A 144,179-nucleotide genomic window follows, 5' to 3' on the forward strand; every position below is an offset into this window, starting at 1 on the left:
AGAGAGACACCATTCTCTTGTAGTCATTTGTCCTTCCTCCTGGAACCTACAAAAAAAACTAATACTTCTTCTGCAATGGAATGTAAGATTATCAAATGAGAGAGATGGCCAATCTCTCTAGTTATGATATTTACACATAAAACTAAGAATTTGTATTAGTGAAACAAGTTCTCAAAGGAAAAACCAAAAGAATTTATCCCTGATTTGGAATTAGTGCCTCAAGTTGATGTTGCTTCTTTTCAGCGATTTATTTCATTATTTGCCATTTCAAACTCAAATGATGGATTTTTCATTGTGTAAATCTTGTTGAGATCTTTCCAATGGTACTTAAATCATCAAAATCTGATTTTGTATGAAAAAGTTAGGCTGATTTGAACAATGAGGTTTTTCTGGCTGTGGAATTGGAGAACAGCGGCGGAATTGGACTTTAGCTGCGGAATGTGCACAGTTTCTGTAGCTAAAAATCTTGAATAAAAAGTTAGCCATTCATCTTTCATCATCAATCCAAAATTAATCAATACCTTCAGAAAAGTGAGCAAATAACTTATTCATTTCATTGATTCAATTTTTTTTTTTTTTAACATGCAGCGACTTAGTGTGGCGACTCAGTGTGGCAACTTAGTGATAACACTCAACTTGACTTCCTTTTGACCGGGGTATTTTTCATCGAATTTGATCAAATGAATAGGACACCATCCATGTACTGACATTCCCCCAGCTACCCATGTGGCTTGTTTTGCTTGATGACACTTGCAACCTAGAGTTTAACAAAACAGCTGCGGAAAGTTAAGCCAGTTGCGAAAAGTGGCTTGTTTCCGCAGTTAATGAAAATAGAGTGTAGAAAATACTGTGAAATGGAGTGGCTGTGTGCGTGGAAAAGGAAAAAATGTGGAGAAAAGAGGATTCATGCATTCCAAAACTTGTGATGACTTTGTCTAAAATATCCAAGAAATGCCAACATATGAATCGATTGAGTGTATGGAAAGAACATTCGATTGACAGCAAAGCCGGTGCAATTTCCCACCACTATAGGGACTTTTTTTTATTATTATTCTTTCCAACATTTATAAGGTCAACAATAATCTGAGGTGAAGTTTTCTCTGTTCGAACAATTTCAAGGAGTGGCATCACATGCGCAGGACTGAAAGAATGTGCCCCTACTATACGGTCTTGAACATGTGTTTTTGCACTAATGAGATTGAGATCAATCGTAGACATATTAGAGGCCAAGGTGCAGTGTGCAGGACAAATCTTTTCCAGGTCACTAAATATTTCTTGCTTCAAGGAAATTTTCTCTATTACAATCTCTATCACCATATCAACATTCTGCATAATTTACAACTCTCGTGCATTCTCTTTGCTTCAAATATGTGATGAATTCTTGAAATCATTTACTATTGTCATCCCCCATTGATGGAACCAACCAACAAACTTCCCTCTTGCTTGACGGAGTACTATGGACACGTCTTTGCTGTGAAGAGCCGTATGTAATTGGTTCACGAAATGGAGTTAGACAGTGCCGTATTCAATTCAGATTGTTGTTAAACAGGTGTTAATGATTTGCAAACGGGTGGCATAAGGGCAGAATACGTGGTGGAAAATGGTGAAAGACGTGGGAGAGGTAGAGTAGGTGCCAGCACAGAACCAAATTAGAATTCTCCTTTCTCAGGCATGCCGAATTAAATCATTGTCTGCTCATTTAATTGAAAATTCCATTTTTTACACGTGGCAGGCAAAAATGGGCTCCAAAGAACCGAGGATTTCTCCCAGACCGCCACACATTTCTTCAAACGGTTTCTGGGTTATCTAATTAGCCTAGCTGGAGAAAAAACCCATGTTTTATTTTTTCTAAATTCACCTCCATTTTTCCAAATCGTGCTCTCAAAGTTTGACGTCGTTTTTTTTTTTTTTTTTTTTGAGTTGATATTTTTATTGTTCTGCATTTTATGAATTGCTGCATTCATTTTTTCTTTTTTTGATTTGTAATTTGAACACAGGGAAATAACAAATGAACAGTATAAAAATTTTCAAAGACATTGGCGTTGTTTCATTTGTTATGATCAGGTATTTGATGGACTGTAAGCGATGGTTTCACGGAGACGGAACGGTTGTATGAGCAAAAGATGGAGGAGGATTGCGGAGAAAACCAGTGGTTACAAAAAAAAAGAATACAGAGCATGCAATGAAAATGAGTTTACAGAACAGAGGATCCTGAACTGGCAATCGTAAACTCTAGCAGAGTTTTAAAATAAAAGGTTGTGGAGTGGACATTAGCAAATTCATAAAATGACTGCAGAGTAGTGTATTGGATTGAAGAAAACAAAAGTTTATTTATCCTTTTGTGAAGATCCGAAGTCCAGAGAACAGAAATTAAGAACAAAAAAATATTTGGTTCTCTCGGACTTGCCAATTGATAGATCACTCCACCATTTATCAGATTGCAAGACAGGAAGGAATTTGGATACCTTGATATTAATGCAAATGAATCGGTAGTTCTATTGATATTTCAACACAATGGGTTGTCAATGCCTTTTTTACAAGATATCCAGCTAATCCTTCATACCCTTTCTTTGAAAACTAGATCAGCAGAGTCAAACCAGATTCCAAAAATGCAGAGGTTTTTTTTTTTTTTTTTTTTTTTTTTTTATGTTGCAGGTTTGTTTCAGGCCAAGCTTGATTAGGGAGGCAGATTTTTTGTTGAAACCACAGTGAAAACTAGGATTCAAGATAGCCGAAGCCACAGTGAAAACTAGGATTCAAGATAGCCATAGATTTATTTTTTTTTTTTTTTTTTTTCCTCTGAAATTGTAAACTTTTATAAAAAGGATTCATGATTTTCAATTTCAGGCAGCAAATACTTCAAGAAAGACATGCTAAAAACAGGACTTTGACTGAGGTCCTAGGCTGGTTTTTAATCGATCTGAGCTGGGTGACTAGGATAGGATCCATGTCGGGACAATTCTGGAGATGCCCATGTGGTTGATTTCTTCATTGGACGCTTGTAACCTGCTAAACCTTGAAACAGTTGCGGAATTCTCAACTAGCTGCGAAATCAGGGCACTTTCCGCAGCTAAGTTGCAAAACCTTATTAAAACAGGATACAGTGTTTTGAGGACCACTACAAACCATAACCAGTCAATTTTGGACAATTTGAACCTATCAAAGCAGTTGAGTTTCATTTTTTTTTTTGAATCAATTGAAATGATGAAGTTTATTTTGTCTCCTCTTTATTTTTATTTATTTTTTTTATAACAATTCTTTTTCTGATCCTCCAAATCACAGAAAGTGCAGGAGGGGAGCATACTCAAGAATTATTAATTATTTTTTTTTACATAACAATCATTTTTCTGATCCTTCAGATCACACAAAGTGCAGGAAGAGAGCATACTCAAGAATTATTAAAAAAAAAATTCAGATGTAAGAAATAAGGTCTCCTAATTACACTTCCCCGGCAACGGCGCCAAAATATCTAGTCAATTTAATGTCTTAAATTTCTCTACATAAATTATCAATCCGGGTATCGTAAACTGATGAAGTGTGGTGCACCATATGTGCTTAGTTAACATTTTTCTTACTTTGTTGTTTTATAGTTTATGTTGTTTTGGGGGTTTTGTTCTTGTTGGTTTTCTAAAGTGTCTAATGCAAATGAAAATCCTATTCTAAGGTCCTAAGAATACTTTTAAAGGACAAGTATGGATAGAGATTTCAAGACAAGGCCTATGTCCCTAATGGTAACTTCCAAAACTTAGCACTTCAAAAGATCTCAAAACATGTTATTGATGGAATTAGTACTTAAACAAAAGTGTAAATATGCAGCTACTTTAATCAAAATAGAATGCAACAACCAATCAATGAGCTAGTGACTATGAAACCCAGTATCCTTGCCGCTGTATAAAAAGAAAATAAAAACTGAACTTAAAGCAACTCAAAGACTGAAAGCAAAGCAACTAAATCACACTACTTCAACCCCCGTTTTGATCCTTTACCTTTCAACTCAATCTGTCTATAGGAAGTAATCATAAACAAGCTGAGTAATATGATATCTAAATTGCAGGAAATTAAATTGCATAAAAGGAAACTAAGATTTAACTACTCATTCATATTTCAACTCCTCACCTTTCGACTCACTCTGTCTATAGGAGGTAACCGAAAATGACATGAGTAATCTAATCACTAACTTGCAGAAAAGTAAACTAAATCATATTACATCAACCCATATTCTGACCCCTCACCTTTCGACTCAATCTGTCTATAGGAGGGTAATCATAAACAAATGGAGTAATATGATATCTAAATTGCATGAAAGTAAATGAGCAAAATAAAACTGAAAGAAATAACAATGCTGGAATTAGAACTCAAAAAAAAAAAATCAGCAGAAGGACAAGATGATTCCATCATGTCATTAGTCATTAAAAAGCTACGTGCATTACTAATCTACACTCAACCGGTTGAACACACTTGCATGAATTAAAATTGCATGAATGAAAAATCTAATCTACCAACTTGAAAGCAATCAAATGACATAATGAAATCAAAGCAAAATTTACAAAATGAAATCTACTCTACCTTACATTCTAATATGCTCCATGACATCTACTTCACATCTCCTTCCATGTTGAGAACATCAAATCTTTATTCAAATTCTTCAAAATCACAAAGTACAACAAAGTTCTCCAAAGCTTTCAAAAGCCATCAAGGAAGAACTACAAACTCACAAGCTAAAAAGACTTAAGAACTCCAAACTCTAAGCTCTAAGCTAACAAATGAAGGAGAGAGATCTCCTATTTATACAAAAATATGAGAAGCCATCTCATTAATGAGAGTCAATGAATCTCTCCCTCTACCTCTAGAGTCCTAATCAAAATAGGAACTGATAAGACACATGTCTTCTTAGAGTTATAATACAATTAGGAGATGTGACACATATCCTCATGATCCCATGATTCTTTCCACTCAAATTCGAGTTTGGCCTTAGAGTGCCACATAAGGGTCTTCTAGAAGCCTCCTTTCAGCCTACACATGTCAACAATCTCAACCCATTTGTTAGGTATAAGCATATGCACATTATTTTCTAATTTTTAACCACAAATTCACTTAAAAGGCTTAGAATTAATAAAGATTGGAAAAACATAAATGTGGCCCAATGATAATGAAAGTGGGATGAATGTGGTGACATAGTAGTGAAATGGAGGTGATATAATGGAGATAATAGTGAAAGTGTAATGGAAATGAATGACATTTTCAAGGCTCAACAGTAATCTAGAAACCTCTACTGGAAAAGCCTTTGTGTATCGTTGCAAAACATGGTATTTCCGAAGCAATTCAAATTCCACATTTTTTTTTGCTTTATTGGCTCCCTTTTTCTTGGAAACTTGTATTGTGAACAACATGCATCCCTTCCTGCTACAACGTTTGGCTTGTGTAGCAGTGATTAATGTCACCGATGTGAGATTTTTCTTTCCTTGCAGCACTCTTTTCATTCCTTGCTCATCCAATAACTATATAACATTTTCATAGCAATATACCTTGGTATGGTGTATATACAACCAATCTATGCCCAACAAGATGCCATATCCACCTAGTGGTAGCACATTCGAGTGGACTATTGCGGGCATGCCACTAAGTTCAAATGCACATGACCTCGCTAAATAGTTGATTCTTCTCCTGGTCCCTATTGCCAATTGGACCAACCATGGTTCTCTATACAATTCCTTGTCCAATCCGCATTTTTCAACAAGATATGGGTTGACATAGTTATAATTAGAACCTGGGTCAATCAAAATAGAAACAACTTGATCTTGTATCTTACCTTCCACCTAAATGATGAATTCCTAGTGGTATGCCTGAATGTTGTCCAATGCTACATAAACCCTTGGCATACTCTAGGCTACTTCACCCACCATTATTGCCTCTTGAGCACTGTAGATCTTGGGTCTAGCCCCCTGGTGATGTGAATAGTCACTTCTTATATGGTTTCCACCACAAGTCCAACACAACCTTAACACAAACACTTTTTGATGTATATTCCTATTAATGAAAACATTGTCCTTATGCTAAGACTTTCTTTATGAGTTGGGTGGTTCCCCTCTTTTCTTTCTAGGTTCTTCGTGGGGTAGTTCCTATTTTGTTTAACGGTGCTTTTGGATTGATGGTTAGTTTTAATCTCAGGCCTATGCCTTGCTTTCTCATAGAAATGTTCCAATTTCTTGATCCCATCTTTTAGGGTTTGGGGCTAACAAGTCAATTTTATCTCTAGAGACCTGTTGGACATGGAATCAAAGCCCAAGTTTTGAGTTGATATTGTTGTAAAGCTCCGTGAATTACGGGCGTGAAATGTATGTTAGAGTCATAGGGCTGTCCGCCCTAATTTTGAATATAATGGCTCAGACTATGAGATTATATAAATAGAACGAGGCTCTAAGTTGTAAAGAGATCTAATTAGAATTGGAAAGATAGCAAAGTAGAAGCGCAGAGCAAGTGTAAAGTGTGTCTTGGGTCGTAGAGTAGGAGAAGGCTCTGCAGTTGAGTGCACAGAGGCCTAGTAGAGTCTGCAGCTAAGTGCGCGGACTCCTGCAGCTAAGTGCACAGGGCAGAGTCGAGCCTGTAACCGAAGGAAGATAATAATAAAGGGAAGTTTTATATTAATTCTGTGTATATGTTCTTGGGTTATTATCTGATGGATATAAATTGCATATACTGTTTATTGATTGCGCGCACTTGTATGAATGAATTATATTACTAAGTATACTTTACACATACAAATAAACTTAGTTACTCAATTAAACATGGAATATTAGTAAGACATTGGGTAATAACAGTGTTCAGCCCTCGAGTAGGGCTACGCGAAGGTAGCATCTCAGGCTGCAAGGTACGGGTAAGTGCGCATAGCGACATGCGCGCGGGGTCGAACCACAGACCACTTGAACTCATCAGACATCTCCAAGGTGTGGAAACCTGGTTCTAGCACCCTCCCATACTGCTTTGAGTGAGACCTCAGTCCACGCTCCTGAAACCCAATGCTCGCCATCCCTGTATTTTGATCGAGGGCTCGTGTTTCAGTCTGCACTCTGTAGGTAGGAGTCTGATCCATCATCAGTTCATAACTTCCATAGGTGCGCTTATCATGGCCTACTGATATGCAGAAATTACAGAACAATTGTTGGGACGTCTGCGTGTACTTCTATAATAGATGACAATTATCCGTAGCATGTTTTCCTCCTATTTGACAAATCGTGCACCATAATGCACACGCCGTGCTCAGTCCTACTTGTATCTCTGATCTCCATGACATCGGCGAGACAGTCCGTGATGTCACCAATGAAGCACTTCAAGATTTTATGCAGGAGCACCAGACTGTGTTGGGGGCTCTCAGGGCATAGTTACAAGAGTTACAGGTGCTTCCCCCTTCAGTGGGTACCCTTTCAACCCACCTCACAGCAGAATCCTCGGTAGCAGAGCAGATGCTACGCGCACCGATGGAAGACATTACAATGTTGCCGAAAGAGGCCATAGTTGCAGCGAATGTGACCGATAGATTTTTGGTTAACATGTTGAAAGCCCTTGGCATTAATTTGCCTGCCCTTCCGTGAGAGACGTTGTATCTGCTACAGGATGGGATAACGACAGAGCTGCGGGCCAAGGAGAGCCACACGATCCAAGTTCTTAGCGAACAAAAGATAAACATGGAACAACTCTCCTTGTAGCAAGATTAATTGGTGTCGCAAAATCAACACTTGGAGCAGATGGTAGATGATGCTTGCCGACGTGTCTTAGAGCTGGTCATCCCAACAGGGTAGAGGTGTGGATCCATAGATTGGCAACCGAAGTCCGCGAGGCCAGGGAAGAAATGACAAAGGTTCAACTGGAGTTGAATCTTCAGATCGCCAAGCTGCGGTTGAAGGCGCAACCTTCCACTCCCCCAGAAGTCAAAGAACAGTGTGCTAACACTATCGCAATAGGGTTGGAAGAAATTTGGGGTGCAGTGCGAGACTGTACTGGCATGTTGGAACAAGCACTTGAGGTCCTCATGACTTTATAGGAGGACCCCAACATCCAATGCCTAGAAACAGAGGCGCGAGAAATCTTGCAACAATACGACACTGTCCGAGGAACTGCGCAGATAGTCGTCCTTACTGAGCGACTTGCAAGGATGCAGCAACCTAAGGCAATAAAAGAGCAGGTGGATGCTACGCGACATAAAGAGGTCATTCTCAAAGTGCGTGTTCAGCCATGGATTAACGAGGCCTTCACAATCATGACGAATATCGAAGGAAAGCTTGCGCACATATAAGGGAAGCACGTGCAGATGCAGGGAAGCACGCCGGACACCGAGGTCTCAGAAGAACGAATGCAGCAGGTTCAACAAGCAGCAGCTCAGTGCGCTGCGGATATCAGTACCGTTCGAAAACAATTGGAGGGACTCCGCGCCAAGATCGCCGCATTGAGTCACTCTGTATATGGAATTTGTGCATATACAATGCAGATACATAAACGACGTGCATATATGGAAGATATGCACATACAGGAAAGTTAGGGATATACGGAAGATATGCGCAATTTCTGTATATGCGCATATCTTCCGTATATGCGCATATCTTCCGTATATGCACAATTTCCGTATATGTGCAATTTCTGTATATGGAATTTGTACATATCTTTGTTCATGTATCTGCATCGTATATGCGCAAATTCCATATACAGAAATTGTGCATATACGGAAATTGTGCATATACGGAAGATATGCGCATATACGGAAATTGCGCATATACAGAAGATATGCGCATATCTTCCGTATATGTGCAATTTCTGTATATGCGCATATCTTTCGTATATAAAATAAATTTGTGTTGCCCTCGAACTTCTTATGTCTTAGCTTTGGATGCCCCATCAAAGAAGAGACAATGCCTATTCAAATTTCCTGTCCATGTTATGAATTCTTCCTTATTTAATCTAATTTTCCAGTTTTGAGTAGGAGGTTTGTCATTGGGATTGATATTTCAGTTACTTCTGATAGTTGTCTTATTGTTGCAATTCATTTCCTCTTGCTGGAGGCTACTACTGTCTATTTCTTTTAATCCTTTCATGTTTAGAAATTCTAAAGTGAGTCCCCAAGTTTTTGACAGAACTGTTCCAATCTTTGGGATTTGGTCTTTGCAAATGCTGTTATTTCTTGAGAGCCAAATCTGCCAATAGAGAAATGACGGAAGAATTTCCCAAAACCTTTTAATGGTTTGCTTGTTCTTCATTGAGTAAGGGTAATTTTTTTCCAGTAAGTGAAGAAGTCATTAAAGGTTATGGAGAAGTTGAGATCCATTTCTAGAGGACTAGAAAGTTGCTTCCAGCACTCTCTAGTAAATGAACAATCAAAGAAAAGGTGTTGGATGGATTCTTCTTCATTTAAGCACATTGTGCACCTTGACGAGCTTGAAAATCCCTTTCTTTTAACGTTATCAACAGTAAGGATTCTTCCTCTTAGTAGATTTCAACTGAATATTTTAACTTTGGGTAGGATTTCTGTTTTCCGTATAGATTTCCATGGGGCCCAATCTTGTTCATCTTGCTGAGCTTGGAGAGAGTTATATCTAGACTTGACTGAGTAGGCACCCTCACTAGGATCCCAAATGATTGTGTCTTCATCCTCCATATTTTTTGGGGCTGATCCTTTGAGATGGAGAACTAAGAGATCCCATTGGATTTTTAAATTTGGAGGAAGATTTGGAATGTGCCAGTCTTGCCAATTTCTGTTTTTCCAACGAGAGATAAAATGCAGGGAAGATATCCCCTTGGCATGCATCCATTCTTTTATATCTTGGAAACCTGGGAGATATGATAAAAGTTCCTTCCCCATTATTCTGTCTCCCCATACCTTGATACTTTTACCATTTTCAGGCATCTTCGAAGTGTACTTGATGATAGTTGGTATCATTTTTTTAAGTAGCTTCCATACTTGCAAGCATGGCCTTATTGGGACATTTTCATCCAGCAAGTGATTTCTTTGATGATTCATATACTTTAAAGCCAAAGTTTGTTTCCACCAGCTGTCCTTTCCAGTTATCATTCTCCATATAATTTTGGCCCCTAGGGAAACATTCATCAGTCCAAACAGCCTTATAGATAAGCCTCCCTTCTCATAGGGAAAAATTACTTGTTCCCATTTTACCAAGCTGAATTTTTTGGTCTCCTTTTTCCCTACCTGCCATAGAAAACCTATGGTTATTAATTCCATTTGTTTGTGGATGTTGGCTAGGACCAGAATAGTGGCATATTGATAAATTGGCAATGCAGTGAGCATGGCTTTGATTAGAGTCACCCTGCCGGCAATGTTCAACCACAACATTCCCAACTTTGGATTTTTTCCTTCATCTTTTCAGTTTGTGTGCTCCATAACTCAACCTTTAGATTTTCTTTAGATATGGGAAGTCCAAGGTAAAAGAAGTGATTCCAATTTTCCTGTATGGGAATCTCAAGAATCAGAGATATTCTTTGCATGGTGCGAGAGGGAGCATTCCAACCATATATTCTACATTTTGCATTGTTTAAGAGACCACCAGAAACATCCATGAAGTTATCAATGATTTTTTTAAATATTTGGGCAATAATGCATGAATCTTCGGCCATCAACAGAGTGCCATCTGCGAACAAGGAATGATTTATGCTTCTTACACCATGAGAGATGTGCAAACGATTTAGTGTTCTTTCTCTCCTTCTCTTTTCCAAACCTCTACTTAACGAGTCTGCCATTATTATATATAAGAAAGGTGAAAGAGGGCAGCCCTTTCTCAACCCTCTAGAACTTTGAAAGAACTCACTTGGTATTCCGTTTATCAATGGGGCTATCCATGGTCCCATAGTGAAGGCACTAATTACCTCAATGATTTCGTTTGAGAAACCAAATTTCTTTAAGACAACAGTGAGGTAAGGAAGACTTACCCGATCAAAGGCATCGGCCAAATCCAATTTTATGATGATTCCCTGTTCTTTTTTCAGCATGCTTGAGTGTAGAGCTTCCTAGACCACCAGTATATTGTCTATAATATTTCTATTTGGAACAAAGCCTCCTTGGTTTTTTGAGATAATCTCAGGGATAACTTTCTTTATTCGGTTGTCTATGATCTTCGTTATTATTTTATAAGAAGAGTTGCATAATGAAATTGGTTGAAATCTGCTAAAAGTGGAAGTTCTAGCATACTTTGGAATTAATGCCAGATAGGAGGATTTGGTAAAACCTCCCAATTTTTTGAATAAACACATTCCTTACCATTCTTGCTAAAACCATTTTTATTATCTGCCAGTGCTTCTTGTAAAATGAAATTGTGAATCCATCTAGACCCGATGCCTTATCCGCATGAAGGCTCCAAACAACTACCTCTATTTCTTCTTCTGCGATTTCTTGCATAATTTCTGAATTTTGCTCATCACTTATCTTTTTTGGTACATGCTGCAAAAAGTTTTCGTAATCTGCTATTTCTCCATTTGTTGTTAAGAGGTTTTTGAAATGTTTATGAGCTTCTTTTTTTAATTCAACTACTCCTCTAATTTCCTATCCCTCTACTTGGATTTTGTCAATCTGATTTCTGGGTCTTCTAATTTTCATAGTATTATTGAAAAATGTTGTGTTTTTATCCCCTGCTTTTAACCAAAGGCTTCTTGACTTTAGTCTCACCACTTCCTCTACTTTCCAGTTTTCTCTATATATTTCGAGGCCCTTTTCCTAGAGATGGTCCTCTTTGTCCTCCTCCTAATTTTCTTTTGCCTCTTTAAGTTTCTCCATCTTTTTTAATAACTCAACCTTTCTTTTCTTTGTTTGCTTTTTGTTTTCTATGGCCCATGTTTTCAGTTCCTTTCTCAAGTTTTTTAGCTCGGTTTCCCACACATAATAGGGAGCCCCAAAGACCTTTTGAGACCACACTTCCGCAATTAGTTTTTTGAATTCTACATTGTTGTTCCATATTGGGCAATTTCTGAAAGGTATTGGACCTTGATTTTCCATCAGTCCCATAGTAATTACCACCATCTTGTGATATGATGTCGTTGTATGAATGATTCTTGATCTTGTTGAATTGTAGTTGGAGATGATGCTATCCTGAACCAAAATCTGATCTAATCTTTCCTTTATATTGTTGCTTGCTACCCTTTTATTGTTCCACTTATACTTACCATTGTTGGGAAGGATGTCTATTAGATTGTTTTTTCCCATAATGTTTTCAATGGCATCCCTTGAGGGGTCTGCATGGTAAATCCCTCCAAATTTCTCCACTACATTTAGGATGAGATTGAGGTCCCCTCCCAAGATTTTTTTATGTTATGAGTTTCATTTAAGGTCTCTTGAACTGAATTCCAACATTTTTCTTTTTCCCTGAGGTGGCTGGGGGCATATATGTTGACAATGCAAAATTGCTTATTGGTGGTTGTCTCTTTTAGATGTGTTCTAATGTAGTGTTGTTCCTTTTTTTGCTGTAGCAGCTCCCATTTTCCTTTCCTCCATAATGTGAAAATTCCTCCTGAGGACCCTATAGCTTGGTGAGTTGTTCCCTCATAATTTTTTATATTTTGATCATTTTTTCTGAACCCTGGAAACTAGTCTTGGTCTCCTGAAGCATAATAATATCTGGGTTTTCCTTTACTAAAATACCTTTTGCTACATTTACTTTAAAAGGTGTCCCCAAACTGCAGCAATTCCAGGAGACCACAATCATTATTTATTTAGTTGATGGGTTGAGGGTCCTTTCCCTCTTTGATGATTTTGGTTTTTCTCATTGTTCCCGGAGCTTTTCCCAAAAAAGGAGTCCATGGGCTGTTGCATTCCTAAATCCATCTCTTTTGTTGTTGCTTCATCTCTAAGCTCTTTGTTAGATTTTCTTCCTACTTTCTTTTGTTGATCCAAGATTTGGAGAGATTCCTTAGATTGGTTTCTTGTCAAAAAAATTTCAATTGAGGGGGGAGGAGGGTTGCGAGGGGTAATAGGAACTGAGGGGGTGAAGATATGGGAGGGGGAAGAGGTGAGGGGCAGAGGCGGGTGGGGGGGGGGGGGGGGGGAGGACATGAGTGAGGAATATGAGGATCATCAACAGGTCCAAAGGGATTGGGATTGATGAAATATGACGAGATTAGGGGGGGATTGGATGAGGGGAGAGTTGATGGAGAAGGGTTAGGGGGGGAGGGGGAGCCTGGGGATGGTTTGAGGAGGAAAGGGGTTGTTTTCTTGCTGATTTTTTCTTTTTAACTTGTTCCCATTTTGCTTCAGACTCTTTTAAAATTTTCACTTTCTTGCTTTTTTAGACATCTATTTGCAAAATGACCGTATTCATGACATACCTTGCATTTGAATGGTATTTTATCATAGTCCAGTTGTTGTATGTGCATCCATTGATCTAATTTGATATTTATTGCCTCTGGAAGGCCCTTCCCTAGGTCCACTTCGACACATATCCTTGCACATGCATGCATGTTCTCTTTTGGTTCGCATCTGTCAATATACTTCCCCACATCATTCCCGATGGCCTTGACAGATTCATCGCCCCAACAATGTAGAGGAAGGTGAGGAAGTCTTATCCATATCGACGCAATGCTAGGAGCATGCATTTCAGGATCAAAGTCAGGGGTCCATCTGTTTAGGTATAGCCCTGGCATGTCCATGAAGTATGGGTCATTTCTAAAGATTAAATCTCGATCTTCCTTTGTTTTGAAATGAAAGGTATAATACCCTCTTCTAAAAAACCTTATGGAGATTTTTCCACTTTTTGAAGAGGACCAGATCCTTTCAACCCATTTCTAGACTCGACGAGGTGATGGCCATAGTCCTGTAAACTGGCCAACAAATCCCCTTTCTGCTAGAGATAGTGCCGCCCGATAGGGGAGAGACGGAGGTAGAGAGATCTTTGGGATGTCTTCGAGTTTCTTCACAAACTTGGATATCGACGGTCTAGTTTTTGGAGGGCTAATGGCTGAGATCAGAGATGCAAAGGCATCTGCATTTACTTCTTGCTCATAGGATTCTTTTCCTGGAGGAGGATCTCCATCCTCCGGTGGATCCGATGGTTCCATGAACTCAACAGGAGGTTGCTGAGGTTTGTTCGAAACTCAAGGCTACAGAGGCCCTCGGGGCGCCCCAGGAGACTCACGGGAGCATGCAACTCTCAGGGAAAAAAAATTACATTTGTGTTATTGTTAATGTTACATTAATATTTATATTAATATTACATTAATGGTTGAAGAAGTTGATGAGGTTCACCATGATTAACCATAGTCAACTTTTAATGTAACAATGTATATATGTCACATCATTGAACAAGATTGACCATGGCTAAACTTGATGACCATATTTGACAATGGTGAAGCTTGCTTGCCCATGTTTGAACGTGGTTGACTATGGTTAAATATGGTCAAATTATGGTCGACAATAAACATGGTAGCCCATGTTGACCATGAATATCCATTATTTGACCTTGATTGACCATGTTTGACTTTTATTGATTATGGTTAGTTTTGCTTAATTAACGTAATGTATATAATTCCCAAAACATGATGCCCATGTTGATTATAGTTGATTTTTGTTAATTATAGTTAACTTTGGTTGACTTTTGTTGACTATGTTTGATTAATGTACATATAATTTCCAAAACCCGATGTTCATGTTGACTATAGTTTTATAATTTTCAAAACACGATGCTCATGTCGACTATTGTTGATTATGGTTGACTAATGTACATATAATTTCAAAAAGATGATGCCCATGTTAACTATAGTTGACTATGTTTCTATAATTTCTAAAACATGATGCCCATGTTAACCGTAGTTGAATACGGTTTTACAATCTCCAAAGCATGTTAACCATGTTGATTATGGTTTGATACTTTCCAAAGCATGATGCCCATGTTGGCTATGGTTGGCTTGTGTTGATTAACCATTGTCGACCATGTTGACCATGGTTGACCTTGTTGTCTACGATTGACTATGCTCAACCACATATGACCATGGTGAACCGTCTTTGACCTTGGTCAATTGAAGGAAGATCATGATTGACATAGTTAAACATGATTAGCCAAGGCTTTCAATGGTTTTGCTTGTCGCATTATGGCATCATTTTTTGTCCAATAGCAATGACATTCGATGTTCATCACATTGTGATGTCGTTTGTTGTGCATTGCATTGTGATAACATTTATTGTTCATCACATTATGATGTTGTTTATTATTCATCACACTCTAATTACACTTATTGTTCATCAACTTGTGACCTCATTTGTTGTTTGGTACATTGCGATGTTTTTGGTTAGAAATACTTAGTAGAGGGGTGAATCAATATTTCATTATTTTTTACAATGTTTCACTCAGTTAATCTTGAAAATAAATTCACATCACATAATCAATCATCCACAATGTATGAACATAGAGATTAAAGTGCAAATCAAAATTTGAAAAAGAAATACTTGAAAACAATTTTTAATTTATTACAATCTTTTTTGGGACACAAATTCTCTGTAAGCACCAAATTACAAAAATTGCACGCTCCAATTTGTTAAGAAGTTTAGGACACCAATCCTTGGTAAGTGCCAATTTATAGTAAATGTAGGCTCTAACTTGAACTCAACCTTCTATACACCAGAACTTGGAATTCAAATCAAGCCTTAACTTGATCTTCAAGAAACTGGGACTTGACCTTCAAGCTAGGCCTAAACTAAACTTTCAAATAAAAAAACTGAGCCTTCAAACTTGACCTTCAAACATCAAAACTCATCCCCTGAAACTTGGCCTTCAAACAGTAGTACTCAGCCTTCACAGGGACAGAACACAGCCTTAAGACAGGCTTGAAACTCAACCTCTATAGGGATATAATTTAACCCTTAAGATAGGCTTGAAGCTTGACCTTCTCCTCACCAGAACTCAGTCTACTTGGCCTCCAAAGACATTTGTACTCGACCCTCAAAAATAGACATCAAACAAACCAAAAACCCTTCCTAAAAATAATGTCAAAAGCCCTTCAAAAGATGTGCTATTAGAGCCAAGTTTTCCTGCCAACCTAAAGGGTTTATATGACAAATGTTTCTAAATCAACGAGAGAAACTGTTCATAGAATTATTTCAAACAATTGAAGATTATAACAGAAAAAAATCTAGAAAATTTGAAGCTTATAACAGAAACTTTGAAAAAGATTATAATAGAAAATTTGAATCTTTTAACAGAAATTTTGAAGATTATAAGAGAAATTACATGAGGTTTATTATTCGTCACAATCTAATTACACTTATTGTTCATCAACTTGTGACATCATTTGTTGTTTGGTACATTGCGATGTTTTTGTTGGAAATACTTAGCAGAGGGGTGAATCAATATTTCATTATTTTTTTACAATGTTTCACTCAGGTAATCCTGAAACTAAATTCACATCACATAATCAATCATCCACAAAGTATGAACATAGAGATTAAAATCCAAATCAAAATTTGAAAAAGAAATACTTGAAAACAATTTTTAATTTATTACAATCTTTTTTTAGGACACAAATTCTCCGTAAGCACCAACTTACAAAAATTGCAGGCTCCAATTTGTCAAGAAGCTAAGGACACCAATCCTTGGTAAGTACCAATTTATAGTAACTGTAGGCTCTAACTTGAACTCAACCTTATATACACCAGAACTTGGAATTCAAATCAAGCCTTAACTTGGTCTTCAAGACATCGAGACTTGGCCTTCAAACTAGGCCTAAACTAAACTTTCAAATAGAAAAACTTAGCCTTCAAACTTGACCTTCAAACATCATAACTCATCCCCTGAAACTTGGCCTTCAAACAATAGTACTCAACCTTCACAGGGACATAACACAGCCTTAAGACAGACCTGAAACTAAGCCTCTATAGGGATAGAATTCAACCCTTAAGATAGGCTTGAAGCTTGACCTTCTCCTCACAAGAACTCAACCTACTTGGCCTCCAAAGAAACTTGTACTTTACCCTCAAAAATAGACATCAAACAAACCAAAAACCCTTCCTAAAAATTGTTAAACTCACATGGACAGTAAGACAGATGTGAAAGATAAATCAGTGAGTTCATTTTTTTATTAACAGGAGATGTACATTTATAATACAATGTTGTGACTCTTGGGTTTCAGATCCCAAGGTCTCTTGGACTGCTTAGTCTTTTCGGCTTCCACACTAACCCTTTAGGATTAGGTGTCCAACATTCCCCCCCTTAATCCGAAGGGTTATGTATGAGTCCAAGAAGAGAGCTGTAATACAAAATGTGCAAAAATGCATGGCAGCACTAGGCTGAATGTGCTCTATGAAATGTTGGTAAAAAAGGGCGGTGGTTTAAGGATGACCACCAACACTGGAATGCTTAGTGCAGTTCCCGGAACTCTTCCAAAACTGGCAAGAAACTGAAGTTTTCTGCTAGAGGAAGTGTTCTCAATCTGTGATGGTTTAAGGATGACCAACAACTCTGGAATGCTTAATGCGATTCCTGGAACTCTTCCAAAACTGGCAAGAAGATGGTGTCTTCTACTAGAGGAAGTGTTCTCAATTTTGTTCCCGGAACTCTTCCAAAACTGGCAAGAAGCTGAAGTCTTCTGCTAGAGGAAGTGTCCCAGATTGCCAACTGAAGGCATGTTCACGGGCATCTTTGTCTCTGGCTACAACTCTGAAACTGGTGTGGCAGGTTATGGCTCAGGCTCGCTTGATGTGACTTTGAAGCTTGTAGATGACCATCATTTCCCCCCTATCAGGTACAAGGTGAGAAAATGGAGAAAAATCAACTGCAAGACTATTCAATATTCTGGAACAAGTTTTAACATGTGTTTGGAATATCTTCTTGGCTGTTGATGCCCATTGCCAAGAAGCGATCCATCCAAGATGAATCTTTGTTCTTGCAGGCTGTTTGTTTCTGAAGCATCTATTTGAAGAATGGCTAGTTTTATGACAGTGCTCACATGGATGAAGATCAAAACAGTGATCTTTCAGATGGCCAACTCGGTCACAGTGTTGGCATTTGACGATCTGTTGTTGTTGTTGCTGTGGAAGAGGCGCAGAATTTGGAACAAATGGAGGTGAACTGTCATGAATAAATCCAGCACTCTGAAACTGAATGGGCTTGGCATAGTCTGGAATATGAAAGGACAAGTCCTTGTCATATCCAAGACCAGTTCTGTGCTTGTTGTGGACAAGCTGTTCCCAAGGTCTGATGATGGGCTTGGGAAGTGCAGACTGAATTTCTGCATCTGCATGTACAACTGCTGCTTTATTGGGTACTGAATCTGAATGAACTTGAACAATATCGACTTGTTGTTTATGGGAGTCTGCTTCATTGTTCTGAACAGAAACAGGTTCAGAATGGTGTCTATTTTGATGTAGCTCTTCTTGCTGTAGCTGTGATTCAAGCTGCAAAAAATCGATCTTTTCTTGTGCATCATGCAGGCAGGTCTGAATGTCACAAAGAGTGTCTTTGCTAACATTTACCTTCCCACCATTAGCGGAGTGTATTAGTGTATTCAGTAACTCTAATACATCATGAAATCTAGCCATTGTCTTAACAAAGAAATGAACACTCAACTAATTCCAGCTAAGAATTTAGCCAATCACAAACAGATTTGTGTCCAGCAAGAATGAAAGGCTCAAAGTCCTTCCAACACAGATACAATAGATATGTTTCACCCTTAAAAATGCTCAGGTATACCAGTATGGATGCACAACTAAATGACTTCTTCCTTCTTTGAAATTTGTACTTCAACTACAGGAATGGATTACATATACCTCTGATATATCAACTCTAATAATAACAGAGATCTGAAGTAGAATATACCAGCAAATGTTAGGAAGAACAGTGGCTGTAGATAAGTGTTATAACATAAAAGAAGCTCCATCATTACAGAGAAAACACCACAGTGATAATATATGCAACGTATTCAGCTCCAAGATAGAGAAATAAATATGGAGTGTCTTCAATATATTCACAGCCACACATCCAATGAGATGAGGAAGTTTGATGTCCTCTTTGCTGTAACACCCAACTTAAAGCGCAACCGGAAGAAATCAAATTCCCTTCTTCGTATGCCTTCTAGAAGATTACCAGACACCAAAAAAAAACTTTAATTGGTTTCTCTCTGTGATCGCTTTGCCTTCCAAAGACTAAAGCTTGAAATCAAATACTGAAAAATAAAGTGGTCTTCAATTCAATGTTTCATACATAGTCAACGCTAAACACAGAGAGGGTACGTTGCAGGCTATTGTTTAGCAGGAGCATTTGAATTCACTTTGTTTAACAAACAAACAGAGAATGTGTTGGGAGGAGCTTTAGTATGCTCGGGACATTAATCATCAATCATTGCAGATCTGTGTCTATAACGAGCAGAGGGCCAACATCCATTGAAGTCAACACCAAATATCCTTTTCCCCAGCTACATCGAATCACCTAACGTGCTATTGATGCTCTTCAATTCACTGTAATTGAACCTTTAAAGGCTAACTCTCAAAAAATCACAGGGATTGGTTTTCTTTCTCTTCAGACGACTGTAATAGAAATAAACAACGACCTATTGAGTACAAATATGCCCACCCCAAATGCTCAGAGCCGAAGGTGCAAGGCGTGAGAACAAAAAAACTCTCTGACATGGTTTTCGTTCAATCTTTTCATTCCATAGACTATGGTCGTAGGTTGGTCGACTGTTAAATAGGTGCACTTGAAAACATTTAAAGCTCACTCCAAAGTTGTTGGAGGTCTTTCACCTCGAATCCCTCCGGCTCCGCGCCAGGACAACAATAGTTTCACTCCGGACAAAGTTTTTTTTTGGAGGTATCTCACCTCGAGCCCCTCCGGCTCCGCACCAAGACAACTTTAGTTACAATTTGTGCTGGATTAACGACCTGTACAATGTACACCCACCGGACTTTTCAAACCACCGTTCCAAAGCAGGCGGACAGAGGCATTCTCACATTAACGTTCTGGTGTCTCTTCAGATGCTCGAAGTATTCTCGAACAGCGGCAATGGAATGAGCAATACGGAGAAGTTAACGGCTTCTCATTTCTCCTTTTCATGCGGTCTATCGAACTCGTGACCTCCTTTTGATAAGTCACCACAAACGGCCATCAGAGTAGCGAGGACCACCCACGCTTCCGCTTCAGGCAACTCTGATGTATATCAGCAGCAAACTGTCATTGAAAGCACACGACGGACATCAAACTATTAATACAGAGATGAGCCAAGAGGTTAATGAAGACAGGTGCGCTCTCGCGCTATATCTGCATAAAATCGATTTAATGTATCTCATATGAAGCCGCGCATCAACGCTTTACATATGTGCCAATCACGCACTGAAACACCAACAACCAGGTTCGAAGCCGCGCATGAGTACTTACCAGATTACGTTCCAAATTCCATTATAAACAAACCTTATAGAGCTCAACTCATACAGGCGAACATTGTACGCTGTATTGCAGAGGAATTTGGCCGAATCAAGGCGAAATTCTGCCAATTTTATTTGTGCCTGCGTTTCCAGCGCTCAACCAATCGTTCTACAGCAACTTCCCACAGATTTTAGCATCTTTTTAATTGATACTGATGCAAGGACCATTATCACTTCATGCAGATTATAAAACATCAACTCCTAAATGTGAAAAGCATTTCATTATCACAACATGAACTTCAAACATAAACTGCCCGCAACTCTGATCGTTCTTAAACTATTCATCAATTCATAAGCCTCCAAAGGCATAAACCAGCTGAGTTAAAGATAAAGCGGACAGAAAATCTTAAAACGGCAGAGAAAAGGATGAAACGCAAATTTCCACAATGGCATCTTCTACTGCAGCATGATCGCAGACCACCAACTGCATCGGACTGCTATTCTTCTCAGAGGCACGAAGTGCTTCAGATATTAAAATTACGGAGTCAAAGAAAAGACGCACTCGATGAGTTATGAAAGTAGGTCAGTTACGGACTTAAAATGAAACGCACTAGCCCACAAAACAATTTCACTCAACCATAACGGTTTTGGAGTCGGCTTCAGGGAGCTGACACCATCAGCAGCGCAGCGTTTTATATGGAAAATTGAGCAGCGTCTGGCAATGAAAATTGAGCAGCGTGGAGCAGGTCTGAGACAATGAAAATTGAGCAGCGTGGAGCAGGGTAATTATCATGAAACGCTCATGGACAGTGCAGACAGCACGCAGGAAAGGAATATGCACAGCCCAGGGAGTGCAGAGGATATGAAACGGTTTTGGAGTCAGAGCGCATTCAAATGAATATGTCAGGGCAGCGCTCAGGTTATGACAGCGCTCAGGGGAACGTTTAGGAATAGGACAGCGCTCAAGCGTTTCAATGTCAGGATGACAGCACAACAGAAGCGCAGGGCGCAGTTCAACGACTTCCAACTAATTTGCAGAGATGGACCATAAAAAACTCATTAAAACATAGAAGCGTTGGTTTACATAGGCCACAAAAACAAGTGGCTCACACAATATTTGAGAAGGTTATGAACTTACCAGCTCTGATACCATGTTAAACTCACATGGACAGTAAGATAGATGTGAAAGATAAATCAGTGAGTTCATTTTTTTATTAACAGGAGATGTACATTTATAATACAATGTTGTGACTCTTGGGTTTCAGATCCCAAGGTCTCTTGGACTGCTTAGTCTTTTTGGCTTCCACACTAACCCTTTAGGATTAGGTGTCCAACAAAAACAATGTCAAAAACCCTTCAAAAGATGAACTATTAGAGCCAAGTTTTCCTCCCAACCTAAAGGGTTTATATGAAAAATGTTTCTAAATCAACGAGAGAAACTGTTCGCAGAATTATTTCAAACAAATAAAGATTATAACATAAAAAATTCTAGAAAATTTGAAGCTTATAACAGAAACATTGAAAAAATTAATAATAAAAAATATGAAGCTTTTAACAGAAATTTTGAAGATTATAAGAGAAATTTCATGAGGTTGATAGAGCAAGTTGGAGCATGGGTATCATCAAAGGCATCTTAAGGAAAAAAATTTCAGATCTAAAGACAATAAATAAAATATTGAAGTAAGCCCAAAAGTAAATAATGATTCAAATAAAAATATGGAAGAGGAATCTGTCGAGAATTATATGTCTTGTGATGGATTAGAGGTTTTTGGCTACACAGGGAAATGCCACAATGATGGAAACATTATTTCAAAACTTTTAGAAGTGTCATTAAAGGGGAATGATGTTGAAGTCGAGGCAGAGGTATCCAACTTTCCTATGAGGATTGTCCACCATGATCAAGATACAAGAGGTCTTATCGCAGTTTTTTAGAAGGTCTCTCAATTCTCTAATGAGGCACAGGGGAAGCACTTGAGACTTTGCACAATCACTGTTTTTGAATGGGGCAAGTGTAAAGATACATTTGGAAAGGAAGTTTATAGTCCTCATGTTGGAAAGTTCGCCCAACTCTTAAAAAAGGACATTCCATAGTGCCCCTCATGTACAAGGAAATTGTGTGGATGTATGACTGCACCGCCCACTGGATGGATGAGACTACATCAACGATGGTTCCAAAACTTGCAGAATTTGCATCAGCTGATGATTTCCATTTTACTCTATGGCTCAAGGATGTCATTTTGAAACTTTTTCCTGTCCTTGAAAATGTGAAAGATGCCCAATGCCCAATTTTTGCAAATGCAATCAAAAGCTGGTGCCATGCGACTTGGAAATACCGTGCAAACTTTCCATTAGCTCCACCATTTGACAGTGATGTGTTGGCCTTCCTACATTCCACATTTGATTTGTTGCTAAGGGTTTGGGCCACTTCTTTTAAACTAAAGGTGCAATTATCAGTGGTTGAGGCACTGGGACAGATGGTTGGTCTCATTAGTAGGTCACAGTTGAAGGGATCCCTGCCAAGACTATTACTGACAATAAAGCAAAGGAGAATGCATTTTTACTAGCATGCAGCCTAGAAAATCTACTTGATGAATATCTCAGGTCAGATTGTGGGTGCCACTCTAATTTTGAGGACCTTACTGGTGTAGTGAACACCCTTCTTCCAATGACCGCTACTCATGATAGACCTACAAATGGATCATAATTTTCACTAACATTGACGAATTACAAAGTGATGCTAAGCTTTATTGGGTTGACTTACCCTGATGATATTTTCACTTTCCTAATGAATAAATTTATCTCCAAGGAGGATTGTTTTAAGTTGTAAGATCCCAAATCGCTAAATAATCAACACATCTATAATATTTTAGTGTTCTAAATGAAACATTGACAAGCCAAGCATAGAACACAAGGGATCTAAAAGAAATGCAACCCTTTATTTATATTATTAGCTGAAAATAACACATGCCCATATAATAAGATTGGAACTCTAGCAAATGGCATGCACGACTGCTTAATAATGGAAAATCTAAACACTAAAGCACAATTGTGGACCCTGAATGGATCGACCATACAATTAAACCCACGAGGTTTTTGTCCCTAGGATCAAAACTAGAACTGGCCTCTGCCAAGTTCTCAAATAAAACAAAAATAGATAGATAGACTCTGAAGACCCCCAATGCTTAGCTCTTATCCCCTTTTAAAGGTTGGATGGACTCTCTAGAAGCCTTATTTTATTGTTTTCCTCAAAAAACAAAGGTAAATACCATGGGAAAACACTATGGTAAATACCCTGGGAAGATTCTGTCCACTTTGACCATATCAAGAAAAGAGAATATTACAAATCCTCCCGCCCAAAAATTGCTTGCCCTCAAGCAATCCAATTCTATCCACAACAAAAGCCTTTCTACATTAACACCAGGATCCCATACAACCCCATGTGCTATTCCCTACCTCCATGTTAAATGATCTTGAATGGATCCTTCGATACCTGTATCCTAAACAATCCTTCAACCAATCCCTCCTTTGATAGATTCACCTAGATACCAAGCAAAATTATACCCAATCCTACCCCTAATAGATTCTCTTGGATCCCAATGCCATTTAAGTCCTGGGAATTATGGGTTATGATACCATGTTAGCGCTCCATCATTCTCTTGTGTAAGGGCCCAAGCTGCAATATTACCTTGGCTAAGAGTATCCTCCTAGGAATCATCCCATCAATAGAGTTCAAACTCATAATCTCTCATCAATCTATGCCATGGGAAAGATGAATACCTGCATATGGAAAAATATATTATGCTAAAGTTGATTGATGCTCCACTCGTGTTGCTCCACCCAGTCACTTAACATGATCCATTTGGGGAGACTTTTCCTGCTTTCCCTAGCGTATAAAGGTGGGTTGGTAGTGTTGCAAGCCTTATCTATGTACCCATATAGAGGGTTGTTTTGGAACTCCCAACTATACTCCTCTTTCTTCCTTGTGAGGTACTTGAGTCGTTCCTCAACACTAGATAGCTTGGTCGCTGACTCGACACATACCTTTATGAACTCCTCAATTTTCCTATTCTTTTGTAAGACAATGTCTCAGACTGTCCATACTCTCTGCTTCAACATCATCAAATCTGACTTGAAATACATGATCTTTTCCCGAAATTCCTCTATTGGTGTCGTGTTGAATGTCTTTGTATCTGTCTGCACCGAATGCCCCATGACCACAAATTCAACTTGAACCTCTGACCAACTCTCTAGGAATGGCTCATCCTGCACATTATATATGTCATGCTCCTCCTCATGATTTTTCTCATCATGTCGATTCACTACTGTTGGCTCCTCACTCAAGTTTTCCTGGTCTTCCACATCTGTGAAGACAATATGTTGTTCATCTTCTCCCGTTGTCAAACATCGATACATCATTGGACTCTTATTTACACTTGTTTTCTCATATTTTTCATGGATGGACCCAGTTCTATGATAGTCTACCACATCATTAGGAAGAATTACCTCCTTCCTTTTGCCATTTATTTTGTTAAGCTGGCTGATTATAATCAGCTTGTCCTGCAAATCTCTCTAAATAACATTGTCTTGTTGCTCACCATCTCTACTTGACTGCTCGGATTCTTTAGATGCACCTTCATGATCTGAAGGAATCTCCTTTTGTTCTATCATTGTTGCCTTCTTCCTTTCACTTGGACATGAATGGTTAAGTGCCCAAGGTCCCTTGCAAATAAAGCATAGTCCTCTCCTTCTTAGTTCATTTTTGCTACAGGTTTTATTTTCTTTGTTCTTGCTTCCTCCATCAATTCTCTTCAGCTCCTTCCTAGTCAACACTCTTCTGAGCAATTTTATGTTTCGCTTGACCAACTTCTTGACTAGATCATAGGCAACTGGTGATCCCTGTGGCTCCTTCCTCAAATGGTCAACAATTTGGATCTTAGTATCTTGCAGATGTCAGCATCATCTTCTAAGAATATAGACACAATCTTTTGCATGATTGTTTTGACATCGTCTGAATGAGTTGAGGTAATACTAGTGTGAAAGTTTTGGAGCAATTGAAAGATTAACTCATCACAATCCATATTCAACATGAATGTGGCAAAACTGAATTCTTCCATGAATTTTAAAATTATTGACCGCTTCTTAAAGGTAGGAGGCATGATGTTATTCAATCCCTGAAGGGCTTCTACTATCATCTGCAACATATCTCTCATGAGATCATTGTTATAAGGAAGTAGTGGAGATGTTAGAGCTATGACCTTGCTGAGACAAGAAGCAACTGTGAGCCTGACCTCTTCACAAGGGTGTTCCCAAAGTTTGGGTTGTATCAATGCAAGCATGGATGGCTTGAGAGCCCAACTGAGTTTCTTCCATTCTGGTTGCCCCACCTTAGACAAACATATGTCTAATTCCTCCAACTTATGAAGATCTATGTCTGACTTTGTTTTTTGCAATTCAGATCCAAGTGTGAAGAGCTTAGCCCCTCTTCCCTGTCCTTCATTCACTTCCCATGGGTGCTTCTTCTGCAAAATAGAATAGATTGTTTTTTAAAATGGTCTGCTACTTTGACCATCATTTTGTTCTAAGGAGACATTGCTGCGTAAATGACCATATATTCTCACTAGTTCTTCAAGAAGTTTCTAGGTGTTTTCCAAGGTCTCTTCAAGATGACGCATCTTCTCATATACCACAGAGGAATATGAATTCTTCACACATCGAATTAAGAAATAAAAACCATTTCTTCTTCTCTTCTTTTTCTTTCTTCTTGATTTCAAATCCCTCTCCCGATCATTCAAGTCACATTTGACACATAATGTTTTTGACTTTTATAATTTCAAGATCATTTTTAACTTTACTCAAACTTTGATTCACACTTTAATCCTCAGTAGGTCGACTCATTCAATAAGGACAAAATTAGAAGCTTGTTAATGCAAGAAAATACAAGAACCAGCTAGGATTGCTTCTCTGCTGAATATGAAACAATGCCACTAGAGCCTTGCTTCTAGCTCGAATCCTCAAAATTTCTTGGCACAATAACTGGAAGAAGGCATTGTATATCCTGAGTTTGTTATAAGTTCCCAGTGAAGCCCTTTTGTCAAACAGTTTGATGACAATACTGTTGTGGGTGAATTTCTTTTATATATATATACACTGCCCAAAATTCAGTGAACTTAGTGAAGCCCCTTAGTCAAACAGTTTGTTGACGATACTGTTGTGGGTGAATTTCTTATATATATATATCTAGGTGGTTACAAGTGACCATAATCAGGTACAGGAGGTACATAAGCCACTCATCCTCAAGGGAATAATTAGCCATATGGATTGCATACACCCCTTATGAAGATGAGCGTGGCTTTCCAAACACTGCTTCTACGTGTTCCCTTAAAGATTTAATGTGTGGAGGCAATATATGTTGTCCCAGTGCACAGAAAACGTCCAACTTAGAGAGAAAACCCGCAACCAACAATCGAAATCATGTTCGACTGAGAACGAAGAAGAATTTGGTCCTAAATATACAGTGAATTCGACCAGTGTAAGGAACGAGGAGCGAAACATTGGGTAAAATTTGTTGGTATTGCGGTTAACTAAACAAGAAATGTATAAATGAAACTAAATGAAAACCGAACACAAAGACACAAGTAAAAACACAAGATTTTACGTGGTAAAACCTTGACAGGGTGTCAAGGAAACATCCACGGGGCAAGGGATTGGATTCTTTATTCAATCAACAATTATTTTCCACGATTACAATAGTTTGGGCATTCATCAGTTATATAAGAGCCTCCTCCATTACATAACTGCTGCTTCGGTATAAAACTAACTTGGCAGTAACTAATACAATTTACACATATTTACTTAATTAGTTGTCAAATTCCAACAAACTCCACCTTGACAACAATTTTCCTAATCCCTTGCCCATGCCCATTCATCATCTCTTCTCCAAGCCAAGAGAAGCTAAACACCATCGTGGCTTCACTATTGTAACTAGCTTCATGAATATGTCTACACAATTCTCCCGTGTATGGACCTTCTTGAGAGCTACTTTTCCACTATCGATCACATGTCTCAGAAAATGATACCTTACATCAATGTGCTTGGTCTTGTTGTGATAAGTTGGATTTGTATTCAACTGAATAGCACTCTAACTGTCATAGAGTACATTCACTCTCTCCTGCGTCCTTCCAATCTCATCAAGTAGACCCTTTAACTAGATTGCTTCTTTACTAGCATCTGAAGCAGCTATATATTATGCTTCGGTAGTGGACAACGCAACTATTTCTTGAAGCTTTGACATCCAACTAATTGCTCCACCTGCAAGAGTAAAGACATAACCTGTAGTAGATATCCTATTCTCTAAATCACCTACATAATCAACATCCACATATCCACAGACTGATCCTTCAATACCATTAAAGATGATGCAATGATCACTTGTGCCTCTTAAATGCCGAAGCACCCATTTCACTGCTCGCCAATGTTCTTCACCTAGATTTGCCATGAACGGCTGACAACTCCAACTGCATGTGAAATGTCAGGTCTGGTAGTTACCATTGCATACATTAAGTTGCCTACATCATTTGAATATGGTACATGAGGCATATACTGCTTTTCTTCATCAGTTCTAGGACTCAAAACCGAAGAAAGCTTAAAATGGGAAGCTAATGGGACATTAACAGGTTTTACACTATTCATACCGAACTTTTCAAGTACTCTTTATACATATTTCTGTTGTGATAACCAAAGCTTACCATTTTTCCTGTCTCTGTGTATCTCCATGCCTAAGATATGTTTTGCTTCTCCAAGATCCTTCATATCAAATGCCCTAGAGATCTGAGCCTTTAACTTGTTGATCTCTTCCACGCTTTTGCTTGCAATAAGCATATCGTCAACATACAAAACTAAGATAATGAATATGCCAGTGAAACTCTTGAAGTATACACAATGATCATACTCACTTAAGGAGTCAAAATTCTTGTACCATTGCCTTGGAGACTGCCTCAGACCATACAATGATTTCCTGAGCTTGCAAACTAATCTTTTGTTGTGACCTTGTACAAAACCTTCTGGTTGTTCCATACATATCTCTTCATCCAAATCACCATGTAAAAAAGTTGTTTTAACATCTAACTGTTTTAACTCAAGGTTAAGTAATGCAGCTAGTGCCAACAAAATACGAATAGAAACAAGTTTTACAACTGGTGAAAAAATATCATGAAAGTCAATACCTTCAACTCGAGAATACACTTTTTCTACAAGTCTTGCCTTATACCTTTCGATACTTCCATCAACTTTCCGTTTCAATTTGAAGACCCATTTGCATCCAACAACACTTCTCCCTTCAAGAAGTTCTATAAGATCCCAGATATTGCTTTTGGCTAAGGAATCCATTTCTTGTTCCATAGTCGTTTTCCATTTTTCGTTATCTGTATCATCTACTGCTTCCTGATAACAAGAAGGTTCCCCATCTTCAGTAATCAAAGAAAAAGATGAAGCAAAATCTTCATACCTTTTGGGAGTTTTTCTTTCCCTTTTAGACCTTCTTAGAGTGACTGGTTGTTGAAATGGTTCAAAAACTTCAACAGCTTCCTTTGTATCTTCATCACCTTTTTCTCTAGAAGTCTCTCCTTCTTTTTTACTTTCAAAAAAAGGTCTAGCTTCCAACTGAATTTGTTGATTTGGCGATACTGGTTCATGTTCAATTCTTTCAACATTTGATTTTAAAAGAGAAGATTCATCAAACGTTACATCTCTACTAATGACTATCTTCCACGACGTAGGATCCCACAACCTGTATCCTTTCATCGCAATATCATGCCCAACAAAGACATAACATTTTGATTTTGGATCTAATTTTGAACATTGATTTTTAGGAATAAGAGCATAAGCATCACAACCAAATATCCTTAAATGTGAATAATCACAAGACTAACCTGACCAGACTTCTTCAGGAATTTTACAATCAATTGCTACTGAAGGTGAATTAAATAAATAACAAGCAGTGGATACTGCTTCTACCCACAACTCCTTTTGCAGGTTAGCATTGCTGATCATGCTTTTGGCTCTTTCCATAAGAGTCTGATTCATACGTTCAGCAACACCATTTTGCTGAAGAGTATAAACAGCAGTTTTGTGTCTAACAATTCCTTCATCCTTATAGTATTGTTCAAATTCTAGAGAAGTAAATTCACCACCATTGTTAGTTCTTAAAAATTTAATTGATTTGCTTGTTCTTTTTTCTACCATTGTTTTAAATTGTTTAAAGACATTGAATACATTAGCTTTCTTTTTCAGCATAAAGACCCAAACTTTATAGGAGAAATCATGATCAATGTGGATATTGGTGGCCACCTGCCAAGTCCACTTGGACCCCCACCATTGTTTCTTTCAGCTTTTCAGTTTCCTTAATTGTAGCACAGTTTACTATTTTTAGCAGTTTTTCGGGTCCTAAACTTCTGGAGCCATTCTGAGGCCCTAAACGACGTTTTTTAGGAAAATTGGGAGCAACATGGGTCCATGGACCGATGGCCAAAGTTATGACCCCGAGAAGTTGATGTACCAATTTACCCAAACAGGGCCCACAGTTTGGCATTTCATCTTCTAGGGTTAGGTTTTTGGATGTTTAGGGTTTTCCATTGTTGCTCAACAATAAATAGGCCTTCGAGCCTCATTGTAACATAGTTCAGAGGCATGTAGCCGCCACATCTCTTCTTAGAGATAAGCTACCATCGCCCTAACTGGTTTATTTCCATTGTTGTTTGTAATCATATTTTAGTATTTTATATTAATGAAATGAAGTATTATTTTCATTGCATCTCTGTGTTTATGGTTATCTCTGTAATTTGTTGTGATCCTGTTTAAATCTGGATCAGTGGTATCAGAGTGGTCTGTTTTTTCTAATTTTTTTTTTTGCATGTCCCCAATGAGGTCGAGATATAAGGAGTTAGGGCTTGAACTAGTCGAACCTTTGTAAGACCAACCCCGCAAATCTCGACGACCTCCCATGGTGAATGAAAAGAAAGACGAGGGGGTAGGAGATCCTATCAAAATCTTGCTCGAAGAAGCCCTCGAGCAACAAAGGAACACTATGATGGACATCTTTGCCCAGATCCTTCAGCAGCTACCCAGGGGCGACGTATCGGCTTCCAACAGCTACTCTGGAAATGCCACATCGTTTAAGGAACAAGTTAATTTTGAAATCCCCATATTTGAGGGTCAGATAGATGCAGATGCCATTGGTAAATGGTTAAATCTGCTAGAGGGTTATTTTTCTGTTCATGATTTTTCCAGTGGGGAAAAGATTATTTTCGCTCTTCTCAAAGTAGCCCCCCACGTTAAGGACTAGTGGGAAACCTACTGTGAGCAGAAGGATGAAAGTACAGGCTCACTATTTTCAGCCGCACCCACTTGGGATTCATTCTGGGATGCCATCAAGGAGCAGTACTACCCTGTTAGAAGCTATGAGGATCAATACATAAAGTGGACCACGTTGCGGCAGGGAAGGGACCAAGACGTGCCGGAGTTTACCAATATTTTCCATACCCTTCGCACAAAGTTGGGTATCAAGGATTCGGAGCAGCATTTGGTACTCAAATACTGTAGCTGCCTACACAAGTACATCCAGAGAGAAATATAATTCCTGAACAGCCCCTCGCTCGGCACGACATACCAATATGCCGTCAAGGTCGAGCAATAGTTTAAACAAAAGAAGCTAGACTTTGGATCTACGAATCCGAAGCAAAGGAAAGGTGCCCCCAAACTGCAGAACAAAGGGCAAAGCTAAGGCAGGGAGGGCCCAAGACAACCCATTAAAGCTGCAAGCAAAGAATAGCGTCGTAAAGCCTAAAAGGGACATGGAAAAGTGGTGTGAGTTCCATAAGAGCTCCACTCACAACACAAGTGAGTGTCGAGCCAAGCAGTCACTGGTGGCCGAGCTAAAGGTTTTAGAATCAGATGCATGTTCTGAATCTGAGTCAAAACCCAACAAGGGGAATGACAAGGGGAAGCATATTATCAATGCGGAGCCCAACGCCACCTTTGCCACCATGAAGATCCAGAGGGAGGAACCCGAAGATCCAAAGGAGGAGGAGTGTCTCTTCCACTCCCAGATGTGGGTAAAGGGCTCCCCGCTACATTTCATTGTCAACAGTGGGAGCCAAAAGAACCTCATTTCGGTAGAGGTCGTGAAGCGACTGGGCTTACTAACCACAACACATCCACAACCGTACACCATCGAGTGGCTTTACCAAGGACAATATCTTTGCGTGAACCAGCAGTGTTGCCTTCCATACAAAATCAAGCCCTTCACATATGAGGTATTGTGTGACATTGTTCCCCTTGAAGTTTGTGATGTATTATTAGGAAAACCATACTTGTGGAAGCAACATGTTGTGTATGAATCAAGGCCCTGTGTTTTTATTGTTACTTTGGGAAATAAGTTGTACAGGATACCAGAGGTAGCACCGCCTACCTCCATCTCTTTGGTTACTACAAAACAATGCAGTAAGCTTGTTTCCAAAACCGGGAAATTTTTTTTCCTAACGATACCCTCAAGGAAAGAAGAAGACGGTGGCCATGACCTCTAGACAGGGCCCCTTTGCACGACAACTATAGATGGAAAAGGTCATGGAGGAGTACGAGGACATCTTCACCTCCCCCATAGGGATTCCTTTGCACTGTCAGGTCAAGCACTCCATCAATCTGACCCCAGGTGCGTCGCTGCCAAATGGACCAATGTATTGGCGCTCTGTTCTAGAGAATGATAAAATCAAGAGGCAGATTCAGGAGCTGCTGTAGAAAGGTCACATCCATCTGATTTCATCGCCTTGTGGGAGCTCGATCGTGTTGGTACAGAAGAAGGATGGGACTTGGAGACTCTGTATTGACTATCGGGCGCTGAACAAGATCACTGTCTGTAATAGGTACCCGATCCCACGGATTGATGACCTCTTGGACCAACTGAAGGGGGCAAAATATTTCAGTAAGATCAATTTGAAGTCAGGATATCACCAGGTACCAATCGAACCCTCCGATGTGTGGAAGACTGCATTCAAAGCCAAGGAGGGCCTTTTCGAATTGTTGGTTATGCCTTTCGGATTGACAAATGCTCCTGCAACCTTCATGAGGCTAATGGATGACATATTTTAGCCATTCACCAACTCATTTGTAGTGGTATACTTGGATGACATCCTGATCTTCAACCAGAGTTGGGAAGAGCACCTCCATCACATCCGACAGGTTCTCCAAACACTGCGGCAACACAAGTTATGTACCAATTTGTAGAAATGAACTTTTGGCATGACCCAGGTTCAGTATCTGGGATACATTATTAATGAACAGGGAGTGCATGTGGATCCAACCAAGATCCAAGTCATTCGGGATTGGCCATCTCCAACCACTCTGACAGAGCTCCGTAACTTTCTAGGGCTTGCCAACTTCTACCGTAGGTTCATGTTGGGATTTTCTCATATCACTTGGCCGTTGAGTCAAGTCACCAAGGGAGGAGCGAAAGCAAAATTATTTTGGTCTGAATCTCAACATAAATCATTCACAGATATGAAAGATTACCTCTGCACAGCACCAGTGCTCGCATTACCAAACTTGCAACAACCATTTGAGGTCAAGAAAGATGCCTCTAATTATGCTATTGGGGCTATCCTCACTCAACACGTGCATCCAGTGGCATATCACAGTGAGACACTTTCAGACACAATCTAGAAGTATCCTGCTTATGACAAAGAGATGTATTCCATTTTGCAGGCCTGCCGACAATGGAAGCATTGCATTTTGGGGAAGGAAACAGTCATCCACACAGACCACCAACCCCTGCAGTTCATACATACCCAAGAGAAATTGCAGAATGATTGCCATCAGAAGTGGTCCACATACCTACAACAGTTCCATTTGAATATCAAGTATAAGAAGGGTAGCACCAATAATGTTGCAGATTTCCTCAATCGACCACTGATCATGGCGTTAACCACTATGCTCAACTCTTCTGGGCACGAGACTTTTGATTGGCCACTTCTCTGAAAAAGCGACCCAGAATTCGACCACACATACCAGACACTCTTGGACTGTCAGCATGTTCCAGATTTTCACCTCCAGGATGCCATGTTATGCCACCTAGGTCACTTTTGTGTTCCTTCAAGTGAGCATGCCAAGATGATTTGGGAAGCACACTACAGTCGGGTTGCTGGGCATTTCAGGGTCGAGAAAACGGTGGCAGTACTGCAGAATTATTTCTATTGGCCGAATCTTCGACACGATGTCGGGAAGTACATCAAATCATGCACTGCTTGCGCCATTGCCAAACCGGCCATCAAGAAGCAAGGCCTCTATACCCCACTACCTACCCCTAGTCGACCTTGGGAATCCATCTCCATGGATTACATGTCAGGCCTTCCTTCTACTAAGCATGGAAATGACTGTGTTTTTGTGGTCGTCAACAGGTTCTCGAAGATGGCCATTATGGCAACCTACAAGAAGAATATCATAGTAGAAGCCACTGCTAAACTCTTCTTTGAATGAGTGTGGGTACACTTTGGGATTCGACAGTCTATCATCTCAGATCGGGACAGCAAGTTCCTCAGTACATTTTGGTCCAGTCTCTGGTTGATGCTGGACACCAAACTCACTAAGTCCACAGCCTTCCATCCTCAAACTAATGGCCAGACAAAGGTTGTCAACAGGATGATCGTACACATTCTGTGCATGTAAAACTCAAAGCATCCACACACATGGGACAAGAGCCTCCCCTATGTTCAGCACAGCTACAATTGGGCTCTCCACAGCTCGACTGGCCACATCCCTTTTCAAGTGGGCTTGGGATTCCAACCACTATGTCCCATTGATGTGGCCATGCCATTTGCAGCTACTCATGCAGATTCGGCTCATGTCCAGTCCGAAACAAATAAGGAAAACAACTTTATTGAGCACATCCAACATATTCGCCAGCAGGTCCATGACATTCTGGAGAAATCAAATGTCAAGTAAAAGCAACGAAATGATCAACATTAGGTGCCACACAAGTTTCAGGTGGGCAACAAATTCTGGTTGCATTTGCAAAAGGAATGCCTTACTAGAGCCTATTGGAAACTCAGACCACTCTGATATGGTCCTTACACCATTACCAAGGTTGTGGGAGACAATGCCTTTGAGCTCGGTGTTACCCCATTCCTTGGCCTGCACCTAGTGTTCAATGTGGACCGCCTTCGGTCATACTTTCCACCATTATTAGACACATTCGATATTGCAGAACATCTCACACCCACAAAGTTAAATCCAGATTGCATGGAACAAGCTACAACTAATTGGATCATGGAAACACAAATCAAGCACACTCGCTAGCGAAATATCTAACTGTATCGAGTTGTCAAAGCAGGCCAACTCCTTCACTAGTGCAAGTGGCTCACCACGGACCAAGTTCAGCAGAAGTTTCCTCATCTCATGGAGGAACTCAACGTAATGGGGACCATTGCTTCCTAAGGGGGGAGGAATGATCCAGATAGATATTGGTGGCCACTTTCCAAGTCCACTTGGACCCCCACCATTATTTCTTTCAGCTTTTCAATTTCCTTAATTGTAGCATAGTTTACTATTTTTAGCAGTTTTTTGGGTCCTTAACTTTCGGATCTGTTTTGAGGCCCTAAACGATGTTTTTTGGGAAAATTGGGAGTAACATGGGTCCATGGACCTATGTTTCTCCTCCCAAAGTTGTAGTTCTTGGATAGATCTTTCTGACGAGATATTATGTGCGTCAAACGGAGATCATATGCCAACGTTACGACCCCGGGAAGTTGATGTACCAATTTACCCAAACGGGCCCACAGTTTGGTGTTTCATCTTCTAGGGTTAGGTTTTTGGATGTTTAGGGTTTTCCATTGTTGCTCAACAATAAATAGGCTTTCCAGCCTCATTATAACATAGTTCATAGGCATGTAGCCGCCACATCTCTTCTTAGAGGTAAGCTACCATCGCCCTAGCTGGTTTATTTCCATTGTTGTTTGTAAGCATATTTCAGTATTTTACATTAATGAAAAAAATGAAGTATTATTTCCATTGCATCTCTGTGTTTATGGTTATCTCTATAATTTTTTGCATTCTTGTTTAAATCCGGATCAAATCACAATAAACGTTAAAAAATATAAAGCACCTCCATATGATATAACAGGAGATGGTCCCCACAGATCAGAATGAATATAGTCCAAAATTTCTTTACTATTATGACTTCCAATTTTAAACCTCTGTTTACACTGTTTTCCATACACACAATGTTTACAGAAATCCAACTTCAAGGATTTCAAATCAGGAAGTAATTTACGGTTCATCAATACCTGAAGACCTTTCTTGCTCATGTGACCCAATCGTTGATGCCATAGGCGAGTACCTTCTTCTTCTTTCTCTGACACAATCGCTGCTTCACTGATCTGAGTACTTCCTTTGAGTCTGTAAATATTTCCGACCTTTTATGCTTTCATAACAACTAGGGTGCCTTTTGAGACTTTCAGCACTCCATTCTGACCTATAAACTTATAACCATCTGAATCCAACACTCCCAAAGAAATCAAATTTTTCTTCAATTCAGGTACATGTCTAACACTAGTTAATGTTCTAACTGTGTTATCATACATTTTAATCCTAATATTTCCCATCCCAACAGTCTGACATGATACATTATTACCCATAAACACAGAACTACCATTTACAGCTTCATATGAAGTAAACCAATTTCTATGTGGACACATGTGATGAGAAGCACTAGAGTTTAACAACCAACTTTCAAAATCCCGAGAGACATTACATGTAGGTAAAGTTTCATCTATCATACATAAATCTTCAGCAGATAAAACTTCGTCTATCATACCTGAATCAACCTGATCTGCTTCCTTCTTTGGGCTAACATACTCTTTTCGTTTCCAACAGCCTTTCTTGAGGTGTCCAATTTTATTACAGTGCCAAAATTTTGCCTTACACTTCTTTCCCTTTGATTTTGATCTGGAAGATCCCCTTGTTTTTTCTCCTCTTTCCTTTAACCATCCTCTGGCTATCATGGCTTCTGGTGCAACTGTTTCAGTACTAGATTTCCTTCATACTTCTTCAGACAAGAGATCTCCCACAACTGATTCAAATTTTAAAGAATCAGCAGTGCTCAAACTAATTGAATTTATGAAGTGGCCCCACGACTCGGGAAGAGAACACAACAAGGTTATAGCTTTGTCTTCTTCCTAAATTTTAACTTCCATATCTGATAATTGGCATATAAGTGTATTAAAAATATTTAAATGTTTTGCAACTTTTGTACCCTCCTTCATCTGTAGACTGTACAATTGTCTTTTCAAATAAATTCTATTGGTTAACGATTTTGTCATATATAGTTTTTCCAGTTTTTCCCATAAACCTGCCATTGTACTCTCTTCAACAATGTTGAAGAGAACTTCATCCACCAGGCATAACCTGATGGTACTGAGAGCTCGGGCATCCAAGTCCTCCCAGTTCAAATTTGTCATGCTAGCAGGTTTCTTATTTGCCTCGTCTAATGCTTTGTGCAACCCTTGTTGCACCAGCAAATCCCTAACTTTCAGTTTCCATAGAGCAAAGTTGTTCTTGCCGGTGAATTTCTCCACCTCGAACTTTGCATTCGTCATCTTGGCCATTTCTTTCCTCCTAGGGTTTTAGTCTTTCAACTAAGAAAAGAAAATTGATTTATCTTCTTCCAACAAGGGTTTTCCAAGGGTTTTCAATTTTTCCTACTTCAAACAAAATTCAGAATTTTCTTTCCCAATTTTTTTTTCTTCAAGTTGACTTAAAAACCTACAACAGTTTTTCTAGAAGAATTCCCTTTCCTCCGTTCTTCAATGAAACCCTTTTCTGAAGAATTTCACAAATTCCCCTTCTTTTTTAATTTACTTCATATACTTCAAACCCTGAGATTGCCTCAAATACACAGAAATTCCTGTAATTAAAAAACTTCAGTCTGTATGCTCAACAGATCTTCAAAAAAAATCTGAAAAAATAAATTAAATAAATAACCGGACTTTTGATTGAAGGCTTTCTTTTGAGCCATCTGGCACAATATGACTTCCTCCTAAAACTCGAGCATTCAACTCTGCGACATCCTTCTTTCTCTCAGGCGGCAGTGTCTTGCTCGTCCAGCTGGGGTTTCTAGCAGCGCGGTTCCTTCAACAGGCGGCTTAGTTCAGGCTCAGTCGGTCAACATTCAAAAAAAATGTGGCTTTGTCTCTTGATAGCGGCTTTGGCTCTGTCGGTGAACTTATTCCTACAACCAGGGTCAACGGCTCCTCAAAAATGTGGCACCTTTGGACGGTTAAACGAATGCTCATCTGCTCCTCTGCACGGCTTTCTCAACAGTGGACATCGCTCTTCGTTGGTGGCTTCCTAAGGTCTGCATGACTTTGGAGGCTCTGTGACGTCGGTTCTCGTCCGGGTTGCTTTTCTCTCAAATGACTGCTTGTTCTTTAATTGCATTGTTCAGAACAATGGCCTCTCACAGCTCAAGCTCTTCTCGTTCCTAGCTCTGATACCACTTGTTAGTATTTCGATTGATTAAACAAGAAAGATATAAATGAAACTAAATGGAAACCGAACACAAAAACACAAATAAAAACACAAGATTTACGTGGTAAAACCTTGATGGGGTGTCAAGTAAACATCCATGAGGCAAGGGATTGGATTCTTTATTAAATCAATAATTATTCTCCACGATCACTGTTGCTTCGGTATAAAACTAACTTGGTAGTAACTAATACAATTTACACATATTTACATAATTAGTTGTCAAATTCCAACAAACTTATCTTACAACATATTCATCAACATTTGAACTCAGAGTGAAATTATCATCATCATTCAGCTAAGTATCTCAGAAATGAATAGGTAATAGATTGTCCCAAGTATTAACCACGCAAGTCACAACTTATATACTACTAGAAGTGAAACAAATGCAATTTTATGTGATTGTCATGAGTTTGTAACAACCGAACCATCATTCAACATTTACCTGAATTGCATCGATCCAATAGTGAAGAGCAAGTACAAATGCATCATCATCAACTATAGAGTATAGTAACAGATTTCAATCGTCTTACAGCAATGACATTCTAGGGACCAGTGAACATCAATGTTACTTGGCCCAAGGATTTGACTTTATATCTAGAACTGAAGGTGAATATATTAGTTGGTTTCCTTTCCTCAGCTCAAAATGGAAGAGAATTCAACCACTTTCTCTGAAATTTGCACCACGATCTCAATGCAAAACTGACTCCCTAAATCACTCGCGAATTGTTCTTCTAATAACTAACTGCTTCAGGGCTTTTTCTTAATAACTATTCGACCTGAATTGTGAAAGAGATGAGCTCGTATTCCTTGTCAAAATATTTCATCCTCTGCTGCTACAACACGTTATACCACAGAATTGATGGCACTTATAGTCCAAGTAGACTTAATAGGACTTGAAGAAGAAATTTCGACCTCCCTTGGGATTGAACTCGGCCCTTAATAATTGATCATAAAACCGTGCTCAAAGAAAACCCACAAATGTGCAATTCGTCCCTTCTTCAAGCTTCAGATCTAATGCTCCTCCCGCCCTCTGTTATCCAATAAATGGATTTGTGACGGTGATTTTCTCTCAGCAGGATTCCAGACCTTGTTGTATGGCTCCCTTGCGCTGCGAATACGTGGAGCGACCCAATGTGTTGCCGCCAACAGCCACCCGGTCTTGCAAGTTCTTGATCTGTTGACTTCACTTCACAACATGAGTTTTCAATATTGCAGTCTCCCTGATCAACTGTTTCTTTCAATCAGCATCTTATAATGATGTAGCGGCCTTCTAAGGAGCGCTTCCTCTCCTGATCTATCAGCGCCTCTTGGTATTGAGATCCGCTCCCTTGAATTTCGGCTCTGCACTATGCTGTAGTTAGGATCAACAATACCATAGATATATCTATTGTCCTCCTTCGGTGCTAGTGGATCCCTTGACTGCGATAAACTATGACAATCGTTCTATGAATCTAGGGGCTGCAGTTCAGTATTCAAGACCTTTAGCTGATATAATCTACTCCAATCAACCTGCAGAGAAGCTCCAAAAACCAATACCCTCAAACAGAAACAATAATAGATGAGTGAAACCCTTGACATATATCGATTTGAAGAGACCAACTAGGGTGATATCAAATATCACCGAAGATCGAAGATGGAAATGCCGGCTGGGGTGAGAATAAATCTCACCAAAGTTCCCAGTGTAAAACCCTCCGGCTGTCAAGATGCACAGTTCTAATACCACTGTAAGATCTCAAATCGCTAAATAATCAACACATCTAGAATATTTTAGTGTTCTAAATGAAACATTGACAAGCCAAGCATAGAACACAAGGGATCTAAAAGAAATGCAACCCTTTATTTATATTATTTGCTGAAAACAATACATGCACATACAATAAGATTGGAACTCCAATAAATGGCATGCACCATTGCTTAATAATGACAAATCTAAACACTGAAGCACAATGTGGACCTTGAATGGATCCACCAGACAATTAAACCCACGAGGTTTTCGTCCTTGGGATCAAAACTAGAACTGGCCTCTACAAACTTCTCAAATAAAACAAAAATAAATAGATAGACTCTGAATACCCCCAATGCTTAGCTCTTATCCCTTTTAAAGGCTAGATGGACTCTCTAGAAGCCTTATTTTATTATTTTCCTAAAAAAAAAAAAAGGTAAATACCATAGGCCAATACCATCGGCAAACACCACAGTACCCTAGGAAGATTTTGTCCACTTTGACCATATCAAGAAAAGAAAATATTACATAAGTTTGGAACACTTATTTTTTTGACGCATATTTTTCCCAAGTTCTCTAGAAGAAGGCCAATTCTCAGTGAAGTTATCATATTCCTGCTAAATGAGCAGGACCTAAGCACTCACAAGTCTCTATGGAGATAATTATGGTGATGGCCTCCCATTGATATTTGGATGGTGCTTGTGAAGAGTTGTTTGTGGAGTTCCTTGTGCGGCAGTGTGCCATTGCAGAAGAAGAGGTTTCCGAGTACCAAAACCAAGGAGAAGCTTTTGAGGTCGCAATGGGTATTCAAGCTATTTCATCTTCAAAGACAATTGAAAATGGGAGTTATCTCCCCATCTGAATTGAGGACCATTTGTGAGAAAGGATTTCTATTACTTGTGATCCATGAGATGGAGGTAATTCTTTGGCCATTATTGTTGATGTTGATTATTCCTTCTAGTTACACGAGAGCTATTGCTACGGTTTGCAGATGCATTTCAAAGTTATTGAGGCATTGAACTATAACATAAATAGAAATCACATGCCAAGGGCATTGTCACCTTTAAGAGTATAGCTTCCTATCACAATAGTCTTAATATAAGCCCATTGGTGAAAATTGAAGAGGCATAAGATGGACTTTACAAAGATTTATACTCTAGGAAGCCTTTACAAATTAATAAAAAAAGCTTTATTGACTACATCTTTACCCTCGGCTTAGAAGTGGCCACATATTTTGATTGTCCCATGCAAATAAATACAAGTTTTGGAGACAAGGACCTAGACATAAGGCTTGCAAACCCTCTTCATCTTCATCCAACCTTGGAAAGTGATTCATTCAAAAAGCATCGCATTGTGCTTCTTCACGCGTCCTATCTGTAGTAGCATTTTTGGGTTTTGGTAAGTTAGAATCAATTAGTAAAAAAAATGAAAATATTTTCAAAAAATGTTAAGCTAGGATATGGAAAAAAAGAATATTGAATAAAAAATGTTAGGAAATATCTTGATAACATGTCCATATCAAAGAAAATGTTAGAATAGATGCCCTTAAAAATGAAGGCAAAAATAAAATGTTAGGTTAGAGAGAAAAGCAAAAAGCAATAAACTCTGAAAGTGTGCAAGTCCAAGTGCCACTAATTTTACTTTATTATGAAAAATAATGGTTGTGTGCAACTTGTCATAAATGCCACAACCCATGACAATCAAATAGTTTAATCTTGACCAGTTCATGCTTTAAATTTCATGTTTATAGTTAGAGAATAAAGATCTAGCCAAACTGTTTAATATTGGCATATCAGTGATTAGGTAGAGGATAATAAGGAGCTCATCAATTTAATCTGAGCCCTTGGATGTTATAAGGTTAGAATTAGATAGTTTGTTTTTCAAAAGAAAAAGGAAATAAAGAGTCTGCTAGCTTAAATGCACCTAATTAAGTGAAGAAAAAATGTTAGGGTAAGTAAAGGGTAGGTAGAAGAAAGGTTGCAGAAGTACAAAGTTGATTGAGGCATAAGCACATTTATCATGCTTGATCATGTGTTACAGTGTGCAGGAGCAGTTATGAAGGTGAAAAGATGTTCACAAGTTGATTTGGTTAACCTCCCCTCATTTCATTTCACCCCCCACTACATACTTACTAATTTCCTCATCATCCCTTCATTTTCACCTTTGCCCCTTAGTTTCACACATTTTCCTAGCAATTTACTCTCAAAACTCATTCCCCTACCTAAAAGCCCCTTTTCCCTAGTGTGAAACCCATTCCCCTTTGAAGAAATCACTTTCCCCTTGTAATTTTTCTATTTTTCCTAGAAAACCCATAATATCCCTTATCCTAACTTTTTATTCCCCCCTCCACCTTATTTAACTTTAACTCTGCCATTTCACTTTTCCCGACAAAACGCCTAAATACCCATAAAACCCTTTTAAGCCTAAGTTTGGTTTACCCCCACTTTATAAAGTTAACTCCGCCAATATACCTGTTTAACTCATATCCGCTATGCTTTAACCCAGATCCCACTTTACTAAACCCATCACATTATACTTTTAACCTACACTTTATTCATTAAAATAATTACAAATCCTTTGTAATTAACCCCTGGGCCCCACTAATCTTCGTCGACTGTCCTCTGTGCAACTCCACCGTGTGATAGTCATTAGATCATCCACTTTCAGATCCAACGACCCACAACAATATTGCACGCTCCTGATCTCCTAGCTTTACCCGCCCGAGAGCACGCGAGATTCATGGTTTTGCTCAAGCCCCTTGTGGTTATGTGGCAGTCCCATGTTAACTCGTGTGCCCTCAGAAAAATACCACCCCATGGCCAAAAGCAGCATGATGAGCCTCCGAAACTGCTCCTCGCGTACGATAAAACCATCCACTTTTCACTTAACCCTTCCGCACCAAATTTTAAAAGTTTCCCATCTAAAACGCCAAAACCCTCACTTTCACTCTTTTCACCTGTTTACACAGTAAAACCTGTATAACCCTTCCTGCGCCACCCCAAGCCTCTGCAACCTATTTTGATCTCCGATTATTGTCCAAACACTGCCAGGACTCCGTCCATACACTATCCTATTCCCTGAATCCATTATGGCCCTCCCTGTCCTCCTGTGTTTTTCTTAACGATTATTGTGTTTTGTAGGCAATCATATAAAACTTGTTTGTTCCATATTCTCTCACGAAATGAATTCAAAAGCCTTTATACTATTAAAAGACAATTATCATTTACACAGAGTAGAAGTTGTAGAATTTTCTCTACAAATTAGCTAGCTCACTGATATCATGTAGAAATTTCACCTGCAGATCAAACTGATATATGCAATTTACTAAAGCATAATACTAGATTTACATCTACCATAAACTTTGCAGAAGCTTAATCAAACATGAGCAACATCAAGCATGAACAAATATAACTGAGAATGAGAAGTAATCAACCATAACACAGAAGATATAACCTGGGAAAAGCACCAGCTTAAAACCCCATCTTTGTATTATCAATTAAGTGGAAATCTTCAACAACATACAAAAACAATCAGCTCAAAAGCTATCCTGCTCTCTTTGTACTCTGATGAGGTAGCTCATGGACTATCTAGGCCTGTATATATAGGCTCAATAAGTCCTCCAAGCTCCTATTTCCTTGCGCAGTTTTGATTGGGGTCGAATGTCTTAACATGTGTGAATTGGCCACATCATACCTGCTATAACCTCAGGTCCAACTACGCAATCCATAAGGAATAATATTCCTTCTGCATGCAAGGAATATTCACCAAATAATATCCTAGCAACTGATAGTACATTGTACCTCCATCTGATCTCAATTGGGTCTCTGTCTGAATTGACATGCATGAGTTATCCATGAGTAAATACTCAATTATATGAAATACAGTAGTTACATGCATGCAAGCATTAACTAAATGAACTCTCATTAATTTAACAAATTGTTAAATTAATCTAACTGGACTTGACTAAGTTAAACTAAGTCAATTGATCACATTCAATATAGAACTCATCCTTATCTCCTTTAATCAAAGGATAAATTCCTCAATCAAAGGAGAAACCATTGCATGTCCTCACATAGACTTCAAGTTCATAATTCCTTAACTAATTAACTCAAACTAAATTAATTAATTAATTTACAAACTGGTTTTAATATCAAATTTGAATTTTACTTCCTATTTCTAGTCCAGGGATTGACTAAAATAGGAATCCACATTGAACTGTTAAAAATAGAACTTCTATTTTTAGCACTTCCATTTTTCATTCCCTATTGCCCAATCCAGCACTGATGCCCAAATTGCTATTTTTAGCACTTCTATTTTTAGCAATTTCTTGTTGCCATTTTTCAACACTCCCTCTCAACAAGAAAGGCTTCCTCTCGAACCTGATCCTGTACCTTCGAAATGTTCTACATTCAACACATCTACCAAGTGCGGTTGCTCCAGCAATTCACGGAACAAAAATAACTCCCAACTGACCTCTCTGTTGGGCTAGAAACATACGCTGATGCTGAAGCTCTACCTGCTGCTGACAAGTGCTCCCTCTCTGACCTCTACATTACTACAACATCTCCATGCATCTCGCACTGTTGCACACCTCTCTGTGCTACCCTGCACTTTGCAACACACTTGTGCCTCTCGCATTGCTGCAGCCTGCTAACTCTGCAATGTCCTGGGATTCCCTGCACTATAGCTCTCTCTGTCACTCCATCCGCATCTATTTCTACCCAATCAGTCAGTTCCTGCTACTTCTCATCAGAGCTCATGTAGCAAAGTCGAATCAAAGAGGTTGGGTACCTCAAGGATCTTGCCCCCATATTAGCCTCCGTGGGACGATCACTCCATATCACCCCACCTCCTACCTAGAGGTATGGCTACATGTGATCCCTCTGCCCACATGGCTCGAAGTTTCCCCCTACTAGAGGTCTCTGCATGAGTAGATGTCTCTACTTGATCTCCTCTCAGCTTCTCTAGTTGTGGCTGCTCCACAACCTCCTGAAGCTGCTGCACCGATCGTGGCTCCTCCACAATCGTCTAAGACTTCTTCTGGCGCTGCATGTTGAGAGGCAATATACTCTCCCTCTCAACCACCAAGTCTCCATCAGTTGCCTTGCTGCTCAAGGCTTTGCATGCATCTTGAACCTCAAGAGCATACAGGTTCTTGACCCGTGAACCAATTTGCTTCACCTGTCTAGTGATGATGTGTCTAAGGAAAAATTTTCCCTTACTGAAGACTACATCATAGCCTCTATCTTCCAGCAATGCGATCGACACCAAGTTTCTCTTCAGTCCTGGTACATACTTGACATAGGTCAAGGTAATTTGAACTCCATGCTCCCTCTGAAAAATAACCGTGCCTACACCTGAGACACTATATTTTTCATCATTACCCATCGCTATGAGTATCTAGAGATCTTTCTCCTCCAAAGTACTGAACAAACTCTTGTCACTGGTCATGTGGAAAGAAGCTCCACTGTCAAGAAACCAACCACTTCCCACCATGGATGAAACCATGCATGCGAAGAGTGTGAAATCCAACTCGAACTATGAAGCAAGTGCCTTACCTTCAGATCCTTCCCCGGATCCCTTCTTGGATTTCCTCAGTGGACAATTTGTAACAAAATGGCCCACAACATGACAACGAAAGCATCACACTTTCGATTTGTCAAACTTCTTCCCACCATGGGAAGAACTGGACTCGGAAAGAGAAATCTTCTCCTTCCCCTTCTTCGCCTTACTCGCTAAGGCACGGTTTTCTTCATCCTCCATGGATGAAGAACCATCTCTAGTGCTTCTCCTCCTGCATCAAATCTGACCAAATTCGTTCCCAATATGGCAGTGTCTCTCTTCTGTTAACCGAGTTCTGGTAGCTATGCCAGCTCTTAGGAAGACCGAGGAGTGCAAGACTCACCATGTCATCATCATAGGTCACGATCCCTACACTTCCAAGCTCATCCCTGCATGAGGTGAGCTTATTCAGATACATAGAGATCGTGTCATCCTTTTCACACTTGATCTTTCGAAGTTTGTCCTTCAGTGCCAGCTTCCTCTGATCACTGCTGTTATGATAAAGATCTTTCAATGTTTTCCACATCGAAAACAAAGTCTCCTTCCCATGGAGGCTCGAGACAATGTGATCTTGAACTCCCTCCAGGAGGATTCTCCTAGCTCTAGCCACACACTTCTTCCATTCCGCCAGCTGAGTAGCATCAGTTGGCTTCTGGACTTCTTGATCAATGAAGTCCTTTAGACCATTATCTTCTAACACTGCCTCCATGTGATCCTTCCAGGCTATATAATTCGAACTGCCATCAAGGGCATATTCGAGTCTCAAACCATAGAACTTTGCGGAAGCTTAATCAAACATGAGCAACATCAAGCATCAATAGATATAACTGAGAATGAGAAGTAATCAACCATAACACAGAAGATATAACCTGGGGAAAGCACCAACCTAAAACCCCATCTCTGTATTATCAATCAAGTGGAAATCCTCAACAACATACAAAAATAATCAGCTCAAAAGCTATCCTACTCTCTTTGTACTCTGATGATGTAGCTCATGGACTATCTAGGCCTGTATATATAGGCTCCACAAGTCCTCCAAGCTCCTATTTCCTCGTGCAGTTTTGATTGGGGTCCAATGTCATAACATGTGTGAATTGGACACATCATACCTGTTGTAACCTCGGGTCCAATTATGCAATCCATAAGGAATAATATTCCTTCTGCATGCAAGGAATATTCACCAAGGAATGTCCTAGCAACTGATAGTACATTGTCCCTCCATCTAATCTCAACTATGTCTCTGTTTGAACTGACATGCATGAGTTATCCATGAGTAAATACTCAGTTATCTGAAATACAGTAGTTACATGCATGCAAGCATTAACTAACTGAACTCTCATTAATTTAACAAATTGTTAAATTAATGTAACTGGACTTGACTAAGTTAAACTAAGTCAACTGATCACACTCAATATAGAACTCATCCTTATCTCCTTTAATCAAGGGATAAATTCCTCAATCAAAGGAGAAACTATTGCATGTCCTCACATAGACTTCAAGTTCATAATTCCTTAACTAATTAACTCAAACTGAATTAATTAATTAATTTACAAACTGTTGTTAATATCAAATTCGAATTTTACTTCCTATTTCTAGTCCAAGGACTGACTAAAATAGGAATCCACACTGAACTACTAAAAATAGAACTTTTATTTTTAGCACTTCCATTTTTCATTCTCTATTTCCCAATCCAACACTGATGCCCAAACTGCTATTTCTAGCAGTACTATTTTTAGCACTTCTATTTTTAGCAATTTCTTGTTGCCATTTTTCAACAAAAGTCATTTACACAATAATGGTTAAAACAAAGAAGAAATCCTTTACACATAGATAGTAAATGTTAAAACAGAGGATGTAGATAAAACATACAGTTAAAAGACAAACATATGAAATATACAAAAAGATGATCAATATCCAACTACCATATGTTGAGATATGTAAAAAAAACTAAATGATTTACTATTGAAATACACAGTAAAAACTTGAAATGTACAACAAAAGTAAAAAACCACAGTAAAGGTTATTGATAGGTTAACAAGGTCAAAGAGTATCAGATGAAAGGTCATAAGTAAAAAATGACATCCAATGTGAAGACCAAATAACCAAGCAGCTTAAAGGGCAAAAGATCAAAGACCAAAGCTAGCAGAACCTAAATAATAGGGACAGCAAGTAGCAATTCAATATTTGTCTCTATCTTCTTGCATGAAGATATTTCCTTTTCCTTAAATAAATCTATTTTTGTAAAAACAGTTTAGGATATTTTCTTAGTTCTATTGTTGTATAAATAACTCTCCTTATGAGTTATTATGGGTTCATCATTGAACCAAGTTCACCATTGAACTAGGTTGACCATTGAAGAAGGGTTACACCCTTGATGAAGCATTTCAAAACACTTCATGTACTTGACTTTTCTGGACCCTTAATACAAAGCAAAGGATTCTAAATTCAGTTTTACACAGTTTGTGTTTCCTGTAAGTTTTTCTAGTGTTACACATTATGTTTTTCTTCATATTCTTATGTCTTACAGAGATACCTAGGTAGGAATAATTGTGTCTCAATATATTCCTATAAGTTTCTGAAGTGATAATCTATAAAGAGAATGGATTAATGAACTGTTTGTTTAATTAATTCCCTCTGAATCAATAAATCATCATCATCTTGTTGTAAGCTTAAGCATATTCTCTTGAACCTTCTGAACATTGGTCATATGTTTTCATACTTGTGATCGTTTAATTTTTTGTCTGAAAATTGTGATAATCATATTTTTTTTGTTTCTGCTCACCACTATTCAAGCTTTATCAATGTGTGAAATTCTATAGCAGCCCTTTGTTTTGGTATTAATATTATTCAAAAGGTTAGACATTATAGTGTTACATATATTTCATTCATTGGTCCTCCAAATTAAAAACAAAACCCCAAAACAATTATCTTAGATGCTCTGGCTTGATAGCTGACCATTATCAACTCAGAGGTACAACATCAGTTTGGCGCCGTTGCCGAGGATTCGAATTCCGTTAAGTTTTCCTGGGACAACGATGTCCATTCTATTCCTTTAAGGTGATTAAAGGTCTAAAAGGTTAAAATTTTTCACCTGGTGACTACACTAGCCCAAACTGGCACCATTTATGCACACCAAATCTCATTCAGAATCTGACTTAGTTAATCCTCTGTCAGAGCCTGAAAAAACTTCTAAGAAAAGCCAGTTCTAAAAGGAAACATCAACCATCTTCTTCTTCCTCTTCTGCCTTGCAGTCTAAAGATTTAGTATCATTTGACCCTTTTAGTAATATTCCATCTGATCCTGATTTGACACAAATACCTCCTAGGGTTTTTGAACTATTAAATAGGGGAGTTAATTTAGATTCAGCTTTCCTCATTCATTCTTTTGAAAATCATCCAGAACCCCCATTACTCCTAGGATCACCTAAAACTGAGTCTGACTTGGGTTTTCATTTACCTGAATACAAACCCACGGATTTCATATCCCCTACCACTTATTCATTTCCTTCCACTTCTAAACGACTTAAAGATTCTACTTTTGAACAACCTGAAGAGACCATCTCTGTATATACAAATCCACTCTTTGAAACAAAAGAGGGTATTCCTTCACAGGTCCTGTTAGTGTCAGTCTTTGAAGCCTTCCACTAGTGATCAAATATGCCCTTACAAAGTGGTCTTAGGATGTCAAAGTCAAATTTTGTCATTTCAGTGAATCTTCAAATAAAATTTGGTCACTAGGTATTAGGTCTAGGGTTTGTTTTCACTCCTTACAAAGTTGTCCAAATGTCGATCCATGTCACTATTCAGCTGTGTGTACCATCATTCAAAGAGTTGTCATTATCATTTCAGGTTCCAATGGGTCATTTTACACCTTGTTCGTGCTTCAGTTGTACTTGGGTAAGGTTCATTTCCCTCTCTTAGGATTTTGAAGGTAATTTCTCTTGGATGGTCAAATCATCAACAAAACTTGTATCCTGATGCTCATACACCTTTATCTATCCTTAATGTACCTTATTAAACACTTCCCATCACTGATATCCCTCAAATTCCTCATTTTCCCACAAACCCTAGATTCTTGCTATAATTTGACTATTTTCTACGCTAAGCTTGTGTTATTCCCTTTTGGACCCCTTTCCCTCACTCAATCTTTGAAATTCCACTTTCCCCTATTTCCTAACATCCCTCCCTACTTCCCAAAATTTTCTTAAGAATTTAGAAGCCCCTTATCTCCTTCATTTCACTTCATTTCGACAAATCCCCTGTTCCACATATCGGGATAGGTTTTACTCAAATGATGTTTCTGAGCAAGAAAAAATGCATTTGGAAAACATGAGAGAGGTTTTTGTCCATAATAGGCCAAGGAAAAAAAACCTCCTTCACGTTTTACACATGTGTCATGGTTTTAGAGAAATGTCAAAAATATAGTTGTCTCAGGAGAGTTGTTGCACCTCTGGAGTGACCTTAGGAAAATCAAGGTTTCTCTTAGCTTGGTTGGCCAAATGACCTGCTTGATGAGTGAAATGATAACTAGACACACAGATTTTTCCAATGAACTATCATGAGCTCAATTTGGAGTTGAGTAAGACCTTCAAAAGTTGACTGCAACAACACTATGCATTTAGGCAACCTCATTTTGCACATTTTGACCAGTCTTGGGAGATTTGACTTTTGACAAGACAAATGAACTCCAAATTGAAAAATTAAAGTTGTTTTGGAAAGTATACTCAATAATCTTTCCAATGAGATATCGTGCACCCAATTTGGACACCGGGAAGGCCTCCAAAACTTGGTATGAAAATGGTGCTGTGCATAGAATCAGTGGCGCTATGCATAGAAATTTTCAACACAAGCTTTTTCAATAGGTGACACTGCGCTTTTGTTGGGGACACTTTCTTCCAAAAAAGTTTATATTTTTGGAATCAGCATGGAAAAATATGGAAGCTCAGAAATGGCTAAGAATTTTGGACAAGTTCTAGGTCTCCAAAAGGGCAAAAAACACCCAAAAAGTGCCCTCTCTGCCACTTTTTTGCCACACATGAAGCAGTCTTGGGAGAATCAATTTTTGGAGGGGCAAATTGACTCCAAATTCAGAAATTCAAGTTTTTCCAAAAATTAGACTCATCAAGCTTTCCAACAAGCTATTCTACACCTAGTTTGGACTCTGGGAAGCCTTCCAAAATGGGCCTAGAAACACACAGGATCAGTGGCGCTGCGCATAGGATGAATTTTGCCAGTTTTGCCTGATTTTCCAGATTTCGCCTAGTTTTCTCTACAGTTGACTTTTTTTTGCTCTCTTAGTGAAATTAGCATGGTAAATGATGTAACTTTATGTAATTATGGATGTAAAAGACTTGATAGGGTAGATACATCAAGTCAAAGGTGGTTTTGAACTGAATGAATTGGTTTCCTTGGTTTTAGAGGCAAGCTGTTCCACTGCCTATATTCTTGTTCTTAGTTTAGATATGGTTGAAACCACCCCTTTTCTCATGGATTCGACCCTGATAGCTAGCTTGAGTAGTTTCCTTGCCTATATCATGTACTTTTTGATTCATTTGTAAAGGTTGGACTTTGGCAGAAGTGTTAGACTCACTGAACATTTTGTACCAGCAGTTTGGCAAGGAATAAAACCAAGTTTCACAACTATTTTTGTGGGATTCTTGTGAAAATGAGTTTATGTATTGTTTCTTCTTTGTAATGAGTATTTTCTAATGTTTTATATGTATCCACATCTTTCTCTCTCTTCTAAACTAAATGAATCAAAGTGAATAGACAAAATACACTAAATTTACAGTGCTTTGTCTTGGGAATGCATTTGGTTTTCAATGTTTTCACTGTTTGAAGAGGATTCATAGTTTCTTATGCCCTCCTCAACTCCTCGGCTGTCTACTCTACCATCTCAAATCCATTGCTAATACATAAACTCTTGTCTACCTTGCCCCACAGGACATGATTGTATCCCTGAGTTGATTTCTCAGACCCAATCTGCCTTCTCCAATTGATCCAGCAACCAAAACCTAAAATCAAACTAGAAACCCTAATCTCCTATACCTAGCCTAAAATCAGCGTTCATTTTAGTCATGTCAAGCCCTAGTTGCCAATATCTTAATCGAGAATGATAAGGAGAGAGCCCTCTCCCGACCTGGTAGGGCTAGCTACCAGGTTAAGCGTGGTTTGATGTTACCTAGACCTGCCTTCCCTCAGCCTGAGGTAGATTTAGGCACTAACAGGTCCCAAAGTTAGTTCTTAAGACTCCTTTAAAGTTATTCAGGAGATCTCCTCCTTATTCACCTCCACATAGTCACACACACCCTCAATCACCTTCTTCTTCCTCTTCTTCATCTACCTTTACTTCATCTTCTTCTTTTTCATCTACTTCTTCTTCATACATACAAACACCTCGTACACCACCTTCTACTATGTCATTCCAACCTATTGTACAGGCTAGATATGCAGCTTTAGTCTTACCTACTAACCTCGATGTATTCCCAGCTAGATACTTGAAATACCTTCCCAGGTATAATGGAGAAACTGGTCCCACAACTGAGGACCATCTTCAAGATTTTCTAGACTTTGCAAACAACATGAATATCGAACAAGAAAATTTTTACATGAGATTGTTTGTACAATCACTTGAAGGAAATGTAAGAATCTGGTTTAGGAAGTTACCTATGAATTCCATTAGAAATTGGGAAGAGCTTACAAACATATTTAAGAATCAATGGGGTGTAAAGAAAGATCTTCTTTACTTTCTGATTGAGTTTGAAAAACTTAAAAGAAACTTTGGTGAACCTGTATCAGATTTTATCAAAAGGTTCAATAAACTTTATCATAAAATGCCCCCTAATTGTAAACCCCCTATAGCAGCAGCTAAGTCTAGGTTTTCTAAAGCCTTTGATGATGATTTTGTTTTAATGCTAAGAGAGAGAACTTCAAGAACTCTTGAAGATATGTAAACAAATTGTATAGAGGTGGAAACAAATAGGGCTACTTCGACTTCCTTGAAAGCTAAAGAGGAAAAGGCCCAAAAAAGCTCAAATCTATTCAAGAAGCCTCTAGTTCCTCTAGTTCTTCTAAGACTAAATCAGAAGATTCTAAAATAGATGAAATAACTTCTCTTCTTAGAAATTTGTCTAATAGATATTCCAAGATTGAGACTCAACCTAGGTCAGTTCAACAAACAGTTACTAGACCCCAAAATCAAAATCAAGGTCAGTATAGAAGGAATCCACAATTACAAATTCTTCAAAGACCTAGTAATGATCAGCAGGTTCCCACTCCTTTACTGATAGATGACCAGAAACCTGACGAGAATACTATGACTATTACTGAAGATATCAATAACATGGATACTTCTTCTAATCAAACAATTATGATTCCTCTCTCACAACAAATTCAGGTTCAAGAAGATCAAGAATCCTCACAGGTTTCTAAATACCATGCCTTCTCTGAATTTTTAATTGCAGAGTTGAAAAAGAGACATGATCTTAGGCCTAGACCTGGTACTGGAAGACCTCCTAAGGAGACTCCAATAATTGAATGTCGTACCAAAGTTGTTGAAACTCAAACAACTGTTATTTGGCCATTAAATCAGTTAATTGATATTATTCAAAATGATAAAAATGCTTTGACTACATTTGATGTTGAAAAAGAGTTAGAAAGAGTTAAAATCTCAATTCCACTTTCAGAACTTTCCAAAAAACCTGGGTATAAAAATCAAGTCTCTAAATGGATAAAAAATACCTCGGTTGATGTTGAAAGTGATATCATTAGTCTGCAATATGAAAAACCAACAGTTGTCTTTGGTCCTAGCTCAGATATGATAGAAGAAATAGTTCCTCCTTTCTATGTAACTCTTAAGACAAATGATTCCATGTTATATAATTGTATGCTCGATTCTGGAGCATCACATAACCTCATGCCAAAAACTGTCATGGACCATTTGAAACTTGACATAACTAGATCCTATCATGACTTGTACACCTTTGATTCTAAAAAGGTTCCCTGCTTAGGATTGATTAAGGATTTAATAGTCACCCTTGTCCAAATTCCAGTGAAAAGTGTAATGCTTAATATAGTTGTCACAAATATCCCTCCCAAATTTCGAATGATCCTTTGTGGGTCTTCTTGTGCCAAATTAGGGGGAAACCTTTAGATGGATATGTCTTATGCCACTATTCTAGCTTATGGGGGAGAACAACTAAGTTTATATATAGAGTTAAGATTTGTGCACCTTTTTGCAAAACTGACCAGCCAAGGAACCATCCCATTTATGCAATTGATTAGGATTTTGGTTGCTTTCAACTCTCTTCAAACCAAATAGATGAGACTCAAGTTAAAATAGAAGAAGTCCTCTAACAAATCAAACTGATGTATGGAAACTATTTTTTTTATGGTTCTTATACAAAAGATGGGGCAGGAGTTGGGGTAGTTTTAATTTCACCAAAAAAAAATATCACCCAATCATGTAAACTTGACTTCGAAGTTACAAATAATGTGGCTGAATATGAAGCTTTCATTTTAGGACTGCAATTAGCCAAAAGCTTAAAGGTTCAAAACTTAAGTGTTTTTACTGATTCAAAACTTATTGTCAAACAAGTGAGAAATATTTGCGAAACTAAGCATCCTAGACTTAGGTCTTATAGAAATGAAGTTTGGGATTCAGTTGAAAACTTCTTTGATGCTTTTAATTTGACCTATATTCCAAGAGATCAGAATATTCGTGCAGATGCCTTAACTATTTCTACTAGTTCATTTAAAATTCCTGATCAGACCAATGTACTCTATCAAATACAAGTCAAGTACAGGCCATCCATACCATACAATCTAAAACACTGGCAGATATTTGAAGATGAACATTTGAAATCTTTTCTGCAGGTTATAGATGATTTTTCAGTCCTACAAATTGATGAAGAAAGAAAAAAATAAATGAAAATGATACTTCAAATTTCAATTCAAAAATTGTTGATCATGACATTATTCAATTGTCTAACAATTTTATTCCCAAAGGCCTAATTCCTTTAGAAAAATTGTTTGATCAAAATGATGTCCTTCGGAACTCTCAATCCATTTCTTCACAAGATGACATAGAAGAAATTAATATTGGAACAGATGATGATATTAAAAACATTAAAATATGTGCATCTCTAACAATGTAAACTTTAAAATGGGAACTATAAACTCAAAACGGGAACTCTGGCAAAAAAACCCAAAAAAAACATCAAAAACAACGAAAAGTGTTGATGCTGGAATAACACCTTTTTTTCCTTGGGTAAATTTTCAACATGTTTTAAAAATGGCGGTGAAAACCAATTTTTTGCGCAAAAAATATCCACAAAACACCCTCAAAACGAATAGTGTTAAAGCTGGAAGAACACTTTTTTTTTTTTCAAAAGTAAAATTTCAACATTTCAAAATAATGGCGTAAAATATTTTATCATGACTCCGAAAAACATTAAATTCAAGAAAATAATGAAAACATAAAAAAATAAAAATAAAAATAAAAAATAAAATAAAATAAAACAATGAAAAAAAAAAAACAAATAACAAAACATAAATTAAAATATATAATAAAAACAAAACATAAAATATATATATATATATATATATATATATATATATATATATATATATCATAAAAATGTAAAAAAAAAAAACTAAAAAAAATTATAAATTATAAACAAATAAATAGTAAAAAAAATGAAATTATCTTGTAAACCATAAAAAAAAATTAAAATTAAAATAAACTAGGTAAATATATATATATATATATATATATATATATATATATATATATAACAAACCAACTAACTAAATTTTAAAAAAAATAGAAAATTAACAAAAAAAAATTAAAAAATACTAAAATTAAAATTAAATGTTGATTACTTGAAAAGACAAATATAAAAATATATATAAAAGACCAAAAAAAAAAAAGGTTTAAAAAAAAATTATTTCACAAATCAAAAAAGAATTTAGAAAAAAATTTAAATTTATATATATATATATATATATGTTAAAAAAAAAAAACCCGCGCGAAAAAAAAAAAAATAAAAAATAAATAAATAAATAAATTAAAAACAAACTAGTTAAAAAAATAATAATAATAAAAAATAAATAAATAAAATATCAAAATCTAATTATTTTTTATTAAACCTACAATTTTTATTTTAAAAAATAAAATAATTAATTAATTAAAAAAAAAAAATTAAACAATCTTTTTTTAAACATTTTTTTTAATTTAAAAATACAAAGAATTAAAAACATTTTAATTTTTTAATTTCAAATTTAAAAAACTATTACCAAAAAAAAATTAAAATTAAAATTTATTTTATTTTTTTATCTCAACGGATTTTTTTTATTAAAAAAAAAATAAAATAAAATTGCGGCCCTCCGCCCCCTGGCCCCCTGTGGTGGCGCGGCCATGGGCAAAGGTGCCTGCTGGCAGGCCCTCCGCCCACGACCGCGCCACCACGAGCAGCCGGGGGGCGGGAGGGCAATTCCCACCCCCCGGCCACCCATGGTGGCACGACCGCTAAAAAAAAAAAAAAAAAAAAATCCATTAAAAAAATAATAATAATAATAATTTTTTTTTGGTAATAATTTTTTAAATTTGAAATTAAAAAATTAATTTTTTTTTGAAAAAAAATTAAAATGCTTTTAATTATTTGTATTTAAAAAAAATATGTTTAAAAGAAAAAAGAATTATAATTTTTTAATAAAAAAAAAAAAAGAGTTTGTTTAGAAAAAAAAATTAATTTCAATTTTATTTTTTTTAAATAAAAATGTTAGGTTTAATAAAAATAATTATTAAGGAATTTAGACTTCTGTGATCCATAACATTGTTTAGATAATCTTCGGCAAAATCACATAATCAATCTTTTGTCGACGCATTTCGAACCAACCAGCGTGGTTCATCGTCAGGACAAGTTGAAGAACCAATCTGGCTAAGCTTGCTTAAATAGAGTGTGCAAAGATTCCAACGGCTATAATGCCAACGGCTAATTTTGACCAAAGGTCTTAGTCAAACCACTAATTATATTATTAATATTCTTAGAAACCGCTAAAATATATAATTTATTATTATTAGCTTATATCCTAAGAGAGTTCCTTTGTTAATTTTGAGTATGAATAATATAATATTTATATAATCCATTCTTAAATATAATGGTCATGTATAATCGTTCATATTTAATTAAATAATATCATTCCAATGTTATTTAGTATTAAATTATTATTATACTAAGAAATTTTGTTACATTAGGTAAATTGTGTATTAATTTAATAATAAAAAGGTAAACTCTAATATATTATTTTAATTAATTATATCAAAATGTTCCATTCGAAAATAAAAATAATAATTAAATCATCTATATAATTTATAATTCCAATATTATTAAATTAGTATTCTTGTTAAATCTTTATTATTTAGTTACATTAGGTAAATACATAATTAAAGTATATGTTTATTAATAATAGAATATAGGTAAATTGTGTATTAAATTAATATTAATTGTTTAAAGCTAATGGTCCAAAGGTAAACTCTAAAAAATATATTATTTTAATTAATCATATCAAAATGACCCATTCGAAAATAAAATAATAATTTATGTTTATTAAATAATCTATATAATTTATAATTCCAATATTTTTAAATTAGTATTCTTGTTAAATCTTTATTATTTAGTTACATTAGGTAAATACCATAATTAAAGTATATGTTTATTAATAATAGAATATCCAAAAAATATAACTAACTCAAACTCACTCACTATTATAGGTATATCATATAATTATATCAAATCATTATATATAATAATTTCTTATTTATTATTTGACATACAGGTCATTTTATAAACTATATCACTTCTTATAATTTATATTTAATAATCTATATTCATTAAATAAGTAATATTAATTCACTAAAAAGATATTAAGATTAACTATGACATTAGGTAAATAGATTATTACTAATAGGGTTTAAAAAAGGGTTTAATAGTCAAATATATAAGAAATTAGTTAAAGGGAAATTCTAAAGGAATGGAAGAAAAAAATAAAATTGCATAAAATAAAAAAATAAATAAATAAATAATAAATAAATAAATCTAATCTAAAGGAAATATACCCTTTAGAATCATAAACGGGATAAGGATAATACTTAGCCCGAAACGCGTCGACAAAAGATTGATTATGTGATTTTGCCAAAGATTATCTAAACAAAAATAATTATTATTAACTCTATTTTTTTTCTTTTTTTTATAATAAAAAATGTCTTTTTTTTAATTTGAATTTTTAAACAAAAAATAGGTTTTTTTTTTTTAAATTGTAAATGTTTTTTTATTTATTTATTTTCATTTGAAAAGACATATATTTTCCGTCATTTTCATATTTTTTTGGGGTTTTTTTTATAATCTGATTTTAATTTTGTGTTTTTTTTTATATTAATTTTACTAGTTTTTTAGTTTTTTTCGTTAATTTTCTTTTCTTTTTTTTAACTAGTTTTTTTTTAATTTTTTTTATTTTTTTTCCTAGTTTTTGTCAATGTTTTTTCTTAATTTCTCTATTTTTACTTATATATATATATATATTCCAAATTCTTTTATGGTTTATGAGATAATTTTTTTTAACATTTTTTATTTTTTATTTTTGTCTTTTTTATATATTTTTTTATATTTGTTTTTTAGAGAGAATTATTTCATTTGGATTGAAAATTTAATTAACAATGTATAAAACTATAGAATATCGAAAATGCAAAATATCGACCTTCTTCTTTAAATATGCAAAACAATAAAAACCTCACTACAAAAAAAAAATTAAAAATAAAAAATAAAAACAAGATAATATGAAGAAGAAGACCACTTCCAAAATTATTAAATTTAAAAAATAATTATTTACATTTCATACAGTAAAAAAATTTAATTTAAAAAAAGGGTCTGATGCAGAATAACCACTATTTTAAATCAGCATGAAAATCACTACCATTCTAAAATGCAATGTACATAAAAAAATTAAAGTGCCAAAAACTATGCTCTAAAAAAAACATGTGTGTTCTGCATCACCCCTTTTCGAAATCAGGTCACTTTTTTGCTATCTTTACAAAACGGGTAACAGTATCAGTTCCCGTTTCAAAGTTTACATTGTTCTCTAGATCCTGAGATCAAAGATCAATATCTTGAGTTACTTCAAACTTATAAGGATGTTTTTGCATGGACCTATCCAGATCTAAAATCTATGATACTTCATTAAATACAACATAAGATTCCTTTAAAGCCAGAAGTAGTTCTTTATCAACATAAACTTAGGAGGATCAATCCAACTGTTCTACCAATTGTAGAAAATGAAATTAAGAAAATGCTAGATGCCTAGATCATTCTCCCTCTTAGATATTCTAATTGGGTTGCAAATTTAGTTCCTGTTAGAAATCAGAATGGAGAAATTAGACTTTGTGTGGACTTTAGAAATTTAAACAAGGCATCATTAAAAGATAACTATCATTTGCCCAAAATAGATCAGTTACTTCAAATGGTTTCAAGAGCACAAATATTTTCAATGCTTGATGGTTTTTCAGGCTATAATCAGGTAAATGTTGATCCAACAGACAGAGAGAAGACAACCTTTACTACACCCTGGGGTACATTCATGTATGCTAGGATGCCATTTGGCTTAACCAATGCTGGAGCAACATTTCAGAGAGCTATGGATATAGCTTGTGTGGGTTAAGTAAATAAATTTGTGGTCATTTATCTTGATGACATAACTGTTTTTTTAAATCTGATTAGAAACATCTAAATCACTTGATGAAGGTTTTTGGCAGGTGTAGAAAATTTGGAATATCATTGAATCCTAAAAAGTCTTTGTTTGCTATCAAAGAAGGAAAACTATTGGGCCATATAATTTCAAAAGGAGTAGTGATTGATCCCAAGCGTGTGTCTGCCATTGAAACATTGACCTTACCTAAAAACAAGAAGGAGATTCAAGCTTTTCTATGCAATTAATTTTTTAAGGAGATTCATCCCAAATTATGTTGAGATTGTAAAAGATATAACTGACATACTCTAAAAAGATCATGAAATTAAATGGGCTGTCTCTTCTAGAAATGCATTTGATCAGATCAAAAAAACTATCTCTGAAGCTCTCACCTTGGCCGGCCCTGATTACACTAAACTATTCAGTATCTTTTCCTTTGCCTCAAAAACAACCCTTGCTGTTGTTCTACTACAAAAGAATGAAGATTCCCATGACCAATCCATAGCCTTTTTTAGTAAGGTTACGAGATATGTCGAGCTTAAGTATGACATAATTGAGAAGCAAACCTATGCCCTTATTCAAGCCATGAAATCATTCAGGATGTATGTCCTACATTCTCATATTACTGCTTATGTTCGTAACAATGCTATGAAAATTGTTTTAACCCAACCAGACACTGATGGAAAGAGAGGTAGATGGATCACTCAAACACTGGAGGTTTTAACTGTAAAGTGCTTGGAATCAATTCTGTTTTAGAGATACAAGGGAAGAATCCACAAGAACCTTCTCAAACTTCAGATGAGAAGAATCCACAAGAACCTTCTCAAACTTCAGATAAGAAGAATCCACAAGAACCTTCTGTCCTTGCAGAAGGGGAGAATCCACAAGAACCTTCCCTTCATCCTGAAGAGGAGGATCCAAAAGAACCTTTCCTTCATCTTGAAAAAAAGAATCCACGAGAACCTTTACCTTCAGATCAGATCAACGCTTTACACATTGATGACAAATTTTTGTTGTCAGATTGGTACCAAGACATTGTAAATTTCTTGATCAATTTTGAATGCCCAACGTCATTCTCCAAAAGCCAGTGTAAAAATCTCAAACTGAAAGCAGTCAAGTACTGTATCATAAATGCAAATTTGTACTGGAAAGACCCACTAAATATTTTGTTATTATGTTTAACATAATCAGAAACTGAAGGAATCATTGATCAATTTCATACAGGATTTTGTGGAGGACATTATGCTTAGAGAACAACAACATATAAGATATTAAGGGGAGGATTTTATTGGCCAACATTGTTCTTACAAGTAGGAGCAAAGGTCAGAGGTTGTGTTCCTTGTCAAATGTTTGCTGGTAAGCAAAAATTAGCAGCTCTTCCACTAGTTCCATCAATAGTCTCAGAACCTTTTAGCCAATGGGGATTAGATTTTATTGGAGAGATTCTTCCCACTTCAAGTAATCAGCATAGATGAATCCTCATTGCAACAGAGTACTTCACTAAATGGGTGAAAGTAATTCCAATGAGAAATGCTACTGATTCAATAGTAATCAAGTTTATTGAAGAGAACATCTTATCTAGATTTGGTTGCCCAACTCAGGTTGTCACTGATAATGCAGTAGCGTTTTCTAGTGTTAAAATGATTGAGTTTGTCAGAATATCAAATTTGGTTACATCATTCAACTCCATATTACCCACAAGGTATTGGCCTTGCAGAATCCTCCAATAAAAGTATGGTAAAGGTAATCAAAAAGACTCTAGCAGATCATAAAAAGAGATGGGACTCTCATTTAATTTATGCAGTATGGGTAAACAGAATTACTCCAAAGAGATCTACTGGAAAATCTCTTTTTCAGTTAGTTTGTGGGAAAGATGCAATCATCCTTACCAATTTGTTCTTTCCTGTTTTAAAATTCTTGCAGGATTCAACAAATGAACCTAGTGAATTTTCAAGGAGAATAAATCATATTATTGAACTAAATGAAAACAGAGATGAAGTTCAATACAAATTGAAAAAGTATCAGAATAAGATGAAAACCCTGTTTGACAGAAGAGCCAGGGAAAGGGACTTCAAGGAAGGTGATCTCGTTCTAAGATGGGATTCAAGGAGAGAAGAAAAGGGAAAACATGACAAGTTTGACAACCCATGGTTTGGACCTTTAGCAATCGCTGAAGTGAAAGGAAACAACACTTTTGTGCTACTTGAGGGGCTATATTCCACTTATCCTGTAAATGGAAGGTTTCTCAAACATTACATTCAGTACTGAGAAGTTGAAGTAGATTTCATTACTACCATTGTAAAAACTCCGGTTTCTTTTACTTTTCAAGTTGTCATTGTGATTTTTTACAGCAAAAGACTCCATAGCCCGAGGAGAAGGCACATGGATCTGCAGGTTCTCTGCATTCTACAGGAGAAAGCAGTCCCCAATTGGAGCCAATGTTGTAGCATTTTTTGGTTTTGGTAAGTTAGAATCAATTAGTCAAAAAAATGAAAATATTTTTCAAAAAATGTTAAGCTAGGATATGGAAAAAAAGAATATTGAATAAAAAATGTTAGGAAATATCTTGATAACTTGTCCATATCAAAGAAAATGTTAGAATAGATGCCTTAAAAAATGAAGGCAAACATAAATTGTTAAGTTAGAGAGAAAAGAAAAAAGCAATAAACTCTGAAAGTGTGCAAGTCCAAGTGCCACTACATTTACTTTATTATGTAAAATAATGGTTGTGTGCAATTTGTCATAAATGCCATAACTCGTAACAGTCAAATAGTTTAATCTTGACTAGTTCATGCTTTAAATTTCATGTTTATAGTTAGAGAATAAAGATCTAGCCAAACTGTTTAATCTTGGGAGATCAGTAGTTAGGTAGAGAATAATAATGAGCTCATCAGTTTAATCTGAGCCCTTGGATGTTATAAGGTTAGAATTAGATAGTTTGTTTTTCAAAAAAAAAAAGGAAATAAAATGTCTGCTAGCTTAAATGCACCCAATTAAGTGAAGAAAAAATGTTAAGGTAAGTAAAGGGTAGGTAGAAGAAAGGTTGCAGAAGTACAAAGTTGATCGAGGCATAAGCACATTTATCATGCTTGATCATGTGTTGCAGTGTGCAGTAGCAATTATGAAGGTGAAAAGTTGTTTACAAGTTGATTTGGTTAACCTCCCCTTATTTCATTTCACCCCCCACTACATACTTACTCATTTCCTCATCATCCCTTCATTTTCACCTTTGCCCCTTGGTTTCATACATTTTCCTAGAAATTTACCCTCCAAACTCATTCCCCTACCTAAAACCCCCTTTCCTAGTGTGAAACCCATTCCCCTTTGAAGAAATCACATTCCCCTTGTAATTTTCCTACTTTTCCTAGAAAACCCATAATACCCCTTATACTAACTTTTTATCCCCCTCTGCCTTATTTAACTTTAACTCCGTCATTTCACTTTTCCTGACAAAACGCCTAAATACCCATAAAACCCCTTTAAGCCTAAGTTTGGTTTACCCCCGCTTTATAAAGTTAACTCCACCAATATACCCGTTTAACTCATATCCGCTATGTTTTAACCTCGATCCCACTTTATTAAACCCATCGCATTATATTTTTAACCCGCACTTTATTCATTAAAATAATTACAAATCATTTGTAATCAACCCCTGGGCCCCGCTAATCTCCGCCGACTGTTCTCCGTGCAACTCCACCGTGCGATAGCCGTCAGATCATCCACTCCCAGATCCAACGATCCACAGCAATATCGCGTGCTCTCGATTTCCTAGCTTTACTCGTCCGAGGGCACGCGAGCTTCTTGGTTTTGCTCATGCCCCTTGTGGTTACGTGGCAGTCCCACGTTAACTCGCGTGCCCTCGAAAAAATACCACCCCATGGCCAAAAGCAGTGCAATGAGCCTCCGAAACTGGTCCCTGCATATGATAAAACTATCAACTGTTCACTTAACCATTCCGCGCCAAATTTTAAAAGTTTCCCGTTTAAAACGCCAAAACCCTCACTTTCGCTCTTTTCACCCGTTTATACAGTAAAACCTGTATAACCCTTCATGCGCCACCTCGAGCCTCTGCAACCTATTTTGACCTCTGATTATCGTCCAAACACTGCTAGGACTCCGTCCATACACTATCTTGTTCCCTGAAGCCATTACGGCCCTCCCAATCCGCCTGTGTTTTTCTTAACGATTGTTGTGTTTTGCAGGGGATCATATAAAACCTGTTTGTTCCAAATTCTTTGAAGAAATGAATTCAAAAGCCTTTATACAGTTAAAAGACAATTATAATTTACATAGAGCAGAAATCATTTACATAGTAATGGTTAAAACAAAGAAGAAATCCTTTACATAGAGACAGTAAATGTTAAAACAAAGGAGACAGATAAAACATACAGTTAAAAGACAAATAGATGAAATATACAAAAAGATGATCACTATCCAACTACCATATGATGAAACATGTAAAAAAAACTAAATGATTTACTGTTGAAATACACAGTAAAAACTTGAAATGTACAGCAAAAGTAAAAAACCACAGTAAAGGTTATTGACAAGTTAACAATGTCAAAAAGTATCAGATGAAAGTGTATGAGAGGAAAGGTCATAAGTAAAAAACGACATCCAACGTGAAGACCAAACAGCCAAGCAGCTTAAAAGGCAAAAGATCAAAGACCAAAGCTAGTAGAACCTAAATAACAGGGACAGAAAATAGCAATTCAATAGTTGTCTCTATCTTCTTGCATGAAGATATTTCATTTTCCTTAAATAAATCTATTTTTGTAAAAAAAGTTTAGGATATTTTCTTAGTTCTATTGTTGTATAAATAACTCTCCTTACGAGTTATTATGGATTCATCATTGAACCAAGCTCACCATTGAACCAGGTTGACCATTAAAGAAGGGTTGCACCCTTGATGAAGCATTTCAAAACACTTGATGTACTTGACTTTTCTGGACCCTTAATACAACGCAAAGGATTCTGAATTCAGTTTTACACAGTTTGTGTTTCCTGTACGTTTTTCTAGTGTTACACATTATGTTTTTCTTCATATTCTTATGTCTTACAGAGATACCTAGGTAAGAATAATTGTGTCTCAATCTATTCTTATAAGCTTCTGAAGTGATAATCTATAAAGGGAATGGATTAATGAATTGTTTGCTTAATTAATTCCCTTTGAATCAATAAATCATCAGCATTTTGTTGTAAGCTTAAACATATTCTCTTGAACATTCTAAACATTGGTTAGAGATTTTTATACTTATGATTGTTTAATTTTCTGTTTGAAAATTGTGATAATCATATTATTTTTTTTGCTCGCCACTATTATTTTTTTTTTGGTTGACTAGCAGAATCGGCATCAACGGTGGTATCGTACTCGCGTTACACAGGGTCGAATCCCACCGGCTGCCACTATAACCTCTAGGAGGAACCGCCCAGCCCGCAAGAACGGCCCTCGATTAAGACGAGACTTGAACTCGTAACCTGCACAGCGGCACGAACGACTTCGCAGACTGTCCGCTGGCCACGAGACCAAACCCCTGCGGACATTTTTACTCATCACTATTCAAGATTTATCACTATGTGAAATTCTATAGCAACCCTCTATTTTGGTATTAATATTATTCAAAAGGTTAGGCATTACAGTGTTACATTTGTTTCATTCGTTAGTCCAAATTAAAAACAAAACCCCAAAACAATTATCTTAAATACTCTGATTTGATAGCTGACCATTATCAACTCAGAGATACAACACTATCCCTACTCCAAGGAAGCATCTTATTTGGCTTCTGTTTATCCACAGATCCACTTGGACTTTTGCCTAACAATACCAAATCTGAGTGTTCATGGGATTCTCTCTACATTTAAGAATTTTGTAGAACTATGCCCGCTAAACAAGATGGCGTTTAGCATAGATAGATATGCATTTCCGGAAACATACTATTTAGGTGCAAAATGGGCACAAAAGGTAATGGTATACGTTGATGCTTGTGATGGTGGAGATCTCTCTAATCAAGAAAATATTGAAGCCGCAAAGAATGCAATCAGTTTCTATAAGCTGGATGAAAATAATATACAAAATGTGATATTTGAAGTGGATAGTGACTAATTCTCAGATTCTGGATATAAAAGGCAACGAAGAAAAACCTAAGTTTGTTCGTCTCCTTTTGGTCGATGCTTCAGGTCAAGCAAAGATGTCGAGTTGTTTTGTCTCTCTCTATATCTATATCATTCCCTGCCGAACAAAGCTACAAGAATTTTTTTCACGCTTGGGCATTCGCATTTATAACAGTTCTGAAAGCTTCTGGCTTCGTCAAATACCATATGTGGGAAAGCAATGGAAGCTTTCATCGTTAAACTGTCTTTATTGAATATCAAGGAAACTGAAGATGAGTATGATTTGAATGCAATAAATTCTGCTTATTTGTCAGCAGTTGTGTGCCCTTCACAACTTTTACCGGCAGGTCAGGCTCTGTCTCTTTTCTTCAAACTCATGGATACTGGAAAATGTATAAGACTCACTGCTTCAGACAATTATATGAACTAGCAATTTAGTAGTGATGTGAAGCTCAGTCCTCCCAGTAGAACCATTGATTGATGTCAATAGTGGACTTCTTTTGAAATTTGAAGTTTCATTTAGAAGAAAGAAATTTGAGTGATCAAAGGGATGGAGGACATAACTTTATTACATAACATTTGTGGAGTTCATTAGGTCAAGTAGTTGTTTATTTGGAGATTATGGGTGTGGGAGGCAAGTTGAGCTTATTTCAGGGTGGTACCGAACCTTGCATTGTAGACAATTACACTCGTATGGCCAAGCACCCATCTTCTCGAGTAACATCCCAGGAGGCTAAGGCCACGGTGAAGAGAGCTGGAGTATCAACAAGGTAATATAGAAGCAACACTACAGGTATTTAAGGGGATAGATATAAATACGAATAATGCGAAGATGAGGAAATAAATTTTTTAAAGGACACGGAGGTTGGGAAGTCGAAGAGAGCACTCCCACACTAGATCTGGGCCCTGGCAATGCAATGTCAATGCAGGCTGACAATTTACTTGAGGCCATTCTTCTAAAAAAAAGGTCACTGCAAAAGCTTGGACTGGTTAAAGAAGCTGCTCAACAGTACAAATTTGTGTTAGAGACAGTTGAGTTTGCACTACCTCATGGCATGTCTGATGCCTTTGGAGAAGAGTGAGCAAGGCAGTGGAATTACTTCCAGAACTTTGGAAATAGGCAGGATTGCAAGCTTGTTCCATGAAGCAATAGCTTCTTATAGACGAGCTTTAATTAATCCTTGGAGACTGTATTTTAAATGGTCAACCCGAATGCAAAAGGAGTTTGTTATATTCTTGCTTTATGGTGGTATTGAAAATAGGTCCTCCAAGTTTAGGATCTCAAATCAAGGGTGCATTTATTCCTATTGAAGAAGCAATACTCTTGTTATTGGTCCTCCTCAAAAAAAATTCGCTTAAGAAGGTCCGTGGGATCCTTCAATCATGGATCACCTTAATTTTGCCTTGTCAGCGTTAGGATAGTTTGAAACATTAGCTGAGAAAATCGAAGAAGTGATACCTGGTATCTACAACAAATCAGATCGATTGTATACCCTTCCTCTTTGTTATACTGTCGCAGGTCAGGATGATATTGCTTTGAATCTTCTGAGGAAGATTTTAGGCCCTTTTGAGAAGCCTGATCATAGCCTACCGGCTGCAAAATTATGTGGACAAAGTTCAAAATATGCTCATGAAGGTGTGCATTTTGCACATAAGAGTATCAGAAACCTATGAAGATAAATTTGATCACATGAAAAGTGTTGCCAACCATCTACTTGACGTTGCCCTAGGGAGGAAAGCTAGATCTGCTGAGTTTGACTTTGAAAGAACCAGGATGCAACATGAGGCTCTTATCTCTTTGGAAAAAGCTGTGGTATCAGAAAATGAAGATCCTGAGGTGATGCTGAGTCTTTGGTTGGAAAATATTGAGCAACGTAATCTAAATAGAGCACTGGACTGTGCAAATAAGTATTTGGCTATGATGACAGGGGCTTCATTAAAATGGTGGAAGCTTTTGACCCTTGTTTTGTCAGCACAATAGCATTTTCCTGATGTTGAAACTATCATTAATGTTGCCTTGGGTGACAGGAAAATAGCAAGAGGGAAAGTTATTGCGTTTAAAAGCAAAATTGCAGATTGCTTAGGGACAATCTAGGCATGCTTTTGAAACTTATATGCATCTTCTTGCTCCCGTTCAAGCTCAAAGGAAGCCCATGCGAACTGGCAACTCAAAGCTAAAGGATGGAGATGACAGAATTCTAAAACTTGAGGCATGGAAAGATATGGCATGATGGCGACTTTTGCCTTGAGAAAAATAAGGCTTTAAAACCACATCCTTCTATAAGCTGTCATGCTAAACGATTTTGTACGAAGGCCAACGCTTATACAAGGAAGCCTTGGTGGCCTTTCTAAATTCCCTAGAAATTGAACTTGATCATACACCGAGAATGATTTCTATAGCTTCAATCCTATGAAAACTTCGTATAATTTCATAATAGATTGCACGAACAATTCAACAGGATTCCAACAGGGCTTTCTTCATATTCATTTGGGATTCAGGGACTTTAATGAAAGGTTTACATTATAGTAGTTTATTTCGTGGGATGACAGTGTGACAATGATGCTGGGTTCAGTGATGTCAAGATGGTACAAAAACTATACATTGGAGAATTCTACAGGCACGTTTGGGATCCTGGTATTGATATGCAGGTTTTGGATTGCTCGAGGGAAAACAATTTTTGGAAGGGAGGACTGTAATGTCTATTTCCAATAAGAACAATTTAATTGCTCATTTTCACTTAGAAAAAGCAACATCAAAAAGTGGAATGAATCACTGATTTAAACTGGGGTATAAAGGGAAAATCAATAGTGTTTTAGTGATCCATAGTATTGACCACGGTATTTGGAGTTCCATATCACTCAGAAATTTGGTGTGCGTGATAGAATCACTGAAATTTGGTGTTTTGTGTCGGCCTGAAATTTGGCATTCAGGCTGAAATTTGGCATTTGGCATTCGGGTAGAAATCTGGTGTTTGGTTAAAATTTGAGGTTCATGGAGAACGTGGGGTTTTGGTGTTCCGAAGGAAACTGAATTTGAGGTTCAGATTAGAGTTCGGCCAAGGAATATCTCTATTGTATAAGTTGGCATGGGTTGCCTATATTGTATGTAGGTGGGTTGTTTGATATAATCTTTTTCAATATCTCTATTGTATGAGTTGGCATGGGTTGCCTATATTGTATGTAGGTGGGTGGTTTGATATAATCTTTTTCAATATTATATATGTTGGGTAGAATATCTCTATTGTATAGTTGGCATGGGTTGCCTATATTGTATGTAGGTGGGTTGTTTGATATAATCTTTTTCAATATCTCTATTGTATGAGTTGGCATGGGTTGCCTATATTGTATGTAGGTGGGTGGTTTGATATAATCTTTTTCAATATTATACATGTTGGGTATCAGGCGCATGTGTACTATTGTGATTGTACATGTGATGAGATCACATTGTGAGATACTGCAAATACTTAATTGAAAGGAGGAGTAGGCATAGTCCAAGTTTAAGTAATTACGTGTTCCACAAATCCGTAAAATGAAAAAACATCTATACCACAGGCCTTGAGAGTTCAGAGTGCACCTAGATTTGTGCAAGTCTCTCTGGGGTCATGAAAATAATGTTCCTTTATGGTGCGCTCTCTTCACATTTGATTTCTATAGATCTCATGGTGTGGGCTCACAAATCTCACTTTGACAACGACAGCTTCTCTCATCAAATCACGGATTATTGTTGGGAATATTGAGGGGGGAATCAATATTTCTCTTCAATTAGTTAATTTTAAATTTGAGAGCATTAATTATCATTATCATCAAATAAACATAAACAGTGATCAACAACATTCAACAATGCATAATATCAAAGACAGTCGACACGAGATTTTTAGGTGGAAACTCTTCCAGGAGAAAACCCATCAAACACTTTTTAATATTTGTCTTCAATAATTTACATCAAGATTTTTTCAGCCCCAACCCTCTAGTTTACCAGCACCAACTGGAGGGATGCTCCAACACCCTATATGTAAGCTCCAACCTACCCTAGCATCACCCTGCCACCCTACTCAACAAGCTACCACTTGGCCTAAAGGCTTCAACCTTCAGTGCACCACGGCAGACTACATTTCACAATTTTCAGACTATATCCACTTGTGCTTAATAACAAAACATTTTGCAATACAATCTTTGCTCAAACTGAATACCAAGATCCCAAAGCAACTGATCCCTGCACAACTGTCAATAAAAACTCTTTCTGCAACAGATTCTAGCTCATCAATACTATCAAAAGCCAACCATGCTGATCAGGATATCCTTGACAATCTTTGCAGCAAATGCTAAAACCAAAACAACTCAAAACCCTCTATGCAGCAAGAACATCAAACCCTCGCTGAGGCCAAACTGTCAAGCACTATTCTCTGCTCAAAGAACACCATCAACAACCTTTTCTGACTTAGCCAATGCCAAACCCTAGTGTTTTGTCCTCTCAGCAATGCCCTCACACATACCTTAATCTCTCTGCTTAAGTCACATCAGTCTCAACCATGTTTTGTCCACTGCAACATTGCCATAGCAATGATCAAACCAACAGTGGTAAAGATATAGCAGTGTATCAAGGCTTGGCAAGCTCTCTGACATAACACTTAGCCCTTCAAATGATTTTTCAAAGATAACAAAGTTTGATATACTGAGTGTAACCCTGAAATAGAGAACTCAACATAAACTCAGCACTTAATGATGCACTAGCAGTGCTTAGTACTATATCATAGCAATTTGTCTTTATAATGTCTGCAATAGCTCCACTCACTGACGACATACAACAATATCCTTACTGGCATACATCGACCCTACAGCCACACAATTTCTGGAAGAGTCTATCAATCCGAAAATCAGGTCAAATGCTTCAGACTTGCTTCAAGGGTTTGACTTCTGTCATAACGACCCTTGTCCCAACTACTTTCTTTTCAAATGAGTCAATTGTTGCTTGTGTGTATAGCAAGCCTTAGCAGCAAAGAACCACAAAATGTCTCTGAGATGTAATCATAGCATCTCTGCTCATGTCATAGTTCTGTCACAATGTAATAGAGTCAAACCCTGGCAGCTATATGTCATGTCATACTTTCTCCTCAGTCATATTCTCATTCAACCACACGCATCGCTGGAGTGTACATCAGCTCAATCGTCCACTACCATAAACACCTTTCAGATATCCTGTAATACTAACATATGCGCAACTTTAGGACATTTGTGCATAGAGTCTCTCTGTCCATGACACAGTAAGCGCACTGGCTCTCGAATTTGCTCTCACCAGCTCGTGTATCAAAAATGAATAGTGCTGAAAATTACAAGTCATCGCCTTCCCGATTCATCGACCTTCGCCTATTCTTGAAACATTTGTAGTCGAACCGGAAACCAAATACAGTGCGCATTCTTAATTACGTTAATATGTGATTTTGAATCTTTCTCAATATATTTTGTTTTACTTCGAGCACGTTATTTTTAGCACAAGCTTGCTGAAGATAGAAAACAAAGCTTGGATTTTCCCAAAATCACCATAGACCAATATAAAGAATAGGCTTTAAACATTTGTGCAGCAGGATGATCCAGTAGGTCGACTTCCACCAAGAATTATAGGACGAAATCATTTTAAGTGGATGAGATGTCGTCCTGCTACCACCTTTTGCTTACATAGAACTGACATTGTAAACCATTACTTACAGGAATCTTCCAGAGATGGAATTTCCATGGCTCCAACAGATTTTTAACCAGTCATGAGAACCCAGAAACAACCAGGGCAATCAAGGGTTACATCCAACTATCCAGAACATGCTCACCTACAAAAAGAATTTGAAAACCAACAAATCCCTTACCAAATCATAAGAAAGATAAACCGTAAGCACATAAGCCCTTTCAAAGTAGCCTCTTTGTAAGATGTTCAATGCTCAACAAAAGCCGCACTTTACTTCAGAGATGAGCGAAACCTTATTTTTGTTGGAGGGCAAATGCTCCTATATTTATAGAGCCGAAATGAGCTTTTGGTGGGGCAGGCCAACTTCATGGACCGAAAGAAACGGAATTTAAAATTTGAATCGTTGAAGCCAAAAACCCTTTGTTAAAAGTAGGACCACTTTGCTTAAAATTTGAATCCCTCCATAAGGTATTTTTGCCATTTAATAATGTTTGAATTAATTCCAAATAAAAATCCTTTCCTGACTTGAATAATGTTCTAGCCAATTTAAGATTGCCACCTCATCTCCTTTTTGGCATTTCAACCACAAAAATGGGGCTTCATGGGGCTTCATGTTTGATTAAGCATATTCCATATACCATTCAATGACTAGGACTATCCAATGAGGATGGTCTTGCAAGCAAATGTATTAATCCTCATTCTCAGAATCTTAAATGCGGGGCTTCTAGGGTTTTCTGATATTCTTTTAGGGTTTCTTGTTTATTGGAATTTCTAATCAATGGGCACGAACAAATATTAAAAGTTTTCAAGAATAGAATTTGGCATTAATGATAACACTATTCAAAAATACAACATAACTGTGATGTCTTTAATAACATGTAATAAACACATATAAACAAATACAAAAATATAAAACAAGAGACATAGGAATCTAGAAATTTCCTAATGAAAAATTTATTAAATTATACTATCCGTGTTACACATTTAAGTAAAAATAATCTCTTCTGAACATGGTAATTTATTTAATTTAATAAACTCTAATATCCTCTTAAATCTCCCATAAATCTTTCAGCCAAATCTTCATCTCTAACTTCCCCATTTCTCATATCACAAATAAGTTATTCTTCAATTTTTTATGCTTCAATCCCTGCAGTGGCTGAATTGAAGAGAGTTATTAGGAACTTTAATCTAAGCATTTTATATTCCAGTTCAACTTGAAACAATTTTCGTGTGGAGAAAGAGGTTCTCTAATTCACTGGAATGAATTTGCAACTGTACAAAACAATGTTAGGCCATATTTCAACCAAATCTTCATCTCTAACTTCCCCATTTCTCATATCACAAATAAGTTATTCGTCAATTTTTATGCTTCAATCCCTGCAGTGGCTGAATTGAAGAGAGTTATTACGAACTTTAATCTAAGCATTTTATATTCCAGTTCAACTTCAAACAGATTTCGTGTGGAGAAAGAGGTTCTCTGACTCACTGGAATGAATTTGCAACGGTACAAAACAATGTTAGGTGATGGCGAAAGGTGGTTTGTGTGAAGTCTGATTCACTGAATTATTGTTTTAATTTTTGTTGGAATATGTAATTTTTATTTGGCTTAGTTGTGATTTTTTCTATTTAGAGGAGTCTATTTTTAACTATTTTCCTAAATTTATGTGTGAGGGCCGGTGAGGGCTAGTCCTTGGCCCCTCTTGGGCTGAAGAAACTTTCCTGTGTGTGGGGGGGGGTTTTGTGTGTGATGGCCAATTGGGATCCAAAGTCCAGATCCGTAAAGCTGGTTGAGGAGTCATGGAGCTCTGCGTCGGTGGCGAGCTGTTCGACCGAATTGTAAAGAGGGACCACTTCAGCGAACGCAAGGTTGTCGATTCCTTTGGAGGTTCCATGGTGGAGCCATGGCTTGCAGCTCACGGCGATCCTTCCAGATGTGTACTTGTTGGTGTAAGCTCTGGTGCAAATATCGCAGACCATGTAGCTCGTAAGGCAGTTCAGGCTGGAAATCGCTTAGAACCAGTAAAAGTGGTTGCTCAAGTGCTTATGTACCCATTTTTCATCGGCATCAATTTTCTGCCTTATTAGGGAGAGCGTAGAGAAAATCCTTCTTAACGAGAATGCGAAGAGTCGAAATTGCAATTCGATACTACCAAAGTCCAATCGATGCGCTGGATAGAACGTGAAAAGAGGTAAATTCTGCTGCTCCTCAACAGATCGGGGCTGCCTCAATCGACCATCGAATTGGCAGCTCTCTCGGTGGCGCAGTGTGTGGAAATTATTTTTGCCCGACGAAGAATTTAGCCTGGACCATGTTGCAACCAACCCTCTTATCCCTGTAACAGGTCCTCCCTTGAAATTAATGCCTCCAATGCTGACAGTGGTGGCAGAACTTGACTGGATGAAGGACCGTGCAATTGCCTATTCAGAAGCATTGAGAAAGGTGAACATTGATGCTCCAGTGCTGGAGTACAAGGATGCAGTACACGAATTTGCAACACTTGATATTTTCATAAAATTCTTGCGTTTACAGCTGCAAAGGCGGATCTGTCTATCCATTTTCTAGAAGCAATTGGGTTGCACGAATCTTGTTGATCAGATTTGCTGGTGTGAAGATAATTACCAGTTTCGAATCGACAACCTGCTTTTTGATCTCTGTCTCTGTGCTAATCGGATTGGCGGTGGTGAGGACTGCTCCAATGGAGAGAATAGCAAGGTAAATGCAAGGAATGGCGATGGAATTGGGGGAAATCACGAGCAGGTCGCCTTTTCGAACCCCGAGGCCATGCAGTCCGGCAGCGAGGGCTCTCACATTGTGGCGGAAGGTTGGATAAGAGCGCGATATGCCACTAGAGGCATCGATGAAGGCGATCTGCTGCATATCGTGGTGATGATGGGAAAAAATATTAGTAACGTCCAAGTGTTGAGTGATTGGAGGAAGATCGATGGGATCTCTTTTGCTGTAATAGATTCCATTGTCTCTGCAATAACCGCTCTTTCGATTTATGGTGGCCGAGTGGTGAAGGCAGTGACGTTGGTGAAGGCTTCGTTGGACGAGTTTCATTGATGCTGTAGAGCAGATGGTGGAGAGTCTGTAACTGGTTTTGCCAGTTAAATTGGCAGAAGGTGAATTGCCTATTGTGGTGCTTTAAGGGTTGTTTGTGCTTATATTATTTGGTATTGTATTTTTTTTGTATGGGTAAATGTAAATTAGCGTTGGAAATTTGTATATATATTGAGATTCGGGATTTTAATATGAAATCATTTTGTTAGAGTCTCTGTGACTCTAATGGATAAAAGGTAAAACATGGAGACCAAGACTTGTATGTGAAAGTTAAAAAATGAAGATGTCAAAGACTAGAAGTACAAAGCCTATGCTATTCAAGTGGGAAAGCAGTGGTGTGTTCCAACATATAAATGGTGGTGGCAAAAGATCCAAATGAGCTTGAAAGTTTGTTATTATGTTATAATGTGAATCACATATGTATTAGTAAGCAAGTCTATGTAATATTTTATAGTGGTCTTTGTAAAGTATGTATCTGGTAAATCCAAAAGTTGGAGTTGCGGTGTAAACCTTGTAAGGCATGTGTATCCCCATACAGTTTGTGGTAATCTAAAAACCACTTTGTATTTGCAGTGTCGGTTTGTGGTAAGCCAGAAACCACATGTGAGAGTGAAGTGGACATGGATACCTATAGGTATGGTTTAGGGTTAGCCAAGAAAATCCTCGGCCTAGTTGAGTCGAGTCTTTGGTGAGCCTTAGTGGCTGGAGTGCCCTAGCAGCAGGTTTGTAGCCCAAAGTTGTTGGAGTGCCCTAGTGACAGGTTGTGGCCTAGAGTGGCTGGAGTGCCTTAGCCGCAAATTTGTGGCCCAGAGTTGCTGTGGTGCCTTAGTGGCAGATTTGTGGCCCAGAGCGACTGTGGTGAGCCTTCGTCGCTGTGTTGAGCCTTCATCGTTGAGTTGAGCCTTGGTCGCTGAGAGCCCATGGTGGCATGGTTGAGGGTAATCCGATAAAACCCATAATGATGATGGAGTGGGATTTATAGGTACAAGTACATGTACGCAGTTATAATGGTTGACAGAACCATGTATGCGAAGGACATCCTACAAGACTGGCGGTTGTAGCGGTTGGCACCCATGCATTCCAGTGGATGGGTATTCTTTTGTATGGACGTTAACATATTCTTCTGTTATGTTTGACCACAACTAGACTTTGCAGATTGATATCGAGACAAGTACTCATTAAGGGGGTGTTGGAATATGTAATCCTTACTTGTCTCAGTTGTGATTCTTTCTATCTAGAGGAGTCTGTTCCTAACTATGTTCCTAGATTTGTGTGTGGTTTGTCTCAACTACACACAAATCTAGGAACATAGTTAGGAACAGACTCCTCTATATAGAAAGAATCACAACTGAGACAAGTAAAGATTACATATTCCAACACCTCCTTAATGAGTACTTGTCTCGATATCAATCTGCAAAGTCTTGTTCGCCATAACAACTTGTTGAACCCCATTGGTTTTTTCGTCGACAAAAAACAGATGATAGTTTACAGCTACATCCCAAATGGAACTCTTCAAAGGCATCATCTTTGGTTTTACAGCTACATCCCAAATGGAACTATTGGGCATCATCTTTGGTAGGATCCCACCTTCAATTTCACTCTGTTACTTATAAATCTGCTAGTGTTTTCCCTCCAGTAGAACTTGAACAACAGGCAACATTGTTATTTAACTGACCTAGCGAAGCAGAGGTCAGATTGGACATCCAATTTTGGTCTATCATAAAGGAAAAGGAGAATATAATATTGAATTAATTCGTCTGAATTAATATTTATTTTTTAATTATATATATACACTTTGTCCCATCAAGATTATGGATGACCACCTCTCTCTAAAATGATTCATAAAATTTCAACATGTGAGTTATTATGGTTAATTTTAAACCATAAAATATGATTACACAACCAAATAATAAAATCTTTAAAATTAAAATTTATTCAGTAATTGTATCATTATACAATTGAAAATATATTTACAGTGATCTCATCCCAAACAGACTCTCATGATTTGGTTGCAAACTTGTGAAACCTGGGTTTCACTTGAATATGCCATTACCCATCCCTTATCAACTTCCCCTGCATCCAATTTTTTCCCATTCCAACTGCCATCGTAGCCATGGTTATTGTGATAAATAACGACCTCGTCGTAGCAATTTTCATCTTTAAATAACTTTGAGTCTTCTTTCCACATATATATATGTAACATTCTCCCACCTGATCCGTTCCCACGGACGGTTTCATACACCTCAGGTTGGCCACGACGTGTGTTCTGTCTAAAACTTACACTAAAGCTATCACTCCTCCCCATGTTCGTGGTGATAAAGCACATCAACACTGGTAAATGTCTATGGACCTCTTGAAACACAAAAGGAGATGTAATTGTGTTTGTAGCATCCAGCTCTCCAACAGTCCGCGCAGTCTCCTCAGAACGCAATGCCTTCTCAAAGATCTGAAAGAAAATCACAATGAATTGATTTAAGTTGAAAGGAATTATTTCTTCAAATCTAATATCATATTTTTCACTATATATGGTAGTTGATGTTTGGACGTCTGCACAAATAACCCCAATTCAACTTCAACAATCCACAGCACAAATAAAACGTATTGTTTTCAAATTGAAACTATGATAGGCATAGCTTATTATCCATTATTCCCTAGGCATACACAGCTATGCTTTTTAATGAATAATTGTTCGATGTTAGAGATCCTTTAGACGCTCACCGAAGAATGGGAAATAGTTCCAATCTGAGTTGAAATTTGGAGACAATTGACCCTTTTCAGTTGACTCAATGCCTTTATGTTCTGCAGCTTCCAACACTCCTCTGCTCTAAGCTCTTCCAATGACCTCAAACCTTCAACATTCAGGGTTTCCAGTTCAATACACCCATTTACAGTCAGGAATTTCAGGTGTACAAGATTTGAAAGATTTGTCAAAGTCTTCAATTTTGAGCAACATTCCAGGTTCAGTCTTATAAGTGTTGATGGAAAGCCTTGAACCTGCATCAGGTTCCTGTTACATGCAAGATCAACAATTTCAAGCCCGGGGCAAGCACTATTAGGAATGTCAATCTTGGATAGGGATGTGTCATTCAAAGTGAAATCTCTCAAGGTATCCATGGAACTGTTATTAGCAGTAAAGTCAAACTTGGCTATTGGACAACTGTATATAGTCAAAACTTTGAGATGTTTCAACGATGCAATTCGTGCTGGTAAGATGGGCACTTTCGACTGATACAATTCTAACCTTTCCAAATAAGTCAGGTTTTCAATAGGTGCGCTGATGCACATTAAATTGAGACATTCCATGAGAATCAACTCTTTTAAGTGCACCAAAGAGCCCACAGAACGTGGTAACTCTGTCAAATTTGTACTTCCTATGCTTAGTTGTTCTAACTTGTCCAGTAGTTCTAAGTTCTCGGGCAATTGGAGTAGAGGAGTATCGACTAAGTTGAGGTATCTTAAGGACGTTTGATGGGCCATTCCGAGGGGCAATTGCACCAAATGAGCACAGCCCTGGAAGTCAACATATTCAAGCGTGGATATTTCTCCCATAATATCCTCTGGTATAGAAAGATTCTTGCAGTTTCGCAGTGCCAGATATTGAAGTTGCAGTAACTGAGGAAAGGAATTGGGTAGTCTAGCGAGATGAATGCAGCCTGACAGATCTAAATGCCTTAAGATTTTAAGTTCCGAAAAGTCAATTGGGAGTGTTCGTAGAAAACTGAGATTTGTCAGCTGTATCTTTGTCACGTTTGTGAGGAAGGATCCTATCCACCCGAGAAAACGGAAAATAGATGGCATGTTGCCCTGCTGATTGCTGCTGGAGGTAACAGATGGCATGACCCCTTCCTGGGCGCCTGAGATGAAAACTGGCATGACGCGTTGCTGGGTTCTAGAGATATTTTCTTGTTGAGCTCTGGAGATGTTTTTCTCAGATGACTTAGAAATCTTTCTATGAGAAAACCTCTCTGAATGATGAAAATCAACCGGCTGGATGCTGCTGCTCGAAGCACTTGTAGATGTGATGAACGCGCTATCAATACTCAATTCAGCCAATTCCCAAGGAATCTGCAATCAACATGATATATGTGAAAACAGATAGATGTGAAAATATGAACAGTGAAAAAAATTATGGTTATGGTTAATCGAAAATGGTGTTGTCTCAGTATGTGAAGCTTTTGTTGGAATTTGACTGTAGTTAATGTTTTTTTAATATAAATATATTTTAAATACAGAAAAATCCCCAAAACACACCCAAATCAAAAACAATCACTTACCTCATCAATTTCATTGAAAAACCGTTCCATATTACCCGGAGGACCTTTAAGTTCCAAAACCCTTAACTTTCGCAAAGAAATGGTACGAGGGATGGAGATGAAGCGACAATTGTGCAGGCGAAGCCATACCAACTCTCCAGAGATAGCCGAACAAAAGATTTTCGACAAATCTACGGGATGTTCTACTACTAGAAGACGCAACCCATTAATGATCACACTCTTATTGAATTCAGGCGGATCCTGACCTTTAGGGATTCGAATGCCTCGAACACGACAGGGTTCGGAACCGTCCTGACAAACACATTTACATACAAAATAAGTCTCTAAATGACTGCATTCTTTCTGAAGAAGTAAATGATTATCAATGCGCAAAAATGAATACCCATTGTCAATGTAAAAGATTAATTTCAGGGAAATAATGAATTTACCTTCAAAACAAAACCCTTTCCCAAATTTGTTGAAAATTTTATAATGAAACTGAAAATCGCTTTTAAACACTAACACAGCATTAGATAAACATACCTGTAACTCTAACATTTTTGCGATATCAGTTGAGCAATTAAGACGCAGTGGCTTTTGCATTGGGTAAGACTCTTCTCTGACAATGTGTCTTACCAAATCCCGAACTTGGTTTTCCATAATAATTTTTGTTTTTCCATGAAATTCTGTCGCACGGTGGAACCGTAGGCGGAAGAGAGTACTATCATACATGTTCCTGTAATTGAAGCCTCCCTATTTAAACAAGGGAAATAAACAGTTAGTCCAGGAATAGGGCTGCATTGAAAGTTAAAAGATATCTCCAAATGCATTCTTGAGGAGCAGTAAATCATTTTTTCAATCAGTGGTATTTTTTAAAAAAATAAAATCAACTTGTTTTGAATTTTGAATTGACAAATTTGTTTTAGGGTTAACTTTAATTTTCTTTATAAAAGCTAGTTGTTTTTTTGTTCTGAATAAAAAAGATAAAATGAAAAGCCACTTACAACATTGCCATCAATAGACCTGAGGATTTCATCATTATCAACATCCACAAGACATTTCTGACAGAGACTTTTAAGGCCATCGTCAACATCGTTAAAAAACCCTAATCCTTCTAAGACTCGAACAGCTAGTTCACTGTCCTCTCCCACCAAGAAACAGCCGATGTCCAAAAACATCATCTTCTCCTCCATCTTCATAGCATTGTAACTCCATTTTAGTGTTTTTAATACATCGTCTGCTTCTGGCAGTGGACGTCCTTGGGAGTACTTTCCCAACTGGCGTTTCCAGTAAGCCTTGTCGAGCTTGCCAGCAAACTGTTCGCCCAGAACTTTTAAGCATAAAGGCAATCCCCCACAAATTTCCAACAGCTGCTCCACCAAATCTTCATATCCTTCAAATGCTTTTGATTGATGGAATGCATGACGGCAGAATAGCTCTCGGGCAAACTTTCTCTTCATTGGCTTTACTTCATACAACAAAGGCTTTGCAGTAGAGCCGTTGAGTATATCCTTGTCTCGAGATGTAATCAAGATCAAACTACCATGTCCAACGCCATCCAAATGTAGCAGACTTTTTATTTTCCTGCCATCATCCACATCATCCAGAACAATCAGGACTTTTAACCCTCCCAGACTATTTCGTGCAATACTCCTACCGAAGTTGGTGTCGACGATTTGCATATCAACACCCAGCAGATCACGAAAGAGCTGCCGCTGCAGAGATGGTAGATCGTTTTTTTCTCTGACGTTGGACAGGTAAGAAGATCTGTGAAAATCAGAGCGTCTCAAGTTGAAAATGTGTTTAGCCAAAGTTGACTTTCCTATTCCTCCTATTCCCACAATGGCTACAACCTTTGTGGCACTTTGGTTCACATCAATTTCATTCTGGAAATCCTCCAAGGCTTGGTCGAGTCCAACTGGGTTTGCAGCCACATCTAAGGGATCCCATTTTACTTCTCGTAATACAATTTTGACAATTTGTTCCAGAAACACCCCATGCTCACTGACATAGATATTTGTTGTGGGAATTGTTAAATTAAAGAAAGCGATTGAATGATTCAAAGATATACCAAATAAATGTAGGGAAATCAAAAGGGGGAAAAGAAAAAGAAGAAGTGTACTCGCCTTTCATTAGTTTTGAAGACAAGACCAGAAATATCTGCGGTTTTTCGGAGTGCTTCCTTCCATTCGTTCATGACTGACACGGGGACTTTGCCTTTGCGTTGGTGTTCTTGAAAGGCGACGGCATAAGGTCCCCGATCAATGTTCTTTAGATCGTGAGGCTCAACCTCACAGAACACAGGTATTATGGCCCGCTCATGAGATGAGTTCAAAATCCAACAAAGCTCAGCCAAGCACGGACGTGATTCAGCGTAACGCTCAGAAAAAATGCAAATATGGACGGAGGAGCTGCGAATGGCTTTTCGGATTGCAGTGCACACAGTATCTCCTGTCCGAAGTTCGTCCTTGTCAAGAAAGACGCGCAACCCACAGCTTATGAGACGATGATAGATGAGGCTGGCAAGTTTCTTCTTCGTGTCTGGTCCCCTGTGGTTTAAGAATACCTGGTATGTTGCTGGCACTGCTACTTGCTCCATGCTTGCCTTCTCTGATGGCATGGGATCTGAAAGTAAGAAAACACCGGATAGGATGGGATCTGAAAGTAAGAAAACAGCCTCCTGTCCTGAGATATGTTTAGGCTGGAGCCTCAAGCAGAGCAGGAAGATGAAGATGAATATGAGAAAATCCGGTAAGATGCCGGCCTATGACGCTATGACACCGAAGGCATATCAAAATAATTGTGACAGGAACATGTTTGACCGTAGTGCTTGTGAATATGATGTGAATGGGTCGGATGAATCATGGTCGGTCCACCGTTTTTAATTTAAAATTCTTGTTTGCGGGGATATTTCCTACTATCGACAGTCGATGGACACGATTTTTCTTGGAAATGTGATGCAGAGCATCAATTAGGGAGGCCATAGCTGGAAAAGCTTTTAAAATTAAATTTATTTTTAGTTTAATTTTATTTTAAGTTTAAAAGAAGGTTGTCACAGTTTGTTTTTGTTTTTTTTTTTTTTAAGAGTAGTTAAATTAGAAATTAGTTTTAAATAAGTTAGGAAACAAATTATCAGAAACTGGAATGTAACTACATTGTAACTATAGGTAGTTCCTCAACAGAATGAGGCTACTAGCGATTTAAATAGATAATCTAAAGACAAAGGTGTGGTTGCTGCCATGCCATCCAGAAGAAAAGAGACGAGAAAGCATAGCTCTGAAATATATTTTTAAAAAGTAAATTGACGCTTACAAGTATCCATTATTGTTTTCCATAAATGACAAGAATTATGTACTGTGCATAGAAATTAATGACAGAATTGAATGATTGTTAATCAAATTGCGCATCAAACTGAAGGAGCCAAACACAACAAACGAAACCATCCAGGTCCGAGGCACAGAGCCTTCAAAAACCATCCATAACAGTCCTCATACAATCAACACAGGCCAAGGAGGGTCCACACAACCCAGAAAAAACCAAACTGAGCAGAGACCGAAGCGTTACCAATAGCCAGAGACGAGATATATAAACTTTTTCCCAAATTCGGGATACATAAACTTTTTTCCAAATTCATAAACAAAAGTTACAACAGAGGACACGGTGCACAAGAGGCCACCTATCGACAGACCAACTAAGACTGAGAACAGACAGAGGCATAGCCTAACTGCTACCAACAAAATATATATGACCGCATAGTGTAAACAGGAAGGACCCTACCCAGTTTGCGTAAAGCCGGACCAGAAGGACGAAGACCCTAGCATTTTCCCCAAAAACCAAACCCTTGCAACCACCATGACGAGGGTCGAGTACCTGCACAAACAAACAGAGAATTAGTGAGGCAGCATAACCATAAACCCATGATAAAGAACAGAGAGAGGGTAGGATGAATACCCACAATGGATACCTGAAGAGGAGGCCGGGCTCCATAGCCGAGCCACAAAACTGAGACCAACAGAGCATAGCCAACAGCACCAGAGCCAAGGAAAGCCAAGACACAACAAAGCGCAACCAACGGCCAGAGGGCCAGCAAATATCGAGAGCCAACAGAGCATAAACCATGGCCATAGAGCCACAAGACCACCGGTTGTTCACCAGGAGCAAAGCTGTCAGCTAAAGTAAAAGGAAACGGAGAATTGAAACCGGAGCGAACGCAGGCCAACCGCCACGTAGGCTTGCCACCTCGATGTCTCGGGGATTGTCACCAAATTTTGGTATTAGAGCAAATTCTTTCCTTAAGGAAGAAAAAATATGGAAGTAGGAAGAAGAGGTCGAGGTAGAGCTATTCGGAGAGTAGCCGACGAAGGATTGCGCGAAGAAATCAGGATCCTAAGTGCCAGATTGGCAGCAGTAGAAGCAAGGAGGCATAGGGATCTAGAAGGTGGTGACGACAGTGAAGAGGAAGTTGCAGCTATGACGGATGGATCCGATGACAAAGGGCCAGAGATAAAATTATTGAGGTCTGTTTTGTTAGCAAGCAACAAATCGAAGCCAGAGCTTTTGAACTATGATGGCAGTTTATCTACAGAAGTATTGTTGGACTGGATTAGCGAGTTGGATAAATACTTCGAATGTGAAGAAATCAGTGAGGATAAGAAGGTCAGGTTTGCAGCCACCAAACTGAAGGGACATGCAGCACTGTGGTGGGACAGTGTGCAGGTAGAAAGGAGAAGGTCAAATAAGCCACCAATTAAAAAATGGAACAGGATGATCGCCAAGATGAAAAGTAAGTTTTTACCCAAAGACTATCAGATTTCTCTATATAGACAGGTACAGAACCTGAAACAAAGGGCAATGACTGTGAAGGAATATACAGAAGAATTCTACAGAGTGAATCTGCGAGCGGGTTATGTCGAAGATACCCCAAAAAAGACAACGAGGTTTGTGAACGGATTACGAATGGAGATACTGGATGAGATTAGTATTCTCTCCCCCAAGTCCATAGAGGAAGCCTATCAAAGTGCTTTAAAAGCAGAAGAGAAGATCACCAGGAAGCAGAATGCCAGAAGAGGACATGGATCTGGTCGAGGAAGAGGACAGTCTTTTGGCAAAGGCAGAACTGCCAATAGCAATGAAGAAGGCAACGGTTCAAAAACTGCAGGACCAACTGATAAAGAAGGTAACACTAGAGGAGGAAGGCCTTACCAGTGAGGAAGAGGTAATGGCAGAGGTAGAGGAAATGCCTATCAGTGTTACAAGTGTCACAAGTGGGGACACCAGTCTTTTGAATGTCCTGAAAGTGATCAAGCAGGACAAAGAGGAGCATATGTTGCTCAACCGAAGGAAGCTGAGGCACCACCTCAAGAAGTGGAGAACATGCCTGAGACAGGAGAGGCCTTGGTGTTGAACAAGGTATTGTTGAAACCAGCTAAAGAATTAGCTGACCAGACACAGCGGAAAGCACTGTTCCGAACTGTGTGTAAATCACATGGGAAATGCTGTAAATTGATTATTGATAGCGGAAGCACTGACAACCTGGTAGCCACTGAAATGGTAGAGAAACTGGGTTTAAAAAGATTGAAGCACCCAACCCCATACTGGGTGTCTTGGTTACAAAAAGGACATCAACTGCTGGTTGATGAGCAGTGCGAAGTGGAGTTTCATATTGGTAGGTATAAGGATAAGGTAACTTGTGATATTATGCCGATGGATGTGTGCCATATACTGTTGGGTAGACCATGGTAGTATGACAGGAAAGTAGTCCATGATGGGAAGACAAACTGTTATAAGTTTGCGAAAGATGGGATCAAGCATACGCTGGTACCCATGAAAGAGGAGGATACAATAGAAAACAGTGGAACAAAAGCGTTATTGTTAGGAGGAAAAGAGTTCCTACAACAGATTGGAGATGATGAAATAAAGTTTGCAATTGTGCGAAGGCCAAGAGCAGTGTTAATCCACACTGAGATTATTGATTTGCTTGAGGAGATATAAGATATGCTACAAGAGTTTAGTGACATTGTAGTGGATGATTTACTGGATAAATTACCACCAAGAAGGAGTATCAGTCACCATATTGATTTCATTCCAGGAGCTAGTTTACCAAACAAAGTTGCTTACCGAATGAGTCCAAAGGACAATGAGGAGATCAGGAAGCAGGTACAGGAGTTGTTGGACAAAGGGTTGATTCGAGAGAGTTTAAGTCCTTGTGCGGTTCCAACAGTCTTAGCTCCCAAGAAAGGAGGAGAGTGGCGGATGTGTACTGATTCTCGAGCAATAAATAAGATTACCATCAGGTACAGGTTTCCCTTACCACGGATGGATGATATGATGGACTATTTGAGTGGAGCGGCATATTTTTCGAAGATTGATTTAAAAAGCGGATATCATCAGATTCGGATTCGAGAAGGAGATGAGTGGAAGACCACTTTCAAGACCAATGAAGGCCTGTATGAATGGCTGGTCATGCCATTTGGATTGAGCAACGCACCCAGCACATTCATGCGCTTGATGAACAAGATGCTGAAGGAATATATTGGAAAGTTCGTGATTGTGTATTTAGATGATATCCTTATTTTCAGTAAGACAAGGGAAGAACATTTCTGACACGTTAGGTGTGTCTTGGAAAAATTGCAGCAGAATAAGTTGTTGTTAAATTTGAAAAAGTGTACGTTTTTTAAGGAGGAGTTAATTTATTTGGAGTTCGTGATTTTAGAAAACGAATTAAAGATGGATCTGAAAAAGGTTGCAGCCATAATTAGCTGGCCATCCCCCAAGAGTTTGTTTGAAGTACGGAGTTTTCATGGGTTGGTGAGTTTTTATCGGAAATTTATAAAAGATTTCAGTGGGATTTGTGCACCCATGGTGGATACCGTTAAAAAAAGCAAATCAACCTTTTCATTGGACGAAGTCGACTGAAAAGAGTTTTCAACTGCTGAAAAAGAAGATCACCGAAAGACCCATTTTGAGGTTACCATATTTCAACGAACTTTTTCAAGTTCGTTGCGATGCTAGTGGCACAGCCATTGGAGCAGTATTCAGCCAAGAGGACAAACCAATGTCCTATTTCAGCGAGAAGTCGAATGAGAGTAGACAAAAATATACGTCCTACGACAAGGAGTTTTATGCAGTGGTACAAGCGCTGAAACATTGGAGACATTACTTAATGGGAAATGAATTTGTTCTATTTTCAGACAATTCCGCTTTACAACATGTCACACAACAGCATAAGTTGAACCATAAACATGTGAAGTGGGTGGAATACCTCTAGGTTTTATGTTTGTGCTGAAACACCTCAGTGGACAAGCCAACAAAGTGGCAAATGCGTTAAGTAGGAGGAGTTTGATTTTACAGGAAAGTAGAGTGCAGGTGTTAGGCTTTGAGCATCTCAAGGATCTGTATGAAACAGATGCAGACTTTAAGGAAGCATACGAAGCTTGCCAGAATCCACTGTTGAGGGACAATAGTTCATGGCTAGACTATAATATACAGGAAGGATTGTTGTTCAGGGGAGGACAGTTGTGTATCCCAGAATGTTCAATGAGGGAAAACTTAATTCAAGAGAAACATAGTGGGGGTCTAGCTGGACATTTTGGCATAGACAAGACTTTGGACCAAGTAAGTCACTTCTATTATTGGCCGAAGATGCGGCGAGACGTATAGAGATATGTGGCTAGATGTAAGATGTGTCAACTGGCAAAGGGACACAGTCAAAATACGGGATTGTATACGCCCCTACCTATTCCAGACAGACCATGGGACTCAGTCAATTTAGACTTTGTCTTAGGCTTGCCAAGGACAGAAGGGGTATGATTCAATCATGGTAGTAGTGGATCGCTTTACTAAGATGGCACATTTTATTCCCTGTAAAAAGACCAGCGATGCCACGCATGTAGCCCACTTGTTCTTCACAGAAATTGTCAGACTACATGGCTTGCCAAAGTCTATTATTTTAGATAGGGATGTGAAGTTCATGGGTCATTTTTGGCGGACTTTGTGGAAGAAGTTAGATACTAAATTAAATTTCAGCTCAGCTTATCATCCACAAACCGATGGGCAGACTGAGGTAGTGATTCGAAGTCTGAGGAATTTGTTACGTAGTCTGGTTGGTGAAAATTCACGACAGTGGGATCGCGTACTCGCACAAGCATAGTTCGCTTATAACGATTCACCCAACAAGAGTACGGGCAAAATTCCTTTCCAGATCCTATACGGAATGCACCCCCATGGTGTGCACGAGTTGCGGGATTTGGGTCAGTTGGAACGAAGGAGCGCTGATGGTAAAGATTTCGCAAAGGTGATCAACGAACTTCATGAATAGGTGAAAACCAAATTGTAGGACAACAACCAAAGATATAAACAGAAGGCAGACTTAAAACGACGGGAAGTGCAATTCAATGTAGGAGACCTAGTATTGGCACATCTACGGAAAGAGAGGTTTCCTAAAAGGGAATATACCAAGTTCAAACTGAAAAAAATAGGGCTTTGCTGGATACTGCGAAAGTTCTCTGCCAACGCAAATGAACTGCAACTACCCTTGGGTATTGAGATCTTGCCCATTTTCAATGTGGTAGACCTGTACCCTTACATTACTGCTAATGTGGAGGACAGTTCAACAGAATACACACGGAACACCCAGGGAGAAGGAGAGACAGAGACATGGGTTAGACAGATACCCCTAGCCAAGCCTCTAGAGATCGAACAAATATTGGATACTCGGGTAGCAAGGCGGACACGATGGAAGGAGTACTTACAGTATCTGGTTAAATGGAAGAACCATCCAATTGAGGACAGTTCTTAGTTGGATGTTGGACAGATTCAAAGTGCCGAGTATTCGATTGAAGAGCTCATGGACAAGAGCCATGAGATTCATTCACCCCGAGAGCCTGATCCAGGAGCATCCAATTAGGGATGCGACAGCTAGACAAGCTGTTAAAATTAAATTCACTTTTTAATTTTATTTTACGTTTAAAAGTAGGTTGTCACAGCGAATGTTTTCCTTTAATTTGAATAGTAGTTAGATTAGAAATTAGTTTTAAATAAGTTAGGAAACAAACTGCCAGAAACTAGGATGTAACTACATTGTAACTGTAGGTAGTTCCTCAACAGAATGAGCCTACCAACAACTTAAATAGGCAACCCAAAGACAAAGGTGTGGTTGCTGTCATCCAGAAGAAAAGAGGCCAGAGAGCATAGCTCTGAAATATATTTTTAAAAGTAAATTGAAGCTTAAAGGTATCCATTATTGTTTTCCATAAATGACAAGAATTATGCACTGTGCATAGAAATTAATGACACAATTGAATGACTATTAATCAAATTGCGCATCAAATTGAAGGAGCCAAACACAGCGAAAGCAACCCTCCAGGTTCGAGGCACAGAGCTTTCAAAAACCATCCATAACAGTCCTCATAGAATCGACACAATCCAAGGAGAGTTCCACACAGCCCAGAAAAAACCAAACTGAGCAGAGATTAAAGCGTTACCAACAACGAGAGACTAGATACATAAACTTTTTCCCAAATTCATAAACAAAAGTTACAGCAAAGGACTCGGTGCACAGGAGGCCACCTATTGACAGACCAACTAAGACCGAGAACAAACAGAGGCATAGCCTAATTGCTACAAACAAAATATATATGACCGCATAGCGTAAACAGGAAGGACCCTACCCGGTTTGCGTAAAGTCGGACTAGAAAGACAAAGACCCCAACATTTTCCCCAAAGACCAAACCCTTGCAACCACCGTGATGAGGGCCGAGTACCTGCACATACAAACAAAGAATTAATGAGGCAGCATAACCATAAAACCATGATAAAGAATAGAGAGAGGGTAAGACGAATACCCACAACTGATACTTGAAGAGGAAGCCAGGCTCCATAGCCGAGCCACAAAATTGAGACCAACAGAGCATAACCGACAACACCAGAGCCAAAGAAAGCCGAGACATAACAAAGCGCAACCAATGGCCAGAGGGCCAACAAACACTGAGACCCAATAGAGCATAAACCACGACCACAGAGTCACAAGACCACCGTCTTCTTACCAGAAGCAAAGCTGTCAACGAAAATAAAAGGAAACAGAAAATTGAAACCAAAGCAAACGCAGGCCAACCGCCACGTAGGCTTGCCACTCTGCATCTCGGGAATTGTCACCAAAATGGTTCTTATATCTGAGAGTGCGTTTCACCTAATTTTATAAAGTTTAATATTGTATAAAATGCTTACAAGATGAGCAACGTGCGTAATCTCTTTGTTGAAGTTTCAATTATGTTTACTGGAAAGTATTATTTTTTTATAATATAAAAGATGGAAAATTAGGTTTAGATTATATTAATGGATTTTTTTTTAAGATTATATTAATGGATTTTTTTTATCAGATAGACTTTCAGCGTTGAAATATCTCTTTATTTTTGAAGATGATTTTAGTAAATTTTTATTTAAAAATAAATTCAAAAAATTGAATATAGATTTTTCTTATTCAAACAAATGCATTTACTTTTCTATGTGCAACTCTAGTGGAGAAAATGGTATAATGGTAAGTATATCATTGTTGGGAAGGTTTATGATAATTTCTTTAGTGTTATGGTTTCATGTTATAGTTTTATGTTTTTTTTTTTTTTTTAATCAAATTTATTTAAATTTGGTAGAGATTTGTTAGGAAATTTTTGTGACTATTGTAAGGTTGTTTTTTTAAAATGTTAAATTTTTATATATAATCAAAAGCATATTTTTAATAGTAAAAAATCATTATTCTCAGATACCATATACCTTTCAACTTTGGTAGATGTTAAATTTTTATATATAATCAAAAGCATATTTTTAATAGTAAAAAATCATTATTCTCAGATACCATATACCTTTCAACTTTGGTAGTAAATGTGGATCGCAAGAATTTAAACCAATATTTTCAGATACCATATATATTTCAATTTTGGTAGTAAATGTGGATCACAAGAATTTCATTTTTTTTATTTATCGAGGGCCAAAATCTATTGTTGATCGAAAATGCTTCGTCTAATAGCTTGATCCACTACATAGTACTATTATGAGAGGGAGTGCAGAGAGGCGTGGCAACCTGGCGGTGGAGGTTGAAAGGTTGGCCTGGGGAGGTGAAATGGCGTGTGTTTTACTTGGACACTATGAAATGTGTTACGTTTTCACTGTGATCCGCACACTAATCTATCATGATTTAACCACACATTAATCCATTTCGATTGTGGATAATAACTCATTTCTATTGTGGTTGCTGCCTTGTTTGGTTCTCGTTCAGCTCCATATTCCAGACTATTAGGATTGGTACTGCGCACATTTTAATGGAATGTATAAAAGGTCGAAATCCGGTGCTCAAACTTTCTAACTATTCCCTAATTTCGGTTAATTAAGAGTTCATACCTTGCTACCATGCGCATGTTTGCTAGAAAATTCATGCAATCCATCCCAGGTTAACGATGTATCGGTGCTATCATTGCAAAGGTAAAGATGAAATGGTTGAAATCATTCATATATTTCTCACACAAAAGGTAAAGATGAAATGGTTGAAATCATTCATATATTTCTCACACAAAGGTGTATGCGTTCAACACACGTCCACATTATATTTAGAGATTACTATAATATATAGAATTTCTCAAATCTAATTTATTCCTAGCTTAAAAGGAGAGGTTGAGAGAATTTTTCAACCATCTCAAACCAACATCTTAAATATAGGATGTAAGCATTAACTCCAACATCCCTTCTTAATGCTTACATTACATAAATTTATTGAAATCATCCACAAACAACAAAATACACAGTCATTCTTTAACTGGTTTACAACTTATCATTGTAGACTCCATCTAGTTATCTCATAACCCTCGTAAAAGTGTAGTCGGCAAGTTGGATTCTCGAGTTCGAATCCTGAACTCCCAAATCAAGGAGCTCCCGAAGTCAATTACTGAAAAACGTCCCAAGCCGTCACATAACCTCATTAGAAGACCACTCCCACATCTTCAACGAATGAGGATTCTTCCCAAGATCCGCAACTACTGTACTATCTAGACAACCATCCATGTTGAGCATTTTCACTGAGTTGTTCTAAAAGAGTTTAAGAGGTTCAAATTCTTCATTGAATTCATCATCAAAATTCAATGGATATTCATTTGTGGCTATATTTGTTGATTCTTTCCCTTTTAACAAATCACTGGCACGACTTCTGCAATTCCACGTTGTATGCCCAATTTTCCTGCAATAGTAGCATTCAATTTCACTTTTGTTTGCATTTTTCTTTTTCATCCTTGTCTTTGTAAACAATGTGTTTTCTATTGGAGAGTTCTCTTCTGTATCCTCCGGTTTTAGTCTCTTTTTTATGTGAGAAGCGCTGCAATTGTCTCATGCAATTTTTGTGAAGACATTTGACTCAAAGTGAAGACAACATTACTATAACTTGAAGGAAGACTATTTAGTAATATTGCTTTAGCATCTTCATCCTCCACCTTGGCACCTGCTTCAGCTAATTGTCTTATAAGAGACATTAAATTGTTTACATGAGTGGACATAGATGTCTCTTCATTCATTTTCAGTGTAAATAATTGCAATTTTATGGAAAATTTTGCATTTGTAGCTTTTACACCAAATCGTTGAGTCAAATGTTCCCATATTTCGTTAGATGGTTTAGTGAGATCTACAAGATGTAATTGTGAATCTGAAAGAGCAAGTCCAATAATGGACTTAGCTTTGTCATCTCTATTTTTCCATTCAATTAACTATTTAACATATGTGGTGCTACTTCTGAACCATTCACTATACCCCACAAATTTTTCTTCATTAATTACATTTGAAATTTTACTTTCCATGAAAGGAAATTTGCACTGCTGAATTTTTCTAAAACCATAAACTCCATGATCAAAGAAGACTATTAAAAAAATACATGTTTAAACTTCAACACCGAGGTACCTTTCTGCAATTAAAAAATGCTTCTGTTGCTTTGTGAAAGTGGCATGTCTCTGATAGACCTCGAATTCGAACAAAACAAAATAGTCTCACATTAGAATGCGCTGAAATGTGCAGTGAAGGAGCATTTTTTTCTTTTTATAATTTTTGAACAGTGATCTTTGAAAAAATAATCAACTCATCTACGCTCAACGGCTTATTCTCCTCCCATCTCACTGTTCTGCGCTGCGCGTCTTAGATAAAACTCACAACGATACTCCACGTTGCATTCTCTACGGCAGCCTCCACAATGCAGTCTCCAACGAAGCCTCCAATCTCCTACAGCTGACAGCAAGCTCCTCCGATCCCACTATTCCATGCTCCAAAACATAGTCTCCTCTCGCCGTCACGCACCATTGTAGAGAGCATGTCTGTGTGTCCAGCTCGCACCTGCACCTCACTAATTACCACAAAGATTGCACTCTACTGCTCACACAGGAGAGGACGTACTATACTTTGTCACGACTCTCCCACAATCTCAGCACGAGCCTGGCGCTCTGATACCATGTTAAAAAATCATTGAAATCACTCATGTATTTCACACAAAGGTGTATGCGCTCAACACACCTGCATTATATTCAGAAATTTCTCTAATATATAGAGTTTCAATTTAAAAAGAAATATTGAGAGAATTTCTCAACCATTTCAAACCGACATCTTAAATATAAGACGTAATCATTAACTCCAACATCAGTAGTATTTTTAGAAATTTTTATCTTAATTAAAAATCAAAAAAATATTTAAAAATCTAAAAAGTTAGCAAAAATTAGACAAAGGCCACGTTAATCTGAGAATCTCACCTCCTATTCATCACATTTCAGTTTCAGTGTATTCAAGAAATTTGCGAGGGTTATATGTAAAGCATATGGTACTTCAAGTAAATCATTCCCCAAAAGTGATTGGTGATTAATTGAATAACGGGAATTGAGACTTCAAAAGCTCACAAAATAGAATAACTTAAATTGAGACTTCAAGTTCCATAAATAACCGTAATTATTCTAATTAATTTGATTTTGGAATAATCCAAAATTTCAATTATTTTGAGATTGAGACAATTCTTTAACTACTTGTATTGACTCTACTTTTAAAAAACATTAACTATTTATATAATCAGGCTGATCTACTCTTCAAACTTTAACATCTTGCTAAAATATGAATCGAATGATTTTTAATTAATAAGGACATTTTATAAAAATTAAATAAAAAAAATATGGAGTATGCTAAGGGTACTCTATTCAACACATGCTTTGTATGGGATGGACTCTATTCATGCAACGTGCTTCAAGCTCTAAAACCATGGATAGTTTTTGAAATAAAATTAATTCGCACGTTGTTGGTATGGTATTATAATGCGGAAGTTGTTTCTATTTCATAAATATTTAATAATTTTAGATTTAAGAATTGTGTGATTCATATTGAAGATAAATGTTTTTCGGTATAATCACATTATTAGGATTTGGTTGACATTTTGAACTAACTAATATGGATCATTTTCACGACAAAGTGGTTCATCCATCATATAGGATAAACCACATTGGTTGGTTCAAAACATCGACCAAATCTTAATGATGTGATCATTTCGAAAAAGATTTATATTTAATAATTCATAAAGCAAAATTGCTTAGAATGGTGTCTTAATAAGTTGAAATTGTGTAGTGAGTTATAGTAATAAAAGATATGGAAAAGAATGGCCAAGTTCATTTTTTTAAATTGTAATTTGACGTTAAATAATTTTAAGAGTAAAGGTGGAAGAGTATGATGTATTAATAAATTATATGAATTAGAATTGTTGAGTGTGTTATATTAATAATGGATATTATATGGAAGGAAATTGTGAAGTGCATTACTCTTAACCCGTGATTTAGCCTTTATTATCCAAAATTGATAAGCGCTTCTCAAATTCTATTTAGAAATGCAGTATTAATTTAGGGTGATGTATTTACGATCTCTCTACGGTAATAATTTAGGGTGATGTATTTATGATCTCTCTTCGGTAATAATTTACGATCTCTGCGGTCGTAATTTACGATTTCTCTATGGTAATAATTCACGATATCTCTGTGGTAATAGAAAAACAATCTGGGGCACTTGCGTTTGTGGTTCGGCTTGCTGATATCAGGTACATACATTCCTTATATTTTTCTAATACATATTTGCTCATATATTTTCAAGTATAAATAATTCACCACAATTATCAAACATTACCAAGGTAGACCTAGCACAGTTACTCTACAGAGCCTCTATGAGTATATAGAGTCTTTAGAGAAACGTAGAGAAGAAAGAGAAGTCAAGCTACAAACAGAATTAGCAGCCATGCAGGAAAATAGATTCACATCTCTTGAAGACAAGATTAAAAAACAAATAGAAAATAAAATAGAACTATTGGAGAATAAGATGGAGGCAATGGAGACTAGGTTGCAGGTTATAGAAAAACAAAACCTAGATATGAACCAAACAACCTAGCAAGTAGATGTTGATACTTTAGAGAGTCTTAAAATGAAGGACATGATTAAAAAGCTAGAAGAAAAAGTTAATAGCCACCTCACCCTAAATAGTGTGGCAGGTAAATTAGATATCAAACCAATTAAAGATGAAATGAAAAAATTGATAGAATTAGACCATGAGCGTAACAAAAGGGCCTTGAACCTTATAATCTTCGGTTTGAAAGAGGAGGTAGACGAGGATACTTTATCCATAGCCTAGACAAAATTACATAACAGATTACAAATTGAAATAACATGTCTCACAGAAGCAACAAGGTTGGGGAAACTAACTGAGAATAAAGGAAGGCTGATCCGAATAAAGGTGAGCTCTACTGACCATAAGTATGACATACTTAATAAAACCTCAAGTCTAAAAGGAACGAGAATATTTATAAATGAAGATCTCATTCCAGAAGATCAAGAAGAATTGAGAAAGGAGGTTCAAAAGGTAAAGGAAGCTAGGAAGGAAGGAAAATGGGCAATAATCAGAAATAGAAAAGTCGTTATTCGAGATAGAAACCAAAAATATAATAATAAATAACAATTCAACATGCTCCAGATTCTTTCTTGAAACTGTCGGGGCTTTCCATGGAACAAAGGTCCCAAGCTAAGTTGGATCTCGAATGATGTTGATATTATTTTTCTTGTTGAAACTTGGGAGCACGAAGGATTTAAGGTCCCTAACATAGATGGCTTTACATTATGGTCTACCTGGAATAAGTTATCCTCCCGTAGAGGCATCAGGGGTATAGCTTGTTACATTAAGAAGAACATCTCTCCCCATGCTAGGATTTATAAAAACAACCCTTACAACCAATATAGTTGGATAGAAATTACTACATTTATGATAAAAAGACCTACATAGCAATCTGTTATTCCCCCTCCCATCAATTCTAACTTCTATAAGAAAAAGAATCTAGATAAAAATAGTCCTTACAATGGTTTAGAGAATGATATTTCTAGCCTAAGGAATGAAGACAATATCGTTTTAATGGGTGACTTTAATGCTCGAACTTCAAGCAACCAAGCTATTCTTCCAAGAAATCATTCCAACCCTAATCCTCTTTGGTTAGACAAAGACCTTCATTTAGCTAGCCGGTACAAAAGGAGCTCTGAAGACCTCGGGGAGAATTTGTTTGGGTCGGAGCTAGTCAAGCTCTGTAGTGCTCAGGATCTCATAATTTGCAACTGTCTAAAGAAGTGGCCTAATTCTATCCAGATGACCTGCATCCATGGGCTTGGTAGCAGCGTGGTAGACTATGTTATCTCTGATCTCCCTCTATACAACGAAATAACAAATTTTGACATCTTAAATGACCACGAGCCTGTCTCTGATCATAGGCCTTTACTTATAACTCTCAATTTTGTTATGCATAGAGATCCCATAGGAGATAATCCTTATAGCCAAAAGAAGTTAATCTTTGATAGAAATAAAAAAGATCTCTTTTTAAATGAATTAAAAACTAATTTGCTTCCTTTATCTAGTATAGACAACATAGAAAATCTCTATCACAATTTTACTACAACCCTCTCATATTCTATTAACAAGTTCTCAATTGAAGTTTCAAGTAATAAAAAAAATAGCAAAACCAACCCATGGTATGACAAAGATTGTAAAAGTGCGAGGAGAGCAACTAAGGAAGTTGTTGATGAATCTCTTAAAATTGGCAAGATAAAAATATACAAAGCCCTAACTAAAAGGAAAAAAAGGCAATATATTCGTAAAAGACAAGAGAATCTCTTACACCTCTCTAAGGTAGCTCCTAAGAAATTCTGGAGGCAGATTCTAACTAGGAAAAATAAAGATAATAATAAAATTGCTTTACACGACTGGAATTCCTATCTTAAAAAGCTTTATGAATCTCTAAATGTCATCAAAAACTTTGAAACCCTGCTCACAACGAAAGAAGTTTTCTCATTAGAAGACATTATTTTGGGGTTAATCGCTTGGCTAATGGGAAAGCTAAGGACATTTAATGTTACTAGGCGAAAATCTTAAAAATTGGAGGTCCTGTCCTCATCCCCACATTCACAAGCTTTTCAATCAAGCGGTCAACCAAGGGTTCCCTAAACCATGGACTCAAAGCCTCATTATCCCTATTTTTAAAAGTGGGGATACAAAAACCCCTCCAATTATCGGACAATTATGATCAACCCTCTCCTAGCCAAGTTATATGGTATTATTTTGGAAAGGAAGTTGAGCATATGGCTTGAAAGTGAAGGTAAGCGGGCTAAAAGCCAAGTGGGTTTTAGAAAGCAACACTCAACAATAGACCACCTCATTACTCTTAGGATCATTGTGGAGGAATGTCTCAATGATAAATCCAATCCATTTTGTTGCTTTGTGGACTTTAGAAAGGCTTTCGATACGGTTCCTAGAAACAACCTTTGGAACAAATTAGAAGAGCTAAAGGTTCCTTTTGAGTTGAGAGTTACCGCTATAAGGTTATACGAGAATGAAATTGCCAAGTTAAAGAGCAATGAGGGGTTGTCGAAAGATATTAAATGTAATATCAGAGTTAAACAAGGTTGCCCCCTCTCCCCTGCACTATTTGACATTTAGATCGACAAGCTAGAAGGTTGTTTAGAGGAAGCAGGATGTGCTGGCACGATCTTAGCTGGGATAGTCCTCATCCTTCTTCTCTACGCGTTCTTCTCGCAAGGTGACCATTTGATCTTGATAAGCAACTTATACTTCTTAAGGATTTCTGCTCTACCATGGGTATGATTGTTAATACTGACAAAAAAAGTTATGATTATCAAATCCAAGAAGGACACTTACGCTAATTTTATGTATGACAATAGTAACTTGGAGGAAGTGTCTTCCTACAAGTACCTAGGAATTGATATTCATCACAAGCTCAACTGGAACTATAGCATTGAGAAAAGGATTAATGGGTAATGGAAAACTTATTTTGGTCTTGAAAATAATTGTAAAACGACAAACCTCGTAATGTGGGATAGAAATAAGTTCCTCTTTGAAACTTTAGTCACTCTGGTTATCTTATATGGATGTGAGGTTTGGGGTTGTAGCATCTCTAGAGAATCCTGGAGAAAGATTGAGCAAATCCAGAAGCGTTTTATAACTTATAACCTCAAAATTAAAAGCAACACACCCTATCCTATTCTCCTTATAGAAGTGGGTCTTTCCCCTATCGAGAGCCTAGCTATGACTAGGCTTCTGTTGTACAAGCACAAACTCAATAACATAGGAGAACATAGACTTCCTAAGCTAGCTTTAAATTCTAGCCAAAACCACCTAAGGCTCAAACGAGGTTGGTATAAAGACACTAGGGCCTAGTTAAACCGTTGGGAGATCGATGAGAATGTTGCATTGCAAAATATTAATAACATTAAAAATATTGTTACTTCTAAGTTCAAAGAAAAAATGTGGTGTGAGAAAGATTTAGCAGCTAAAAGAAAATTAAGATATTATAAGGAGGTCATCAACCCCACCCTAGAAGATCAAAAGTATCTCTATGTTTTAACTAGCTCAAAGAAGAAAATTAATATAGCGAAAATTAGAATGAACTCCCATGAGATCCATAGTGAAACGGGTCGTTGGGAAATTCCTAAAACACCATGGATGGAAAGGTTCTGCCATCTTTGTGAGAATACGCACATCAAGGATGAAAATCACTTCCTTTTAGAGTGCCTTGCGTACAACCACATTAGATCTCAATTTCAAAATCTTTGTTGCAACACTGATCTTCCTAGCCTTTTACGTTGTCAAAATTACAGTGAGCTCGGGAGGCTTCTCTCCAACCTTTTTGAGCATAGGAATAAAGTCTTAAATCAAACTAAATAATTCGTTTCTTTAGGTCCGATAGACCAAAGTTTGGTCTCAGTGGACGTTAACCATCATCATCAGAAATGAGTGACGTAAAATATTATGTAATTTGGTGAGGTTTATAAGAGTTAGGATTAGTTTTTTTTAAATGAATATTTTTAACGTAAAATTGATAAATATAAATATAAATATAAATTTAATTATTGAGTCGAGAGGTTTATTCTATAATTCAATATGAGAGGAGGTATAAATTTGTTTATCTTTTCATTTTTTTTAAATAAAATAAAAAATAAAAAATTATGTTATAGATAGAAAAATAATATCCGATATAATAAAAAAATGAATATGTTGTAAAATAATTAGAAGTAAAAAAATGTGCAAGTAAGACGTTTAAATCTTATAATTTGGTTATTGATAAAATATTTTAATAAGAATTAATATTGATATATACTTAAAAATCTGCTAATAATAAAAAACCATTTTAATTTGTGTCATAAAATGTCACGATGTACATGCTATGTAAAATATTTTAATGTCAATTGCTTATACATTATATATCATTTAAAAAATATATGTATATATCATAAAAAATTAAGTTTATGGTTAAAACCTTTATTTAGTCCTATATATATTCTATTTAGCATTCAAAAATACAATTTAAATAATGAAAAATAACACATTGTAGTTTACACTCTAAAGAAGTTTGTACCTTAAGAAATTTGATCTCTCTCAGCTCATGGTAGATCCGTAATTAAAATGGATCTATGCTGGTCTATTTTAAAATGTTGTTTTGGTTAAATAGTTTTGATGGTTAGTTTGATTGGTCAAGGTCTTGTAGCTAAAAACACTTTGCTATTGGGAAGTAAGAGGGTCAATTTTCCTCAGACTCTCTCGATTAAGCTTTTCTTCAAGTGGATTTGTACAAATATTTTTTTATACCCAAAAAAAGGTTATATATATTTAATTTTAAGTAAGATTTTCATTAACGTTTTCTTTCTTATTTATTTTTTATTTATTTATTTTTAAAATAAAATTATATAATATAATGTTGAAGATAAACATAAAGTTAATAATCTATTTTAAAATGTGGTTTAAAATGAAGTTTTTATATCCATTACTTTAAAATAATGTTATGATTAATGTTTTTTAAGTTATTGCTTTTTAATATTTTTCTATATAATGGAAGTTATCATTTATGATTACCGTAATATTTTAGGATATGTATAAAATATCCTTAAATTCGTGGAATTTTATAAGCTAAAGGTAAACCTAATTTATCATGGTGTCTATCACATATTTGACTCCTTAAATATAATTAGGAACGTAGGACAATCACCTTTCCGATGGAGAATGGTTTTCGTGAATGCAAAAGAGGCATTTATCTCGTCTTCACAATACCCATGGATGAGTGGTCTCCATAATGACATACCCCTTGAGTGACATTGGTATTGCTTTGCTCGGGATATAATCTTTAAGATAGGTGTGTGACTTATTGCTAAGTAGCTTTATTGAGGATTTGCACGACACAATATCTTATTTTTAGGTTGTTTTAATCATTTTTTTCCAACTTTAGCGGAATTGTAGATGTGTAGATGTTGTTTCTACGATTTGGGGGAATATTTTCAAAAAATTGTTAGTAGTTTTTTTTCCAAATGATATTGGAGTTAATATTAAGTGAAGAAGAAGCTCCAAGGGTTAGCTTAGTTGGTTGAGTTCTTGTTGCCAAGTACTTCGCTAATTGGGAGGTCACGGGGTCAAATCTCCTCGATGCCCTTAGGATTAGGTCTTGCTTGTTTGACCGGTGGGTAGATCCCTTCGAGTTGATCTGCTTGGATTTTATTTTAATCCTTGGGGAAAAAATGAAGAAGTAAATTTTTTTCAAAGTGTAAAATGGGCTTTTCGTTAATGATGCTTCAAAATTCGCTCCTATTTATGGTATAAAACCTTGCTAAATACTTCAAAAAATATTTAACAATTGAATCCTAATGCAATGATGTTACATAACATTTCTTCTATTTCTATATTTTCTTCTATTTCTTGAGCTGGTTGCATAACATTTCGTATCAGAGCTATGGATTCTAGGGTTTCGCTGCTCCAAATAGGTCATCGTAGAATTTTCGTTATAACTTTGTTTATACGATGTTTTAGAAGCTATAAAAAAAACCCATTTGAGCCGAAATGTCACTGAACGTTGGGCCCGAATTTCAGATCTTGCATATCTATAGTTTTGAAGATATGATCCAAGGAAGTTAGGGTTTTTGCAGGATCCCGAATTACATCACAAACAAGTGACCTTGGGAAAATTTTCATAACTTTCTCTCTGAGTATCAGATTGAAATTTTGTAAGAAGGTACAAAAAGAGGACGGATTTTAGTTTGTTTTGTAGAGTTTTCAGGTTTGAAGGTTGAAACAATGATACGTGGCACTTATTACAAGTCCACTCTATTGAAGAAGTCTATAATCATGTCATCGAGGGAGATTTGGCCTAACTATTTCTTGAATACTCCAATCTTGATCAGACCTATGAGATTGGAAAGAGGACTTAGAGGGATACAACAGAACAAAATTTCAAACCTTGGAGATCTAAAATTACAGAGGTACAACAGATTCAATATCGAGATCCTACGAAGCAAAAAAAAAGTGTGTAGTCTTTTTAAAAATTTGCATAAGTTTGGTTTGAAAAATTAGTTTGAAGGGGTTCAAAGGGCATAATGAAGCATAATTATCATTAATTTATGCCTCAAAGAAAGAAAATGGAAACACTTTGTAAGAAACCTGCAAGCTCCACTATGACACATGAAGAAGAGGAAGAATTGCAACATGATATATCAAAATTGCAAGATCAAATGCAACAAATTTCGCTCTTGCAAAAAGTAACAAAAAATGAATTGGAAGCCATGATGAATGTTAAGATAGATGGTATAAAAAGGGACATGGTAGTTTTGAATGATGGTTTAAAATCAGACATGGAAGCAATGATGAATGTCAAGATAGAAGGATTGAAAGAAGGTTTGGCAAAGTTGCTAGAAGAAAGGCGTCCCATTGGTGATAAGGCAATCTATGATCATGATGAAGACAAAAGAAATATCAATCACAATTTTAGAGACTCCCATGAGGGGTTTAAGAACCAACACATTCCAAAGATAGAGATGAGGAAGTTTAACGACAAGGATCCATAACTTGGATACTACAGATGGAGCAATATTTTAATCTACGGGATGTGCAACCCTCACAAAAGGTACATATTGCATCTTTATATTTAGAATCCAATCAATTTGTATGGTATAGATGACTTTGTTCTCGTAAACCACTTGTCATCTAGTCAATTTTTATGGAGGAAATGATAGCACATTATGAAGATACAAAGAAAAACACCTTCTTTAGCCAATTGATAAATCTCAAACAAAAGAGTTCAATAGCGGAGCACATTGAAGACTTCCAAAAATTGAATATTAGGGTAATCAATATTCTAGAGAAGCATAGAAATGATGTCTTCATAGGGACTTTAAAAGATAACATCCAACATGAAGTTTGCCTTTGGGACCCTTATTCATTGGAGAAGGCATTCAGGGTGGCAAGAAAATATGAAAGCAAAATTATGGCAACAAGGAAGTCTACCAATCACAAATATAAAGATGGAAGTGTTATTGGTCCTAGTCTTCCACAACTTACAAGGTTGACACCACAACAATTGGAGGAAAAAAGAGCGAAAGGGCTTTGTTACAGTTGTGATAGCAAATACACTAAAGGTCATAAGTGTGCTGAGAAGAAATTATTTTACATAGATTGTGAAGAGGACGAAGAAAAGGAACAAGAAACATCAAAGGAGGAGGATATACACCAGGAATGAACCCTATAGAAAGAATAAATGAATCCGACCATATCTTGTAACACATTGGCAGGAATTACCACTCCTCAGACTCTCAATATAGAAGGACATATCAAGAAGAAAACGGTAATAATGTTGATTGATTCAGGTAGTACCCATAATTTTATTCATTGTAAGATAGCAAAGGAATTAAATTGCTTTCTATATCCAACACCAGAGTGTCAAGTGATGGTTGCAAATGGAGGAACCATAAATTGCTCTAGAAAGTGTCATAATATCAAGCTATCCATGGGAGAATATGTATTGAATAGTCCAATGCTTTCCATTTTAATGGGTGTTGTTGATGTTGTACTAGGAGTCTAATGGTTACAATCTTTGGGTACGATAGATTTTAATTTTCAAGAACTTTTCTTGAAATTTTTTTGGGAAGGAAAGGAAGTTGAATTAAGGGTTATCGCAGGGAAACCATGAAAGATAATTAGCTATAATAGCATGGCAAAGCTTCTAAAGAAAGAACAATGGGGCATAATTTCACAATTATGTTCATTAGAGGTTCAAACATCGAAATCATATATTTCTCCAGACCTCCAAAAAGTCTTGGACAATCATTTCAAAGTATTTGAGACTCCCAAAGGCCTCCCACCTATTCGTGATCATGATCATGCTATTCATTTGATTCCAGGAAGTATTCCTCCAAACATCAGGCCTTACAGATATCCCTATACCCAAAAGAGTGCAATTGAATGTATGGTTGCATAAATGCTAGAGGCTGGTATAATTCAACCTAGTTAAAGTTCTTTCTCTGCTCCAGTAGTATTGGTGCACAAGAAGGATGGATCATGGCGCATGTGTCCGGATTATAGGGAGCTCAACAAACTCACTATTAAAGATAAATTTCCCATTCCTGTCATTAATGAACTACATGGAGCAATTTGCTTCACCAAATTGGATTTTCATTCATGATATCATCAAATAAGAATGAAGACTGAAGACATTCCTAACACAACATTTAGAACTCATGAAGGTCATTATGAATTTTTGGTCATGCCTTTTGGCCTTACCAGTGCACCTTCTACATTTCAAGGTTTGATGAATTCCGTTTTAAAACCCTTCCTTAGAAAATTTGTGTTAGTATTTTTTGATGATATACTAATCTACAACAAGTCCTGGAAGGATCATATTGACCATGTTGATAGGGTGCTCAAGCTATTAGAGGAGAAACAATTATATGCAAAAACCTCCAAATGCTTCTTTGGAGTACAAAAGGTGGAATCTCTGGGTCATATTGTATCTCATGAGGGTGTTAAGGTAGACCCTAACAAAATTAAAGCCATTAAGGAATAGAAAATCCCCACATCCATAAAGCATTTGTGAGGATTTATTGGGTTGACAGGGTATTATCGCAAGTTTGTTAATAATTATGGGAGAATAGAAAACCTCTAACAACATTATTGAAGGAAGATGAATTTTCTTGGACTCGAGAAGCAACTAAGGCCTTTGAGCATCTTGAAGAGGCAATGTGCCAAGCACTGGTCTTAGCTACACTAGACTTCACAAAAACCTTTATTGTGGAATGTGATGCCTCAGGAAATGGAATTGGTGTTGTTTTAATGCAAGAAGGAAGACCCATTCCTTTTGAAAGTCATCCATTTAAAGGAAAGTATTTACACAAAGCTATTTATGAGAAGGAAATGTTGGCAATAGTACACACACTTAAAAAATGACAACCTTACCTAATGGGAAGACACTTCAAGGTAAAAATAGACCATGATAGTCTTAAATAATTTTTAGAACAAAGATTATCTTCAGAAGAGCAACAAAAATGGGTCACAAAAATGTTGGGGTATGACTTTGAAATCATCTACAAAAAAATGTTGTTACAGATGCACTCTCAAGAAAGGATGAGGATGTGGAAGCATTGCTTTGTGACATTTGTATTATCCAACCAGATTGCATAACCAAAGCGGGGGATGAATGGAAGAATGACAAAGAAGTGTGGGCACTCATTCAAAAGTTGTAGCAAGATCCTAGTACATCTGATACATTTAGCTGGAAAATTGATTCATTATGGTACAAAGACCGCTTATAACTTTGTAAGAATTCTCAACTGAAACAAAATATTCTTCTGGAATTGCACACCTCTCTCTTAGTAGGGCACTCAGGATTTTTAAAAACTTACCACAAGATTAATAAGGAATTTTTTTGCGATGGCCTTAAATATGATATTCAAAAGTTTGTGGCGGAATGTTTAGTTTTCCAACAAAATAAAGTTGAGACAATTAAGACCCAAGGCATGTTACAACCTTTATCCATTTCAATTCAACGTTGGAAGGAGGTTTCAATGGATTTTATCACAGGTTTACCTGTTATGCAACCAACATATAAAATAGAACAAAATATAGATCAACGGCTTCAAAACTAGCCTCTTCGAGGGGGAAACCTCCTTTACATTACACAAATGAACAATTCTTGGATGATACAAATGAAAAAACCTCCTTTCTATATATAGGAGCATAAGGGGTTACAATATAATCAAAGGCGACATAACAGTAATAATATAAGGGCACAACAATAAAAATAGTGGGCTTCTATGGGGCACACTAATAACCATATGGGGACAATAGGGGCACACTAATAACAATATGGTGACAATATGGGCACAACAATAATAATGACTACAATGACAATAGTAATGGAGGAATAACTAGTATTATAGGGACCTAACATGTCCCTTTCCTTCAAAAAATTGTTGTCCGCAACGTTGAGTAGTTATGGATTCTTCTGTATAAAATTGTCATTCTCCCATGTGGAATCTTCAGCGGGTAAGTTCTTCTACTTGATGAGATACTTTGAAATTGATGGATTTTGTAGTTGTCGAGTTCTTGTTTCTGTGACTGCTTCAGGTTCCAATATGATTTTTCCTTCCTCGTCAAGTTCTGAAAATATTGTTTGAACTAGGAGCTTGTCACATATAACCTTCTTTAAGCATGAAACATGGAAAACAGGGTGCCCTCGGGAAGCTGCAGGAAGCTCCATTTTGTATGCCATAGTACCACTCTTTTGCAACACCTTGTACGAACCATAATACTTTGGTGATAATTTATTATCCTTCTTATCTTGCTTGAAGTACATTTGTTTATATGGTTGTAGTCGTAGAAATATCCAGTCACCTACATCAAAACTTCTTTCGCTACGATGTTGATTTTCCTGTTGTTTCATTCTATTTTGTACCAAAGTGAGGTTACCTTTTAAGAGTTGGAGAACTTTTTGTTGATGCTCGATGTCATATTCCATTGCTTGAACCTTAGAATTTCCTCTTAAATATGATGTGATGGATGGTGGATGATGTCCATAAAGTGCCATAAATGGGGTCATTTTTTCTGCAGTATGGAAGGAAGTGTTATACCACCATTCAACCAGAGGCAACCATTTGACCCATTGTGTCTGTTTATTAGATAAAAAGCAACGAAGATATCCTTCCAAACATTTGTTTAATATCTCTGTTTTCCCATTAGATTGATGATGGTAAGATGAGCTATGAGCTAATTGAGTACCTAAACAAGAAAATAATTTTGTCCAAAAATTTCCAATGAAAATGGGATCTCTATCACTTACAATAATCTTTGGGTTTCCATGTAGCTTTTGAATTGTTTCCATAAATGCAGTAGCAACTTTACTAGATTTAAATGAATGAGATAATGCACAAACGTGTGCATACTTGGTAAGTCTGTCAATTACCACTATGATGACACTCTTTCCTTCGGACTTGGGTAAACCTGTGATAAAATCCATTGAAACCTCCTCTCACCGTTGACTTGGAATCGATAAAGGTTGTAATAGACTGTTGGCTAGTTGAATTGTTTATTGATTAAACAGTCAAGTGCCACATTTATTTGTCAACATGGGAAAGTCTTTTATTTCAAAGGCTACCGCGTACTATATGTACTTAATTCTAAAAGCATTAAAAAGTTGTAGTATACACGATTTTGTTTCTGTCAAAACTCCTTACTCTATGTTATAACAGTATATTGCAAAAATAAAAGCAGTTAACTAAGAATACAAATCTGAAAAGAGAAGTAATGGCTGCTCTGTTAGCAGAGGACCAGGACCCTATCCTCAGTATAAGGATGTTCAACACCTGCCCCTGTAACCACATTGCTAATACACACAGCAATTCTAATTCACCGGTGAAGTATTCTTTTACAACATCAAGCAATTAAAAAAACATAGTACCAGCAAAAAGGAAATTATCAGAGGTAATGCTACAAAATCCAAACAGAGTACCAGCAAAAAGGAAATTACCAAACACACTTACACACTTGATAGAAAATAAATGGGTGAATCTTGTGAGGAAGGTGGGCCCTGTCCCTCTCACAAGATTCCCCAGAACACAAATGCTGGATTAGGTACTCAGAACAATTTTCTATTCATCTTCCAAAAGGTCCAGTTACAATAAAAATTCAGACTTTGCTGTTTGTCTTTCAAAATTTCCCTTACAACTTGTTTTTCTCTTTTCTCTCTAATGTAGATGTCTCCTCTTTATAGAGGAGACATCTATTACAATAGACTGTCATAGTTCATTCAGTTAAACCTTTTTGTCAAAAATAAGAAATCCATCCTTGTTACAGGAGGCTGTTACAACAGTGTGACAGTGTATTCTTTCTTGGGTCTCTTACTGTTACATAGCTGGTAACCGAACTTCAACCGTCTTCTTGGAATCCTCGCACTATCCTTTGCCACTTCCCCATTGCTGCTGGTTTAGTAAACTCATGTTGTTCCTGATGTTTTTAGCAACTGCAACCGTGTTTTACCCTTTTTGGACAGTTGCTGATCGTGTTGTGTCAGCATGGAACTCTGGCGATCTTCTGATAGTTTCCGTTTGTTATTTCCGGAATTCCAGTTGTTGCAAAATAACGTTTCCCTGCTTTAGATAGTTGCTGTTGCTGGTGCTGTAGCAACTGCGTAGTTGCTGTTTCTGGTGTTGCAGCAACTGCGTAGTTGCTGTTTCTGGTGTTACAGCAACTATGAATTATAATTTCTGCAGACTTTAGACAGTTCAACGGTTACTTAGCAACTTGGTTAACTTTTCCAAAGATAAATATAAAGATAACATGAATATGTAATGAATAATTAAACACATAGTCATGCGGAGAGTTACTTCATACCTTGGGGTGATTAGGTCATTATGTAATCAAAGCTTTCAACTTATGAACTGAAAAAGGGTAATATTATAGCAAAAATACAAGGTCAAAAATGGTCAATTTGGAGTCCTAACATCCCCCCCAACTGAAGAGATTGCATGTCCTCATGCAATGCTTACTCTGAATCTGAGTCGGAGTACTGGGATGAACAGTGTAAATTACTGAGACAATAGCTATAGAAAGTGGTATCAAACTTGTCTCTGAACCCACAGACAGTCTGTAGTTGCCTCCATGCTGCCGCCTCTTCCTTTTTGGATAATCCAAACTGACCCTTGTATTGCTGACCAGATATACATAGAAGTGGAAATTTAAATCTGTAGCCAATCCAATTTTCAGCACATTGTTGCATGCATCTAACATAGTAAGGTACCCTTGAAATTGCTGCCTGTAAATTAGGTGGATTATAGGGGTGATACTCCTGCCTCTCCTTGGGACAGTTTTCCCAGAATAGGTTGTTGGCTTTAATAGCCAAAGGTGCCTTGGTTCTCACATAGTGTTGGCAATCTCGCAGGACCACTGCTTGTAATTGCCTAATGTGATCCTTCATTGCAGGTTCACTTAACATTCTTTGGTGCTGTGCAATGAAGGTGGCTGCATTTTGAGGTTCAGCCCTAATCCAAAGAAGGCAGTTCTGTTCATTATGTTGTGCTGAGATAAAAGCGTTTTGCCAAGTAAGTTGGTTGGCTAAAAAGGAAATGAAAGCTCTGAGCTGTATGTCGCCAACAAGAGGGAGTATGTTCATGTTTCTCTCTTCGGACATGGCTTCATTGTGGAGATAAAGCTCGCACAACAGATTCTGATCATTTTTGGGTGCCTCTGCAAAGGTTTCAATAAATTGTTCTGATGTAACCACCTGATGAGGTCTACCTTCTCTGACTGCCTTTATCTGTAAGAATGTTAGTCGTTCCCTCAAAAATGTTGCATAGTTGAAAGAGGGCTTCCTTGTGGCAAGTATTCTTTGAAACAACTCAAACATCTGGGACAGTCTAGCTTTTAGTTCCTTAATTTCTTTGTACTGAGCTTTGGACTACTCAAGTGCTTCCCAGTTCTTATATGCATAATTGAACCATATTCCCTTTTGCTGTTGGAATGATTTGCCTTGTGACAACTCATATTCTCTCCACCATTTTCCTTTTAATTCTTGAAAACTAGCGGTCTCTATGCATGCATCACTAACAGAGGGAGATTCTGTTTGTGTAAAGGCATCAACAAGAATTTTCTGCTCTGTGATAATTGGAGTAGGCCGGGGTGATTCGATGTCTTCCTTTCCATTTCCAGCTACTGTTTCTTCTTCTTGTTCTATATTCTGTACTGATTCCTGTGTAACTGCTTCTTCTTCTTGTTCCATGGCAATTTGGGTAGGCCGGGGTGAGTTTATGTCTTCTTCTCCATTTCCTCCTGATTCCTGTGTTACAACCAATACTTCTTTTTCTTTTTTCACAACAGTTTGGGTAGGCCGTGGTGACTTTATATCTTCCTCTTCATTCCTTGCTAATTCCTGTGTAACTGCTTCTTTTTCTTTCTTCACAACAGTTTGGGTAGGCCGTGGTGACTTTATATCTTCCTCTTCATTCCCTGCTGATTCCTGTGTTACAACAAATCCTTCTAGTTCTTTCTTCACACTTTTTGGAGATCCTGCTGGTTCTTGTGTTACAGCAGGTTGTTCTGTTTTCACCTGTATAGTTTTTGGAGAACTTGCTGGTTCTTGTGTTACAACAAGTTCTTCTGTTTGCTCCTGTACAGTTTCTGGAGAGCCTGCTGGTTCTTGTGTTACAGCAGGTTGCTTTGTCTGCTCCTGCACCTTTTCTGGAGAGCCTGCTGGTTCTTGTGTTACAGCAGGTTGCTCTGTCTGCTCCTGCACCTTTTCTGGAGAGCCTGTTGGTTCTTGTGTTACAACAGGTTGCTCTGTTTCAGCAGAGGGTTGTGGTGGTTCTGTTTTTGCTTCTGCAGCAGGTTCTTTTGTCTCAACTTCAGTCATTGGTTCTGCAACTACCTTGTATCCTGCTTGAGTATATATCTCACCACAATTGGCGCACATATATTCATTCTCCTTACTCTTCTCTGCTGCAGATGCTACTCGTGCTAAAATGTGCAGGCTAAATTCATTTTGGTAGGCTTCCTTGACCCTTATTATTTCCTCCTGGTAATCCTGAATTTGGGATTTTAGAAATTCAATTTCTTCCTGCAGGGCAGATATGGTAGGCTGAGCTTGTGGAGCGGCAGGTTCCAGTGGAGGCAGAGGTTGTGCTTCAACATTGATTTGATCACTTATACCCCCAACAGGTGGTTCTTGTGTGTCACCTGGGGTAGTGGTTGTTTCTTGTGTTGCAGCCGCTTGGCCAATATTACCTTGGGTGTCGGCAGCTGGTTCTTGTGTGACAGCTGCCTTAAAAGATGATGTCACGACACTGTGAACACTCTGCATCTCAGCCTCCGAGGGTGAGGGAGAGGAGTTTCCAGGGCTGGTGGGAATGCGGGTTTTTAACATGATGGGTGGTGAGCTGGGGAGGGTGTGGCTAGGAGATTCAGCTATTACAGACGATCGAGTCCTTTGCTTGGGTAGAGAAGCAGGGAATTTAGAAATTTTTCTTTTTAGGCTGGCTTTCTTTAAAATAGGGGCAGTGGCAGAAATAGCAGCTGCTTTAGCCGAAGCCCTAGTTCTTCTTCTTTTTGGTGGGGTTTCATTTTTCTGCTGCATTTTTCGTTTGAGAAGGGTAATAGGGATGTTATCATCAGAGTCATCAGTAGAAATACCAAGTATGGGAATGGATGGGTTGGTTCTATTGGGGGATGGAGTTGTTTCCGTGGGTATTTCTACTGCTGATTGTACATTTTCAGCAACTTGTGGGGGTGTTTGCTGGAGGACTTCCTCGGGCATTTGTTCTGGAATATCGTCTGTTTGCTGAGGGATTTCTTCGGGTATTTGCTCTGGAATGTCCTCTGTTTGCTGAGGGATTTCTTCGGGTATTTTCTCTGGAATGTCCTCTGTTTGCTGAGGGATTTCTTCGGGTATTTGCTCTGGAATGTCCTCTGTTTGCTGAGGGATTTCTTCATCCTGCTGAGGTATGTCCTCAGCTTGGTGAAGAATTTCCTCTTCCTGATGAGGAATTTCCTGTTCTGGCTGAGGGATTTCTGCCTCTTGATGGGGATTAATGGGGGGTGGGGGGTTATTTAAGGCGAGGCCTCTATTTATCAACAATTGAGTTAGACGGTGGTGTTTCAAGGAAAGAAGCGGATGCTTTACGTTGACAGTGTAACGTGACATATTTTTAAGACATCCCAATAGATAATATGGCATATTTATCAACTGACCATTCCTCAAGTGATTCAACAAGACGAAATCGTGCTGGTAAATTACCTGGTACCAGCCTTCGCACGTCAGGTATTGCTTCACAAATTCAGCAACTTTCGGCCACGGTTGAGGCAATGACTGAAGTGCTACGCCTCTGCCCTTGGGTTCCACCTGCTCGCCTGGTTGAAGAAAATCCTGCTGCGCATTAAGGATCAAGTGCTTCCTACTGAACCACCGTGTGCCATTAGCTGGTAGCCCGGTAACTTGGGCTATGACTTCCTCCGTAACTGGGATTTGAACTCCCTGAACGATAGGAAATCCCTCTGTTAAATTGCATGCAAACTCGAGGACTTGCTGTGCGTCAAAGTCTGGAAGTCTCCTAAAATAATCTAGCCATCCCGCTTGCAGAAAGATTTGATAAACCTCGGGATAGAGCTCAAGAAGTGCTGTTGTGCCAGGTTCACATGTGATGAGATTTTCTCCCATAGCTGTTGTTTCAGTGAAAATTCTCAGTTCAGAGCCGAGCTTCCGAGTTCAGTTCAGAGTAAATCATTGCAAATGGTAACATGCCGTGATGGGATGACTTTTACATATTACCGGGAGAGTTAAGGGCGGCGGCAGTTGGCGTACTATACAATTATGAGGGCGCTTTGGTAATCCCCCCCCCAAAAGCTACGCGTAAGTGATATGATTGGAGGTACAATTATTCGGTAGTCCTATCAAAGTCTCCACATTAACTATTATTTAATTTCCATACATAATCATGCGTACCTTTATGTTTTACCTTTTTGGTTGCTGCGTCGAAAAGTCTTGTCTTATCTTTTGCTGGATCCATAATGATTAAAGCGGGTATAAAAGTATGATAATACCGGCGATTTTTTTAATAATGACGGGAAGCAATAGTGGAGAATTGTAATCATCATAGTGTATGGCTGGAAATGGTATATTTTATATAAAAAAAAATTCGTTTCTTTGGGAGCTGAAGTGGAGAAACTGGTGCTTTTATAAATGAGAGAAATACTGAAAAAGGTATTACGGGATCGGGAAGTGGTGTTACAGCAACGGGGATTGGTGTTGCAGCCACTGGAAATGATGTTACATCAACGGGAAAAGGTGTTGCAGCAACAGGAAGTGGTGTTGCAGCAACGGGAAAGTGGTGTTGTAGCAACGGGAAAAGATGTTGCAGCAACAGGAATTGGTGTTGCAGCAACGGGAAATGGTGTTGCAGCAACAGGAAATGGTGTTGCAGCAACGGGAAATGGTGTTGCAGCAACGGGGCTCCCAAGTCCGCAAAGTGATTCCTTTGAAGCTTTTGTTCTCAGCTATTTTCCAAAGCTAAAATCTGCAAAATACTGAAATGTAATATGGCAACCCTTGGCAGGGATTATTAGTTGAAAAGAATATCTAATCTAAAAATGCATAAATAAATAGAAATTTAAGTGCCTTGAGGGACAGCAAGTTCCCCTAGGAAAGCATAGTGTTTAATTGCCATGCAAGTGGCTTTAAAATCTTCTTTAGAAACAGGCCGGTGATATAAACGAAGTCGATACCCATTCACTAGTAGTGGTGTTCTGCTATCATCAATTGTTAAAAGTCTGACTGTCCCATTTGGAAAAACAACATCCACTTCGTAAGGCCCTAACCACCTTGTTCTTAACTTACCTTGGAAATTCTCGAAATGGGAGTCATAGAGTAGAGCCCAGTTACCTTTCTGGAACTGCTTTTGCTTGATGGTTCTGTCATGCCACCTGCTCCTTTGTTGCTGTATCATGGTTGTTTGATGGATGGCATCCAGTCTCTTCTTTTCCAATTCTTGAAGCTGCTGCAACCTGGTTGTTTGTGCATCAGTCAAGTCAAGGTTAACAGCTAAAGCAGTTCTTAAAGTTTTGATTTCAAACTCTACAGGGAAAATAACATTCTTTCCAAAAACTAATTCATAAGGTGAAAAGCCCGTAGTATTCCTCCAAGTAGTTCTATAGGCCCATAATGCCTCGTGCAACCTTTGAAACCAGTCCCTTCTATTCTCCTTTATTGTTTTTGTTAGGATGGCTTCTATAACTTTATTGGTGCTTTCTACCTGCCCATTTGCTTGGGGGTGATAAGGTGTAGTCATTTTATGCTTAATATAATATTTCTGAAGCGTATTTTTGAAGCCATGAGAGTTGAAAGGAGGTCCTACATCCTTGACTAATTCTCCAGGAAATCCAAATCTAACAAAGATCTCTTCAAATAAAAATGTTAGTACTGCTTCTTCATTAGCTTTAAGGAGTGCCTTAGCTTCTACCCATTTAGTCATATAATCTGTGCATACTAATATGTACACTCTTTGATTGGATGGGGGCTTAATGGGACCTATAAAATCTAATTCCCATTTCTCAAAAGGTTCAAGAATTACCTGGGGATTGAGTGGCATTTCATCCCTGTGATTAGGCTGGCCCATTCTTTGACAACTATCACAGGCCTTCACATATTTCCTTGCATCTTTGAAGAGTGAGGGCCAATAATAACCCATTCTAAGTACCTTGTGTGCTGTTCTTTTATCTGCAAAATGCCCTCCATAAGGGCCATTGTGACAAGCTTTTAGTACATCATAAATTTCATCTTCACCAATGCACCTCCGGATTTCCTGATCAATTCCTGTATGGAAAAGGCACCCGCTTATCCAGCTGTACCTAGCACTTTGCTGGATGATCTTTCTTTTTTCCCTGTGCGATAGGTGCGACGGTAATTTTCCTGCAACTAAATAATTGGCAATGTCTGCATACCAAGGTGAGTGAGCAGATACTGCAAATAAATATTCATCAGGAAAAGAATCATCTACTGGAATATTTTCATCAGTTTTTAATCGAGAAAGGAAATCAACAACTACATTTTCTTTTCCTGGCCTATCTACAATTGTGATGTCAAATTCTTGTAATAATAATAACCATCTGGTGACTCGGGCATTTGTAACTGATTTATTCATCAAATATTTAATGGCCGAGTGATCAGTATGCACAAAAGTAGTGTAGCCAGTAATATAATGTCGAAATTTATTGATAGCATAAATGATTGCTAGGAATTCCTTCTCAGTGACTGTATAATTCAATTCAGCTGGTGTCATATTCTTACTGATAAAATAAATGGCATAGGGAAGACTATTTTCTTCCTGGCCCAAGACAGCTCCAATTGCAGTATCTGAGGCATCAGAGGATATATGAAAGGGTAATGCCCAATCAGGTCCTCTCAATGGGAGCTGTAGACAACTGATGTTTAAGTTCATTAAATGTTTTTTCACAATCATCAGTCCACCTAAATTCAACATTTTTTGTTAATAACACAAATAGAGGAGAAGCTATTTTGGAAAAATTCTTAATAAATCTTCTATAATATCCAGCATGTCCTAAAAAGCTTCTTACATCAGTTTGTGTTTTGGGGATAGGGAGGGTCTGAATTACCTGTATTTTGGCTGGATCGACTTGAATTCCTAGGAATGAGATGAAGTGACCCAATACAATACCTTGATTCATCATCATATGACATTTTTAAGTGCTTAAGGCAAGGTGTGCTTCTATACATCGCTTAAGTACTTTTTCAAGATTCTGTAGTGCATCATCAAAAGTCACTCCATAAGGAGTAAAGTCATCCATAAATATTTCTAAGGTATCATTTAGCATATCAGAAAAGATCCCTATCACTGCTCTTTGAAATGTTGCTATAGCATTACATAGCCCAAATGGAAGTACCTTGTAAGCAAAGGTCCCCCATGGGCTAGTAAACGTGGTCTTGTCCTGGTCTTGGGGTGCAATCTTAATCTGATTATATCCACTAAATCCGTCCAAAAATGAAAAGAATTTCTTACCTGCCAAATTATCTAATACCTGATCAATGAATGGTAAAGGGAAATGGTCTTTCTGGGTGGCTTTATTCAAAGCTCTATAATCCACACATACTCTCCATTTGCCATTTTTCTTGGGTACAATTACAAGTGGGGAAACCCACTCACTATCAGATATAGGGTATATAAATCCTGCATTCAACAGTTTTTGAAGTTCCTCCTTCACAATTTCCCTTAGGTTGGGATTCATCCGCCGCTGGGGTTGACAGACTGGCCGGGATCCCTCTTTAATATAAATACGATGGGTGCATAGCTCAGGAGAGATCCCCTTCATGTCTGTATAGTCCCATGCAAATGCTTCTTTATTTTCCCGGAGTAACTTTATTAACTGCTGTTTTTCATTATTAGTTAAGTTAGGATTTATATTTAATGTTTTTCCAGGCTCAATTTCTATTATTGTACTTTTGGAGGAGCTGCCTACTATTGTCTGAGATAAATTTTTAGCTTTCAGGTTCTGCTGAGATTCAAATTCCAAGATTGCAGTGAAGTGATTATACATTTCTGGGCTGACTGAAGAAGGTTCAGAAATAAAGCTGCTGATTAATTCATCTTCGGTAGAGTCTTTGAAAGTTAAAGCTTGTCCGATAGTCAAGATATGTTGGGTTTCTTCATCCTCATAATCAATCCATGCAGAATTGTCATTATTAATCATAGGTGTAGCATGAGGATAAAGGGTAAGCTGTTTGGTTTCCTGCCCATTAGAGATGGTCATTGATCATGATCTACAGCTGATGAAAGCATCCGCTGTAGCTAGCCAAGGTCTTCCTAGAATCAGTGGATGACCCCCCAACTTTGTTTTAGTTTGTAACACCACAAAATCAGCTGGGTAATTCCAGGATTCTACAGAAATTATTAGATCTTCAATGACTCCTTCAGGTTTAATTGTAGAGCGATCAGCCAACTCTAGGATGGTTGGAGTTTCCCTAATAAAGTTTTTTAACTGCAGTAGTTGTGCTGTTTCAAGTGTCATAATGTTTATTGCAGCACCTAAATCTACTAGAACTTTAGAGACAAAAGTTTTTCCAACCTGAACTGTTACTGTAGGGTGACCAGGGTCACCATATTTCACAGGAGGATTTTTTTCTGTCATTAAAGCAGTCAGCTCACCCATCACATGAACTGTGAGGGGGTCCTTAGTTTTTCTTCCAGGTTTCTTTATGCAAATATCTCTAACAGTCCTAGAATAAATGGGAACATCTCTTAACGCTTGCAATAATGGAATTTTAACGTATAAATTCTGTAGTTCGCCTAAGAGGTTAAAAGCAGGTTGCTCAAGTGTTTTGGTGAGAGCCAGACGTTCAGGGAATGGCGGATCTGCTGTTTGAGTATTATTGTTAGATGTTGATTCGACTGTTTCAACATTATTGTTAACTGGTTTTTCTTTTCCAACTTCCTCTTTATCAGAGTCAGTAATGTCATCAATGATTGGTTCAACAACTCTCCCTGAGCGAAGATGGATATCGTTACATTGCATGGGGGAGACAGACTAATTTTGAATATCAATTGCTTGCAGGGCTTTATTATTATTTGGGTTGGGGTTGGGTTGCACAGGCAGTTGTGGTCTAATTGTTTGGTTATTCGGAGGAGTATTGGATGGTAAAGAAAGAGACTGTTGATGCTGAGGAAATGGCATCTGCTGGGCTGCCCAGTTTGGATTCCATTGATTAAAATACGATTGCTGGGGAGCCCAAGGATTCCATATGGTAGGATCAGGAAAAGGAAGACTTGGTTGCTGCATGGGTAGAAAATTCATCGTATTAAAGGGTGGGTACTGCATTTGGTTCATGGGTGGGTAATTTGTTTGAAAAGGAGAATGATTATTCCAACGATTAAATGCTGTGTTAGAATTCATACCTTGTCTTTGTGGCCATTGCCTCCTTTGTGTCATCAGGTACACTGCTTCAGCCTCTTCTTCGGTTGACTGCAATGCTGCTTTGATTCCCGGTAGAGAGGGGCATTGCTGGGTCTCATGGTCCTTTTCACATATCGTGCAGATTGGTATCTTATCTAGTGGGCATTCCCTGAGTGGGTGCTTTTCTCTGCATTTAGAACAAAAAATAGCTAGGGCAGCTTCTGCTTCTGCCTGTTTCTTTTTTACCTGCAAAGCATCAATTTGTGAAGCAAAGGAGCTTAACATCTCAGTTTTAAATTCTTCCAACAAATTACCTATTTCAGCCCTTGTTGCTCCTCCACTTGCTGACCTGTGGACTCTTGAATATACATTGTCCCTGCTTTTTGATCTGCTTACTGCTCCTCTTGAACATCTCATGCAGAGGTTGATGATTTCATCAAATGGTTCTTTGGAAATGTCCCCTTTTCCTAGCATATTCAACATGTCCAAGCAGTCATCTCGTACCCCTTTCAGCAATATTGTTTTCAGAATATCTTTACTCATGGTAGGGTGGTCAGACCGCTGCAGATTATACTGCAGTCTTTCCACAAAGTCCTCCAAATTCTCGTCCTCCTTCTGAACCATTTTAAACAATTCTTCCTTCCTTTCTCTTGTTCGGCAGTAATCCTGATATTTGGCCAGAAAACTTTCTTTCATCTGATCCCAGGTAGTGATTGCCTGAGCTCCTAAGCTCATAAACCACCTTAACGCATTCCCTTTCAGTGTTGCTGGGAACAGTTTTAGTTTCTGATTAGGGCTCACATAATCATAACTCCTGCATAGTATATCGAATTCAAAGAGGAATTCATCCGGGTCTTCAGAGGATAACCCATGAAAGTTGGGTAATGCTGAAAGTGGAATGTTCTTCATAGGGGTTGCTCCTCTCGGGAGCTCCCCAATAGGGAACTCCAGAGTAGAGAGTGAGTTTTCCCCTCTTCCTTCTGCTCTGTTATCCTCCATTGGTATTTTTCCTGAATCACTTGCTTTATCTTCTGTACCTTCTGTTTCTTCAGGTTCTTCTACCGGTTCCTCAGTGTATTCTGGTACCTCCAGCTTCCTTTCAGGTCCTAGTACTTCCTCCGTCTGTCGATCTGTTTGTGAGGAATGCTGGATCTGAGGTCTCCGGGAACTCGTCCTCTGTGATGTCTCGGCCTTGGAGATAATTTCGTCAATGAATGTTTTTTTTCCTCCTCCGCCTTTGCTGCCTGTGAAATTAGGTTTCCCGCGTCTTCTCATGCACTTGTTATTCTTAAAGAGAAATCATTAATGCTTTTAAAAATCTCTAGTCGCCTTCCCTGACAACGGCGCCAAAATGTTGGCTAGTTGAATTGTTTATTGATTAAACAGTCAAGTACCACATTAATTTGTCAACCTGGGAAAGTCTTTTATTTCAAAGGCTACCGCGTACTGTATGTACTTAATTCTAAAAGCATTAAAAATCTGTAGTATACACGATTCTGTTTCTGTCAAAACTCCTTACTCTATGTTATAACAGTATATTGCAAAAATAAAAGCAGTTAACTAAGAATACAAATCTGAAAAGAGAAGTAATGGTTGCTTTGTTAGCAGAGGACCAGGACACTATCCTCAGTATAAGGATGTTCAGCACCTGCCCCTGTAACCAGATTGCTAATACACACAACAATTCTAATTCACCGGTGAAGTATTCTTTTACAACTTCAAGCAATTAACAAAACAGAGTACCAGCAAAAAGGAAATTATCAGAGGCAATGCTACAGAATCCAAACAGAGTACCAGCAAAAAGGAAATTACCAAACACACTTACACACTTGACAGAAAATAAATGGGTGAATCTTGTGAGGAAGGTGGGCCCTGTCCCTCTCATAAGATTCCCCAGAACACAAATGCTGGATTAGGTGCTCAGAACAATTTTCTATTCATCTGCCAAAAGGTCCAGTTACAATAAAAATTCAGACTTTGCTGTTTGTCTTTCAAAATTTCCCTTACAACTTGTTTTTCTCTTTTCTCTCTAATGTAGATGTCTCCTCTTTATAGAGGAGACATCTATTACAATAGACTGTCATAGTTCATTCAGTTAAACCTTTTTGTCAAAAATAAGAAATCCATCCTTGTTACAGGATGCTGTTACAACAGTGTGACAGTGTATTCTTTCTTGGGTCTCTTACTGTTACACAGCTGGTAACCGAACTTCAACCGTCTTCTTGGAATCCTCGCACTATCCTTTGCCACTTCCCCATTGTTGCTGGTTTAGTAAACTCATGCTGTTCCTGATGTTTTTAGCAACTGCAACCGTGTTTTACCCTTTTTGGACAGTTGTTGATCGTGCTGTGTCAGCATGGAACTCTGGCGATCTTCTGATAGTTGCCGTTTGTTATTTCCGGAATTCCCGTTGTTGCAAAATAACGTTTCCCTGCTTTAGATAGTTGCTGTTGCTGGTGCTGTAGCAACTGCGTAGTTGCTGTTTCTGGTGTTGCAGCAACTGCGTTGTTGCTGTTTCTAGTGTTACAACAACTATGAATTATAATTTCTGCAGACTTTAGACAGTTCAACGGTTACTTAGAAACTTGGTTAAATTTTCCAAAGATAAATATAAAGATAACATGAATATGTAATGAATAATTAAACACATAGTCATGCGGAGAGTTACTTCATACCTTGGGGTGATTAGGTCATTATGTAATCAAATCTTTCAACTTATGAACTGAAAAAGGGTAATATTATAGCAAAAATACAAGGTCAAAAATGGTCAATGTGGAGTCCTAACATAGACCTGGGGTATTAATTGTTTCAACTTTATCTTGTTGGCAAACCCAAAATTTCACCACAAATTTTTGAATATCATATATAAGTCTGTCCCAAAAAAATTCCTTCTTACCCTTGTGGTAAGTTTTTAAAAATCCCGAGTGCCCTCCTAAGGGAGAGGTGTGAAATTCCATAAGAATCTTTTGATTGAGTTGGGAATTCTTATAGAGGTATAAGCAATCTTTGTACCATAACAAATCATTTTTCCATCTAAATGTATAAGATGTACTGGGATCTTGTTGTAACTTTTGAATGAGTGCCCACACTTATTCTTCATTCTTCCATTCATCCCTTGCTTTCTTTATCCAATCTGGTTGGATAATAGAAAAGGCATAAAGCAATGCTTCCACATCCTCATCCTTTCTTGAGAGTACATCTACAACAATATTTTTCTTCCCTTTTTTGTAGATTGTTGGACACCTAATCCTCTAAGGGTTAGTTTGGAAGCCAAATAGACTGTTTGGTCAATTTAGTGTGTCCTAAATTGCTATTTAAAATGTCAATCCGGGATTCGTAAACTGATGAAGTGAAGTGTACTGTATGTACAAGATAACCGTTTTCTTAGTCTTTTGTCGTTTTTGAGTTTTTTAGTTGGTTTTTGGGTTTATCTTCTATGGATTCCCTAGTGTGTGATGGCGAAATTGAAAGTTAAGTATGGATGGCAATGGTGATTTCTACAGTGATCTTCAAAAAATTTTCAAAAAGAAAGTTTCAAACTGACCAAACTGACTGTAATGAAATCAATTCTTAAAAGGAAGTAAATGTATCAAACAGTGAACTAATGACAATGGCCCAATATCCTTACTGTTGTATGAAAAAGAAAGTAAAAACTGAACTTAAAGCAACTCAAAGACTGAAAGCAAAGCAACTAATTCACACTACTTCAACCTTTCTGATCCTTTACCCTTCAACTCAATCTGCCTTATGGGAAGCAATCATGAACAAGTTAAGCAATATGATATCTAAATTGCAGGAAATTAAATTGCATAAAGGAAACTAATCACACTACTTCAACCCTTCTGATCCTTTACCCTTCAACTCAATCTGCCTTATGGGAAGCAATCATGAACAAGTTAAGCAATATGATATCTAAATTGCAAGAAAGCAAACTAAATCATACTACAATAAGTAATATTCTGATTCCTTACTAATAGAGTCACTTGACTATAGAAAGGAAATCATAAACAGATGAGTAATATGATGTCTAAGTAACAGAAAAGTAAATGAGCAAAAACAAAACTTGAAAGAAATGACAGTGCTGGAATTAAACTCAGGAAATGAAAATCAGCAGAAAGGACAAGATGATCTCATGTCAGTAGTTATCAAAAAGATGAAAACTTGCCCGGGCTGCCTAAGAAAACCTGTAGAAAAGCACTGATCAGCTGACAGCTATAAGAAAAAATAAATGAAAATGTAAACAACAGTGAATTAAAAACATCAAAACAGCATGTTATATACAAGCTAATAATTATGAAAGCAGAAACATAATAAAATCAAATGAGAACTATACAGAGCTTTGGTGCGCAGGGGCCCTCTGCCACCTCAGCCAATCAACGAACAGTCACAAAAACGAGCTCAGGAAAGTAGTCTTCTCATGTATTAAAGCAACAACAAAACACGTAAAATAGAGTACAGTGGGGTGATAACAACAATCAAAATTACATCTCAAAAGCTTAACCACACAACGTTTCTCAATGTGTTATTTATAATGAAAAGTGCTGTAACTAACTCCTAAATCCTATGCTGTTAACTGCATTGCCAGAGACACGTAGATCTCCTCAGCCCGAGATCTAGCGTAATGGTCAGCATGTCCATTAAATCCTTGGAGTGGTAGCTGCTGGATTCAGGTTACAGGGTTGATCTCCAGGTGTTCCGATATCTCCGTGAGCTGAGGACTGTGCCACGTAAACCTTCACGTGCTCAAAACAGAGATGTGCCACCGCTAAATTCCTTGGTTCGCTTTGCCTTTGACCCTTGTTGACCGTGACCGTTTATGGATGATTTGGCTGATCTAAAGGGACACGTTCCATGTACACGTCACCTGTAGCTTGCCCATGTGGCTCGTTTCTTCATAGGACACCTGTAGCATAGCCTTTAACAAAATGGTTGCGGAAACCTGTGCTGGCTGCGGAAACTGACAAGTTTCCACAGCTGTACGAAAATCTAAACCAAACAACAGTCATAAGCATAGTTAGAAAACCATGTCAGAAGCTCTTTTTAGACTATAATGCAATTATTTAACAACTTGGTGGATGAAGTAAGTGGAAAAAGAAGGCTGAGAGGGTGTATAGGAAGGTGCAGGTTTGAGGCTCAACATACCCCCACTGTGAAGGTGTTGCATGTCCTCATGCAACCAAAATTTAGTTATTTCCCTCTAATCCATATGTTCTGAGGCTTCTGTTAGGACATCTAGCCCTCTTTTCTTCTTCTTTAGTGCTAACATCATCCTGGGTTTCCTGACTAGACATTTGAACTTGAGATTAATCAATGCTCTGCTTAACTTTTTGCACTTTTTTTTTTTTCAGTTTCTTGTTTTTCTTTTGCCACAGTCCTAAATGAAGCATAGTGTTATCATGGATAATTTTATCTACTTTACTCTGCTCTTTGAGTGCTTCATTTTCTTGCTTGATATGCCTATTGAGGACCTCTAATTCAAATACCTCCTGCTTTAAGGACTGAACTTGTGCATCTAGTGGCAGAGTGGTACTCGGACCTACAGCTGATTGTTCTAAGGATTCCAGGTAGTTATATACCTCTTGTTGATTGGGATCTACCTCAGGTGTCTTTCTCAGACTAAGCTCAAAATCTGGTGGAGGAGGAGGACTGGTCTCTATTTCTGGTCGAAAAGGGCTTTCATCATGTGGAGGACTTGATTCAATGCTTGGTTGAGCTGGAGATTTCTCAAGTGTCTTTTCACCTAAATTGATAAAGTGAGGCTATTTTTCTTGGGTTTTACTCCCCTTTCCTCTTAGCCTAGTGCTCCTCCTTAAGTATGGACTAGTACTCTTTTTTTGTGTACTCTGTTTTCCTTTTTGCTTTTTCTTTGCTATAACAGCTTGTTCTTGAAGATGTACTAATCTCTCTGACAGTGTTTGATGATCCTCCTCTATGGATTGCTCAGGAGAGGGGTAAACTTCTTGAATGGTCCTTTTTCCTTTCCCTTTTTCTGTTTCTTGTCTTTAATTCCGTTCTCTTTTCCTTCTTGAGTTTCTGTAGTAGGGGAGTCTTGGATTGTAGTATCCTTTTCTTTCCTCCTACTTTTTCTTGGAATCTTTGGTGGACTACTTCCAGAGGCCTCAGATGGCTCTTGGAAGTAGTTTCTTATCAAGAATTGCTCCCAAGTATCTTTAGTTTTCTTCAGCTGGTCCTCAATAAGAATTTTTATAAGTCCATGATGATACATATGAGGTTCAATGTTGCCTATGTGTTTTTGAACTGTAATACTCATCTTTTTCAAACTCAACAGCAGAAAATAAGGTAAATTAAGAGTGTGACCCTCTAATAAATTCATCATCAGTCTAGCATGATACATATACATAGAACCAAAACGCCCTTCACACGTGATAAATTTTTGGATAACTAACAGCAGACTAGACCATTCCTCTTTTAGTGCATGAACAGGGATGCCTCTTGTAAACACGGTGGTATCCATACCTTGGTTTTGTAGCATAATTCTCCATATTGATTGTCTGCACTTTTATTTTTGAACCACCTCTCACCTTCCTGAGGTAGGCCTGTGGCAGCTGCTACTATGGTTTCAATCACCGTGAGCTTCAAGTCTCCAATTTCCACTGTTTGACCATCAAAAGACCGTGCAAAAGCTTTGGTCACCTCCTTGTTATGGCCTTTAAAATTTTGGATAAATCGTAACCATTTGGCTTTCTTCAGCAATTCTTTAGTTTGAGGATAACCTTCCAAGTATTTCGGTTCTTCTGGCTCTGTCCTCAGTAATTTTCCCATCCTCTGTTTTGAATTTCAACTGAGAGCTCTTCTGCGTGTGAGGGTTCAGAGAAAAAGATGGCTCGGTTACAGGGTTTAGGATAGACTGTAGTGGCTGCAATTGGGGTTTAGGATAACTGTAGTGGCTGTAATCGAAAATGGAGAACAGGGAATGGAAATACCTGAATTACAGGAGGAACAAAGGGTGAGCAGCAGTAAACAAGTTCATAAAATAAAATGCGGATGCATGTGAGGAGTATGGTATTAATGGAGTGGTAAACGAATGGAGTAACGTCAGGATTCTTTTGAATCGGATGACTGTGTATGAAATGTTACACGTCTCAATGGACGGCTGCGGAAAATGCGGCTAAGAAGAACCGTAACGAAATAGGTCACGTCTCATGAGTACGGGTAATAAATGAAAGTGCAGTCAATCTTGAGTTTAAACTCGAAATAATCATGAGACCGTTGGAGAAATGAATGCAAGGTGTGTGGAGTGATATCATGGAATAGGAGTGGTTTAATGGAGCCATCGTATCAAATCATTGCACGTAGTAGAACTTTTTATGGTTTGATAACTATGCGTAATTATGACTTGAATTGTTATTTGATAAAAAAATTTGCTCATACCTTTGGAAACTTTGTCATTTCTTGCTCAAGGCTTCTAACCAATTGCTCTTTCTTGATGTCTTGGAGATGCCTCATGTCTTCAGCTCAATTACACCTACATTTCATGATTATTGCACTAACAGTTGACTGTAAATTTGAAAAACAGAGTGATGGTGGCTGCGGAAATTGTTTCTGGCTGCGGAAACTGCTTCTGGCTGCGGAAACGGCTTCCAGCTGCGGAAACTGAGACAACACCCACTTAGTTGAACAAAGATAGTTAGAGAAGAACTAACTGAATGAAAATAGTCATGAAAGGGACTTTTATTGATGAAATGAAATGGAATGAGTGGAATGGAGTGAAAATGAAGTGGAGTGAAGTGAAATGGAAATGAGAATGAGATGGAGATGGAGTAAAAATGGCAAATGAAGTGGAGTGAATATGGAAAAAGAAAGAGAGAAGATTTTTTTTGGAAAATATAGAGTGTCAGGTGTCCCTGATTTTCACTCTACATTTTCTGTATAAGACCGCCAATCTATGATTGGTTTTCAGGCTTATACGATTTTTATTTTTATTTTTTTCACTGAAAGAAACAAAGGCTAGGCTGATGGGGGAGAAGAATTCTTCTCCATCAGCCTTATTGCAGAATTCTCCTGAAACATATTGACAAATTCCTCTTTTGAGAGTGGCTTATGATAAATTTTCAATCGGTGGCCATTCACAATGAGAGGAGTTTGAAATTCATCAATGGTCTTGATTCTTACCGCTCCATTGCTAAAGACTTTGTCAATTTCATATGGCCCAAGCCAATGAGTCTGAAATTTACCTTTGAAGTCTTTAAACTTGGAATCAAACAGTAGCGCCCAATCTCCCTCTTGAAACTTTCTCTCTTTGATGTATCTGTCATGCCACTTTGCTCTTTGAGGTTGAATTAGATCAGTTCTTAAAATTGCTTATTGTCTGATCTCATCTAGCTCATTCAGCTGCTCCATTCTGTGTTTTTGGGCTTCTGATAGATTCATCCCCAACTGGACTGCCATCTTGAAAGTCTTGACTTGAAACTCAATGGGGAGCAGGACCTCTTTCCCATAAACAAGTTCATAGGGAGAATGTCCTGTTGCATTCCTCCATGTAGTTCTGTAGGCGCATAAGGCTTTAGGAAGCCTTTTTGCCCAATCTCTTCTGTGTAGATGAACAATTTTGGTGATGATGTTCTCAAGAACTTTGTTTGTAGACTCCACTTGGCCATTTGCTTGCGGATGGTAAGGAGTAGATTTTCTGTGCTTGATTTTGTATTCTTCCATCAGCTTCTCCATCAAGTTAGATGTAAATTGACTTCTCTGATCTGTCACAATTTCTCTTGGGACACCAAAACGAGTAAAAATATCCTCAAAAAGAAATTGAACAACTGAATTTTCAGTGGCAGAAGGCAATGCTTTGGCTTCTACCCATTTAGTGACATAATCAGTGCATACCAATATATACTTCTTTTGTCTAGATGGTGGATTAATGGGTCCAATGAAATCTAAAGCCCATTTTTCAAAGGGTTCGATGAGTACCTGTGGCTGTAATGGCATTTCATTTGAAAGAGTCGGTCTCCCAATTCTTTGGCAACTGTCACACCTTCTGACATATTGTTTTGCATCTTTGAAGAGGGAAGGCCAATAATATCCTAAAGAAAGGATTTTATAGGGCGTCCTTTTGTCAGCAAAGTTCCCACCGCATGGTTCATCATGACATGCCTTAAGGATGTCAGGCATTTCATCTTCCCGAACACATCTTCTGATCACACAATCTAGCCTTGTTTTAAACAATTCATTAGAAATCCATGAATAATTTGAACTCTCCTGAATAATTCTTCTCTTTTCATTAGGAAATAAATGTGGAGGTAGCTTCCCTGTAACCAAATAGTTAGCAATATCTGCATACCAAGGAGTCTTAGTAGTTACTACAAACAAATATTCATCTGGAAACTTATCCTCTACAGGAGAATCTTCGTTAGTATTTTGGATTCTAGACAAGAAATCAGCTACTGTATTTTGTTTCCCTGGTCTATCCAACACAGTAATATTGAATTCTTGTAAAAGTAAAAGCCATGTTGTAACTCTGACATTAGTAACATGTTTGTTCATTAGATATCTAATTGCAGAATGATCAGTATGGACAAAAGTTTCATAGCCTGTTATATAATGTCTAAACTTATTGATTGCATGAACAACAGCTAAGAACTCTTTTTCAGTCACAGTATAGTTTAACTCGGTGGGAGTCAAATTTTTACTGGTGTAGTAAATGGCATAAGGAACTAAATCCTTTTGACCCAACACAGCTCCTAGAGCTGTATCTGAAGCATCTGTAGAAATATGGAAATGAAGTTTCCAATTTGGCCCTCTCAAAATGGGTGCTTCAGATATTCTTGTTTTCAAAGTTTCAAATGCAGATTGACAATCAGGATCCCATTTAAATTCACAGTCTTTTGTGAGTAATTTGAAGAGTGGAGATGCTATCTTGGTAAAGTTTTCGATAAATCTTCTATAGTATCCAGTAAATCCAAGAAAACTTCTAATATCTTTTTGACAATTTGGAATAGGCAACTTGGAGATGACTTCAACTTTTGATCTATCTACTTTAATTCCATCCCCTGAAATATGATGTCCTAAAACAATCCCTTCAGTAAACATCATAAAACATTTTTCATGACTTAATGAAAGGTTTGTTTCTTTACATCTTATAAGGACTTTTTCCAAATTCTCTAATGTCTCTTCAAATGAATCACCATAAACTGTAAAGTCATCCATATAAACCTCTACACAATCATGGATTAGATCAGAAAATATTCCTAGTACCGCCCTTTGAAATGTTGCAGGTGCATTACATAATCCAAAAGGAAGTACTCGGTAAGCAAAAGTTCCCCATGGACAGGTAAATGTGGTCTTGTCCTGATCTTCAGGTGCTACCTGAATCTGATTATAGCCACTAAAACCATCCAAAAATGAAAAATACTTTTTTCCTGCTAAAATATCTAATACCTGATCGATAAAGGGTAAAGGGAAGTGATCAATTTTTACCTTCCCTGAAATTTTCTTATTTTTTTTTTCTAAAGAAATTGGCTACCTAATTTCACTTCCCCGGCAACGGTGCCAAAATGTTTGGTCAATTTAGTGTGTCCTAAATTGCTATTTAAAATGTCAATCCAGGATTCGTAAACTGATGAAGTGAAGTGTACTGTATGTACAAGATAACCGTTTTCTTAGTCTTTTGTCGTTTTTGAGTTTTTTAGTTGGTTTTTGGGTTTATCTTCTATGGATTCCCTAGTGTGTGATGGCGAAATTGAAAGTTAAGTATGGATGGCAATGGTGATTTCTACAGTGATCTTCAAAAAGTTTTCAAAAAGAAAGTTTCAAACTGACCAAACTGACTGTAATGAAATCAATTCTTAAAAGGAAGTAAATGTATCAAACAGTGAACTAATGACAATGGCCCAGTATCCTTACTGCTGTATGAAAAAGAAAGTAAAAACTAAACTTAAAGCAACTCAAAGACTGAAAGCAAAGCAACTAATTCACACTACTTCAACCTCTATGATCCTTTACCCTTCAACTCAATCTGCCTTATGGGAAGCAATCATAAACAAGTTAAGCAATATGATATCTAAATTGCAGGAAATTAAATTGCATAAAGGAAACTAATCACAGTACTTCAACCCTTCTGATCCTTTACCCTTCAACTCAATCTGCCTTATGGGAAGCAATCATGAACAAGTTTAAGCAATATGATATCTAAATTGCAAGAAAGAAAACTAAATCATACTACAATAAGTAATATTCTGATTCCTTACTAATAGAGTCACTTGACTATAGAAAGGAAATCATAATCAGATGAGTAATATGATGTCTAAGTAACAGAAAAGTAAATGAGCAAAAACAAAACTTGAAAGAAATGACAGTGCTGGAATTAAACTCAGGAAATGAAAATAAAAAGAAAGGACAAGATGATCTCATGTCAGTAGTTATCAAAAAGATGAAAACTTGCTCGGGCTGCCTAAGAAAACCTGTAGAAAAGCACTGATCAGCTGACAACTATAAGAAAACATAAATGAAAATGTAAACAACAGTGAATTAAAAACATCAAAACAACATGTTATATACAAGCTAATAATTATGAAAGCAGAAACATAATAAAATCAAATGAGAACTATACAGAGCTTTGGTGCGCAGGGGCCCTCTGCCACCTCAGCCAGTCAACGAATAGTCACAAAAACGAGCTCAGGAAAGTAGTCTTCTCATGTATTAAAGCAACAACAAAACATGTAAAACAGAGTACAGTGGGGTGATAACAACAGTCAAAATTACATCTCAAAAGCTTAACCACACAACGTTTATCAACGTGTTATTTATAATGAAAAGTGCTGTAACTAACTCCTAAATCCTATGCTGTTAACTGCGTTGCCAGAGACACGTATATCTCCTCAGCCCGAGATCTAGCGTAATGGTCATCATGTCCATTAATCCTCGGAGTGGTAGCTGCTGGATTCAGGTTACGGGGTTGATCTCCAGGTGTTCTGATATCTCCGTGAGTTGGGGACTGTGCCATGTAAACCTTCACGTGCTCAAAACAAAGACGTGCCACCGCTAAATTCCTTGGTTCGCTTTGCCTTTGACCCTTGTTGACCATGACCGTTTATGGATGATTTGGCTGATTTGAAGGGACACGTTCCATGTACACGTCACCTGTAGCTTGCCCATGTGGCTCGTTTCTTCATAGGACACCTGTAACATAGCCTTTAACAAAATGGTTGCGGAAACCTGTGCTGGCTGTGGAAACTGACAAGTTTCAGTAGCTGCCTGAACAAAAATCTAAACCAAACAACAGTCATAAGCATAGTTAGAAAACCATGTCAGAAGCTCTTTTTAGACTATAATGCAATGATTTAATAGCTTGGTGGATGAAGTAAGTGGAAAAAGAAGGCTGAGAGGGTGTATAAGAAGGTGCAGGTTTGAGGCTCAACATAGACTAAGGAAGTCCAATAGACGTTGGGATGTGGAACCCAACGGTCACACCATGTACTATAAATATATATCATTTGTTAATAATGAATGTACTCTCATGTTTTATCTTTCATACTCTTTTTGCCATGTGTGTGTTTAACATGGTATCAGAGCGGGCGATATCCTGCCCTGCTCATATTTGAGCCACTTGTTTTATGGCCTTTCTGTGCAGGTCATTTCTGCCATCAGTTCTGCATTTCATGAATATTTTCTCAGCTAAATTCTAGCTGCAATCTCTGCCCACAAATCGTTGAACATGTTTCTCTTAATTTTTCTGAGCAAATCAAGTCTGTCTCTCTACGCATTTTAGAACTATACCTATCATATTTCTGCCTAGGCATTACTCTGCCACACTACATCTAACCATTAATATTCTCTAACGCTGACATAAAATATCATTGCTTCTCACCAAGTATTTGAAGAGTCGATTCATATTCCCTTGAATAGTGTTGGCCTGTGCTGCATACAGTTTTGAAAACCAATTCAAAATCGCTCTCTGCCATTTTTGTCCTACCATTCTGAGTCTACTCAACGGTTTCTCTATAGTAATCTGCTAAAAAAAAAAGAAACGCCATTCTGGTCAGCTTGTCAGCGCTCATTGGGTCTAGGCACTACTCCTGTTCCTTTAACGCTCTCTTCTCTGAGTAGAGCTCGAGGTCGTTAAACGCTGGTGCACATCCGAGGACATTTTCTCTTCCTTATCATTAGCCCGATTGTTTAGAAACTTGTCTAGTTAATCTGCCCTTGCATTGATAACGTCTCTGGCTAATGCACGCTAGAAAAACAAAGAGCAAAGAGCTGTGAAGAATTGTCGCCAAAGCTGAACTCTCTACAAACAAGTAGCTGCTCAGGAAGTGCACATTTTCGAGGGTTCCATTGCGATTGGAAGGACTCGTGGGTTTTCAAAGTGGAGGAGACATTGCTCTCAATCACAAGCCGACAGTATGGAGGGCAGGAGGTCTACGATTATGCTCTTATAGAGTGGTCGGATTTTGCAAAGGCCTTGCGAATTCCTGCGAGTCATAGTTTGTACAACCATCTGCTAGAATTAGAGGTCAAGATCTTTGTATTCACGGCCAGGTATTCCTATGTGAGGAATTTGTTTTCCCGTTGTCAAGAATGCAACATTTCTGTGGATTTGACTTGTGAGAGGCCGAGGCGTTTTGAGAGGAATAAGGCGAGGATTGCTTGGAGGCCATAGAAGGAAAACCTCTCGCAACATTCATTCCAGAATATGAATTTGATAGCTGGTGGGAAGGCCCCCAAAAGTTTCATTGCTGAGGAAGAAGAATGAGCAGTTGCTTCTGAGAACTCCAACAGATGTTGTTGAAGGGTAGTCTCTTGCGGGGATGTCGATGGATAATTGTCTGTGTTTGTTTACTGACCCCAAAGATATAGGAGTGAATTTTCGAAGTCTGTTGCACCTGTGGCAAGGCCTGTATTAATTTTATTTTGGTCCAGTTTTACATAGTGACCCACGACAGGAATCAAAACAATCATATTCATCAATACATAGTAAATGCATTTTATTGTTGTTTCATTCAATCAAATTGATATTTCATCAGTAAGTAATTACGCGCATGCCCGAGATATAGATCAGCCCATGGAAGGTTTCTTGCGGGATCAGAGCATGGAAGGCTTTTAAGGCCTTGTTGGTTGCTTGCAATCCGGTGCCTGATCTAGAACCTCTTCAACTCTCCAGCAGAAGGTAGTGAGTATTCTTAAAGGATCTCAAAGTTACATCGAATACGCAAGCATCTTTGTAAATGGAAGTACATCCCCACTAATCCCCATCTTTCACCATGTGTCTTGGTCTAAATTTTTGCATTGAAGATGAGCTGAATTATATGGGTAAACTTTAAGTTATATTGTTTGAGCGTTGGTTGGAGAGCATGAGTTATATGGTTTGTGCGCTGGTATACATTTGGTTTATATGCATAAAGTTCTGCCTTACCAAAGCTCCAGTGTTGATGCGTTGATTCATTATGTGTTGACTAATCTCTAGCAGCCTTTGCGCATTGAAACTCCTAGTCAACCTCGTTCACTGGACCCATGGAACGTGCAGTACTATAAACTTGTGGCGGTGCAATATATGGTGGCACACTGTCAGAGTACAACATACTAGTCTTGGGATCAACAGAAATAATTATCCCATCAGTAGCTCCAAAATATATGGTGTATCATCATACAAAGTTTTGTTGAGATCTGAATCTTCAACTAGTGAAAGAGATTGCCCTCCATTCATATATGTGATTGTTGAATTCAGTGAAGCCTGTCACTTAAAACTGTCAGGAACGCCACAGAAAAGTATAAAGAGCACAGAAATCACAAATGTCACTTTGCCCATTTCCATTGCATCGATGGAGATTTTGAATCCATAGTTCGAAGCATTGTTCCCTTTCTCTTTTTATCAGGCTTTATATATTAATATATTTGTCTCTTAAAATCCTATGATTGCTGCTCATTCTGCATCAACATAACTATGAAAATTTGGGCTAGACTGGAAAGGATCTTGTGTGGTGAAATTCTTATTTATGAACATCATGTTTAGTTTAGCGGAAGAGTTATAGCATGTGGGGTTTTGTATATTTGAACTAATTTGGAGATTGGAGACTTTTGAGAGCTTCTTTGTGTTGGCATTGTATTAGAGTTTGGAGTGCGTTGAGGTCCTCATTGTTTTACTATTTTTTTTGAGGTTAAAAATTGCTCCAATTGGTGCAATATTAGAGTCACTGGACAATCTAATACTCTCTACTATGGATAATACAATCAAAATCAGGGAGGATTTTCCAAGATGTACATGACAAGATTGAATTTTTAGAGCTTGAATCTCACCTTCAGCAAGAAGAATTAAAACAGAGGAGTCATCATTGTGAACCTGTTTCTATTAAGAACATTGAAACAAACTCCCATAAGAAGCAAGCTCATTTAGATCCAGTGCCCAATAAAGCAGCAAGGTTACATGCAGATGCAGAAGTTCAGCTTGCACTTCCCAAGCCCATCATCAGACCTTGGGAAGAGCTTGTCCACAACAAGCACATAACTGGTCTTAGATATGACAAGGACTTGTCCTTTCATATTCTAGACTAATCCAAACCAGTCCAATTTCAAAGTGCTGGATTCATTCATGATAGTTCACCTACTCCTCATGACAGTTCACCTCCAATTGTTCCGGATTCTGCCCCTCTTCCACAACAACAGCAATAGCAACAACAACCGATTGTGAAATTCCAACACTGTGACCGAGTTGGCCATATGAAAGATCACTGTTTTGATCTTCATCCATGTAAGCACTGTCATAAAACCAGTCATTCTTCAAACAGATGCTTCATAAACAAACCTCCTGCAAGAACAAAGATTCATCTTGGATGGATCGCTTCTTGGCAATGGGCATCAACAGCGAAGAAGATATTCCAGTCGCATGTCAGAACTTGTTCTAGAAAATTAACAATCTTGCAGTTGAGTTTTCTCCATCATCTCACCTTGTATCTGACAGGGGGGAAATGCTGGTCATCTATAAGCTTCAAAGCCACATCAAGCGAGCCTGAGCCACAACCTGTTACACCAGTTTTAGAGCTGTAGCCAGAGACAAAGATGTCCCTGAGCATGCCTTCAGTTGGTAATTTGGGACACTTCCTCTAGCAGAAGACTTCAACTTCTTACCAGTTTCGGAAGAGTTCCAGGAATAGAATTGGGGACACTTCCTCTAGCAGAAGACTTCAACTTCTTGCCAGATTTGGAAGAGTTCCAGGAATTGCATTAAGCATTCCAGAGTTGGTGGTAATCCTTAAACCATCTCAGGTTGAGACCTCCATTTTCAGGTTGAGATTTTCCCTTTTATGTGGGGTGAGACCTCCCTTTCATGGTTGAAGGTTTCCCTCTTCAAAACATTAGGAGCACTTCCTCTAGCAGAAGACCCGAGATTCATGCCAGAATTGGAAGAGTTCCAGGAACTACACTAAGAGTTCTAGTGTTGGTGGTCATCCTTAAACCACTGCCCTTTATACCAACATTTCAGAGATCACATTTAGCCTAGTGCTGCCATGCATTTTTGCACGTTTTGTATTACAACTCTCTTCTTGGACTTATACATAACCCTTCAGATTAAGGGGGGAATGTTGGACACATAATCCTCTAAGGGTTAGTGTGGAAGCCGAATAGATTAAGGAAGTCCAAGAGATGTTGGGATGTGGAACCCAACGGTCACACCATGTACTATAAATGTATATCATTTGTTAATAATAAATGTACTCTCATGTTTTATCTTTGATACTCTTTCTGCCATGTTTGTGTTTAGATGATTTCAAAGTCACAACCCAACATCTTTGTGACTCATTTTTGCTGTTCTTCTGAAGATAATATTTGTTTTAAAAAGTATTTAAGACTAATTCATGATCTGTTTTTACCTTGAAGTGTCTTCCCACTAGGTAGGATCACCATTTGTTAAGTGCATGTAGTATTGCCAACATTTCCTTCTCATAAATAGCTTTGTGTAAATACTTTCCTTTGATTGGATGACTTTCGAAAGCAATGGGTCTTTATTCTTGTATTAAAACAACACCAATTCCATTTCCTGAGGCATCACATTATACAATAAAGGTTTTTGTGAAGTCTAGCGTAGCTAAGACCGGTGCTTGGCACATTGCCTCTTTAAGATGTTAAAAGGCCTTCGTTGCTTTTGGAGTCCATGGAAATGCGTTTTTCTTCAATAATGTTGTTAGTGGTGCTACTATTCTCTCATAATTATTAACAAACTTGCGATAATACCCTATTAACCGAGAAATCCTCGCAAATTCTTTTTGGATGTGGGGATTTTGAATTCCTTAAGGGCTTAATTTTGCTAGGGTCTACCTTAACAGCTTCATGAGATACAATATGACCTAGATATTCCACCTCTTGTACTCCAAAGAAAAATTTGGAGATTTTTGCATATAATTGTTTCTCCTCCAATAGTTTGAGCACCCTTTCAACATGTTGAACATGATCCTTCCAAGCCTTGCAGTAGATTAGTATATCATCAAAAAATACTAACACAAATTTTCTAAGGAAGGGTTTGAAAATGGAATTCATCAAACCTTGAAATGTAGAAGGTGCATTGGTAAGGCCAAAAGGCATGACCAAAAATTCATAATGGCCCTCATGAATTATAAATGTTGTTTTCAGAATGTCTTTAGTATTCATTTTGATTTGATGATATCCTGAACGAAGATCCAACTTGGTGAAGTAAATTGATCCATGCAATTCATCCAATAATTCATCAATGACAGGAATGGGAAATTTATCTTTAATAGTGAGCTTGTTGAGCTCTCTATAATCCAGACACATGCACCATGATCCATCCTTCTTATGCGCTAATGCTACTGGAGCAGAGAAAGAACTTTGACTAGGTTAAATTACACCAACCTATAGCATTTTTGCAATCATATGTTCAATTTCACTCTTTTGAGAATAGGGATATTTGTAAGGCCTGATGTTTAGAGGAACACTTCCTGGAGTCAAATGAATAACATGATCATGATCACGAATAGGTGGGAGGCCTTTGGGAGTCTCAAATACCTTGGAATGATTATCCAAGAAGTTTTGGAGATTTGGAGAAATAGATGATTTCGATGTGGGGACCTCTAACGAACATAATTGTGCAATTACATCTCGTTTTTCTTTCTTTAGAAGCTTTGTCATGTCGTTAGAGTTGATTATCTTTCCTGGTTTCCCTGTGATACTCATTAATTCAACTTCCTTTCTTTCTAATTTTTTTTCATGAAAAGTTCTTGAAAATTAAAAGTTATTGCACCCAAAGATTATAGCCATTGGACTTCTAGTACAACATTAACACCACCCATTGGAATGGAAATCATTGGGCTATTCAATACATATTCTCCCATGGATAGTTTGATATTATGACACTTTCTAGAGAAATTTATGGTTCCTCCATTTGCAACCATCACTTGACACTCTGGTGCTAGATATAGGAAGCAATTCAATTCCTTGGCTATCTTATTATGTATAAAATTATTGGTACGGGCTGAATCAATCAAATCTATTACCTTTTTCTTTTTGATATGTCCTTATATCTTGAGAGTTTGAGGAGTGGTAATTCCGGCCAATGCATCACAAGATATGATCGGATTCATTTCTTCTTTCTCTAGGGTTTGGTCTTGTTGTATATCCTCTTCTTTTGACATTTCTTGTTCCTTTTCTTCCCCCTCTTCAAAATCTATGTAAAATAATTTCTTCTTAGCACACTTATGACCTTTAGTGTATTTTCTACTACAATTGTAACAAATACCTTTTTCCCTTTTTTCTTTCAATTGTTGTGGTGTGAACCTTGCACGGTGTGGAAGGCTCGGAGCAACAACACTTCCATCTTTATGGTTGTGAGTGGTAGGCTTCCTTGTTGCCATCATTTTGCTTTCAATTTTTCATGCCAACCTGAACGCATTCTCTAATGAATCAGGTTCCCAAAGGTGAACCTCATGTTTGATGTTATCATTTAAAGTCCCTATGAACACATCAATCCTATGCTCCTATGGATATCTTTTACCCTTATATTCAATTTTTGGAAGTCCTCAATGTGCTCCATCATTGAACCCTTTTGTTTGAGATTTATTAATTGGCTAAAAAAGGTGTTTCTTTTTGTATCCTCATAATGTGTTATCATTTCTTCCATAAATATTTCCCAAGTGACAATTTGTTTACGAGAGAAAATTCATCGATACCATACACTTGATTTGGTTCCAAATATAAAGTTGCAATGCATACCTTTTGTGTGTTTTGCACATTATGGAGATCGAAATATTGCTCCATTTGTAGTATCCATGTTACGAGATCTTCGCCATCAAAATTTTTCATATCAAGCTTTGGAACATGGTGGGTCTTCAATACAATGTTAGAGTCTATGAAATCATGATTAACATTTCTTTTTTTTTCTCATCATGAGTTTCCTTTACTACCCTTTCACCATTAGTAAGAATTTCTTGTAGCAACTTTGTCAAATCTATCTTTAAATCTTCCATGTTGCCTTTAAGATTTGTTTCTATACCATCCATATTAGCTTCCATGCCATCCATATTAGCTTCCATGCCATTCATCTTACCTTCCATGCCTTTCTTTAATCCATCCATCTTAGCTTTTGTTACTTTTTGTGAGAGTGAAAATTGTTGCACTTGGTCTCGTAATTTTGATATATCATGTTGCATTTATTCCTCTTCTTCATGGGTTATGGTAGAGATTTTAGGTTTCTTACTAGGTGTTTCCATTTACTTTCTTCGAGACATCAATTAATGATAATTATACCTCACTATGCCCTTTGAATCACTTCAAAATAATTTTTAAAACCAAAATTACACAAAATTTTAAAAACAACTACACACCTTTTTTTTCTTTGTAGGAGATCAATATTGAATCTATTGTATCTCTGAAATGTTGGATCTTCAAGGTCCGAAATTGCAACTTGTGGTATCCCTCTACGTTCTCTTTCCAACTCCACTAGTTTAATTGAAATTGGATTCTCTAAGAAAGAGTTATGCTCAATCTCCCAAGATGACCTGATTATATACTTTTTCAATAGAGTGAACTTGTATGAAGAGCCATGTGTCACTGTTTCAACCTTCGGACCTGAAAATGATACATAGAAAACTATAGTCCGTCCTATTTCTGTAACTTATGAAATTTCAATCCGATGCTCAGAGCGAAATTTATAAAGATTTTCCCAAGGTCACCTATTTGGGATGTAATTCAGGAGCCTGCAAAAACACTAACTTCCTTGGATCATATCTCTGAAAATGTCATGATAAAATATATGAAATTTGGACCTGAGGTCCATCAAGATTTTAGCTCAAATAGGTTTTAATTTCAACTTCTGAGACGTCATAAAAACATTATAGCGAAAATTCCACGATGACCTGTTTGGAGCAGCGAAACCCTAGAATCCAAAGCTTTGATACCAAATGTTATGCAGCCAACTCCTAAAATAGAAGAAAAGATAAATCAAAGATTTCAAAATTAGCCTCTTCGAGGGGAAAACCTCCTTTACATTACACAAATGAACAATTCTTGGATGATACAAATGACAAAACCTCCTTTCTATATATAGAAGTCTAAGGGGTCACAATATAATCAAAGCCGACATAACAATAATAATATAAGGGCACAACAATAACAATAGTGGGCTTCTATGGGGCACACTAATAACAATATGGGGACAATAGGGGCACAATAATAATAATAAGGGCTACAATGACATTAGTAATGGGGGAATCACTAGTATTATAGGGACCTATCATTACCCAAGTCCAAAGGAAAGAGTGTCATCATGATGGTAGTTGATAAACTTACCAAGTGTGCACACTTTTGTGCATTACCTCATCCATTTAAAGCTAGTACAATTGCTACTGCATTTATGGAAACAATTCAAAAGCTACATGGAAACCCAAACATTATTGTAAGTGACAAATATCCTATTTTCACTGGAATTTTTTGGATGGAAAATTTTTCTTGTTTGGGTACTCAATTAGATCATAGCTCATCTTATCATCCTCAATCAGATGGGTAAACTGAGACAATAAAAAAATGTTTGGAAGGATATCTTCGTTTCTTTGTATCTGATAAACAAACACAATGGGTCAAGTGGTTATCTACGGTTGAATGGTGGTATAACACTTCCTTCCATACCACAGTAAAAATGACCCCATTTATGGAACTTTCTTGATATCATCCACTGCCCATCACATCATCTTTAAGAGAAAATTCAAAGGTTCAAGCAGTGGAAGATCACATAGAGCATCAACAACAAGTTCTCCAACTCTTAAATGATAACCTCACTTTGGCACAGAATAGAATGAAACAACAGGCAGATCAACATCATAGTGAAAGAAGTTTTGATGTAGGTGACTGGGTATTTTTATGGCTACAACCATACAAACAAATGTCCCTCAAGCAAGCTAAAAAGGATAATAAATTATCACCAAAGTATTATGGTCCTTACAAGGTGTTGTAAAATATTGGTACTATGGCATACAAATTGGAGCTTCCTACATCTTCCCGAGTGCACCTAGTTTTCCATGTTTCATGCTTAAAGAAGGTTATAGGTGACAAGCTCCCAGTTCAAACAATATTTCCAGAACTTGATGAGGAAGGAAAAATCATATTGGAACTTGAAGCAGTCACGGAAACAAGAAATCGACAACTACGAAATCGATCAATTTTAGAGTATCTCATCAAGTGAAAGAACTTACTTACAGAAGATTCCACATTGGAGGATGAGAATTTTATACAAAAGCATCCAGAACTACTCAAGCGTTGAGGACAACGCTTTTTTTGAAGGAGAGGGGCATGTTAGGTCCCTATAATACTAGTGTATTCCCTCATTGTTATTAGTGTAGCCCCCTTATTGTTATTGTTGTGCCCCATAGAAGCCCACTATTGTTATTGTGGTGCCCTTACATTATTATTGTTATGTCAGCTTTGATTATATTGTGACCCCTTAGACTCCTATATATAGAAAGGAGGTTGTGGCATTTGAAACATCCAATAATTTTTCATTTGTGTAATGTTAAGGAGGTTTCCCCCTCGAAGAGGCTGATTTTGAAGTCATTTATATGTCTTTTGTTCTATTTCTTGAGGTGGTTACATAACAACAAGTGTAGCTACAATTAAAAATTGTAGTGAGACAATGGCATATCTGCAACAATGGACAAAAATAATCAGGTTGGAAGCCTTCTTGAGGCAAGCAACAGCAAAGAATATTACAACAGATAAAATGTTAATGAAATTGAAGCAACATATCTTCTTAAACTAAAATATGAATTTAATATCATTAGAAAACCATTTTTTTTTTATAGTGGTTTTCAACATAGCTATAAAATTTTGCAAAACCTATTGAAAAGGGAATGCCTTTTGTGTTTAACATAGTCATCATTGGCAAGAAATATGAGGAAACTAATATAAAGAAAGTTCTCCTTGATTCATTGTTCATGGACCTTATTACAAATTTAAAGTAGTTACACTTAAGTTTCCTAAAGCTAAAGCTCATTTCTAATGGCTAATAATGGAATGTCACTCAACCCCTTTTCAAATTGTTTGAGATTTTAATTGGCGAGTGTAAGGGTTGTGCATAATACTAGCTTCTTTTTTTTTTCACTGAAAAAAAGTGAACCATCTATTAATAAAAATAGAGAGTTACAGAGCAAATGTGGAGCATTTATGAAAGACTCATTATTCGCCATATAGTAGGGAGAATAAATAGGTCTCAATTGATTGACAAAGAACCAGCGCATCAAAATCAACTGGTTGACAAAGAACAAAACATTGTGAAGAAACTGCACACCAGTCTCACCTCAAATCAAAGAAGACAACCCATCCTGTACATGCACACCTCCCGGGATCCAAAAAAGGGATACCATGCAGAAGAGAGTTGTGAGGAGACAGAAACTGAGGGTCTACGGGAACAACGAGGCGAACAACGAACTCAGAGAATCCAGTGTAAGCACGAGGAGGATTCTTGAAACCAAGAAAAAAAACGAATGGAAAACACAGAGACCCGAGCCTCCTTTTACGAGGAAAACAACCCATGAGACCTGTAGAAGTTCAACAAGCAAGGAAGCGAAGAACAGAAGAAGCAAATCGAACTATGTACACAGCACAAAAACAGATTTCTGGAAAAAAAGAGCTTATACAAAAAGGGGCTATTTGAGAGGTCGAACCACCCCATTGTCTTCCTCCAAAACTGTCCACGACCCCATATCTTGATCGACACCTTCTTTAGAAAGATGATTAGCTTCAAAGTTCCTTCCCCTGTAAATATGACAAAGGGAAAACTCCGTGAAACGACATTTTAGTCGAGAGGCTTCTTTAAGCAGGGGAAGCAATGTGAAATTTATGCAGTGTTGAGTCCCATTAAACCATCTCATAGTGTTCATATAATCCCTGAAGATTTGGACTTCTCTCACGTTCCTCGGGATAAGCCAACAAAGAAGGAGGTGAAGGGCTTTCAACTCAGCAAAGTTATTGGAACCCTAGCCAATACCAACCGAAGCTTTAACAATCTTTTCCTTTGATAAATGAATAATCAAGCGAGCCCCACATCGTCCATTAATGTCAAAGGCCCCATCAAAATAAACCCACAGAATTGAAAATCTGATAGATTCTTGCCAAATAAACCTGGTAGTAGGAGGAGTTTGCGGAACAAGGATACTATCATAGATAGCAGCTCCTTCTGCAGCCAATCTTCCGATCGGGAAGACAGAGTCCTTAAAAATGCCTTGATTCCTAGCGAGCCATGTCCCCCAAGTTATAATAAGCGGAATGGATCTCTCTCTGTCATTTGTAGCTTCATTCCGCCACTTCTGCCAAGCTTCCAGTAACCCCTGCCCTTCCCATCTAAAAGGAATTTTGAGAAACCTTAACATTTCGGTCCACAGGCTAGTGTTAAAAGGGCAGAATAGGAACAGGTGATGGACTGATTCGATATTATCTTTACAGAGGGGGCACCAGCCAGGCCCAATTCTTCCTCTTCTTTGGAGAAAATCCCAAGTAGGAACTTTCTGAAGCAGGACACACTAGAAGAACAGTCTTGTTTTGGCTGGCCCTTTTAACTTCCAAAGCGGTTTAAACCACCAAGCCGGGTTCTCCCACCCTTTTTGGGACATCATCCATTTATACCCCATCTTTGGAGAGTAAAGCCCATTCTGGGCAAAGACCCATCTAAGTTCATTCGGAGAGTCTGAGAGCCTGACTGAAGAGTTGAGGAGGTCCTTCCTATACAAGTCCCATTCCTCCAGCCATTCTTCATCCAAATGTAAATCAATTCCTTGAATCCACCCTTGACTCCATATGGTGGAGGCCCGGGGATCAGCCACCTGATTTAACGTGTGGAGACCCCTCTCTTTTAAAGCCTCAACCAGCCCCTGAGATAGAGAAAAAATCTCTGTGCATCCTATCCAGGGGTCTCTACCCAGCCTGATCTGAGTTCCATCCCCCACACTCCAAGCCAAACCCTTCTCTATAACTTTGATAGAAGCGACCACAGCTTTCCAAACCACCGAGGAGTTTTTGGAAGTATTTTGTGGCAATCTAATCCAATCTAGCATTGAAAGAGGGTCAATATATTTTCTTTTAGAAATAGAGGACCACAGGTTCTCAGAGGAAATGAGCCTCCAGGCCAGCTTAGATGCTAAATATTGGGAGAAGCAAGCAATATTCTTTATCCCCCAGCCTCCCCACTCTTTAGGACGTTCCACTTTATCCCAAGCAATTCACGGGGTAACTTTCTTTGACTTGGACCCCGCCCACAAAAACCTGCTGCATAATTTGTCAATTGAGGATAAGATTCCTTTGGGAACCCATGTCAGACTAGCCCAATAGACTAGAACTGCCATCAAAACAGATTTTATTAGCACTAGCCTTCCTGCCTTGGAAAGCCACCTGAAACTCCAATGTTTCAGTTTGGATTCAATTTTTGCAAGGATCCAATTCCAATATTTAATCCTGTAATTATCAGGCTTGAGAAAAAAACCCAGGTATTTAAAAGTATTTTCCAGTGCTTTGACTTCAAAATTTAGGACCAACTCCACGCTGCGCACCAACTCTCTGGACAAACCTGTGCACGTGAGTGAGGATTTACTCTCATTTATACATAGACCAGTAGCCTTCAGGAAAAGGTCCATGATCTTTTTGAGCGTCTTACAGTCCTCGAGACTACCATTGCTGAACATAATAATGTCATCCATGAAGAGGAGGTGAGTAACCCAAAAATTATCAGCTACTTCAATACCTTTGAGAGACCCCTGTCTTTTTGCGTCATGAATCATAAGACTAATGCCATCTGCTGCCAGCAGAAACAAAAGGGGAGAGAGCGGACAACCTTGATGCAGGCCACCTTTAGGGCTAAAAAACCTGGAGGCCGCTCCATTGATCAGGACAACTATGGAAGATGAAGAAACACAACTCATAACCCATCTCACAAAATCATGCCTAAAACCCAGATGAGTTAGAAAAAGCCTAAGGTACAACCAGCTGATTCTGTCAAAAGCTTTTGACAAATCGATTTTCACAACGGCTCCTTTTTTTTCCCGATTTTTAGACTATGAAGAGTTTCTTGAGCAACTCCTACAGCTTCATGAATTTGTCTGCCATCTAGAAAGCCAAATTGCTCAGGGGAAATGTTTCTGGAGAGAAAAGGTTTTAATCTAGAGGCAATAACTTTTGCAATAATTTTGTAAACATAGGTGCATAGGGAAATAGGCCTGAATTATTTGAAAGAGCCTGGGAGATCAGATTTGGGAATGAGGGCTAGAAAGGTGGCATTGAAGGGCTAATAAATTGATCCTGTATGCCTGGAGTCTTCCACAACTGCCACTAACTCATCTCCAATGAATTCAAAGAAGTGCTGGAAAAATTCGACAGTCCAGCCATCAGAGTTGGGGCTTTTGTCCTTTTGCAAAGATTTGAGAATGTCTTCTACCTCCTCCTTAGAAACAGGTTCCATGATGGAGTCATTTCCTTCCTCCTCTATGAACCTAGGAAAGAACTGGGCGACTCTTACAACTTCTGCGCTAGAAACTTCCTCTGACGCTTTGAAGAGATTCTTGAAATAATTGACCCCTAATGAGGCCAACTCTTCAAAGGAGAGTGCCAGTTCACCAGTGGATTTCTTCATTTCCCAGATTGTATTAGAATTTTTCCTTCCTTTAGCATAATTCTGAAAAAACTTGGTGTTATCGTCCCCCGCCTGCAACCAGATCGCTCTACTTTTTAAGCACCAACTCTCCTCCCTGAGCTGGAGGATTCTCCTCCTTTCCATCTCCAGCTCTTGAAGTCTAGCCCGAGACTCTACTGTTCCATAGCTGTTACCATCTGGGTCTTCAAGAAGGGCAATCTCAAAGTTGACATTTTCCAGAGTTTCTTCTTCCTTCAGTTTCTTTTGGAGGGCCCATTGCTTAGAGGCGACCTTCATCCTTGTTAAATTATCCATGAAAGCCTTGCTGCGACTCTCATCTTCATTGAGATCAACTTTCTTCCAAGTATTATGGAAAAGGCTAATGAAGGATGCATCTGAGAGCCAAAAGGCATTGAATTTAAAAGGAGTGCCTGACTTATTGAAAGCACCCTTCACTTCCAGGAAGACAGGGAAATGATCCGAGAACCCACCTTCCCCAACCCTATGTCTAAAAGACTGTAATTTTTCAGTCAATGATTCACAGAGAAGGAATCGATCAAGTTTCTTCCCAATCCAATATTCTCATGTTCTTCGGTTCCTCCACGTCAGGCGCATCTTGAGCGGGGAGACATCCACCAGGAGAGAAGAGGCCAGTTTATTTAGAAAGAAATCAGAAAGGGGATCTACCCTGGTTCTGACCCCCCAAGGTTCTGACATCCCCAAAGAAAAATTAAGATCTCCTCCAATTATAAGGTTTGGGTGCGCCATAAAAGATTTAGTGAAGAAGGGGTTCCAGAACCTCTCCTGATCCAATACCGGTCCATATACATTAAGAATAAGAAAAGGGATCCATAGTTCATTGGAGTATAGTTCCACAGCCAAGACAGTTTCTGATCCCCAAGAGGAGATCTCTCAAAGTACCTTCGCGTTGAAACCCAGAGCCACCCCTCCCGAATGCCCATTAGCATCTATGGCATGAAAGCTCCATCCCGGAAGAAGCTTAACGAGGCAACCTGTAACTTCTTCCCCCTTCCCCAGAGTTTCTTGGAGAAGAATTATATCAGGTTTTTTGGACCTGACCAGATCCTTCAGAGCTAGCTTTTTGGGTAGACTAGCTAGACCCCTGCAATTGTAGGATAAAATGATCATTGTAAACTCGCAGAGGGTGTCCGCTTTCCTCTAAGCACCCCTGGCAGAGACATCTGCTTCCCGTCAGCAATATCGAAGACAGCCTTCAATTGTGCCTTCGATAGGTTAGATTTCCTTCCTCTTAGCTTCCTCGAGCCCGTTGACACCATATCTAGCTCCAGAGCTCCCACAACAAGCCCTTTCCCCTTTCTATTGGCCAAAGGTCTAAGATTATAGAGGGGATCAGGGCTCCAGACAATAGGAGGGACAGAAGAGACAGCGTCCATGGGAATAGAGGTCATCATAGGGGAGGAAGGAATGGCCATGATGACACTGTCTAAAGAGGCTTGACCCTTCCTCAGGTCTGGCAAATCGTTCAAGAGCTGCCTGAAAGGACCAGACTCATCACTGCAATACTGAGATAATGCAATAGGAGAGCATAAGGAGAAGGAAGGGGATAGAAATAAACTCACCTGAGCTGCCCCTGCCTTTTCAGAGATTGCTGAGGGTCCCAGAAAAGTCATCATGGTTGAGATAGACTCACTTACTGCAAACCCAGGTTGTTCCTGATCATCAACCTTCCCTTGCTCCGGAACCAACCCCTGAGCATTTTCCTTAAGATCGCTCTCCTTGATCTGAGCCTCTTCTTCCTATGTGAGCACCTCCTGATTTGCCTCCAGATTATTTCCACTTCTCCTTTGTCTTCGGCGTCGACGGTGTCCAAGAGGACACTCCCTGGCCAGATGTCCATATTTATGGCAACGATGGCATCTGAAAGGGAGGTTTTCATAGTCCAGGGTTTGAATAAACTCTAGACCTCGATACTTCAGGTTCATAGCGTCCGCCAGACCTTCTCTGGGGTTTAAACTTACCAGGATACGAGCAACACCCCAGTCATGTGTTCGCAAATATGATTTATCAATGTCGAGAAACTTCCCCAGGGTATTTCCAATTGAAGTGAAGTCTGATTCAATCCATAATTGTATAGGGAGACCCGGTAATTTGACCCAGACTGGAGACTCCACCATTTTTTCTTTCTGGGCATCAAACAGGGGCGTCCATCTTCTGAATAAAATTGGCCTCTTCCTGAAGCTCCAGTTCTTTTCCAGCACCCAATCGACATGCTCCTTTTGTCCAAACCGAATGCAAAACCAACCTCTGTCCAGATTCTTGATCTATTCTGGCTGACCCGGTGCTTCTTTCCATTCTGACTGAGCCCAAACCTTGATGTAGTCTACTTAGAACTTTCTTTCACGGACTCTGCCAACTAAAAAGGTTTCCAAGGCTTCCATCACCTGATCTATATGAATATCCACTCAAAAAACACAACTAGGGCACTCCTCCTTTATTCTGATAGGTTTGTTCTTCTTCCGCTTTCCACCCACAACTTCCTTCTTGGCTTCTCCCCCTCCTGGATTCTTTTTAACAGAAGCATCTTCCTCTTCTCCCCCAAGCAGCTCAGGTCGTCTTCCAACAGGGTCACTGTTGCCTTCATCTGCCTCCACAGCCGACCTTTTTACCCCAATGCTAGAGATGGGGGCCAGTTTTCCCACTTGTCTGTCCTCTCCAGAACCTTTCGACTCCCCTCTTGCCTCTTCATTGGGCGAAACCTCCGACAGGTTGGGGAGCAGCCCTTCTAGAATAAGATTTGTAACAGGGTCCCTTT

The 144,179-nt window shown here is 37.8% G+C and overlaps 1 protein-coding gene and 1 pseudogene across 1 annotated transcript; one reads left to right on the forward strand and one right to left on the reverse strand.

Annotated features, from left to right (window-relative positions):
- Window positions 1-8,305: 8,305 nt before the first annotated feature.
- LOC149210970 (protein NPG1-like) lies at window positions 8,306-67,474 on the forward strand (annotated as a pseudogene).
- Window positions 67,475-75,684: 8,210 nt separating this feature from the next.
- On the reverse strand, window positions 75,685-80,689 carry LOC149210971 (uncharacterized). Its single transcript, XM_089396839.1, has 6 exons — window positions 80,154-80,689; window positions 79,032-80,031; window positions 78,571-78,780; window positions 78,049-78,339; window positions 76,493-77,839; window positions 75,685-76,220 (listed from the first exon to the last, which is right to left on the reverse strand). Exons 1-6 carry the CDS (start codon window positions 80,645-80,647, stop codon window positions 75,756-75,758), a joined length of 3,807 nt encoding a protein of 1,268 aa, XP_089252965.1. The 5' UTR covers window positions 80,648-80,689; the 3' UTR covers window positions 75,685-75,755.
- Between the last annotated feature and the right edge of the window lie 63,490 nt (window positions 80,690-144,179).

This window comes from Pinus tabuliformis, chromosome 1_2 (genome assembly GCF_031772625.1).
Source record: "Pinus tabuliformis cultivar Carrire ecotype Pingquan chromosome 1_2, CPIR1, whole genome shotgun sequence".
Classification (NCBI taxonomy): Eukaryota; Viridiplantae; Streptophyta; class Pinopsida; order Pinales; family Pinaceae; genus Pinus; species Pinus tabuliformis.

Coding starts and splice junctions, on each gene's coding strand:
- LOC149210971 (XM_089396839.1), bottom strand. CDS start 80,647: ATGCCATCAGAGAAGGCAAGCATGGAGCAAGTAGCAGTGCCAGCAACA. Junction 78,781..79,031: donor GGTCTATTGATGGCAATGTT/GTAAGTGGCTTT, acceptor TTGTTTAAATAG/GGAGGCTTCAATTACAGGAA. Junction 78,340..78,570: donor CAAAAATGTTAGAGTTACAG/GTATGTTTATCT, acceptor TGTGTTTGTCAG/GACGGTTCCGAACCCTGTCG.